This window comes from Rattus norvegicus, chromosome 3 (assembly GCF_036323735.1).
Source record: "Rattus norvegicus strain BN/NHsdMcwi chromosome 3, GRCr8, whole genome shotgun sequence".
NCBI lineage: Eukaryota > Metazoa > Chordata > Mammalia > Rodentia > Muridae > Rattus > Rattus norvegicus.
The window spans coordinates 121,188,976-121,313,697 of NC_086021.1; the positions used below are offsets into that span (position 1 = coordinate 121,188,976).

Genomic DNA, 124,722 nt, shown 5'->3' on the forward strand with positions numbered 1-124,722 from the left:
CCTCTCCCCCGCTGCCCTTTTCAGCCACCATTTCAGCTCTTCGTCTGTGGCTTTTCATTTTGCTGCTCCGTGTCATTTAACTCCTCTTCCCTTGGCCTCTGAGCCAAGGCCAAAGGTTTTTTAAGGTCCCTGAAAATTCAGTTTACTCTCCCACAAGGTGAACTGCTGCTTTCTGATGAAGCCTCACACCGTGGAGAAGACTGTGAAAATATTCCACACAAAAATAGCCTGGTGCTTACTGTGTGAGACTTAAGTTCTGGTGTACCCAGCCTCCACCAGCTCCCCCTGGCTTTCCTTCTCAGTGACAAGTAGCCAGTTGTCTCGAGACCTTTCCAACGAATCCTTGCAGATGGTTCCTATAGCATGTTTGCAGTATCTCTTAAGAGCGAAGCAATTAGGTTTGTAGAATTGGCTGAAAGCTACGGATGGGTATAGTGAGGTGCATCCTTTAAATCAAGAGGTTGCAGCAAGAGGATTTCTGTAAGCTGAAGATCACCCTGAGGATATATATATCTATATAAATATCTATATAAATATATATTCCAAACATAAAAGTATATAAGTATATTCTCTACATTTAAAGATATATATGTATATATATATAAAGTTTTGTGTTAGCTAAGGTATTTGGGGTTACAAAGAAGACCCCATGATCCAAAGCAAGCAGAGAGAGAGAGAGAGAGAGAGAGAGAGCAAAAGGAATGAAAGAAAAGAGAAAATAAAATAAAATTGTAGACTGGCTCCTTCTTCCTTGCTCGCTCTGAGTGGCCTGATACAGGATGTTGACAATGTGAGAGAGGGCCAGTCCTAAAGGAAAACCATTAATAAATAGCAGGATGCCCCTCCTCTAAGGTTGGTTTCTTTAAGGGCCAGTTTTAGAAGTCTGACACCCATGAATATTGGATGAAGCTTACAGGCCACCTCAGGATTGGTCCAAACCCTAAGAGTATCAGCTTCTCTGACCCAAACCCAGGATGACCCTGTGGGTCTCTGAGCAACTCCATTCACTCCCATCATTCATAAGCTTTGAAACAACCCACTGGGGAGAAGAGCATGCAGCAGTGAGAAACGGCAGTGTGTTTTAGCTCTTCCAGGTGTCTTGCCAGGATGACCTTCAGGATTACTCACAGGTGCTGAGCATCATGTCTGTACCGGAGGATGACGGGGACAGGATGTACTCTAGAGAGTTCTATCTTCCTGCCCCATATGTCTGCTTATTTGGAGCAGCGAGAGTAGAGCTGGCAACGAGCATGTATTGAATAAAATGAGGTGAGGGGAACACCCATGCATCTACTTGTTTAGAGGAAACATGTGAACAGACACATAAAATGGAGGAGGAAGCACTGAACATCATAGATAATTAAGATTAATAAATAAGTAGCAGCCAGTATTTACACAGCACTTACTACATATGTTATTGTGGCTCTCTTTATCACTGTGAAGTATGCAGTTTAGAGGCATTAATACATTTATGTCTTTGTGTGAGACAGTTATCATTACCATCCAGGATCAGAAACATCAACCCATCCTGACACCCTCAACTTATTCCTCTGCCCACCAGCCACTGGCAGCCATGTTCTACTGCCTCTGTGAACCTGACTACTTTTAGTACTACCTAAAAGTGCAATCACATAATATTTGTCCTTTTGTGACATTTTAAGCATCGAGTGCATATTAATACATTTAACCATAATAATAGTCCTAATGAGGTAAGTAAAATTGGGAGAGTGAAATGCACAGGAAGAACTTCTACATAGGGAGGGGTGTGTGTGTGTGTGTGTGTGTGTGTGTGTGTGTGTGTGAGAGAGAGAGAGAGAGAGAGAGAGACAGACAGACAGACAGAGAGAGAGAGAGAGAGAGAGAGAGAGAGAGAGAGGTCCCATGGGTTCTCTGCTCCCCGGGAGTCCAGAAGCCACAAAAGGAAGCAACTGATCTCCTTGTTGGAGGACAGCCCAGCCACCTGCCACCCCTTCTCAGTTTCCACAGAAGGGCTGAGCAGCTGGCCACTTCTGTGGACTGAAGAGAGAATGTGCTGAATGAGTTAAGTGCCCCTTGTTGCCCTCCCCTTCTGCACTCTGTGCAAGCTGAGCTGGTGACCCGGGCAGGACAGCAGCCAAAGGATTAGTCCATCACAATGAGATGGTCTATTTTAGGCCGGCAGCAGGAACAGATGCCTGGTGCCTGCACTTCATAGGGGCAGTGCCCAGGGTGGCACCCACACAGGCCCTCATTGCACCCACTGAAGTGTGGCCTATTGAGAAAAAAGAGCCAAATAAGAGGTGGGCAGGGTTCAGTAGAAGCCTGGGACATTGGACTTGTGGGTGTCAATGGAGTTTCTTAAGTGTGCTCTTGCAAGAAATCTACCCCACCACCTCACTTTCCGTACCATCCTCTGTCCCTGACTGCATTCAGGGTTATTTTCCCTGCCTTTGCACCAAAATGGATGCACCACGGGGATTATCAGCCATTGAAATTGAGGACTGGGAATAAGTGACAATTCAATCCTTAAATTGGGGAGGGGGTGCCAACTGACTGCTACTATTCCCTAACAGGACCTCTTAAGGAGTCTCAGAGGCTGGAAGAACTTCTGTGTGTTGATGGGAAGTGAGGTGAGAGGGAGAGAGGGAGACATAGGAGGTATTTCCATGACTGGCAGAGACTATGGCCCTCCCTGCCCAGCTCCTCATTGTACTCAGTTGGAGCAGCTCCCTGAGATCTTCAGTGACTCCCCTCCCAAGTGCTGGAAAAAGAAAGGAAGGTTTGAGTTAGTTTGCTTTAGGAAGCCGAGTTTTGAACCTCTCTTGGGGGCACTCTTATAATTCCATCTCTCTGGAGATGTGTGTGGGGGATTGGGAGTGGGAGATAGGATGTTCAGGAGTTGAAGTTAGAAGACAATCCAGATTATGTAAGATCTTACCCCCAAAAAACTAGATGTGTGAGAAAGAGGAAGCCTCCCAACCTTAGGGCTTTCTACTCAATTTGTATGTCAATCCCTCTTAGACACAGGAACATGCATTTTAGATCTTAGAGAAGAGTATTTATGGGTTCTATTACAGACCCTATGAGAGTGTGACCAATCTAAAACTTCTAGTACATAAGATGGGCATGAGTGTAACATATAAAAGGTTGAAGTGTGTCTTTCCATGCATGTTCTTGACTTGACCCTGAAGGTGGATGGGATGACTGCTCCCTGATCCTATCCAGCCAATATATGTGCCTAACCCAACTTTTGCTTTACATTTCCCTCCCTTTTTTTCTTACTCCTTTAACCATAACCATTTCCAAGACACAATCTTTCTAAACATCAGGCAATGAGAATATTGGGTCAAATGTCAGACATATTTTAACATATCCCAGGAAGGGAGTCAGTAATACAGAATTTTCAAATGCTGTCAATGCAAACTTTACAGATATAAACAATTATTTAGAAGCATCAATGAGTCTTATTAGACTTCTGAGAATAGAAAATTGGGCTCTTCCTGCTGCCCTCCCCCTTCTGCCCATTGTCCATGCCTCTTTTCTGGGCTCCCATTGGAGACAAACCACATAGCAAATGTCTTTCTGACATGGATGGAACGTCTATTTGGTACTTCAGAGACATCTGAGCCATGAGACCTTGTCTGGGGTGTGCTCAAACACTGCTTCTGGTGTACTTAGGGCTTTTGCATTTGATTCAGCTGAGAAGCTTGCTCACTTGTCTGTCCTTAGAGTGCCTTCCAACTCTGCTATTGATATTGAGCAGTTCCCTCAATGTTCAGTTCTCCACTTCAACTCTTGGTTCCATCTCGGAGCTTGGGCTTCTCTTCTAGACTTGGAGACTTTTTATTACCCACATAAATGTTGAAAAATAGAGTCTAGTCTATCTTAGAATTTTTACATGCAGTGAGTTTTAAATAAATGTTGAAAGGAACCAAGGAATCCTGTGGTAGTATACAATACCAACCAGCACCAAGCATGTGTTGGTGTGTGCACGCGCGTGTGTGTTAATATTCATGGCAGTAAGTACCTGGAGAAATAGAGGTTCCAATAGTCCCCTGTACATAAATGTAAGCTTATGAACCAGAATAAAAGAACGTTAAGTTTGACATCTTGGGATACTTCCTTGTTTAGTGGAAGAATTCTGTATTTGAAGGAAATTATTTGAAAAACAATGATCCCATATTTCACTATACACAGAGGTCCTTTAGGTGTGCCCAGTTTCCATGGCAAGGTTACTTCACATAGAACAGATCTCTCTTGGTTCCAGCCACAAATAAAGAGGACAGAGTTTCATGATTCCATCTGGGCCAAAGTATATGACTGCCAAGAATAACCTGGCACCAGGAGATTCAAACTCTTTGCCTTCAAGCTCTGGCATTCCAGTAAGGACTCTATTGGAGCCACTAAGGGAAACTCAGCAGGCTAGGACAATAAATGCTGTTTGGCATTTGGTGGGAACTAGAGCATGGCTCAAAAATGATCAAAATGAATAAACCTTGTTAGCCATTTTTTCAACACACACACACACACACACACACACACACACACACACACACACTCATTAGGACTTGAACTTTGTTGCTGGACACAGTTAGATTTCCAAGGTTCACCTGTAACTATTCTAGATGGTACTCTTTTCTTCAAAAAGCCTGAGACTCATCTAGAGTCTTTGTAGATCTGCCTACAATCACTATTTTTAAGAAGTATATTTTTCAAACTTTTTTGATATTTTTGTTGGCTCTTTAATTTTTAAATTAGCATTTAAAATAGTAGGTTTCATTATAACATTTTAATACAAGTATATCATTGTACTTGGGTTGCATTCACTCCCATTACTCTGTCTCTCTGTTTCTCTCTCTCTCTCTCTCTCTCTCTCTCTCTCTCTCACACACACACACACACACACACACACACACACACACGTAAACATGTATTAGTATTTCTAGAATATTAGGGTATATATATATGTATATACATTATATATATATGTATATATTTGTGAGTTGGGTTTGTTTTGCTGACCATGAGGGAGTTTACATAGAACACTATGTGAGTATAAGTGAATTTAATTTGCATTCTTTAGGGGAAACTCCAGACTTACCCCATAAGGATAGTCATTGCTAATGTGCACATGTAGACTATAGTGGTAATAGCCATCATGATAATTCTGTTCATGGAGCACTTCTATGTCCTGGATGCTTTACTAGCAACATTTGCACAAGACAGGTTCTCTCGCCCTCCAACCTCATTCTTCCAAAGAGGACACTGACTGTACAGTTCAAATTCATGTCTGTAGTTAACATTTGTACACAGTAAGAATGGAGGTCAGGGGAAGCTTAGCAAACTCCAAGACCTGTATTTTTATTTATTTTAGTATGAAAATAACAATTTCATTCATCATGTACTTTCCTCAAATCTACCCTATTGTTCTCCTTATCAAATAATCTGATTTTGTGCATGCATGTGTGTGTGTGTGTGTGTGTGTGTGTGTGTGTGTGTGTGTGTGCTCGAGCACCCATAATTGATCATTTTCATGTCATCTCAGTATCACTATGTTATATCGCCCCAATCAGATTACGGGATGGAAGTCTTGAACATGCTGGAGGTGACTAGGGTGAGAGAATATGAGTTCACGAATCTCATCTTAAGTTTTTCAGACTTTCTATTCTCAATGCCGAGAGTATCAAGTAATGGTGTGATGAGGAGAGACCTTTAGCCCAGAAGATTTAGTCCATCCAGATCCGTCTGCCTCTCGATACCTCCTTTTGAAATGCTCAAATACCTAAAGCATTGCTCACTCTGTCCCAGCAGCTGTCAGCATCTGCTCTTAAAGACATAAAAGAGATTCCAACCAACAGGAGGTAGAAGAGAAACTCACCAAATGGAGTAGAAAACAAGACACTCAAGAAATATGGCTGGCATGTGAATGGCTCATGCACTCAGCTGTTGGGCATTGAGTGCATGACTGAAGGCTGACCTTCGGCATTCCAAACTGTCTCCTTCCCCTCCCTTATCTGGCCCTCCCAGAAAACAGTTGTCTGTCCAACTGCAGTGACAACTGCATGGTCTCTCTTTCCCAGTTTCGCTCTCTAAGTATGTAATTGGCACTAAATGTACATTACATGTAATTTTGCTTCTAAACCAGCAGTTCAGGTTTTATGGCTGGGAACTAATGACTTCATTTCCTAGGAGATAAAAGATAGACGAGGGCATAGTATCCCTCTGCACACCACATATCCTGGTGTCTGGGCATTTATCTCAGGAGATTCTTTGGGAGGTGGTACAGGGCAGTGAATCACAAATTTTCAAAGGCCTAGAAATCACCAGATAGCATGTGATAAAGCAGATGGAGCCTGAGCTCTCGATTTTTTTATGCAGCTCCCAGTGATGCCTTGGAGACTGGTTTAAGGAACATATCCTGGATAAAAATGCCAAAACTAAGGAGGAGAGAGGGACCAGAAGAACATGAAAGGGAGAAAAGCCCCGAATACACACACCTGAGTCCCTCCAAAGCAGCGGGGGAAGGGAAGGATGTGGGTTCTGCATCATTCTGATAAGCTCACTGAACTCTTTTCCAGAATCCAGTTCTCTGAGTGTCGGGCTAATCTGGCTATATCTTCATCCTCTGGGCAGTATTGATTTGGGAGGTCTAGGCAAGATGACTCCATTTTCAAACCTAGAGTCCTAAAACTTATTTATGTTTCCATCCGAAGCATGGAATCTTAGTGTCTGCAAGTTGTTCCTAAGCTTGTTCGTTTTCATCTCCCCATGACTCATGGACTAACTATTCCAGGCAGTTTTCTGTCTTTCAAAGTTTCAAAGCCTCATAGCTGAGCCATATTCTGCCTGAGATGGTGCTAACCCGGGTCTGGCTCAATGGACTGAATTGCTTTGCTTAGCTAAGATTTGGAGCTGATTGGCTCGCTATTTTTGGTTAATTGGATTCTTGCAGTGATACCAGGTTGACTCAGGAAAAGAACACTCTCAGCTTCAGTCTGGTCACAATTCTTCCTGGATTCTTCCATCTACCCTTCTCTCCCTCCTTTTATCTGTTACTCCCAAATCATGCTTTTTTGGATAAAGCTTTTAATGGAAACTCCTAAATGTCTGGGAAGGCATAACTCTCTTTCTCCAGTCGCCCACATGCTTGTCTTGGACGCATATTGTTCTTTTCTTGAGCATTTCTCCCTCTTCTTTAATGCTCATGTTTAAATCTATATTAAAATGGTTTCTGGGCCAGCAAGATGGCTTAATGGGTTAAGGCCAATACTGCCAAGCCAAGGGACATGAGTTTGATTTCCCACACCCATACATTCCCAAAAGTTGTCTCCCAACCTTCACACTTGCTATGTTGTACATGCATGAAAGCACACAGATGTGTGCATCACCCCCACTAAGTAAAAACTAACAAAGAATGTATTAACCAAAAGCAAACAAAAATGTAAAAATCTGTATTTTAAATAAACTTTAATTCTGTTTCATAATAAAAGCAAAATAAAAGTCTCAGGAGACTGAGGTGGCTGTAGAAAAATTACTGCAATCCAATCTTTAAATACTAGTTATTTCCTTAGATCGTTTGTTCCTGCTACTGAGACTTAAGTCCAGCTCTTGCACTGGTAAGGTAAGCATTGTACCACGGAGCTATACCCTACACCTTCTTGATAAATTAGTGTGTTACTCTAGTTCCAGCCTTGACCTAAAAGTCTGCAGAGCAGAACGATTCATTGTCTTTTCCTGAATTCAACACTGGGAACTTTCTGATTCACATTTGATCCTGATCAATCTACAAAAGTCATATGGATTAAACAGGACCAATAGGACACACAAACACACACACACACACACACACACACACACACACACACACACACACACACACACATTATTAGAAATTGGCTTCTGTCATTTTGGAGACTGTAAACAGCTGGAGACACAGGTTCCAGCCCAGCCTAAATGAAGGCCCAATAACCAGGAGAGTTGATGATTTTGTCTGAGTCTGAAGATCAAAGACAAGACCTTAGGTTAAATTAGGCATAGAGGCTGAGGAATGGCTTCGTTAGAAAAGTGGCTTGCCTCATAAGCAGAAGGACCTCAGTTCAATCCCCAGAACCCATGAGGGGAAAAGCCAGCTGTGGTAGGTAGTGTGTGCTTGTAATCTCAGTGCTGAGGAGATGGACCCTCCCTGAGTATGAGTCTGGCTATCCTTCCTGGCCTGGCCACTTTGTAGGTTCTATGCCCTGCTGAGACTGTATTCTCTCAGGGGACTGGGAGTGGAATCCTATTCTTGTAGGAGGTGGAATCCTGAGCAGGTGGACCCTGGAGGAAGGAAATTAAGGGTAAGACCTTTAAGACATTATTAGCCATGTTTCTTTTTTCCCTATCCTTTACTTTCCTGGCCACCGTGAGGTGAACAGATTTCCTCTGCCTCCACTTCCGTCACAATGCGCTGTGCTGCCACAGGCGCAAAGCAGTGGACCACGCTTCCACAGACTGAAGCCTCTGAAACATGTCAAATAATCTGTTTTCCCTGGATATCTTGTCACACTGAGGAATTTGCCTAACACACACAATGATCTATACCAGGAGGCACTCCTCTATTCTCAGGCCACTGATTCAAATATCGGTCTCATTCGAAAGCATCTCCAAGACACACCTGGCATACTGATGCTTGATGAAGTACCTGGACCCCTGGGAGACCTGTGAAAATGACACATAAAGTTAGCCACCCCACAGTAAGGTTTCATGGAGAGCAGGTATGGAGATGTTAAGGAACACTGACTATCTGTAACTAGGCTGAAATGTAAGTACCAGCTAAGCACTATCAGTATATACTTTCTAATAGCAATTAAATGCAAGGTAGGTGTGTGTGTGTGTGTGTGTGTGTGTGTGTGTGTGTGTGTGTGTAGTTTGGTCTTCTTTGAGAATGTCATAAAATCATATGTTTCCTATAGCAGCCTGTAGCCATGGTTGCTGTTCATACCGCTCACCATCCCAGAGTCCTCCTAAGTCAGCTTATATTTTACCTTCTTCGTGAAGCATAAATCAATTACTTTAGTACACTGATATGTTTACTCAGGCACCTGGGCTCTTCTCATTGCTCATTGCATTTTCTTAGCACCTTACCATGTATGGTTCGATCATCTGCTTTGAGACCTGAACTCAGCAAATGAAACCAGGGGCGTTGGAGTTACAAATAGATATTGCATGTGTAGCCCTGGGTAACTTGCAAGGTGCACATTGGTAAAATGAGACCAGAATACACGAGACAAATGCAGAAGCAGGGTGTAGAATGATGGCTGTCAAGTGTTAGAGGTGGGGGAATGGGGTGATGTTGGACAACATCTTAAAAATAAAGTATCTTACTTTGCAAAGAAGCACTAAAGGTACAGAGAAACCACCTTTTACAGGACTCAGATTGTTCTGCTTCAAAGCAGTGAACATCAAAGAACAAAGTCCAGTAAGAAAAAGCTGACTTCAGAATAACTCCTTACTCACATTCTCTGTAGGTAGGAGGAGAGAGTTGATCGTTCCTACACGCTTTCATTATACTTCACAATCGCTCAGAACCTTTCTTTCCATGTCTTCCTAACAACTCCCCTCTTGGCCCTAGATTCTGGAAATCTGGCTTCTCACTCTCTCGTCCTTTCTTCTTCCTTGCTCAGTTTTCTCTCTCCTACTTCTTACAGATCAACCACATCTAACTGCAGATGCCCTTCCACACCCTCAGAGGCAAGAAAGGTGGAAACAAGATAAATACCACGTATTATTTTTGTTCTGCCTCATGTCACATACTATATGCCTCCAGAAGAACAGCTATGATACTTCCCTGCTGTCATTTATTATGAAAACAAATAAGAATTACACACCCTTTATAAATACATGGTCTGCTCCACTAGACCACAAGCTCTGTGAAGGAAAAATCTCTTCTTATATTCTCTTATACTTCATACCCAATATACCTACAGACATTTGTGCAGTGAAGAAACCAGTTTGACAGCTATGTTGTCCAATATGGAATAATAATTTATGTGTGGCTATTGAGTACTTTAACTACAGTTAATGCAAATTATTAACCAAGATATTTTTTTAACTTCATTTGACTTACTTAACTTAAAAAGTAACACATGGTGGGTATCATGTTGGACAGAGCTGACAACAACTACTGAATTATCTTGTACAACTTGTATTTACTGGGTAGAGGAGCAAATGATTACTTGAGCCTAGCTATAATTTATACCGTTAAAGTACCGAGAGTTCACGAAAAGATAATTTTGCTTACCTGGATGAGCAGGGCTATTTCCTGTTGCCGTGTACTCTGGAGAAATTTTCTTGCTTTAGACAAGAATAGCAATTGCTAATAAACAAGCAAACGAGACTCTATATTTAGGTCTTGCTTTATTCGTTGCTCAGTATAAATTCATTCTGACTCTGAGGTCAGACTCTTTTGTTTCTCAGAAGTAAAAAACAACCTTGTAATGTGCATGCTTTATTTAATGGTGGCTTCTCGTTATGACATTTTCCTTCAGGAGTGGAAGAGAAAGAGATAAGCTATTGTCAATGCAGCCACAAGCAAAGCCAACCATCCTCTAGCAACTGAAGAGAAATGTCAAAAGGGATTAATCATGCCTTAAAGATACATGGACATGTTATCCTCATATATTGAGGGAGATGTGTTTAAAAATTTGAATACCATTGCGAGCTAGTTGGGAACGCAGGAGCCTTAAGTAGCATTGGTATCAACAGCTCTGTGACCTCTGTTGCTCCGATGCAAATAGACCAATGCGCCATTAATGTTTCATCTGGATGGAGGTTACTTTAAAGAATATTGAGCTTCTCTGTTTTTTAATTAAGTCAGTTTTAGAAAGACAAATACCACATGTTTTCTCTTATTTGCAGATTCTATTTTATATGGATACATAAAATTAAGTGCTATGTAGTTTATATACATATATAGTTTTATGATATATACATAAAATCAAGGATGTTTATATCACATATATGTTTGTATATGTATATTTTATGTTTGTATATATACATACACACACAGATTAAAATTGAAGAAAAATGATGTGGGGAAATCAACGGGGACTAACAGGATGGAGAAAGGGAAGAGGAAATGGAAGGGATGAATAGATGGGTGGAATATGCTCCAAGTACATTATACTTGTGTTTGAAATGTTCTCGTAAAACCTAGTGTCATCCACAATGAAAACTGTACTTATCTCTTCATTGCTTTGTATTTTCAAAGCATCATATTTGAATAAAGTCCTACTATTTTGAACCCTTCTACTCTTTCACGATGACACCTTTTTAAAAAAAAATAGCTATAAAATGAAGTCATAAGGAGATTCTCAAGAATATGGAGGAGAGGAAAACACCAAACACCATCTGGAAACCTGGTGCACTGAAGCTCCCGGAAACGGCGGCACAGATCTTCCTGGTTGCTGCCGCCGCAGAGAGCTCGTGGGCAGCACCCCGCGAGCAATCTTGAGCCTCGGGACCACAGGTAAGACCAACTTTTCTGCTGCAAGAGACCTGCCTGGTGAACTCAGGACACACAGAGGCAAAATTCCTCTAGGACCGGGTACTTCCTGGGTTTACCGGGAGTCCCACACCCACGGATCCCGGCCCGCAGCAGCTCTCTGCTCCCAGACCCCGTGGGAGAGAGACCCCACTGCCTGGTCAGGTGGGCACTCCTGAGGCTGCAGAGCAGAAGAGACCACCAACACTGCCCACCCCTGCCCACATCCCTGGCCCAAGAGGAAACTGTATAAGGCCTCTGGGTTCCTGTAGAGGAGGGCCCAGGAGCGGCAGGACCCCTGTGCCTGAGACACAGCCGGAACCTGAAGGAACAGACCGGATAAATAGTTCTCTGCATCCAAATCCCGTGGGAGGGAGAGCTAAACCTTCAGAGAGGCAGACACGCCTGGGAAACCAGAAGAGACTGCACTCTGCACACATCTCGGACGCCAGAGGAAAACACCAAACGCCATCTGGAACCCTGGTGCACAGAAGCTCCCGGAAAGGGTGGCGCAGATCTTCCTGGTTGCTGCCGCTGTGGAGAGCTCATAAGCAACACCCCATGAGCAAACTTGAGCCTCGGGACCACAGGTAAGACCAACTTTTCTGCTGCGAGTGACCTGCCTGGTGAACTCAAGACACAGGCCCACAGGAACAGCTGAAGACCTGTAGAGAGGAAAAACTACACGCCCAAAAGCAGAACACTCTGTCCCCATAACTGGCTGAAAGAAAACAGGAAAACAGGTCTACAGCACTCCTGACACACAGGCTTATAGGACAGTCTAGCCACTGTCAGAAATAGCAGAACAAAGTAACACTAGAGATAATCTGATGGCGAGAGGCAAGCACAGGAACCCAAGCAAAAGAAACCAAGACTACATGGCACCATCGGAGCCCAATTCTCCCATCAAAACAAACATGGAATATCCAAACACACTGGAAAAGCAAGATCTAGTTTCAAAATCATATTTGATCATGATGCTGGAGGACTTCAAGAAAGACGTGAAGAACTCCCTTAGAGAACAAGTAGAAGCCTACAGAGAGGAATCGCAAAAATCCCTGAAAGAATTCCAGGAAATCATAAATAAACAAGTAGAAGCCCATAGAGAGGAGTCACAAAAATCCCTGAAAGAATTCCAGGAAAACACACACACAAAAAAAAAAAAAACAGTTGGAGGAATTAAAAATGGAAATAGAAGCAATCAAGAAAGAACACATGGAAACAACCCTGGATATAGAAAACCAAAAGAAGAGACAAGGAATACAAGAGATGGAAGAGAGAATCTCAGGAGCAGAAGATTCCATAGAAATCATTGACTCAACTGTCAAAGATAATGTAAAGCGGAAAAAGCTACTGGTCCAAAACATACAGGAAATCCAGGACTCAATGAGAAGATCAAACCTAAGGATAATAGGTATAGAAGAGAGTGAAGACTCCCAGATCAAAGGACCAGTAAATATCTTCAACAAAATCATAGAAGAAAACTTCCCTAACCTAAAAAAAAAGAGATAGCAATAGGCATACAAGAAGCCTACAGAACTCCAAATAGATTGGACCAGAAAAGAAACACCTCCCGTCACATAATAGTCAAAACACCAAACGCACAAAATAAAGAAAGAATATTAAAAGCAGTAAGGGAAAAAGGTCAAGTAACATATAAAGGCAGACCTATCAGAATCACACCAGACTTTTCGCCAGAAACTATGAAGGCCAGAAGATCCTGGACAGATGTCATACAGACCCTAAGAGAACACAAATGCCAGCCCAGGTTACTGTATCCTGCAAAACTCTCAATTAACATAGATGGAGAAACCAAGATATTCCATGACAAAACCAAATTTACACAATATCTTTCTACAAATCCAGCACTACAAAGGATAATAAATGGTAAAGCCCAACATAAGGAGGCAAGCTATACCCTAGAAGAAGCAAGAAACTAATCGTCTTGGCAACAAAACAAAGAGAATGAAAGCACACAAACATAACCTCACATCCAAATATGAATATAACAGGATGCAATAATCACTATTCCTTAATATCTCTCAACATCAATGGCCTCAACTCCCCAATAAAAAGACATAGATTAACAAACTGGATACGCAACGAGGACCCTGCATTCTGCTGCCTACAGGAAACACACCTCAGAGACAAAGACAGACACTACCTCAGAGAGAAAGGCTGGAAAACAACTTTCCAAGCAAATGGTCAGAAGAAGCAAGCTGGAGTAGCCATTCTAATATCAAATAAAATCAATTTTCAACTAAAAGTCACCAAAAATATAAGGAAGGACACTTCATATTCATCAAAGGAAAAATCCACCAAGATGAACTCTCAATCCTAAATATCTATGCCCCAAATACAAGGGCACCTACATACGTAAAAGAAACCTTACTAAAGCTCAAAACACACATTGCACCTCACACAATAATAGTAGGAGATTTCAACACCCCACTCTCATCAATGGACAGATCATGGAAACAGAAAATAAACAGAGACGTAGACAGACTAAGAGAAGTCATGAGCCAAATGGACTTAACAGATATTTATAGAACATTCTATCCTAAAGCAAAAGGATATAACTTTTTCTCAGTTCCTCATGGTACCCTCTCCAAAATTGACCATATAATTGGTCAAAAAACGGGCCTTGACAGGTACAGAAAGATAGAAATAATCCCATGCGTGCTATCAGACCACCACGGCCTAAAACTGGTCTTCAATAACAATAAAAAAAGAATGCCCACATATACGTGGAAATTGAACAATGCTCTACTCAATGATAACCTGGTCAAGGAAGAAATAAAGAAAGAAATTAAAAACTTTTTAGAATTTAATGAAAATGAAGGTACAACATACCCAAACTTATGGGACACAATGAAAGCTGTGCTAAGAGGAAAACTCATAGCGCTGAGTGCCTGCAGAAAGAAACAGGAAAGAGCATATGTCAGCAGCTTGACAGCATACCTAAAAGCTCTAGAACAAAAAGAAGGAAATACACCCAGGAGGAGTAGAAGGCAGGAAATAATCAAACTCAGAGCTGAAATCAACCAAGTAGAAACAAAAAGGACCATAGAAAGAATCAACAGAACCAAAAGTTGGTTCTTTGAGAAAATCAACAAGATAGATAAACCCTTAGCCAGACTAACGGGAGGACACAGAGAGTGTGTCCAAATTAACAAAATCAGAAATGAAAAGGGAGACATAACTACAGATTCAGAGGAAATTCAAAAAATCATCAGATCTTACTTTAAAAGCCTATATTCAACAAAACTTGAAAATCTACAGGAAATGGACAATTTCCTAGACAGATACCAAGTACCGAAGTTAAATCAGGAACAGATAAACCAGTTAAACAACCCCATAACTCCTAAGGAAATAGAAGCAGTCATTAAAGGTCTCCCAACCAAAAAGAGCCCAGGTCCAGACGGGTTTAGTGCAGAATTCTATCAGACCTTCATAGAAGACCTCATACCAATATTATCCAAACTATTTCACAAAATTGAAACAGATGGATCACTACTGAATTCCTTCTGTGAAGCCACAATTACTCTTATACCTAAACCACACAAAGACCCAACAAAGAAAGAGAACTTCAGACCAATTTCCCTTATGAATATCGACGCAAAAATACTCAATAAAATTCTGGCAAACTGAATCCAAGAGCACATCAAAACAATCATCCACCATGATCAAGTAGGCTTCATCCCAGGCATGCAGGGATGGTTTAATATACGGAAAACAATCAACGTGATCCATTATATAAACAAACTGAAAGAACAAAACCACATGATCATTTCATTAGATGCTGAGAAAGCATTTGACAAAATTCAACACCCCTTCATGATAAAAGTCCTGGAAAGAATAGGAATTCAAGGCCCATACCTAAACATAGTAAAAGCCATATACAGCAAACCAGTTGCTAACATTAAACTAAATGGAGAGAAACTTGAAGCAATCCCACTAAAATCAGGGACTAGACAAGGCTGCCCACTCTCTCCCTACTTATTCAATATAGTTCTTGAAGTTCTAGCCAGAGCAATCAGACAACAAAAGGAGGTCAAGGGGATACAGATTGGAAAAGAAGAAGTCAAAATATCACTATTTGCAGATAATATGATAGTATATTTAAGTGATCCCAAAAGTTCCACCAGAGAACTACTAAAGCTGATAAACAACTTCAGCAAAGTGCCTGGGTATAAAATTAACTCAAATAAATCTGTAGCCTTCCTCTACACAAAAGAGAAACTAGCCGAGAAAGAAATTAGGGAAACGACACCCTTCATAATAGACCCAAATAATATAAAGTACCTCGGTGTGACTTTAACCAAGCAAGTAAAAGATCTGTACAATAAGAACTTCAAGACACTGAAGAAAGAAATTGAAGAAGACCTCAGAAGATGGAAAGATCTCCCATGCTCATGGATTGGCAGGATTAATATAGTAAAAATGGCCATTTTACCAAATGCAATCTACAGATTCAATGCAATCCCCATCAAAATACCAATCCAATTCTTCAAAGAGTTAGACAGAACAATTTGCAAATTCATCTGGAATAACAAAAAACCCAGGATAGCTAAAACTATCCTCAACAATAAAAGGACTTCAGGGGGAATCACTATCCCTGAACTCAAGCAGTATTACAGAGCAATAGTGATAAAAACTGCATGGTATTGGTACAGAGACAGACAGATAGACCAATGGAATAGAATTGAAGACCCAGAAATGAACCCACACACCTATGGTCACTTGATTTTTGACAAAGGAGCCAAAACCATCCAATGGAAAAAAGATAGCATTTTCAGCAAATGGTGCTGGTTCAACTGGAGGGCAACATGTAGAAGAATGCAGATCGATCCATGCTTATCACCCTGTACAAAGCTTAAGTCCAAGTGGATCAAGGATCTCCACATCAAACCAGACACACTCAAACTAATAGAAGAAAAACTAGGGAAGCATCTGGAACACATGGGCACTGGAAAAAATTTCCTGAACAAAACACCAATGGCTTATGCTCTAAGATCAAGAATCGACAAATGGGATCTCATAAAACTGCAAAGCTTCTGTAAGGCAAAGGACACTGTGGTTAGGACAAAACGGCAACCAACAGATTGGGAAAAGATCTTTACCAATCCTACAACAGATAGAGGCCTTATATCCAAAATATACAAAGAACTCAAGAAGTTAGACTGCAGGGGACAAATAACCCTATTAAAAAATGGGGTTCAGAGCTAAACAAAGAATTCACAGCTGAGGAATGCCGAATGGCTGAGAAACACCTAAAGAAATGTTCAACATCTTTAGTCATAAGGGAAATGCAAATCAAAACAACCCTGAGATTTCACCTCACACCAGTGAGAATGGCTAAGATCAAAAACTCAGGTGAGAGCAAATGCTGGCGAGGATGCGGAGAAAGAGGAACACTCCTCCATTTTTGGTGGGGTTGCAGACTGGTACAACCATTCTGGAAATCAGTCTGGAGGATCCTCAGAAAATTGGACATTGAACTGCCTGAGGATCCAGCTATACCTCCCTTGGGCATATACCCAAAAGATGCCCCAACATATAAAAAAAGACACGTGCTCCACTATGTTCATTGCAGCCTTATTGATATTGGCAGAAGTTGGAAAGAACCCAGATGCCCTTCAACAGAGGAATGGATACAGAAAATGTGGTACATCTACACAATGGAATATTACTCAGCTATCAAAAACAATGACTTTATGAAATTCGTAGGCAAATGGTTGGAACTGGAAAATATCATCCTGAGTGAGCTAACCCAATCACAGAAAGACATACATGGTATGCACTCATTGATAAGTGGCTATTAGCCCAAATGCTTGAATTACCCTAGATGCCTAGAACAAATGAAACTCAAGACGGATGATCAAAATGTGAGTGCTTCACTCCTTCTTTAAAAGGGGAACAAGAATACCCTTGGCAGGGAAGAGAGAGGCAAAGATTAAAACAGAGACTGAAGGAACACCCATTCAGAGCCTGCCCCACATGTGGCCCATACATATACAGCCACCCAATTAGACAAGATGGATGAAGCAAAGAAGTGCAGGCTGACAGGAGCTGGATATAGATCGCTCCTGAGAGACACAGCCAGAATACAGCAAATACAGAGGCGAATGCCAGCAGCAAACCACTGAACTGAGAATAGGACCCCCGTTGAAGGAATCAGAGAAAGAACTGGAAGAGCTTGAAGGGGCTTGAGACCCCATATGTACAACAATACCAAGCAACAAGAGCTTCCAGGGACTAAGCCACTACCTAAAGACTATACATGGACTGACCCTGGACTCTGACCTCATAGGTAGCAATAAATATCCTAGTAAGAGCACCAGTGGAAGGGGAAGCCCTGGGTCCTGCTAAGACTGAACCCCCAGTGAACTAGACTGTTGGGGGGAGGGCGGCAATGGGGGGAGGGCTGGGAGGGGAACACCCATAAGGAAGGGGAGGGGGGAGGGGGATGTTTGCCCGGAAACCGGGAAAGGGAATAACACTCGAAATGTATATAAGAAATACTCAAGTTAATAAAAAAAAAGAATATGGAGAAGAGGAACATTATATTCAACATAACATAGAAGCCTGCAGTCTTACAAAGCGTCACCTCACAATCTCCTACTAATCAGACAAGTCAGACACAAAAGGACAAACATTATATGACATCATCTATATGAACCATCTAGAGAAAGCAAATTCACCAAAGTGGAAGAGAAATAGAATTAATGCCCAGTAAGCATGAAGCTTTTATTAGGGATCATAAGGTTTAGTACGTATAGTTATACAATACTGTTGTGACTATAAATAATGCTACTAAATAGGATAGTTAAAATGGATAGAAATGACACATTTTTTGTTACATATATTTTACCATAACAAAGAGCAAAGATGGGTAACCCAGTAAGTCTCTCATAAAAGAAATACGACCAGCAGTGATGTTGCCCCCAAGTATTGACCCAGCAAATTCATACTGAAAATGTATACACTAAATGTAAATGAATAAGCCTAGAATTCAAGCTTCTGGGAGGCTCAGTCATCAGATAACAAACACATCTAAGGACTGTGCATATTAAAAAGCAAAGCCCAGTGTAGCTGAATTGTTGGTTCAGTGAGAGACCCTGTCTCAAAAACTAAAGGGGGAGTATGAACAAAGAAGACAACTTACATCATCCTCTGGTCTCCAAGTGCATGCACACCCACACTAACATGGGCACATAGCACAAGCAGACACCACAGACAGACAGACAGACAGACAGACAGACACACACACACACACACAGACACACACACACACACACACAGTAGGGCTAGGGAATATTGTTCAGTGCTAGAACACTTGCTTATCATTTGAAGACTCTGGATTCACATCTAGTAATGAAACAAGCAATTAAAAAAAATCTAAATCTAACTCTGTGTTTTGGTTTTTATAAGTGACAACTAATAAGGAGGCAAAGTCATCTACAAAATCTGCACTGGCCTTTGATCTAAAGGGTAAAAGGAGCTTAGTAGTTCTCAGAAAAGGCTGCTGGGAGATGCATTCCCTTTAGGTGACAAAGTAAAATCCAACTCAACATACGTAAAGACTTAAGGACACCAGAACCCCAGCATGATGGGCTGGAAACAGTGAACTGAGCTAATGTGCCATGTCTTTAGTGACATGTGGCGGTGACATGGTATTAACCCTGGATATGACTGGAAGGGTTGTTTTCCATCCCTTTGAACTGTAGCAAGACCAAACTACACTATCTCAAGCTGAGAATTTAGACATTTCCTAAAGACTTCAAAGAGAGAGAGAGAGAGAGAGAGAGAGAGAGAGAGAGAGAGAGAGAGAGAGAGAGAGATCTATTAGATGTGAGTTTAAGCTGTTTTCCTCATCGCAAACAGAGGGGAAGCCACTATTGTCTCATTATTACCTTTAGAAGTTTTACATTTTTCTGTCACCACAGAGAGTCCAGGAATAGATATGGTACTTCAGGAAGGCTGTATTTAACAGTGCCTAGAACTGTCTACATGTAACAGTCAGTGTTAGGGAGGAAAGGCCAGCCAATACGGTGTAGGAGGAGAGGGGAGCTGATATGGGAACAAGAGTCTACACAGATGTGGGAGGAGCCTGGCAAAGTCTGGAGGAGGAGCCATATGATTCTAGAGAATATCCCTAGCTTTCTTGTTGAAGCACTGGACAGAGGATGTGTTGGACCTGATGAGGAAACTCTAGGAATGGAGGATATCCAGATGACAGAGTGGGGCAAGTCAGGAGCTCATGAGCTCTAAGGAGCTGTGCAGCTGAGCAGCAGTGTGCGTTACAGCTAAGCACTGTGGAGTTTAGAGAGCATCATCACCGGTCAGTAGGGTCCTAGGAAAGAAAGACAGTAAGAGCAGGGGAGGAAGGTAAACACCTGCTGATACCTGTGTCCATCCCCACAATAATGCCCACACAGGCTTCATGAGACATGGCTTTGTCTCGCTTCCATTGTCTGAATCTCACATGTATTTCTTCTGCTGGTCCTGACTGTGAGCTACACAGTGACTGGTATGGTTAACAGAAATAGCATAATGTGGCCTCTCTACACCTTACAGCTCCTTTTAGATATTATAAACCAAATAGCATCGAATGTTTCTTTACTATGAATAAAGCTTTTCTCCTCTTTATTCTTATCCCATTCAGGTGAATAAAAGATTGAAAATTGATTTTTAAGGGCCAAGACTAATAACTTACTTTCCCCCCTCTGACACTGCTAATTTACTTCATGGGAATTGATGGTGGAAAATGATAGCCTGTTGTTAACCCCCATCACATCAGGCTGAGTCACAAGGCTGTCACTCCACATTTTCAGTTCAATTGTAAAGTGTTACCTATCAGCAAATTGAGCAGTGTCTAAATTGGCTGTCTTTATATAATGCTTAACACCCAGAGGTAGAATTTTGTTTGCAATGAGAAAAGCTTGGAAACAACCAAAAATATCCATCATCATCGAAGTGAGGGAAATAACCTATAGAAATAAACAGTGGGAAACTATGTAGCCTTTAGGGAAAATAAGACACAGCACTAATTATGCAGTCACATTCTGTTATTTCTTTAAGCAAAAAAAGGCACTATAAGAACAATGTAGATGTTTATTCAGTGTTCCAGATAGATGCATGGAATGTCTTTTACCTCTAAAGAAAGTGACTGGCATAGAAATAATTTGTAGGCAGAAATATCATACTTGACTTTCATGCTTTGTGTTTGGATGGTGTGATATTTAAATTTTACTGTCATCCTGACACAATGTAAAATCACCTGGGATAAGACTCTCAGTGAAGAAGTGTCTAGATCCCGTTGGCATGTGTGGGTACCTATGAGTAGTTTTCTTAATAGTGGTGAGTAAAAATGGAGAGATCCATTTCAAGTAGGCATTTCCTGGGCTGGAGCTTTATAAAGCAGGCTAAGCGAGCTCTACAAGGTAGCATATATGCAATCCTTTCACTCTCTGCTCTTAACTGTGAATGTCACAAGATGGTCCACATCCCCTCTTAGGCCTTTCTGCAATGACGCTCTGTTCCCTGGAATTGTGAGCCAGCATTTGTGAGTAGACTCACAATACCTTATATAATGAACTCTGATATATTTTACCCTTTTCTCTTGGGTATCAAAGGTGGTGAAGAGAAATTTTTGTCATAATCAGTACCATAAATAGAGAAGTAAATACACCTATATGGTCAATGTACCAAAGTGTACAAGTATGAAAAAGACATTTAAAAAGCCCTTCCTTCCTCTGTTCTTGTTGTATTTCTCAGTATAATCGTTTTCTGTTTTTTGTTTTGTTTTGTTTTGTTTTTTGTGGATGTTTTTACATTTTGTCACATGAATGTAGAGAGAGATGTAAATTACATTATTAAGTGACTCTTCTTTGAGAACCATTATTCTGAACTACTGAAAGAGGTCCTTTCTTCGACCACCAGAATCAGTTAATTTAGAAGGCGGGGAGCAAGCTCTGGTTATTTGGGTTAGTTAAGAGGTAAACTTATCTCCTTCACTGTTTCTGGACCACCTGCTACAGAAAGTTTGGATTCGCTGTTTTCTCCTTATAATTTATTTCGTCTGTCTAAATTAAACGCTTCTCTTCATTTTGTCCAGATGCTTGACAGATGTTTAACTTCTGACTTCCATCACAAAAAAAACAAAAACAAAAACAAAAACAAAAATCAAACAAACAAGAAAAGCCCCACCATGTTCCTTTTAGTACATGAGTATCTAATACACACAAGCAGACTGCAATTTTCATAAACTCCTATAAACATTAGAGCTTCAGGAAAAGACCATACCCACGTGGGCTCTGACAGTATAGCTAGTGTAAGGCCAAGATTCTGGGGAGAGGAGGGGTTTCTCTTAACACACACTCCGCAACTCCCTACCCTATTCTTCTTGTACTTTATTAGCTAACTTCACATTCAAAACACTTGTCATCACAGAAAGAGCCATAGGGCACAGTCATGTGATGGATGGGACTTTCTCTTCTATTAACTGCATTGACCATCTCCTGACTAACATGCAGAACTAAACACTCAAAAGGTTATATATTGGCATCTTCTAACACGGTTACTCTGTTGCTTTTTTTTTTTTTTTTGCAATGAATCTTGCCTACTTGTGTGTAAAGTGATATTCATTCCCCTTCTTGAAACCCAAGCTCTCCTACCAGTACTGTGCAATGCTCTCAGTGTCCTGGAGTTGAGCTCTGTACTGGCAGACAGACACACCTCTGCTTCTGGATCCACTCTATTATTTCTTGCTAGGATTATGGTATAAGAATTGTCTCACCCTATCTTTCTCTCACTACAATTGGCTTGATTAGAGGAACAGAAAAGCCCATTAGCGTTTATTGTACTTCTGAACTTTTCCAAGTAGAAAATTTGTGAAGATGTGGGGAAGATCAGCAGGTCCACACATCTCTGATTATACTTTGTCACTCAGTTCCAGCTGCCCATAACTTCTCAATCTTCTTCCTAACTGAGGCCTCTTGTTACTTGCTGGCTTCTCTGTCTAAAACATTTTTCCAAAGAAAAAAGAACAGGGTTCACTCACTGCTTCTTGCTGAGAACTGTCCAATTGTCACTGTCTTGCTGGACACTCCATTTAAAATGACAGGCCAAGCTCTTCCTGTTCTACCTCCTTGCTTGGTATTCCTCTAAGGTTCTTCAGCTTCTATATTTTAATCTGGCACAAATTATCAGAGGTAATCCTAGCTCTCAATCGCATAGATGGGATAACTTTAGACACTACCCCAAAGATATAAAGGAGGGTCAGCTCCAAGGAGTAGAATTCAGCACTTATCTATTAATGGCTGTTATGTCCTAAACATTTTATATTTTGACTATTATCACAATGTCTGTCTAGCACAAACAATGCTCTATAAAAATCATTGTTTGCAGATTACTCTAGTGACTTCTGGACGGTCTCCTTGTTGACTCCATCCATATGAATGCCATCAGAGCCTCTACATTAACTCATCATGACCTAGTGCCTAGCCTTAGCTGTTGGGTGTGGGAACTTAGCTCTTAAGGTGAATGAGGAAAAAAATCTCCCTCAGAAGACTTGGAATCCATAACAGGATATCCAACTCAGCCTGGTGACACCATTGAATTGAGAATATGTGAAAACCTGGGAGCTGGTATTGGCAAGCTAAGATTTCATTTGAACAGACTGGCAAACAGAGGGTTGGTCTGTGACTGAGAGAGGAGAGGAAGCATCATGTATACAGACAAGTAAACTAGAGTATAGATCTCATGCTCTTTGAGTCTCTATTACAGTTCATTTGTGAGAGTCAACTAGACATTTATCCTTGAGTGTTCAAATGCCTGATCCTCCCTATACTACATCCCCCTTTTAAAATTCTGTAGATCTTATATTACTACTTGTTAAGAAACAATAAAGTTGCCTTGATTAGTGCTGATAGAAACCTAATGAGGTAGCTACTGCTTCTTTAATTTTCCAGATGAGGAGGTGCTAGAAAGGTTCTGTGCACTGTGCATCACTATTAGGAAGTAGCTTAGCTGGGTTTGCTCGCTATGATTTGAAGCCAATATTCCAACACTCATATAAACCTCCAGTATGGTTCCAGCCACCTTGACGCTGTGTCTTTTTACAGTTTTTGATATTTTTACAGATCCAATGTGGACTAGCTCAATCCATCTCCAAGTATGTAGCAACCAGCTTCAACTACTGCCCATGTTCATTCTTCCTACTTCCTGGTGGTTATTTAAACAACAAACTTCCAGGAAGAGAAAAACCAACACTGTGGGCTCTGCAACCTTGGAGTGGAGTCTGCAGTGTGGTGTGCAAAGCATCTCCATGGAAAATTGCAGGACCAAAGAGAATGAGCTCAAGTATTTTGGCTGTCATGATCCAAGTAACTCACAGTGCTATGGGAAGGAAAAGTGTGTGTGTGTGTGTGTGTGTGTGTGTGTGTGTGTGTGATGGAAAGATAAAGCGAGAGAAATTAGAAATATGAGAGAGAGGTTTCCCAGGCCTAATGAAAAGTGCCAAATATTGCTCATTAGAATTAGCTGAAGTAAAAAACACAGCCTTCCTCTCCCACATCCTGCATACTGCATGTTTGTGACAACTAGGTAGGATTAATGCCCAAATGATGACCTGAGATACATCTTTAGAGACCTCACTGTCAGGATTTGTTTGTTTTGACTGACTCTCATTTTCTCTGCCGCTGGTTAATGATTCACAAGCAACACCTTGGTAACCAAGCTAGGGCTAAGGGATTCATTTTCCCTGTTTTCTTTAAGGGCAGGGAGCAATCCTGAGCCTGGGGACAGTCACATCACCCTTGATTACAGCTGCACTCAGGACACCGCTGGAGCTGAATGGAGCTTTGTTCAATGAGATAACTGGTCCCCAGCCTGACACCCTGATGACAGCTGCTGTCCTTCCCCCCCTCTCTTTCTCTCTCTCTCTCTCTCTCTCTCTCTCTCTCTCTCTCTCTCTTTCTCTCTCTCTCTCTCCCTCCCTCCCTCCCTCTTTCCCTCCCTCCCTCCCCTGAAGGATATTTATGTAAGTAACACTGAAGAATACAAGATAAGAAATGAAATGCTGGGCTCAGCAAGGTGATGGGGCAGATTGCCTCACACTGAGGGATCAGCCCTAGAAATGCCAGGATGCACTATCACTCTCAGGAAATTCCCACTTCTGGGCTTCCCCCCCCCCCCGTCATCATTGTGCTCTGGTGCATGCACGCATGCTTATTCCTGGGATGGAGCTAGCTGCCAGCCCTAATACCTACCTCAGAGAGAAGCATGAACATCAAATGAGACTGTGGATGGGAGATGTCTGGCTAACTGCAAAATGCCACACAGAGGTAAAGGACTGTCATTTTCATTACTCTTCCTTCCGTGCCAGAGACTGGCCTCCCACACCCTATCTACTGAAAGACCCGTTCTTCCTAAGGAGAGAAGGAAGGCTTCACTCAGCATCTATTTCTGAATGACAGCAGCTCTTGAAAGGAATCAGCCAATATTTACGATTCACATGCAAAAATGTGTCAAGCATACTTAGCCAACATCTCACGAATTCCTTGTGCCTAGCAACCAAAACAGAAAAATGGAACATATGGGACTGTGGTTATCTGATACCAATTCGTTCTGAATGAACATCAAAGTTACCCGCTTTTTCCAAATATGGATCTAGCATAATCACCCTTGCCTGTGAGTGGGGATAAATAGTCATCCTCCCACTTGTATTTTAATGGTTATTTTCACCCGCATTCTTTCCATTTTTGTTCTTGGCAAAGAGAGAGAACCACAGATGCCAGTGTGCACATCTCCTGACTGGCTACTGCCCTGCCTTTTCTATTACAAAACCTTCAACTTCAAGATTCTTTCCCCCTATTGGACACATTGTCTCAAACATCACAGTAGTAGCAGTTTTCTTTGGAGGAAAGCATACTGTAATTAACTCCACCTCAGAGAGTGAACCTGGGTGGGTCTGAATAGAAGAAATCTAAGAACTAATAGATCTAAGAAACTCCTTTTTCTGTATGCTGCTGTCTGGAAGGTGCCTTCATTGGGAGAAGCAGTTTTTAACTTGCCCTAAGGAGGAGCTTTCAAGCAGGGATAGCTACTGGATGACAGAGGCATCTGTCACAAAGGGAAGGTTAAGATCTTCAGCCATGGGTGAGGGAGTCCCCCTGAAAGGAGGCTGAACAAATTTGGGGAGTACAAGAGGTTGGACTAGTATGGAATGCCTTCCAGTCCAGGGAGCCCGTGAATCTACAAAAGAGCTGAACTGTGCATGCCCCAAACCAGGCTTCCCTCAATGGACTTGCTTGAATGAGTTGAAAAGGCTCTGCTTAAGGATGCTTATTTTCTTGATTCTTTTGATCAGAGAGTCCACATTTCCCTCTGACTGAGCTTTTCTGATGTTTGTTTGTTTAAAGAAATAATCATTTAAAACTTCAGTGTTGAGATGAAAGAATTCACAAAGAGAAGTTCCTCCCTCTTCAAAGAGAAAAGATAGGTGGAAATCCCATAGGGTTATTGAGTGGAAAGAAGGAAAGTCAGAAGGAAAAGGAGGAAGAGAAGAACTAAAGAAAGGAAGCGGAAGGCTTTTGAAATATGTTGCCACATATGGCAATTATTTGTGAGCCAGTCTGACACAGGTTGAGACATTTTCAAATCATCCAAGTATCTATAAAGCACGTCTTTCAAAGGTTCCCCCCAACCCACCAATCATCTCACAGTTTCCCCCGCCCAGCCAAGGCATAGCTTGTACAGCACAGACATTCACTGCCCAACTGACAGGTGTCCCTCAGCTTCAGCCATAGCATTCTAGATGAGTCAGTGGTAGTGCTAGTGGGTATTCAATGGTGGCATTCTCTCCCTGTCCCTCATGCCTTGATTTCTTACTTCCATCTCCTACACTCCCTAAAGTCATTTTAGAACTCTATCGGCTTTGCCATTAGCATGCTTACCTTTGGAGGCTTGGATAAGACTGTAGTTCATGGATAGGACAGTTTTAGTAACCAGGGCAAGACTGGACCCATTAAGGCTTGGTTTGAACATAGATCATTTTAGCATCTGGAGATGTAGAGTTAGAACAGGCTTTGATTTGAAACCTTTATTTGCACCTGGCTGTCTAAGACTGATGAACTGAAGAATGACTACAGAGCTCATTTCGGCACATGTGAGATAGTTGCTTTCTATCCTATTCATCCCACAAGCTTTACAGAAATTGAAGAGGTTTCTTTAGATCTTAGAACAGAGTCACATTCTAAGGAAATAGAAATATTTCCTCCATAGGTCTTCCCCGAACACTTCTCCTTCAGCAAGAAGTCTGGCATAGTGGCTGCTGGGTCTTCCTCTTAAAGTTGGATTGCTGTGTGCTCCCAACAAATGACATACTCCACTGAGCTGATGATAAGAGTTAGATAACTGACCTGTAATGAACTATGGGATGGGAAAAAATGTCTTCCTTGGTCAAGCTCCTTCTTGCATATTCTTAGTATCCTCTTACACAATGGCTTTGGTGAGCTCAGGATATCAATGACTGAATACAACAACTACCTCTTCCTTACTAGCAGATAATCATCATCGCAACAGAGAAGCAGCATTTAGAAAACACTTAGTGTGCATCAGGAATCATGAGGAACTCTTTAAAAACAATCAAACTTAAAACATCTAGCAATCCAATGGAATCAATGATTTTACTATTTTCATTTTACAGACATAGAAACCAAGTCTTAGCCAGGTTCAATAACTTCCTGGATCACACAACTAGCTATGGAAAGAGCCAAGATGCTAATTCAGTGTCTGACCCATGGGTGGGCTCAGCGAATACAGACTGAACGCATCAAAGTCTAATCAGAGAGCGCGGGTCACGGCATGTGCTCGAGTATGGATCTCCGATAGCTTTATAGTGCACTTTGCCTCTAAAGCTATATTTTCAACTACTGTCCTGCTGTTGGTCATTTATTTCCGCAAAGTGGGCAGGTAGTGAAGGGAGAGTTCACCTTCTGCTCCCGTCTCTTCTTAAATGAAATGATTGAAATCAGCATGCAAGGCATCCTATCAGTTCTTTAAAAAACAAAACAAAAAAAAAAAAAAAAAAAAAAAAAAAAAACAAGGCATCGCCTTAAGAAAGGTGGAGCCCCTGCCCGCAGTCCTCACTTTGCTAGTGTGTTATCTTTTCTACCCAGTTCCTTAAAAAAAAAGAATTCCTTACATCATTTCATTTTCTCACCTAGGAAAGGCTTTTTAGAGAAAGTACCAGCCACCTTCTTCTTAACACCCTGGGACCCCAGGAGCACCAGAGAGAGGTGTGGTAAAGAAAGCAAACAGACCAAAGTGAGGACTAAATGCTTGCAGAGCTCATTAGCACCCAGGCTCAGAGAAGCAAATGCTATTTTTATCAAATGTACCTTCACTTAAATTTCAGAGATACTTGGCAAAAATAACGAAAACCCACACAAGGGCTCCCTTAGAAATGTTTGTTCCTAAGGACTGGAAGTCTTAGGTGTGCTTCTAACCCTATTGTTATCCTCAAACATTTGATGACTTTCGAAGCTTCTATTTCAGTCACTTGCTTTTTGGTTTGAGCTCAGACCCAGCAGGAAGCATCTCAGACTCCAGTGACTCAGGTTTTCTGTCACCTCTGTGACCTGGACTTGGTGCTTCACCTCTTCCCAGGACTAACCAGCTAAGCTCTGATCACTTACTGTGGTTCCAGTGAGGTGACTCCTTTAGCCAGTCAGCTTTTGTCCAAGACATGAGCTACATTTAACTTATAATTATACGTGTGTGCATTCTCACAGGGATCATAGAATCATCCCCTGGTCTGGTGGTATATTATGTCTAGCCTCAATATTTGGGACAAGATTTTCACTTCTGACTCAGGGATCACAGGCACCAAAAGTCTTTAAACTGACATCTTGTGTTAGGATGTTAATTCTTATCACTCACACATAGGTGTATGCCTGTGCATATGCACATGTGCACAGGAACTTGCATACGAGACACTACCTGATTGTTTTAAGCAAAATATAAAAATGAGCCTGTAGGCTGCTGACATGACTCAGTAGGTGAAGAAAATGCTTGCAGCGTAAGCAGAACTGTAGAATCCGCTTTAGCATGCGGATGTGTAACCCTAGTGCATCCACAGGGAGAAGGCAGGTAGGAGAAAGAAGAATCTGTGGAGGTTCCTAGGTGTGCCAGCCTCCTAGGTGTGTGCAGTGGTGAAACATTGACAGCCTCTATCTCACACGAGATGTAAGGTGAGGAGCACTGAGGGTTGGGCTTTGACTTCCGTGTGTGTCAAAGCATATGTGCACCCATACTCACATGTACAGACCAACACGCACATGCCACACATGCACAAAGGAGCTCCCGAGTGACTTTTGCCCTCCCGCTTTCTCTCAGAACGGAATCTAAAATGGATGTGCATATCTTCCTGGTATATAAGTTGACTTTGCTGCAAGTACAAAAATTATCTGGACGTTTTCCTTAAGTGCTCACAGTCATCTTTTTGAAGATCTGACTAAACCTATTGAGAACACCAGTTCACTAGGAGCATAAAAGCTATAACTAACAACAGTCCAAATATCCACAACTAGGGAGTGGTTCGCGGAAACCACAGGACCTACATAACCACTAATCAAAAGCACGTCGTAGAGATGTTGGCTGAAATGGAAAATGTTAACCCGTCTCTAAGCAGGAAAAGTGCTTCAAAATTATATACGCCGTGTGGGCCTTAATTGTGGAGAAGCCTCAATTGTGGTCAAACCTAGCAGTGGCCTGCCCAAGTACATACCAAAAGACAGGTAGAGTTCAGCAATGGTTTTTGGTGGGTGTAAGAAGTTTTACATTGTGCTTTTTTTTCTTTCCTGAGTATATATTACTTTTGTAACTACGTGGAATTAAATGGAACCATTTGATGAGAAAAGTAGTATTTTCAATTTCCTCCCTCCTTTCTGAACTCTTAGAAGGTAGCTGGGATGGTTGCAAGCAAGGCCTGTCTGCTTCTCTGGGATACTCATTTACCTTCCCCTTGGGTGCAGTCCTGTTTAAGTTTATTCAGGAACATGTGATGGAGTTCTTGGCAGCAGGAGAGTGTGGTACAGGCTTCTCACATCTTAGGGCAGAGGCAGGGCCAGGCTAACTAACCTTCAAGGGTCAGCCTTCAGTAATCCACCTCTACCAGTCTGGCCCAACGGTCTATGAAAACAGTTCCATATGCCAGAGACTGCATGTTCAAGCACTTGAGGTTATGGGGGAACATTAAAGATCAAATCATAGTAGTGTTCTTAGTATAAACTCAGCACTGAAAAACTTCAAGGATTATAGTCAATAAATATATACTAAAAGAATAAATAAATCCATTGATCATTTTTCATATTAAGTACAGCAATAGTAAGAAAAAAAAAACCAGGAAGGACTAAAATATTAAGTATTATCCTGAAACGCCAACCAATAAACATACATCATAAGATAACAATGACTCCAAAAGGAAGGCGGCTACAGAGAATCTGCAGTGGGGATAGGTGAGAGCCATGGGTTATATTTCATAACTTAGAGCACCTAGGACCCAGCAGAGAACATTATGTTACACAGAAATTTTAAAAGAAGCTAAAACATGATTTCTTATGTTGTGTCAGGAGAAGAGACACCTGAAGTGGTACCAGATATAAATATACACAATAAGTAATATACATTGAACTTGAGGCCAAGAACATAGGTAATTGCCCTCAAGCTCATTATCTGACCTAGACTAAGGCCAAGAGAATAGGACAGCAGAGATGATAAGTCATGTGTTTATCTAAAGTAAGATTCTCTCTTGCACATGACCTGTGCCTAGAGAGAGGTTTGGAGTCTGGGAACTCTGCCAACCACAACTTGTCCTGCCCAGGCCAACCTTTCTTGCAAGCTTGAGATGCCCATTCTCTTAATGCTACCCTGCCTCAACTTCTATCTAGCCCAGAATTCTTTCTATAAGCTTGCTTTCTAGAACCAAGTTGCACCTATGAAATGAAAGAGTGAATGGACTGACTTTCCTTGTCTATGTCAAGGTTCTATGATCCTATACCTTTAGTTATTTATATAATCCATTGGCATTTGGGAGACCTCGCTTTATGCCAAGCATTACAGAGAGAAAGCCTTAGAGAGCCTCATGGTCTTGCACTATATCACAATGTGCAAATAGAGAACTTCCAAGGTTGGATAGATAGCTCTGCTGTTAGGAGCATTGGCTGCTTTGCAGAGGACCTGGGTTCAGCTCCCAACACCCACACTGGGAAGCTCACAATCTCCAGTACCTCCTAATTCCATCTGCACACATGTGGTGCACATAAACTCAAGCAGGCCCACATGCATGCTTACACACACACACACACACACACACACACACACACATCTTAAGGAGAAATAAAAAACCTTTTGGATGAAGGGAGAAGTGTTGCAATCAAGATGTAATGAGAAGAACATGAAAGAACAAGATGCCAGCCTTCCTGTGACCTCATCTGACGTCTGTCCTGAAGGCACTGTAAGAAATGTTAAACCATGGCCTCAGTGTCAGATTGGTTAAGCTTGAGTCAAGCCATGGTCACACATTAGCTGTATGATGTGGTGGGTGGGGAAGACATCTAGATGTCTTTAGTTCTTTGTCTAGAAAATGGTTCTAATAATTTCAAGCATTCTCCATCCCAGCCTGTAGCTGGGGGCTGAGTGAGGTCACTGCTGTGACCATGGAACCTGGATCATAGTAAATGCACATCTGTTTGTCATTGCTGATCTTTCCTCAGTAGACTCTTGATTGGTCCATTCAGATTTCATTTAAAAAGTCACCAGGGATTTCTTTCACTGTTGTTAAAAAATGAAAAACAAGAAAGGAAGAAAATACAGAATTGTACAAGAAGGAAGATGTTCTTTGGAGAAAGCTGTAACTTGCAGAATTGTTGGCCCCCACCTGGAAGCAGGTACAACAGATAAATCTCCCAAGATCCAATGTCTCAGAGGTTTCAAAACTCACCAATTCTATATTTAGGAACCCATATGTTCCCATTGGCCACCGTTGCCCACAAACACAAACATTTCAGTGTACAAAGCAGCAATTTCCAGAAAGATTTTCCTTTTAAAAGAGGTAGATTCTACAAAGCTTAATCGGTCTAAGTGGTTCTGAAATATTGTATCAATTTACATCAGAAAGGTCATCATGAAGAATAAACACAGGATTCTGTTCCATGTCTAGGATTTAGCTGACTAACTCCCACTAATGTTAATGGGGCCATGCTGCCAAATCCCCAACCATCACCCTGGATATCTGCTCCAATCCCTTACTGTTGAGATTGAAATGTGTTTTTCAAATCAAAGCTGATCCTGAGATGGTGCAATAGTCAGACAGGACACGGTGGCTGATGCCTGGGGACCTGACACAGCTCAAACAGCAGTGAGAGGTGTTGTTGAAAGATGTCTCCTCATATTGTCTACTCTGATTCTCATGGCTTTCCTTTACCCTGTGTATAACACTGTCTGCTTGTTCCAGACTCCTCTCTTCTCACATCCTTTCATGAACCCCAGAGAAAATAAAATTCCTCAGTACTACACACCTTCCCCAGCCAGAAGTCATATTTGTGAGGCTCACTAACTTGTCTCTTTGGAGTAGACCCTCCAGAATAACCCCTTGAGGTCACAGCTTTTCCCAAATGCTGCAGGTTCCTAGTTCTGCAGTCTAAGCTTATGCATCCCCAGTCTTGCTCCTGGCCCCAGGACTCCAGCCCTGGATCTTCTATCACCCCACATGTTCTGCACCTTGAGTTAAACTGTCCAGACCTTTTCTACCTGCTCTGAGTCAATGCCAAGCCTCCAGACTTATCTCTGCTGCAGACTAACTAATGCCCAGGCTGGTTATCCTTGGCAAACCAATAACAGGTCACAGCATCCAGGGATTTACCCAGCTTCAGCATATGTACCTAGATAAGGAACACTGGCTTTCTGTTGCTGTTCTAGGCTAGATCAGGCTGGCTGTCCACTGGGGAGGGAGCAGGTACCCAGCAGCCGCCCACTAAACTATGATGGGATGACATAGGTACTTTCCCTAGAGCTGGCAGACAGCACTTGCCACCCATGGAATGGAAGCTGATCCTAGTTAGAAGCCTCAAGACATTCTTATCATCTTGACAAAAACCAACCAATGAAACAAATAAAATACAACAACAACAACAACAACAACAAAAGACAAAGAAGTAAAAACAAATTCTTAGTGATGTTTTCTTATTTGTTGACCGAAGCTTTTCTGTCCCACACCATCTCTGTTGCCCAACTCTACACACACACACACACACACACACACACACACACACACACACACACACGGAGAGAAAAAGAGAAAGAGAGAGAGAGAGAGAGAGAGAGAGAGAGAGAGAGACGAAGCAGACACACAATCTTCTTTTTTAAAGTTCAGGCTTTGAAATGTGACAATCACAGATAATGTTCTGGTGTTGGAGGCCATCTGCCTCCCCTCAGGCCAACAGGAGACCTTGTGAGGAGTAGAGAACAGCATACCCTTCTCTGTATTTACCATGACACCATCCAGGGGATGACAGACTGTTGTATACCCAACATATTCCTGAACTAAACTGAATGACTTTTTATTGCTAAGTATTTTAGGACATCTGAGTATGTCAAGAGAAGCTGGAAGCTGTGAGGAGCATGCTTACAAGTGAAGTTACTTTACTTATGGCATTAAACACGTTGGCATGTGGGGTTGCTCGTACTTGAAATCAGCAAGAATAACAGGTCTAATGGCTGCATGTTGCTCCTCATAGGTGCCAGAGACTTGGGGCAATGGCTCGGTGAGTGTTGTATCTGGCCCATAGCAGGTCAGTGGTCATTTCTAGTGTTACATCAATGCTATTTGGTGCTGTTCTTAAAGGCCCAAAGCTGAATGAAGCACTGACATCATTTTAGCCATAACTACTCATTTAGGCTTGGTTCAACAAGGTCTGTTAAGCTACCACGCCCTCCACCAGAGAATAGCAACCTGCTAGTATAATGTTTGGGTGGGCACAAGGCTGATGTGCCGGGCATTGTCTTAGATGGGAGTGATCTTTGTTTGCTCTTTGATGCTGTTCTTTCTACCCAACCTCCCAAGGTCTGAAAGAGTCTTAGGAAGTCTGTGTTAAGTTACAGTTTGCTACTCAACAAATCTAGTAGTAGATGAGTCTCAGTGTTTACTTAGTGCTACTTAAAACTCTCTCATTTATATAAATGCTCAGTTGAACATTATGCTACTACACTCTTCCTTTATCCCCATCTCTCTTGGCTTCCTAACGCCACACTCTTCCTCTGTCCACACCAGGCTATAACCCTGCTCAGACCTTTGTGCTCCATGGGAATATCAACTGGTACCATTGCTACTCTAAAGGCCTTGAGACCTCTTGCCAGCCATCTATAGCTTCTCGTCACAAACTCCAGATACACTGAGCATGAGAAGATGTATCATGAGAACCTCATCCTTCCTTTTCTTCTTCTCTATGTAATTGTTTCTTATGATCTTCCGCGAATGTTTCTGGCTCACAGGTCCTCATCTCTAAGAGAGGAATAATAAACAACAGCGGTGATTCTTAGCTTGTAGCACCAAACAGTTTAGAAAGGTGGTGTGGACCGCGGCAAAGGAATTACTATGCCTTACTACTATTTCTCATTACTACTGACTAAATGTTTCATCTTTCTGTCTGAGAAGTTGCCTTTTCGTTGACCTCAAGGGCTAACCTTAATGGTGCTAACCTTGTGTCTTCAGGCTTCCTGGCTCGGCTGCAGGAGCACTCTTGCTGTGTAGTGCCTTCAGTGCAACACCTACAACAACATGGCTGCCTTGGGGAGACATCATATTCTGATGTTCCATTCAGTTACATCCTTTGTCCTTATTCTCAAAGTGCCTTTTTTAATGGATAGATTTCCATGGTGCCCCTAATTATAAAGATACCTGAAGATTTAAAAATCCTCATGGTGTCCTACCAAATTACTATTTAGAACCCTGACACAAGTATATCAGAATGTTGTTATACTTGGACACAAGGCCTCTAACTGTGTAATTAATTAGAAGGAGATGATTATATAGTTGGTTCTGGTGACCTGTACCTTTAGTGTATGTGAGGACAAAGTCATGAGGATTTGGGGGAGTTCAAGACCACTTAGGCTACAGAATAAGACCCTGTCTTGACCACCCATTTCTAAGAAAAGGCAAGTTAAAAATGAAGCCCAAACCCAGTCTGACAGTGTCCTCATACCAAACGGAATTTAGACACAGATAGCTTGACAGGTGTGGTCTTACATGTGAAGACTACATGCTACAGTGTGGCAGTAACCACCATGAAGAGGCCTCAGAGGACACCAACCCGCCAACTTCCTGGTTGTGCATTTTAGCTGCTAGAACCAGGAGAAAGGAATTTCTCCTATCTATTTAACTCTGTTGTCTTAGCCCTAGCATACTAAACTAGATAAACTAAAGCTGTTAATAAAATGTAAAGTAAAATGAAACCAAATAATGTCCTAAGAATTTCTGTCCTCCAGGGTCTTACCATTTTTCAAGAAGTACATTGTTCTGAGCGTTGCTTGTAGACCTCCCCTTCTCTGTGTCCAGAGGTCACAGAGCACGTAGAACAGAGCTGTTATCACTCATATGTGTGACCTTTGTGATGTCTGAGAACCTACAAATGACAAATTCTGTACCTTCAGTTATTTTTCTTCTATGAACTAAGTGGTTTAGTCCCTCACTAAGCTACTTGCTAAACTTTTAAACCCAGTCAAACTGTTGCTCACTGCCACACCAATGAACACACACACACACACACACACACACACACACTTAGACAAACACACATATATTTATACATGGAGTGAAAGGATTTAAAGCTAGAAATGTAAAATACATCAGTAGCATCATCTCACAAAATAGAGATTAAGGTCACTTCCATCACATGGCTATGTGAAGCTAAGGTCCATTCATGTACATGTCTTCATTGGATGGAAAGCAAGACATTCTGGGGGGTGTGACCGTACATAGAGAAGACACTTTCTTCTCTGTGACTAAACTCCTGAGTTAGTCATCTTGTTTTTTGCAGGTGTTTAGAAACCTCAAACAACTACAATAGATGAAGTTCATTGATGAGGGATGCATTTCTACCAGGAAACACTCCTGTTCTAATCCTACATCAAGGCATAAATACAACAGACCTTGTTTTCCACACAGATTCCCATTTCTTTCACACCCAAGCATATGCTAAGAGAGCTCAAGCGACACTCTTCCTTCAGCTCTGGGAGGTGTCTTGAAACATTTTTAGCTTACCAAACACAAGGCAGAGGAGAATCTGTTTCTTTACTCAAGGATAACCATCTTCAACCGCTTATTTATGCTGCAGATGGAAACCTATAGATTGAAATAGACACATTTTCATTCTAAAATTGGCATTGACATGGTCATAGTTAAAAGGTGTGACCATTGTGTTGGGAAAACAAGCACCCAGGAAAGTCTACACCATTTCTTTCCGTTCAAATCAAGAGCTCATTAGAACATGTATAAAGTTAAAGAACAGATAAAGAACATTGGTCTACAGAAATAGGACCACTTGTAGGAAAGATGAGAAATGATAAAATGATATGACTAGAAAGGTCCTATGAAGTGTAAGCAGAAGATCCATCCCCATTTAAAGACACAACAAAAATGGCTGATGAAAAAGTCTAGAACTTTGCTGTAGAGCTTCTGTTCTTCATTTGCACTAACCACATATTGCTAATTGTTTCCAGGTTAGACAGCATGGACAGGAGAAATTATCATCACTAGAGAAATTCTACTGGACAGTGTTAGTGTAGAGAATACCTTTGGACATCTTGATAGACACCAGGTTGAACAGCATGCTTGCTAACTGTGACAATCCAGAGAGAGAGAGAGAGAGAGAGAGAGAGAGAGAGAGAGAGAGAGACCACTCCTAAGCAGAGTTAGAGTGGCCCAGTAGTGTTGACATTTGTATCCCCCAAAATATACTTACACAGGCAGAGAAAGGTCAAGCTAAAGTAAGAATGAAGTTAGGAAATATCACTTAAACATCTCACCATTCACATTGAAACATTTGTAAAAGTTGCCAGCTTCTTCCCGTCTGCCCAAAGCTTTGTTGCTCATCTTCAGATATGCGCCATCTATTGTCCACCTCCCAGGCCAAATGTCTGTCCAGTATAACATTTTTGAACATCCATTTAAACAAATAGAACTCCAATCAAAATAGAAAGATGCAGACTCTTCCCAGTTTACAAAAAAAGGCAAGAACTTTATTTTAAACAAATCCTCAATTGTATAACATACCACATCCATATCTAAATCAAAAAAAAAACCCATAATAATAAGAATTCAAAGGAAATAGAGGGCTTCCATAAAAACATATTATCTGAATGCTACTCTTGCCTAGTGCTTCAGCTAAATGCACAGTGGGTGGGAAAGGTGGAATATGGCACTTGAATAAGAGCAACAAGAGCATAATTGTCTCAGTCCAAACAACAGGTTTTTGAACCTTTGGTATATGTCTCAAATAAACAAATATCCATAAGCACATCTTAACCAATGATATTTACTTCCAGGTTTGGAGCCAGTGATTGCGTGCATGCGTGTGTATTTCAAAAATAACTGATGATACAGTAGGTTGGGATTGACGTGGGCTGATTAAGGTCTCTGGTGTGAGCACACAGGTAAGTTCAAACCATGGCAAAATGATGTGCAGCTGTGTAGCACAAAAATTAGGTAAGAAATTAGAGTAAGATCTACCAGTTAGAAATTCTGTGGCTTGAGTAGATACCCTCCATTTCAACAACAACAACAAAAACAGAACAAAACAAAAAAACCCACATATTTTTAATTCTATCCACAGTCCATAATCTAGAAGGCAGAAATATCTCAAAGCTCATAAACACATGCTCAACAGTGAAATGACCATCTCACAGAAGTGTTGTTGAGATTCCCTCCCTCCCATCCCCCACCCCTAATAAACAGCACCAGTGCAATTTGAGTTTTAAAAAATTGGAAATATTGAGACATTCCTAAGGTTTTGTTTTGTTTTAATGACTAAGGGCCAGTCATATGGGGCTCTACTGCAAACCTCTGCCCTGGCCAGTCTCCAAAAAGCACCCCATGTAATTCCCTCCAGCTTGCAGATAAACTGTGTTAGGGCTAATGTAAGGCCAGATCAAGGAAAAAGAAAAGCTGGCATGCTATCCTGGGTTTGAGGGAAAGGGGCATGCTGAAGGGGGAAAAATATCCTCCAGGATTTTTTTTTCTGCAGCCCAGGATAAAGGTATGTGCTGAGATGGGTCACAAATTTTATATCAATGAGTGTTTGACTCATGCCATTCACCAGAATACAGAGCTCAGCCGAGCTAATTCTTGCTTGGCAGCTATGCCAGTTCACTATTATCAGGAGCAGGAAGGGCCACGAAAGAAGAAGGCCCAAGGACATCCAACTTAGCCATCTTGTCACTCTACCCGGTGGTCTCAGTAGAACTGATGGTGTGACATGTGATGACAGTTCTACCTCTCCTTTGTGTTGATGACGACCTCTTAATATCTGTATCCTAGACCTTCACAGCGAGCACTACGCAAATGAGGGCAAACCTGTACACCCTCGAGTCATCCTCTGCCTTGGGGCTACTTGCCACCTAGCAGGCCTTCCCCAAACCTGCCCTTTCACACATAGGCGGAGTCACTGGACTGAGTCCTGCCGAAATTGGGAACACTGACTCTTGGCAGGTCTTTGTTACGAATCTCATAGACTGACTTCCTCTTGGCCTGGGCTCCCCGGACAGCCAGTTTGATCTTCCGCCATCCCAGATGGTTAAGTTCAGCCAGATTGAGCACCACACAAATGCCGCTCACAGCAAACATGAACACCAGAAAGACCGTCTTCTCCGTAGGTCTAGACACATAACATTCTACCTCCTTGATGCAGGGGTAGCGGTTGCACTCATACAACCCTGGGACACTGAAGCCATATAGAAAGTACTGGCCCACCAGAAACCCAATCTCCAGAGCATTTCGAAACACCACTTGGATGATGTAGAAGCGGGAAATACCTTCCTGTCTTCGAAGCTTGGACCTTGCTGCTGTGCGCAGCCCAGATGGATGTGGAGCCAGCTCTTTAACCTCTAAGCAATCTGGTTCTGTCTCCTTACTGGTGGTCTCTGTGTTCTGGAGCACCCCATTGACAATGGCATTTTGCAACTTCTTATCTTCTCGCTTGCTCCCACCACTGCCACCACCCCCCGTTCCTCCAGGTCCCCCTATAGACTCAGCAGGGTCTCTGTCCAGGGCTAGGAAGACAGTCGAGTACCGGCGTTCTCTCTGCTTGGCAGATTGATGCACAGAATAGGTGATGAAACAGAGACTGGGGGTGCACACCATTATGATCTGGAAGACCCAGTAACGTATATGGGAGATGGGAAAGGCGCGGTCATAGCAGGCCTGGTTACAGCCGGGCTGCAGGGTGTTGCACACAAACATGGTCTGCTCATCATCGTACACCGTCTCCCCTACAATGGCCACAATGAGTATCCGGAAGATCACCACCACAGTCAACAGGATCCTGAGCAGAGGAAGAGGAGGGGGAGAAAGGTTCTCATAGGCTAAGTCATTGAGAAAGTCCCTGTTCTTTCTGTTTCAGTGCTTACAGGTCCTTGAACAGGGGAGCTGTCCACCCTTGAGTGGTACTGAACCGAGAGCCTGGAAAACAATTTTATCTCTTTGCAGCTTGGTGCTGGTAAGCTTGGAATATTTCATATTACAAGGATCTCACATCTGCACAATTTCATACACTGTTTATGGCCACTTTGTAGTATATATTTCCTTTTGATATATATATATATATATATATATATATATATATATATATATTCAGCTTTTTGTAAAGAATGTCTAGAGACTCTAAACACACCTTTACTCTGGCAAATGCATGCAGAATCCTTCACAGAGGAATTGTGTTTGAGGATCTCCACCTGGGATGAGTATTAATCTTTGTGTGTGTGTGTCCTAGTCTCAACATGTAGAACTTAATTCTCTATAGAAACGGTTATGAATACAAGATCACATGTCTACAAACAAATAGGTAGCTGCAGGTAGCTATAAATATGAACAAATATCTGTATACATACATATGTATATAAATATGTACATGTAGATATATTCACAAGAAGAAGCCAGCTACGTGTGTGGCTCTCTGACACTAAGTTTTAACAGAGAATATGGTCTAGCTTAATGAATATCTGTTAAAGAATGGTGCATCTGCTGTGATGAGCAAATCCATCTCCCCACTTGCCCTTCTCTGTCCAAATGCAATTCTGCCTTCCTTGTAGATTCTATTTAGGGAACCAGATGGAGATTGGAGCTGACTCCGGAGAGTGGGGGTACCAGGACTGAGTCCACAAGTCCTTTTCTGATGAGGGAAGTGTGAATCCCCTCCCCCCTGTGGTGCTTTATAGAGAAAGTATGGGGGAGCTGGTCAGGAGTAACTGGAGGAGGGGGGCGTCACTGGGCATCGGGTAATCCCTTAATGCAGGCAACACTGGCACTTGGACAGAGGTTGGGGAGGAAGCAGAGGGCTGGCTGGGGGATCTGGGGGTCGTTAGAGACAGGAGAAGGTATTCCCAAGGGCCGCCCGACGGGCCGCTGACGGCTGGCTTGGTGCCCTTACCTCCCAATCATAGTGGAGTGCTGCTGCACCGCGGCTTCCAGCAGCCTCTCCAAGATGGTCCATTCCCCCATCGCTGTGCATCCGGAGGCAGCAGACAAAGACTGGGCAGTACCGGGCACGTTCTTGGTCCTGGCCCCTCCCCGGGCCGCACCTCCTGGCAGGGAGCTAATTGCCCCCAATTAAAGAAGCAAACAAAAATTCTTTAAAAAAAAATCCACGAGGCCCTCCCCCTTTATTGCACTTAAAAGAGGGGAGTAGGGGGAAGCAATCTATGCGCGTCCCAACCAATGGAGCTGCTGGCGCGGTGCGGAAGAGCTGGACAGCACCTCCGTGCCGTCCGGGGGTCAGGTGGACTCCCGCAGTCTCCCGGCGAGGGGCGGGGCTGGGTGGCAGCGTGCAGGTGGCCGAGCTCCTGCCCGCGGGAGACCGGTGTCTGCGTCGCGGTCCCCGCGATCTTGCGGTCTGAGGGAGGGTCCGCGAACCGACCCCGGCGCCTGTCACTGGAGCGGGCACCTGGCGCTCCCGCGCTGCGGCGCGCAGAGCTGGCTGCGGGGCTGGGGAATCCGCGGCCACCGCCTCTAATCCGCCCTTAAGTAGTCTCCGCCTGCGTCACGCCAGGTCGGCGGAGGGGAGCAGAGCGCGGCGTGCCGCTGTCGCCGAGCGTCGGAGCCCGAGGGGCCGCGGCCGCGCGCCGCGGGGGGGAGGAGACGGTCTGGAGTCCCCCGCTGCGCAGGGGATGGGGAGACGGAGGACTGCAGCGCCCCTTGGGGCTTCTGATGCGCCCAGGTAATCTCACCTGGCCGCCAGCCTCCCGCAGGAGGAACAGACACGCTGGTGAGTGAGGAGGGACCCGAGTAGGTGGCTTAGCTTGTCCCCGTCTGTCCCTCACCTTTAGCTTTGGGCCTTCCGAGACACCACTAAAATTTTTCTAGATGGTGGTGCTAGTTGGGGGAAGGGAGTTTTTCAGCCCTTACCGGGAGAGGACAGCCGCCCGCGAGAGTGCTGCAGAGGGTCCCGACTTCGGTGTGTGGATCAGGTGCTGAGGAGAGGAATACCTAATGAGACTCCCTGCTGGCTGACGCCTAAATGCAGGTGTGAAGGTGTTCTGAGCAGGGAGGTCTGGGTACAAAGTATTTACCAACCAAACAGGTGCCTAGCAGCGAACCAGGGGCCGTGATGCGTTCTCGTTTCTCCCAGCACAGATTAGGAGGCCGTGATTTCATTTGCACGTAATTGATGGGGGTAGGGGATGCTAGTCAGGTCAGCACGGTCCAGCCTGGATTTAAGGAGACCCAGACCCAGTATTTATCGAGCAGAATCAGTAGCTCACAATCACACCCCACCCCCACTCTCCTTGTTCAGCTTTTGCTTTCTTCCCTCCCTTAAAGAACAGATTCTAGAACCGGTCTTTAAATTTACATTTTGTTGTCAGTTCCGTCTACAGCACCTACTTAATTGGTCCCAGGAAAAATGAGATGATCGCATTAGGCTGCTAATTAACGTAAGGTCAATTTTAGGAGACAGCAAAGTTGGGAGTGTGTCAATGAGTAAGGTGTTGTCATCCTTTCAAAAATATGACTGTGAACGTGTTGCAAGCTGGTCTTGGGGATATAATGCAGCCTTAATTACCCACAGGGAACAAACACATAAGCTACACCAGGAGGTGCTTTTGATTCTAGAACAACTGAGTCGGTTGGGTATCTCTTGGCCCTGAGGAAGGGCCAGGAGGAAGGGTGCAGAGTAGGGCCCTTTTGCATGCATAATGCTTACAGACAGGACCTGAGCTTGTCTCTGGTGTTGACACTTCTAGCTCAGGTAAGCAGCTCTTCACTTAAGGTAGTAAGAAGACCACTTAAAAAAAAAAAAAAATGGAGACATGTGTATCATAAAGGCAGTGTCATGGTTACAGTGGGGGTGGCTTCACTCTCTTGGCAGAAAGAAAAAGTACAAGAATGGAGACAGAAAGAGATCTTTCCAGTTGGTTAACAGATGGGATGGTGATTCCCTTATCTCAAGCGTGATGCACACTCCCAGGCTTCCTCTTCACTCCCCTGAGCCCCCATACTGTTCCAGCCATGACAGACATTTTTGGAGTTAAGAGAATCATAGAGAGACAACGGATGGCAATCTGTTTAACTACCTTTAAATGTCCCCTAATAAGTTGTACAACTCAAAATTGCTTTCTGTCCTTAAGGCTTTCCATAGCTTTATAGACACTGAGTCTAATGCAAATTTCAATCACTGGCCTGTGACTGACTTGCTAATCATCAGTTTATTATTTGAAAATATATTTCAATACAGTGAATGAAAGACACAGCAGTATTACTGGTGTATAAATACTCAAAACTATAATGTAAGACATCTCTGAGCTCGATAGCTTCTTTTTTAAAGCTATGAAAACTTATTCTTACCACCATTTTTGAAGCAACAGTTTTTACTTTATTTATTAAAAATGAAGTTGTCAGTAGCAGCTACAACGCACAGAAAAAGCACAAACAGTTTCTCTGTGAAACTGTATGAAAATGCATTCAGGAAACTAAAATTATGGTCTGTGAGAAACTTCCATGGGACGAAATGTAACCTTAAAATATTCATTAATTTAAATTTTATTACCTTACATTTCAAATTTCTGTATTTCAAAGGTCAAAAGCCTGTTGAGAGAAATGTGCAGAGGTGTAGAAAGGAAATCTAGAGAGGAAATGTTATTCCAAAAGTTGGGGCTACAAAAATCCAGAAAAGTTCCAACTTTTAACTATTTTTATTTTTAGAAATCATTCATGAGTTGTCTAACACATTTGTGTTTCACTTTCTCTTTTGAGTCCAATCTACTCCATTTTCAATGAGTAATTTGCCTTGATTGTGCTGCATTAAATAGAAGAGGTTCTTCGCACAGCTGGGCCTCTCTGACCTTCCTTGGGGCACTATTTCATCCGCCTAGCTTCTGACCAGCTCGATTCTGGCTGATGAAGATACTCATTTAAGTCAACTGCAAAGTTCCTCCCACTAATTCTAATTTAAATCTCATTCTACATCACTAAATAAATGGCACCAGATGAAAATCAAGTTTAGAACTGATAGAATTAAGCTTAGTGTCCAGCAGGCCACCTGTGTACGTTAAGAATACAGACACTGAAGTTCCATGTCAGACTGTTAAATTAAAGTCTGGGCAAGTAGGGTCCAAGTTTTTGAGTAGCAAGCAATCTCTTGTCACTTGAAATTTGGAGAACTTTTTTACATTCCATGTTTGCTAGTGTAGGAACGGATCCTAGAAACCAAGAGATCCCACCCCACTCTTCATAGATCTTTAAACAGGCCTCTATGTGCCTTGTTAAGTGAAACTTTATAGGGACTGTGCATGTTAGAGTGAAGGTGGACCTTTCGCTTCTGGCCTCACTAGAACATAAACCCTTAGGGAAGAGAAGGCATAATTCATCCACCATGCTGCTGCTTTCCATGACATCTTTACCATACGGTGCCAAATGCAGTCAGTCTTTGGGAAGACTGATGTAATCCAAAACAATGAAGATTAGGATCATGGAGAGCATAGGCACCTGGGAATATCTAACTCATAATCATTTCTGGGCTGTTCACCTAGTAAATCCCAGTCTCAGCAAACAGCAATGCGCATTAACCAACTAGGGAAAGCTTTGCCTCCTCTAGAAGGAAAAGCCTCAAGACTAGTGAAGGCTGTGCTTGAACACTCTGACTCAAGAATGGGACGTAGTTTTCCTAACAATGATCTAATTTACTATGTTGGTGCGACTGGATGCACTCTTAACCTTTACATATGCTTAAAACAATCATTTTCTTCAACCACAGGTTCCACACCGAGCCTGTTAACAGCTCGACTTCCAATATTTGGTAAGTGAAACCTCACTGGACCTTCATACTCGTAAGAATCTAGGTTGATCTATTGGCCTCTGCTTTCCTGGGCCATCTGTGCCTGGGATGACAGAAGACATGTGCTCCTCTTGGTACTGTCCACAGTTGTTCACCATTGTGGAAATGAAGCATTTGCTGGAGGACTATGATGAAGACACACAGAACATCGAATTCTTGTGACCTAAGAGAGCTACCTATCTCCGCTCTTCTTTGTGGTGTAATTGTACTTAAAACAGAGGAAAAGGAGATCCACTTTCCATATAGGGATCTTTACCCATTAGGGCTGGTCTGGATTCCTGGGGGTGGGGGTTTGTATAACTCTTGGTCCCTGCTGCTCTCCTCTCCTCTCATTTCCTCTTCCCTGTGATCATGACACTGGCTACACTAAGCCAGGCAGAGCTGCAGCAGCACAGCCTAGGCTGCAGCATCAGCATCAGCATCAGCAAGGTGGCCTTGGAAAGCTGATCGGAGCCCTGGACACATCTCTCCTGGGAAGTGGCAACATCTGCAGTGTCTTGGGATTTCTGTGATGGGGAGGGACTCCATTCCACTTGGGATTGGTCTCCTCGTTAAAATCTTTCACATATCATTCACAAACGGTTATAATTAACTCAGCTTCACTTCCCTCAGTGGCCTACATGCATCTGTTCCCCAATGGAAATATCAAACTGTCTTTTGAAGGGGCAAAACTAACCTGTTTTAGGAGACTTAAAAGAACATAAATGGCAAATGAAATCTATTCTTCGGTACAAGGCGATATCTCCCTTTTTAAATTTTTTTTTTATCTTTGTGCTTCTTCCATATATTTAAATCTCAGCCCAGAGTTCTAGAGAAACACTTGCCTTGAAAGATACATAAAAGTTACTGTCTCAAAGGGGAATAAAGCTGTCCGACCTACTGATCATAAATACTCCTAAATATGACCATAATCATGAACCCAAAATCCAAACTGTGACTTAGCCTCAAGAAACCATTTTTCCAACTGATGTTCAAATCTACCATCTTCCTCCTTCTAATCCTTTGAACAAAAGAGTAGGTACCCCTTTAAAAAAATCACACGCACAAATTCCCCACTCCTCACTCACCTTGTATATAGAAAATATACCTTGCACCGTAATATCTCAGGGATTAACGTAATATGGTATTGTGGCCAGAGCAGATGTGTGAAATCACAGCAAATAAATTAACACTCCATTAAGAATCAAATCAGCCCTGCTGACACATAATCTTTCCCGTTTATGTCAAGTCGTGATTCCCATTCACATTGGGAGCTTCCCAGGGAGGCTCATTAGACCTGCAGAAAGAGATTTCTTTTAAGTCAAAGCTATTCACAAGTTATTCAGCTATAGTGAGGGCAAAAGAGCCTTCCTGGCATCTGGGTACCCGCCTCCCCACGATCTCTTTGTCCCTGTCCACCCAAAGCCCCAGCCATGCAGGATATAGCTAGGCTTCCTGCTGAATTTGCAGACTGTATAAAAGAGATGAGGAAATTACAGAGGAAATATGTGTGGGCAGGGCCTGCCCTTGAGAAATTGTCAAACTGGGAGAATACCTTTTGGTTGTCATCAGCCTCTGCTGCTTTTACACCAGAGTACAGTGCTGAAAGTCAGACCTCAGGGCTGAGTTCTTCCTGCTGGCTTAGCTGAGCTTCCAATATTATAAGGTGGGATCGGAGTGAGTCCCCCGAAGAAAAGTCTCTAAGAGTTGGTACTTATGCTCGAGCCCCTTGAAGACTCTACTCGCTGCCTGCTTCCTAACTTTCTGAAGCTGCCAACATCTGTTTTGTTAGGATCCCTGGGACTCAGGTGTAGTCTAGTTCAGAGGTTGTTTTTGTCAACCAATCTGGCTTCTGGTCTCTCTTAAGCACCCACAACAAAGGCTTCTATAGGAAGCTTCTTGGTTCTGCAGTGGATTGAGACCAGAGAAGGACCACCCTCACTCATCGGGCATTCCGTGTTCAGTGCAATTCAGTAGTTCTCAACCTGTGAGCCATGACCCCTTTGGCAGTTGCATAACAGATATCCTGCATATCAGATATTTACAGCGTGATTCATAACAGCAGGAAATTAGAGTTATGAAGTAGCCATAAGATAATTTTATGGCTGGGGGGTCAATAAGATATGAAGGACTGTGTTTATTAAAGAATCATGGCGTTAAGAAGGTCGGGGCTCTCCTGCTATGCACTCATGTTTCTACCCTGATGGGACTCACCTTGAATTTAGATCCTGTTGACCAATGAAGTCTCCATCACGGTGCTCGCCCACTCCCATCCCTTGCTCTCCCACCACAAAGGAAAGTAATCCGATAAGGGAACACACACCGGGTGTTAATAACTGATAACTACTTAATGTATTATCCCTCTCAGAGGAATTATCCTTATTTAAGTTTCAAAGCCTTCATGCAAAGAAATGAAGTTTTTTTTTAGATAGTTTTTTTTAATACTATTTTTTAGAAGCGAACAACTATTTGGGAGCAAGGGGTATCTAAACCTTTCCAAGTGATATTGCACAAAAAGTACTTGCTTCATTTATTGCTCTATAAAGGGGCCAACTTGTGGAAATACGGGAATCACACACATGCAGTGATTCTTGTATTTACTGCATCTGAAAGTCACCAGGGGGCTTTGAAAGCTCACAGTACCTAAGCTCTAATCAGACTAATAAAAATCAGAATTCCTTCCTAGAAGTGAAATCTGTGCATTTGTATTTTCAAAAGAAAAAATATTTAGCTTATTCTGGCTCCGGTATGCAGTCAAAGTTAAGCCCCACTGTAATAATGAACAGAGTCAGAGTGTAGAGTAGTGGTACTCTTAACAAGCCCAGTGAAGCAGGCTTTCTCCTCACAATGGGAATGGCTGCCGCTGGACACAAAGCCAGAATTTCATTCTGAAAATGTGTTCATGTGGCTCTGTAAGTACTTAATATAATCCACACAGGCTAAGTAGTTAGTTGCTAAACTGAAAACACCCATCTCATTTCATCTCAGTCCACTCCTGGCCATCTGCTCCTCTGAATTTCCATTACAGGGCCATGTGTGTATTAATGAAATGATTGCATCCGATTACATCTTTTATTCAGAGAACAAGAATGGCCCATGAATTCCGTCCTCCAGCATTACTGCTTTTGTGGTGAAGTCACTAATTAAGTTTACTCCGTTTCAGGCAGAGGTGGGATCGCTGTTCACTAAGGTAAGAAAATAAATCGAATATGTTACTGCTGATAATAAAATTATAGTTTTTGCTGCCTAGCAACTAGAGGATAGAAACTTCAATCAAAAATGTAACTTCATTGTTTTTTGTTTGCTTGCTTTGCTCAAGACAGTGCTGTCCTGGCACTCTCTCTAGGCCAGGCTGACCTTGAAATCAGAGATCTGCCTACCTCTGCCTCCCAAGTGCTGGGATTGAAGGCGTGTGCCACCACCACCCATGGTAACTCCATTTAAAACTGTCCAAAATATATGACTGATACCAACTGAGGATTTTATACCAACTTATTACAAGTGGTATAAAAGAGGGCCACCAAGCAGTTGAGCTTGCTCTCTCCTTTCCTACACCTCTCTAGAACAGCGTAGACAGTCAGAGAGCCACATGCCTGGATTATATCACTCTGTAGTTGTATGGTTGAGTAGGCATCAGAATGAAAAAAAAAAGAAAGAAAGAAAGAAACAAGAATGGAAAGGGATTGAATGAATACATATTATTGTCTATTCACTCTATTAACTAATACTTAGTTATTATACTTAAATTATTACTTTATTAACTGATAACCTTTCCTACCTACAATCTTTCAGAAGAGTTTTTAACAGTTTTTTTTATTGATTCTTTGTGAGTTTCACATCATGTACCTACCATAGCCCCACTCATCTAACCTCCACCCTTGTAATCTCCCCCCACCAAAGGGATAAAAAGCAAAAATAAATAAATAAATAAATAAAAAATAAGCCAACGAGAAGAAAGCATGGCAAGCATTTCATCATGGAAGCTGTAGCGTGTCAGTGTGTCCCACACTAGTCCCTTTGTCAATGCATCTGTACTTGCAAATGCTCATTGAGATGAGTCATTGGTCTAGTCTGAGGCATATTTTAAAAAAAAATCAATAGGCTTTCACGAATATCTAGTATGTGTTTGTAATCATTGATCCAATCACATTCTCCCAAATCACTTATACTTGATCTCTGCACATAGAGATTTCTGACCCTCTCACTTGTTCATTCACTTGTTCAACGAGACTTAGTCATTGCTGCCTGGGTGACAGGAAGACACAGAGGTGAGCAGAGCAGCATGGTCTCTGACCTCATGGAACTTAAAATCTAGTAGGAGAGACATCTGCATTTTAACCAGATGGTAAAGAATCAAAAATAATCTCAAATGTCAAAGTTTACCTCGAAAACTGTGGTTAAGACAAACTGTTCAGTGACCACTCTGAGACATGCAGGTCATGGCGTAGAATGGAGCAGGGAAAGGGTGGCCTACTCTATGAGGCAGGGGTGATGAAAGACATTCTGTAGCTGAGATGGGAGTGAGCAGTGAGCAAAACTCGAGGGAAAGGCAGAACAGCATTCCCAGGTGGAGAAACAGCACAGAACAGCCCTAGGTGAGACACAGCCGCACATTTAAAGAACTGACTTTTCTCCATGGCTCATCAAAGCAGGGAGACTCTTGAGACAAAGCTGCGGAAGTAGGTGGGCATTAATTCAAGAAGACCTCAATATGTTGGGTTAAAGATGCTTAACTATCTTTCTTAATAGTCATACGCACCATTTGAAGAAAGGTAAGAAAGGAGTGATACGACCAAGCTTATTCTTTAAGGTTAAAAGATAATTACATGTATATGTACGTAGCCATGTGGGTACGTACTTGTGAATGTACCACCCTCAGAGGTCCGAAGAGGGTGTCAGGTGTCTCGGAGCTGAAGTCTCAGGTGATTGCACAGTATCCCAAATGGGTGTTGGTCTCTTCTATGGCTGTGCAGTACGTGCTCTTAATCCCTGAGCCCATTGGGTTTGTCTGTTCAATTTCAAAGCGATGCTCCATTTGCATTGCAAGAAGATTTGGTTACAAAGGTGCATTTCTTTTCTAGTTTCCGTGATCAAGTAGCTGACAGGAAGCAAGTCCAGGAGAGCGCGTTTACTTCTGCTTACAGTTTGAGAGACTCTATCCTGCTGAAAGAGAAAGACAAAGACAGAATAGCAGGATCCCTAGCTGGATCATCACTTTTCACTACAGTCGGGGAAACAGAATGAATGGAAAGTGATCTTATCTATAAGACACCACCGCCCCATCCCAAATTAGTGACCACTACACCTCCTAAAGGTTCCACAGCTTTCCCAAACAGTACCATTACCTGGCCAAATCTTCAGACATGTGACTGACTGACTATGGGGTGTTTTACTTTCTGACCACAACAGAGTGAGCAAGAATAGAGCCAAGGAAAAGAGAGGGATACTGCTACTGCAGATCCCAGCTGCAGTATCCGAGAATATCCTCACACAGATACCTGTCTTCCTTCAAAGATTATGTTACACCAAAGAAACGTGTTTCTAGATCTAGCACATGATTGCATCTACCAGCAGGTAAATTGTAATACTATTTAATTATGGAGAAAACAGATAGATCCTTGGTACAATGGCCAACAGAAACCACAAGTGGATAAATCTCAGAGGTAATTGTCCATTGTGACGCCGCACCCAAACTTGTTCATTTTTAGCCACGGGAAACAAATGATGCAAGACAGCTCTCTGGCATTTGTTGATTCCAATGAATGGTAAGAATGGCCACTCAGTGAAGGAGTCAAGATTCCTGTGTTCTCTGTCTCCCTCCTTCTACCCTCTCCAATAAAAGTCCAAGTTTGCCTCTATTCAATAGTTCAGCAAAGTCTAGAATGAAGTCTAGGTGGGGGAGTAGGGTTCCGCACAAGAAGAAATATATTGAGACATTAATATTAGGAAATGCCCTGAGTTTTATTTAAAGGATTGATTGATTGATTGATTGATTGATTTATGTAGGGTAACTGTCAAAATAGGACTAAAGCGTTTGACTACCAAGTAGGACTAATACCGCTATTAACCAGCAATCATAAAGAGGATAAAATGAAGCTATGTCCTCAAGAAAACAGACACTTGTTCCAAGCACGGTGCCACATCTCAAGCGTGTTTCTGAGCATCTATTTGGCTTCTGTTTGGGGGTTGTATCCAAAGCCCCTTGTTAGTAGACTAGAAGACTCTCATCAGTCATTTAAAATATCCACCTTGTTTTCTTTTCTTTTCTTTTTTTCCTCTACAGGTTTTATGAGCCAACTTGGTTACTCAAATGTGAAAATGCATTTTTTTTCAGTAAGTCTAAAGTTAAAAAAGATTTTTAAAAACGGCTCGCACCTGCATTGCATAGCGGGCAGCTGTGCGGTCGGGTACAACTTCGCTTTACTTCTATGAGTTCCGAGTTGGGAAGGCTCTTCGTGTCGGCCATTAGCACCCGGGGTCTTCTGGTTATTGGCAAAATCAACCTTCCCTTCAGAGGATGAGTTTGCCACTACTGAGGATACTTATAAATACTTATAAATACACCAGCTCCAGAGAAAACTCACAATCATGAGTCAGCAAGTGCCTAAACTGCTCTTCATAGGAGCAGCCGGAGGCACTGTCACGTGACCTTCCTTCCGGGTGCGGTAAGAGCCACAGACTACACTGTGGCACTTCACATTGTCAAGTGCATAGTCGCTGATGTACTAGGGCGGGGATTCGTGGGGGTTTTCTGGTGAATGAGTAAGTTATGCTGAATAGGTTTCAGTTTCCTTCAGAGTTCATATTTTCTGGGATCGAAAGTGATCAGCAGTAGAGTGCACAGGTCCTTAATTCCAACACTGCACATGTATGTATGAGCACACATATACATAGACATATACACACAATGTTTCTAGGCAAGCATTCAACAACTAAGCTGCACTTCTTTCCCAGAACTATAGTCAATGTGATTTATATATGTATTACACACACACACACACACACACACACACACACACACACACACACCATTAGGTAGAGTCTTTAAAACTTAAGAAAATAATAAATAGGGGAAACAACTTACCAGAAGCAGAAGTTTATATATGTCGGTGGGTGGGTGTACTGGACATGACAAAGATTTGGAGAGCTTAGTCTATGTTAAGATAGGGTCGGATGGGTCATTGTTATTGATGCCTATAGTTATAAGCATTCCGGAGAATTTTGCCTTCCAGGATAGCCTGGGTATAGAGTGAGACTCCCATCATAAAACAAGTCCACAGAGATGGCTTGTCGCTTTGTCTCTCTTTCAGAATACTTCATACATCTTGCCAACTATTGATGAAATATACAAGCTCCCACACTCTTACTGAAATGTATACACTACAGGCATTGTTGTAATTTCTCAGTGGAAGACAAGATGCATGCTTAATCCCCAAGCACTATTTAAAGGATCAATATCATATCTAATTCTCCTAAGAATCTTTGAGAAAGAAGGATCGGACGTCACTAAACTTGGCAACAATACCCAAAGATTTATCTACAGCTTAGAACACCGCTGAGATTCATATAGTCACCCCACAGTCATCTAGATGTCAAAGTATTAGCAGGACTAAACTTTTTACTCTATCCCTGTTCTCTTGCTCTCTAGATCCTCTCTTTCCCATTATGTGTTCAGCTCTACACCCTGGATGCTTATCTTTACTGGTGACTTCTCTGAGACTGCACTCAGTTTTGACCCATACGATGTCCTAGCAAGTTTAAAGGATAGAAGGACTGTGAGGTCTCCTCCCTGCTTCGTGATGTTTCCAGTGCATCTTTGTGGCTACAGTTTCATGCCCTTCAAATCTCACAATGTTCTGATAATTCTATTTTTCTCCCCGTGCCTTCCAACTTTTATGTAGTAACATCTTCCTACAGCTCTTACACCTTGGCTGTCTGAGCATCTACATCTTATTTTCTTCTATATGTCTTTCCTTCATTGAAAACTTTTCTTCAGAAATCACAACTGAGTCGTCTGATTCCTGACTGCCCTGCTACCATCCTTTTTTAGTTTATTTTTATGAAAGAGTGACTAAAAATATAACCTATCTCCTCAAACCAAAAGCCTGGAAGTCTATTCCTATTTTTGCACCCATTCATCAAGCCACGATGACCCATTTATCCCTAAAGCACTAAAGTGCCTCTAAAAGCACCCTCTTCTCCACCTCTCTCCTTCCTTCACAAGTTATTCGATCCAGATCCTCCCACAATGCCTCTGTTTATCTCCTAAACTCTCTCTCATGCTACTAATGAAATGTTGCTTCTATGATGAGCTCTGGCTGTTGCAGTAAAAATAAAAAATGGCGGAACCGGTTTCCTGTGTACTCTGGCAGTCGCACTCTCACTAGTTCTGGCTCTGGCTGGCATGCCATTGGAACTATCGCTAATTATCTCAGCGGCTTCACACTGCCCCCATCTACTTTCTGACCCGCTGTCCAAGAGCCATTCTAACATGGCACCTGTCAGGCTGCCCCACCCTCACTCACAGCTCTCTTGGCTGGTTTCCATCACACCAGGCATACACACCCCAATTCATGGCAGCCAGGTGCATCTAGCCACCATACACTCTCTTGACCTCAATTAAGTTGCCACATGAAAGAACACATCACACAATATCCTCTGATCCAATTGATAAGATATAATTTGCCCATCTAGACAACACATCCTATACACACTCATCCCTTTAAAATAGTCATAAAAATGGGGGGGGGGAACTCAGTGGTTAAGAGCACTGACTGCTCTTACAGAGGTCCTGAGTTCAATTCCCAGCAACTACATGGTGCCTCACAACCATCTATAGTGGGATCTGATGCCCTTTTGTGTGGTATCTGATGACAGTGACAGTGTACTCACACACATAAAATAAATCTTTAAAAAAAGTTAAAAAAACAGTCATAACAACCTGTAATATGTGCAGAGAGGAATCTTAACCTCCGTTGCCATGTTCTCTCAGCTGCTTTTTCCTCGCTCCGGCCTCCTCTGCTTCTCTAAAACTTTTCTCCCACCCATCCTTCCCTCTTGTCCAGTGACCTGCTTTGTTCTATCCTGTACCTGCCTTCACCTGCATAATGACATCAACCTACATCTGCCCAGACTATCTGCCATTCTCCAGGGGTTCTTACAAGTCTTATGAGTAGGTTGGCCCACATCCAGGAAGTCCCTTAGAATTTGGTCCATACCTACTTCTCTGTTCTGTTTCCACACTGCCTTCATTCTTACCATACAGACCTTCATAGAACTTCAAAGCCTGATACACTCTTCCTTCCCACATTTTCATGTGCTGCCTCTGCCAGGAATGTCCATCCCGAAACTTCCTCTGGCGGTCCCTGACTCACTGTCCCTAAACCTCTTTCTAGTCTGTAATTTCAACGGGGTCTATGGCACAAACTGATTCTGTAGATGGGTCTGCTCTACTCTCTCAAGTTTCAGAGCAGGTCCCGTGATGAAGATCTCAGCAGAAACCTTAGCAGAAATAGAGTCGGCATGGTTGAGAGCTAAGTGGTTTTGCATATCCTGAAATCCATCTGTCTTTCTTCATCTCTATCACTCACTACCTGGTCCGGTTCATTTATATTTTCCACGAATAATTCAGTAGCCTCTTTACTGACCTCCCTGCTTCTAGCCTTCCCCTGTCCCATGTACCCTTCACACTGCAATGAGCATGCATTGCAAGTCCCGCCCTTTCTTTCCACATTAATATGGAAACTCTCTAGGATGTGAATTCTCATATAAACCGACTACTGTCCACCTTTTCAGTTTCATTTCTTACCGATCCTTCTCTGCACCCTGGCTGGACTGAGATAACTGCTATCCCCCTAATTCACCATGGTGTTGTGGTCCAGGTCACAGCATCTGGTACGCTCACTGCCTGGAAACTTTCTGACAGCTGCCTCCCCACTTGCCTGCCCCTCTTAGGGCAGTCCTGGAGTACATCTGAGGACTCCCATGCCCCCACCTTTCTCCATCCACTCGTGGGTTGCTCCTGTTGCTCCCCTAGCATATCTCTTCCTCAGCTCCACAGCAGCCCTTCTCACTACCACACGCCAAGCTTCTCAGATGCAGACTGTTTTTATTTATTTCTATTGTTCCAGTTTGCTTCTGCTTTTATATACTTCAGTGTCTAGGACAGTCTGTGAGATGGAATAGATACTCAAATATTTGCTGAGTGATAAGATAGCATGAAGGAGAGCATTAAGACTCTGATGGGAGAGATTATTTTGTCCAGATTTCTCCAAGGCCAGTAAAATCAACCACACACACACACACAAACACACACACACACACACACACACACACACACACACACACACACACACACACACACTCACCCTTTGCATTGCCTTTTCCAGTGAGCCTTGCTGACTTCACCCTTTTCTTTATATATGTCTAGTACCCTTTAGGGGGCATCTGTTTTTGAAGACAAAATGATATGTGAATGTGGTAGATTTGAACCTAAATCCTGCCATGCAGTTATTTCTGGAGCTAAATTACTTTGCTTTTTGAGCACCAATTTTCTCCGTTGTTAGAAGGCAACAATACACAGGTGGAGTACATGACATATTGCCTACTACACGGGAGCTGCTCCATAAATGGAAGTCTCTAGTACTTTTCTTTTTTTGCCTCTAGTCAACTTGATGGAATTTAGAATCATCATGAGCATGTCTATGAGGACTTTTATAGATTAGTTTAATTGAGGGGGTAAGACCCATCTTAAATGTGGACAATATCATTGCATGGGCTAGAGTCTCAAACTGGCCTAAAAGAGAGATTGCTAGCTGGGTACCAGCCATCATTACCTTATGACTGCACATGCAATGTGACTAGCACACTCTTGCCTCCATGACTTCTCTAAAATATACCAAAGAAGAGTGACCCAAAATAAATTCCTCCTTACGTCACTTTTAAAAAAAATTATTTATATGTAAGTACACTGTAGCTGTATTCATGCACACCAGAAGAGGGCATCAGATCTCATTACAGATGGTTGTGAGCCACTATGTGGTTACTGGGAATTGAACTCAGGACCTCTGGAAGAGCAGTCAGTGCTCTTAACCACTAAGCCATCTCTCTAGCCCTCCTTAAATCACTTTTGCCAAGTATTTTGTCTCAGCAATGTAGGAAGAAAGGACATCCCTACCCTTTGTGCATCCCAACTTCCCAGTCCCTTCTGGGTTTGGATTTGAAAGTGAAAAATTGTACCGCTACAATCCACAAGGGCATAGAGACATGCTCATGTTAGTTCAGTGAATAAAATTCTTGATTTTACTGATTATCAACCTGGGATTTAGAGAGATTAAGTGACCTGCTTAAATCTTACAGCTGGGAAATGGCTAAGCCCAAAGCCACAACCCAAAACTAATGCTAAAGCGGTGTTTATTTTGTCCAATCGCATGAGGCCACCGATGAATACATATATATCTCATAGCGAGGTCCTTGGGTACATCAGGCAAGCATCCTACAACTGGTCCCCTCCTCTGCCCTCTGTTAACTTTTTCTTTTGAGACAGAATCTCACAGAGTCTGGTTAGCAGGCTGGGCTTGCTAACCAGAGCTTGCTGTGCTACTGGTTCAGCTTCCTGAGAGCTAGGTTTATAGAACTTGTGCTCCAGCCCAGCTGCAAATGTTTCCCTCAAATGCTTTTTTAATCTCTTCTTTGTCTTTCTGTTCTAAAATTTCACAATGACATGCTTCAGTCTGGATCAACAGCTTTATCAATGGAGCTAGAGACAGAGGGCCGTCTCAGTTAAAAGCAAATCTTGCCTCCATTCTGCGGGTTATTTTTGATGGTTTCCTCCTCATCTTCACTGGTCTGTTCTGGTGTTTGCTCCTAGGATTTGTCACGTGAATCCTGACTGATCCGACTTGCTTGTTTTTTTTTGCTCTTTCTTTAGTTCTCTATTTCTTTGCTCTTTTTCCTTGTACGGAAAGTTTTTTGCTTTCTCCTTTTTTCTTAAATGCATGCATGTGCATTTGTGTGGATGTGTGTGTGTGTGTGTGTGTGTGTGTGTGTGTTTGTGTGTGTACACACATGTATATACAAGAAGGCCAAAGGTCACATAGGTACTTTTCTCAATCAGCATCAACCCTATGCTTTAAGACAGGGTCTCGGAGGGAACCCAGGGTTAACTAATTTGGCTACAGTAATTAGATAGTAAGCCCCGGGGAATCCTACTGTCTCTGCAGAAGCACTGGGTTATAGGTGCACCACGCCTGGCCTTCTTACATGGGTGATCTGGATCTGAACTTGGGTCCTCATAGTTGTACAGCAAGCACTCGACCAAAGGAGTCATGCTGCAGCCATGAGAATGATAACTTTCTGTACAGCAAGCACTCGACCAAAGGAGTCATGCTGCAGCCATGAGAATGATAACTTTCCAAGGTTACTTATTTTCTACAGTCTTTTCTGCCTCTATTTTAAGTTTACTTAGAACTCCACATTGAACATTACTCTTCAGATAGCTGTTTGTCAACTCATGTCTAAACATGGATAGAGTACCAGGAAACAGTCGGAAACTCTGCATGCGTGAATGGAAGCTGCTGGCTTTGAACTTTGCTGCAAAGTCATTGTTCTTCAACAGAGGAAAGACAATGGGTGTGGCTAGTCGTTTCTAGAGAGTAGGGAGTAGGCATGGTCCCTGTTGTCTGACAACACACAATGTAGCTTCCTCACAGCAACAATTATCCTGCCTAGCTCACTGGACCACTGAATTAGGAATCCCAGGACAGCACTATTTATCCTTCTCTTGACATGATCAGGTTCTTCAGGCAGGAGCACACCAGTCTCCTACTTGGACCGGGAAAACCTTGCTTCCAACATTCTGTGTGCAATCCTGCCCTTAGCTGCATTTTTATTCTCGTTCACCCTTAGCTCCTGCAGCTATTTCTACAGTTAGCTGTCAGTCACAATCAGCTGTCTGTCTACTTTTCAGCCTCCCTTTCTCTTTGTTCTTAGGTATTTTTGCCTTCTTAAAATGGGTTTGCTATTGAAATGGTTGAGATTTCGGAAGGGGATGGGAATAAATACATGTGTTCTCTCCCCTATTAGTTGGAGTCTCAAGATTCTATTTTTCCCATTGATGCATTCACTGGTGTCCGCTAGTATGGAAACCCTAGACACAATGAATCAAGTGAAAACAGTGCCTGCACGAAATGCCTGCCACCTAAAGTATAGTGTCTATGCTTCGATGAATTTCTTCTGGCCAGTTTGAAGGAGGCTCATGTTACGGGGCGGGTTTTGATATCAGTGGTGAGTTGATACCTTTTCTTCTCTTAAGGAAATCTATTTACTACAGTTACCAGGAAAGACTAATTTGGACTGTATATAGTCTGTATATTTTAGTGTAATAGGGGCAGAAAACAGGTTAAAGCTAAGCCCAGGAGGAAACAAGAACCCAAACACAGTGTTCCAGAAATAAAAGACCAGCCTGGATTAATTGACTCATTGAAGTTCTATGCAAACAGAGACCAGATTTCTTCTGTTGACCAATTACCAGAACCTCTGAGACAGCGGCTTCATCTCAGTGTCACTGCCTGCAGTTTCCTTAGAAATCTGATTTTCACTGTGGTCCCTTGAGAGCTGATAGCTCTGGAGGAAACCTAGGCTGTGCCCTGGACTTCTATCCACGCACTGATGCTCCCAGTGTCACTGCAGTAATAGTTGCATCTGTTATGAAAGCAGAAAGAGGCCACAGCCATCCTTCCCAAGTCCAGTGAGTGCTGGCTGTGACTTCTTCACGATTGCACTTAAGTCTTGCATGAAGGTAGACCATGCACTACAATAAAGGCAGGAAAATTTCTAATGTCAAGTAGAAGACATCATTTAAAGCACACATTTGCATGGAAATTGTGCTATTATGTGCAACCCAGAACAGCTGAAACTTGAGCCCAGAATGGTAGGACTCCTCCATCTTAACTGCTAAGAAAAGGGACCACTTGTATGGTGCCATGGCAACAGCATCATGTCCAATGGTTCTTGAAGAAAACCATGCAGAAACATGATCAGAATGCACAAAGGTTTGCTATTGATTTGATGAAACAATAGCCAAAATAGTTCATTTTATCATATTCTAATATTTTTCATTTAAAAATATACGAAGAATATTCAGCATAAAAGAATTGGGATGTGAAAGTGCAAAAAGAAAACTACAGTCAGTCTCGGAGTTTTTCGTGCCTCTATAGACTCACATATTCATGAAGGAAAGCAAAATAACAAAACAAAAAACAAAAACCAGGGTTGTTTGTGTTTTACAAATAACAAAAAAAAAAAAAATCCTATCAGAGATTTTCACTGAAAGGGTTGCACAGAGATACAAAGAAAGGAAGTAAACCCTGAGCAGAATATGAGGGGAAAATATATCCTAGATTTTCTACTGTCCATGTTAATGTGGGTAGAATGGTGATGTAAGAGAAGTGGAACAAACATGGCTGTAAATGCACAAAACTTTAGGTTGGTGGCAAACACTAAGTGCTTATGGACAAACACCAAAAGAATAGAAACGAAGGACTGGAGAGATGGCTGAGCGGTTAAGAGCACTGACTGTTCTTCCTGAAGTCCTGAGTTCAATTCCCAGCAACCACATGGTGACTCCCAACCATCCAATGCTCTCTTCTGCTGTGTGTCTGAAGACAGCTACAGTGTACTCATATAAATAAAAATAAGTCAATCTTTAAAAAAAGAATAGAAACACAGTGCCAGACTTCTTGACGGTACAGAGAACAATCTCAGGTAAAGCCAGCATCAATGCCTGCTGTAGCTGCCGGTGTCCTAGGTACAGTGGGTGCCTTAAATAGCACATACTGGTTTCTCACGGTGCTACAGGATGCCAGTTGTTCCCAGTAGACACTTTTTTCTTAGCTTATAGTTAGCTTTCTTCTTGTTCCAGTCTCTTATGATGAAAAAACATTGGGAAAGGGAGGGAGTAGGATCCAGGGAATAAAAGGAGAGGCAGGGGTGTGAGGAGACAGTGTGAGTCCCTAACAATGACCCACCTCCATGACTTCATAGAGTGACAAAGGCACTGTGAAGGTCGCAGCTCCTAATGCCTCCTTGCAGGGAGTAGAGTTCAGCGTCTGTGCTAGTTAAGGTTGGGAGTGGGGAGAGGGTTGTCTGTTGTGCTTTGTTTTGTTTTGCTGTGACAAAATAAGGAATAAACAACTTAAAGAAGGAAAGTTTTATTGTGGCTCACACATTCAGAGGTTTCCCCATTGCATTTAGGCCTGTGGCAAGGTGGAAACATCAAGGCAGAAGGACATGACTGATAAAAGCTGCCTGCACCTAAGCAGACAGGACGCAGAGAAAAATGGAGATCAGGGATAAGATACAAAGTTATCAGGGCCCATTCCTAGTGACCCTCTTCTTCCCATCTTTGGGTTTCCACCAATTCACAAGAACACCACTAATTATGAATCCATCAACAAATCAATTCATCAATTAGGTCAAAGCTCTCGTGATGCAATCACTTCCCTACATCCTCACCTCTGAACACCCTCATCATTGAAAACCAAGCCTTCAACACATGAGTCTGGGGGCAATAAGTCACACTGATCCATTGAAGATGTAAATTGGATGGTTGAAAATGACAAGCATCAAAGGGGAGCATCACGGAGAGAGTGCACTAAACCTCTGGAACATGCATGTGCTCCTCCTATTAATCTGGAGACAAGAAAGTCTTAAGTTCAAGGCCAGCCTGGGCTATGTAACGTATACTACCATTGACTTTATAATCAGACCCTGTCAACAAATAAATGCAGTAATCCAAAAAAACCAGCAACAGTAAGCTGAGGGCGGGGGACAGGGGGATGGAACTGAGTTCCTTCTCCAGCATTACAAAAAGTGTACCACATATCAGATGAAAAATAATGACTATAGAAGTACCAAGATATTATGACTCATTCATATGATTTCTGCAATTGATTTAGTATGGCATATGATTTAGTAATCAAAATGGATGAAGATGATACATATGTGTTAGTTAGAATAGATACGTGAAACTGAACACAGAATGCCCACGAGACATTGGGTAAGTAATTAGATTCAACTCTTGTAAAAATGTTCAAAAGAAAAAAAACGTAACTTCGCTTTACACTTGGTTACTTTTAGTCATATGGGTATTGAATGTAGTGTAGGGAAACTGCAGATGGGATTTAAAGGCTAGCCTCCTATTATACTATTATACTGTAGTGCAGGAAAGAAGAGTATGTTGCGTTTGATGTTTTGGGGGGTGTGTTCTTGTTTCTGAAGCATCTGTTGTTTCGCAGATGCTGTTCAATGTTGAACTTGACACAGTAAAAGGAAACAGACAAAAGTTACTGCCCTTGTGGAATTAATATGAAAAAAAGTCAGAGGTTAATAAAACAATCATTCACAAGATGTAAACTGTTGGTATCTATGTCCAGGAAGAGGGGTGAGGGAGGGCAAGGTTGGAGAGCGGAGCTTTCTAGATGCACAGAGCAGCAGGAGCAACAGTCTGGCAGTGGGAGTGCCATGCAGAAGACAGGGAGTTCCAGGGCTGGGGGAAGGGTGAGAGATCCTGCTGGAAAGGAAGACAGGATTTTGTAGACCACAGGAGCAGGAAGTCACCAAGGAGGCTGTGTAGGAAGGGAAGGTTAAACAGAGCTGCGGGTTTAGGTCACTCCCTGTAAAGGATGTTGAGCAGGTAGGAGGAGCTGCAGGGATAAGAGAAAATGTCATCAGGGATAAAGACGTAGGCCCCCTGTGGAGTATGTTCCACAGTATTCTAAAGCGTCCCCCTTTCCTTTGGCATCCGCACTTGGGCATAACCAGGATTCCTGCTTCACCACAGAAAAGATTCCTAAGAGGAGCCCTTAGGAAGCCAGCCTGGAGATTTATTAAAAGACATTTTTAATGTAGATATATGAACAGAATTATTACCAAGAAAGAAACTGTGGCCAGATAGTGTGAGGTTCTCCAAAGTCACCATAGGTTTATTTATTATGGGTATATATATATAAGATTTTGGTGATATTTAAGTTAAACCTAGAGGTCTGTAAGAAAGACTACTTTCCTCAACAGGGCTCAAAGGGTGTAGCTTACATCAAGGCCCTAAGGTGGAGATTTAGGAATGACAGGGAAGGGTCTGAAACTTACTCAGTCCTAAGTAAACAGAGTTTACTTACTACTGTCTTTGAGAAACATACATTACCTTCACAGCCAGACTGTGTTGTCATGCTCTCTGGCCATGTCCCCATAATTTATATGGAGATTGATTACTATAGCTTTTCATCAGTCTGGACCTGGGGTGGGAGAGGAAGGGAGATAAAATTTGTTGATGTAATTTACATACACACACACACACACACACACACACACACACACACCATCAAATGACAGGTGACTGAGAAAAAAGAGGCAAGGATGAGTCCCAGCCATAACAGAATTGACAATTAGCATTTAGTGTGGTGAGAAGACCTGGGATGTGACCAAGTTTGTGGGAAGGATTATAAATTTAATTTTGGACAAGTTGACAAAAAAGCACCCTTGACATATTTAAGAGAGACCCAAGAAGGTAGGTGAATATGAAAATTTGAAACACAAAAGTGGGAATTAAAACAAGAGAGGTTGTTCCGTGAGTTAGGGAGGGAATACAGTATGGTACATTCTTGGTGCTGAGAAGTTCCCTCGTGACTGATAGGCAAATGCTGATCTTGCAAAGGACACAAAACAGCTGAAGTTTAGAGAAAAATAGTGACTTCAGTAAGGAGACAACAGTAAACTGAGACAACTGACCAAACCCTCTGACCGTGAGTCCCATGTACACTGCCTAAGGACCCTACCCACTTCTTCCATGACGTCGGCCCTGTTGCCTAAGGATCAAGTGGAACCCATGGACTCCCCAAGTAGCAACCTCTCCACAAGAAGTTATCCCTGACCACAACCACCCTTAGAACACTGTAGACCTTCCATAGATGCCTGAGGGTTTGCAGCTGGCTCTGTGGAAGGTTTGCACTTGTGCTCAGAGGCTGTATCTATCGCTAGCTGAGCTAGGCCCACTTCTGTTACCTTGATGACACATCAACACAGAGTGACCCTAAGACTGAACTCCAGGTACCATTCAGCTGGTCCAAAGCCTGACACACTGTGACAAGAGCAAACAGATATCCACAGGTCTACTCAACAAAAGTGGGATACATATTGTGATGGTTTGCATATGCTTGGCCCAGGGAGTGGCAGTATTAGAAAGTGTGCCTTGTTGGAGGAAGTCTGTCACTGTAGAGGTGGACTTGGAGACCCTCCTCCTAGCCACCTGAAGATGTTCAATCTATTCCTGGCTTCCTTCGGATGAAGATGTAGAACTCTCAGCTCCCCCTGCACCATGCCTGCCTGGATGCTGCCATGCTCTCGCCTTGATGATAACGGACTGAACCTCTGAACCTGTAAGCCAGCCCCAATTAAATGTGGTCCTTATAAGAGTTGCCTTGGTCATGGTGTCTGTTCACAGCAATAAGACCCACACTAAGACACATATCCATATCAGAATCACTACCTGACTCCAGATGTCTTGGTCCCACGGCAAAAACACAAACAACACAAATAAGCAAGATAGTGTGTCTCCTCCAGGAGTCAGCAGCCTCACAGCCATGTTCCCCAGGAAAAAGAACTTAGATGGCACATGAGACAATTATTTCAAAATAGCAATTATAAATATATATGAGGTACCCAGAAAGAATATGATTATATCCTGGGAAAAAGACCATGAAAACACAAACAGCTGAAAGAAATTAAACAATTCAAGATATAAAGAGATAGAATTTCTGAAGAAAACCTAAACTGAAATAAACCTTGAAGTGAAAAAAATTCGGTAAGTAAAACTAATGTGTCCAATGCACGGCCTGGATCCAGTGGGTGTGGGCAACATCAAGGCTGGAAGACGAAGCAGAAGAGTTGGATCTGTCAGTCAAAGAAGAGGATGAATCCAAGGAAAACTGTCTAGGAAGCAGTGAGATGGATGTCTTCAGAGACGTTCTGGTACCAGAGCAGCATTAGCAGAATCAAGCGAAGTCTAGACTGAATGGAAAGAAGCGAGACACAGAGAAATAGAAAAACACCATTTGGAGAATTCTGGCTGTGAAAAGGAGAGAGAAACCAGAAGCTAAAATAGGATGTCAGGTTTAGGCAGAGCACTTTGTTATAGAAAGATGAGCATGCATATCGATGTGAGGCTCTAAGAGTCCTAGTTTGTTTTCTTGTGCTATAAAACACTGACCAAAGCCAATGTGGAACGGAAAGGATTCATTTGGCTTACAGGTTAGAGTTCGTCGTTGAGAAAAACCAAGGCAAGAGATCAGCACCGGAGCTTGAAACAATAACAGTAGATGAGTGCTACTTCCTGGATCTCATCCCAGACCTAGCAGCCTAGGGATGATACTGCCCACAGTGGGCCCTTCTATACCAATGAAATATCTAGAACACATCCCACAGACATACCCATTGATCCAAAGAAGAAAGTTTCTCAGTTGAGGCTTTCTCTTCCCAGGTGTGTCAAGTTGACAACTGTAGGTAACTATGGACACCAACAAAGTTTCTTTTTGAGCCTTCTGATTTCTTTTTTCAAGTTGGAAGAGGGAAGTCTTAAGAAGCAAGGAAGAGGAAGGGGGGGCAGTGAAAATAGTTGTTAGGAAAGGTTAAAAAAGGAGTTCTGAAATAACACCAGTTTTTGCATATTTTCCTGGTGCGGGCATCTTTAGTTGCAAGTGTTTGGTCCTCTTAGATAAGCACTCATATATCTTTCAGTATTGTGAACTTTGTGTTTAGTTCACTTTGGTTTTTATTCTGTAAGTCTCCAGTCCGTAGTTTAAGTCTTCATGCCATGTATGTAACTGACCTTCATGAAATGATGACCAAGTTCTGAATGTAACTTCTGAGACCACCTAGAGCCATTCTTCAAATATGACAAGCAGTGTTTTCTGGAATAGAGGGTGGAAGGAACAATATTGGTGAAAAGCGATGAGGCTATTCAAAATCATTCTGTGGCGGTAGGAAGGCATGGAAGTAGGGGACTCCTTTGCTACTCGCTTGTCCAGCTCCAGGAAGTGACCTGCTCAGTCGATAGGATAAGACTTGATGTTCATTCCAGATTCTCTAACGAGACCGTCGGGGCCTCTGGGTGAGATTCTTGGCATCCTTGTATTGAATACTTTATATCACTTCCTGCACTCCCAGCGCCAGTAGAAGACTTCTGGCTTTCATAAACAGAGGCTTTTTTAGTTAAGTCAGTGCCAACCCTGACAGGTGAGTTTCTTCTTTATCAAAAGCTAAGGCTTAGTCTGGATTTTCTCAGGTCCCACACAGATCCATCTTTCTCTTTTCTTCTCTTTTCTTCTCTTCTCTTCTCTTTTCTTTTCTTTTCTTTTCTCTTTCTTTCTTCCTTCCTTCCTTTCTTTCTTTCTTTCTTTCTTTCTTTCTTTCTTTCTTTCTTTTCTTTATGGAAAATTTATTGCAGCTCTCCAACCACGCATTTTTTTGTTTCAACATCTTGCTCTGCAGCTTCCTTTCCCCTCTTTGCTCAGATGCTAAAAAGTCAGGCATTAGCACGGGCCATGCAAAGACTGGCAAAAGCCTCAAAGTTCTTCTCTTCTCCTGTGATGACTCTGGCCTTTTCCTTTTTGTACGCATTCCGGATGGGCATCACAGGTCCTGTTAGCTGGGTGACCAATTTAAGATCTTCAGCAGAACTGTCTCCCTTCTTCAGAGCAGAAGGCTTCCCGGGGAAAGTATGAGCTTGGAGCAGTACTCCTTCAGTACCTGTAGTGATACAGTCGTTTTGTTTCGCTTCCTTGGGTTCACCGAGATGCCAATGGTGCGAGCCATTTTCTTGTGGATACTGCCACCCTGAGTTCCTCCAGGCCGAAGCCCCTGGCAGCCTGGACCTTGCTGTGGTATATTAACTGTAGAGCACCTCATGATGGGCCTGATGGAACCCGACGTGGGGCGAGGGGCAATGCAGCGCGCTTTTGCCTGCGTGTTTGCAGATCTTGCATGCCAGCTGGTTGAACTAAGTGTCTGCTCACTGCTGCCAGTCCTCGTGGAAGTGGGGCTTCGGGTTTATGCCATTCCAGCTGGGCACCATGGCTGCCTCCTGTACAGGAGAGTGGCTGAGCAGAAAGGTCCAGCTCCATCTTTCTTTGTTCTTTGAATCTATTGCTTGCAGATGGGATGAGTTGTAGGGGATCAGCATAGGGCAACTTTCAAACTAAACCAGGTGACATAACTGTCTCTTTCAACAACAGTAGAGTCCTGGGATGAGCCGTCCACATCGTCCATGAAGTTTACCTCAACACTTCTCACCTTTCTTTTTCCTTTGTTTTTTGAGACCTTTCCAGAAAATGCTCGCCTGCCCTTAAAGAGTCAAACTCACTAGAAATGTTGCCTTCCATTAAGATAGAAATATGATCTGCCTTCGGTAAAATGGAATAGAGAAGTCATAACTATAAACTACTGGGAATAATTATCTTCAAAACTATTTGGAAATCGGGTAAAGATAAAAGTAGAGCCCATTTTACTTCTATCACTACTTTACGTATGTCTAAAATTCTTAGATAAAATTGTTTTTTAAGGAATATCTTAAAAATTATTATTATATATCAATTATTTTCCAACTCTTTACCCAAAAGAAAGTTTGTGTTGTACCTTATACATATGTACGTGCTAAAACAGAGCTCCATAAAGCATTTGCCTTCACTGTATAGCTTCCTATTCTCTATCCTGCTTAGTTAATAGTTAATATGGTGTTGGAACCTATGCAACTGATTCCAAGATACATTATGTTCATTGATTATGTTCTACAATTAAAAAATACAGATCAAGTCATTAGTCTAATCATTATGTTTGGGAATTAAACACCATCTGTTGTCCCAGTCAAAGGAAAAGTGACTTTTCGGGGTGGGATGGAGGAGAAAGAGCAGTCATTAAATTTTTGCCTCCCTTATTGGGAAAAATCAAGCTCTCATTTTGGGGACAGGTGCCATCAGAAATTGGCTAAAAGTGAGAACTTCACCTGGTGCTAGTTCTGTGACCAAGGAGCCACTGCCTGTATTTTCATCCACTTGTTCCTAGAAAGTATTGACCTCCAAGCAACCAGCCCTTCACTCTGGCCTTCATGGCTTTGCTCTGATGGGGTTCCTCTCCTGTCTGTGCACATTTCTCCTTGCCCAGGTTGTGGCCTCATACCCTGCTCTCCCTTCCTCTTTTTCACTCCCCTTGTAGTCATGCCTTCACCAACCTGCATCATTGACCAAGGCTCCATTCACCAAAGGGAAGGGGCGGAGCATACCAGGATATGATTCTCACTTAAATTCCATTGTAGCACAGGTCCGATGAAGCAAGTAGAATGCAGACCAAGTCTGACATCCAGAAGAAAGCTCTGAATAAATTTAGCATTGGGATTTAAGAATGAAGTATGGAATCTTCTGTCCTTCAGCAAATGGAAATTAACTTCCTGTTGGGGAAAAAGGTAAGGATTGGAAGACATCAAAGACTCACTGCACATCAAAGAAATGCAGAATAGTACCTTGATGTAGGATAAAAGAAGCTCCCATGTTTAAAATAAGAGGGTCCACAAATCCAGAGACATTATAGACAATAGATATAGATATAGATAGATAGATATAGATATAGTTAGATATAGATATAGATATAGATATAGATATAGATATAGATATAGATATAGATATAGATATAGATATAGATATAGATATAGATATAGATATAGATATAGATATAGATATAGATAGATATAGATATAGAGAGATAGATACTTTATATGTTACATATGTATGTGTGGAATTTTTATTAACAGACATACCTTGGAGGAACTACTCCCTAAAAAGCCTCACTTTCCACTCATGAAACACTATTATTTTGTTGAGGAAGACATTTTCATTCGTTCAACTGCAAAAGCTGTGTTTCCTTCAATATTAAGGTTAATGAGGTCTGGGGCCTGTAATCTACATGAGTAGGTTAATTCTCATGTGTCCTAGATAGTTGAGAGAGAGATTTGGAACTTCAGCTGAGGGGAGATACACACATTGCCAAACTGGAAATGCAAGCAAGCAAAGGGGGTGAGAAAAGCTGTGTGCCACACACCTCGGTGCCTCAGCTTCTCTCTCTGATGCTGAGCAAGGCCTGTCCTCCCCTGTGCGTGAAGGAGAAAAGCTGGTTCACAAGCGTTAAATAATACTGGAGAAAAACTGTTGTATGATCAAGCTCTGATTATATTATAGTTGGAGAGTGGTTTATTAAAAATTAACTACCCTGTTATAACATCGCTGACAGGACATTCATGTGTCAAGTGCATTTTAGAAATGAGCATACGGCACAAATTGATCTCCTGTCTGGGTCAAGGATATGGATGTGCGAGATGCTTTTAGAAATGTCTTCATGAGCAAAGCTGAAGGTTCGAAGTTTCAAAACCCCACAATTAGGAGAGACATTCCAAAAGAAGATACATTTTCTCATGACTTTCTTCCTCATTTGTGATATCGTTAATATTGCCCACGGAAAAGATGGTTCCTAGAAAGGCTACGCAAGTGAGATGAGCGACTCCTAAGGGCTCCTACTTTCGACAACGGCATTATCATTACCTGCAAATGTTTAGATGCCCGTGCCTTTTAAATCGAAAGAGGATCATCAATTATCTGGGATCCATTTTTTTTGATAGGTTCACTTCCTGACACTGCTGGAAAACTAATCTAGGAGTAGATGCAGAAAAGATGAGAGTACTCTCTCTTTTTTTTAATCAAACTACATTCAGAAACAGGACACTTTTTAAAACCCTGACAGTTCACAGTAACTAGTCCATCTCAGACAGCACGATAACAAAATTTCTGCCCTTTTAACCTGCAATGAAGCTCCTGTAGAGTGACCAGGCTTGTTCTTCGATTAGTCTTCCTTCAGTTTTTTATGCCTATGAAAAGCCAATTCCCTTTCCATGGGCATGCTGCCTGATTTCTGAATTACTAATACAAACGAAGTCTACCATGAAATTCAACTGCCAAGGTTGTTTCTAGACAGAAAGAAACCCAGTAAGGATTCATACTGGGAAAGACCACTAATGCCTTTCTTACTTTCCTTTCAATAGATGGCAAAGGCTATCATTTTTATTAATATAAAACTCATCAGATGGACACAATACCAAGCTATAACTAAATATGTGTCTTTGTACCTATTAATGAGTGCATCTCTCAGTTCTCCTCACTGGTGTACTGTAGTGCAGTGGAGAGTGGGTAATAGAACTGGTTAAGCTGCAAATAACAAGTATCAGTGTAATGCTCAGCATAAAGGCAACATCTATAATATAGCCCCTCCCCCTAAGAGTGAGGGACCGTTTACAAGATGGGGTCAGAAGATTGTAAGAGCAGAGGTTGGGGAGGATGGAGAGAAACTGTCTTCTGGAGATTTGAAGTCTGTTGCAGCTGTGAACTCTGAGAAGCTATGGCTGTCTGCATAAGACCTGTAAGTCAGTCACCACGTCAGCATGGAGAGAGAGGGTGCATAGTCCCTCCCTATTCCCAGCACTTAGGATGGTGCCATCCACATTCAGGTGGATCTTCCCATATCAGCTAAACAATTCTGGGAAAGTCCAGAGGTGTGTTTACTATTTGATTTTTAAGTCCCATTAAATTGGCAACCAAGATTAAACATCACAGAACATACGTAAGCAAACCTTGCTACTGAAGTTCCTCTGGATGTGGGTGCAGATGGAGCCACAGTGAGGGCGCAGAGTATCTTTCTGGGGTGATAAATATGTTCAAAAAATGAGTGTAATGACGGTTACACTTATTTGGATATAAACCATCAAGTTTGAACTGTGCACTCCAAATGGGTAACTTGTGAGTTGTGTCTCAATGATGGGTTTCTTTTTAGATGGTAAGATCTATGTAAGCTAGAAAAGTAAAAAACAAAACAAAACAAAAAAAAAAAAACTTTAGCCACGAGCCAAAGCAAAGGTAACTGGGCCAAAGCCTTCGTTTTGGTAAACTCATATGGTAAACAAGTTACACCTAGAGTCACCTCAGGGCTACTTGCTGTTTCATCTGGTGGCAAAGGGAAATACAACTGTCCCCACTCCCAAAAGAGTAACATGACTTCCATTTCTGTTAGTTTATAACCTTGGACAACATGAAAGAATTTCCTTAATTAAAATACAATCAAAATTGTGCCTAATATTAATTATTCTTACTGTATTTCTCACTTCACAACCCAAAGCCTTCAAAGAAGATCTTGGAGTTTAGTAGATTGAGTAGTCAGTCCAATGTGAAGATGAGATGAGACCATCTCATGTAGTAACAACCATCATCTTCGTGATTAAATGAGAACAGTGTGTTTCTCATCCAAGGTTCATGTCTGCAAGTGTCCACTTGTCTTAGGGATTTACTGCTGTGAAAAGACCCCATGACCAAGGCAACTCTTATAAGGACAGCATTTAATTGGGGCTGGCTTACAGGTTCAGAGTTCAGTCCATTATCATCAATGCAAGAACATGGCAGCATCCAGGCAGGAATGGTATAGGAGGAGTTGAGAATTCAACATCTTCATCTGACGGCTGCTAGCAGAAGACTGACTTCCAAGCAACTAGGGTGAGGGTCTTAAAGTCCACAGCCACAGTGACTCACCTACCCCAACACGGCCACACCTCCTAATAGTGCCAGTCTCTGGCTGAGCATATATAGACTATCACACCACTCATTCTCACTTGTGGGGGCCACTGCTGGAGCTTCCCATCCAGCAAGGAAGGGCTGCAGTCAACAACTCCACTCTCCTTAAGCTTGGAGATGATTTAATTTTTAACCACTCTTAAACCTTTAATCATCGTGACTTATATTTGAAGTGAACATTCATCAAGTTCTTACTATTGACTACTTCATCCCTACCAACCTACAGTTTTCTTTTTAAAAGCTGGAAAGCTCATACTGTACGTCAGTGAAGGAGTTCCCTTCCATGTATTAAAATCAAACCAGTTATTATAACACAATGGGATTGACACCCCAGGGTAAAGGATAAAAAGGGAAATGCGGCTACACTCACTGTAAGATGTAAAGAGTTTTAAAATAAGTTCCTTTCAACTTGAGGGGAGACTCACAGTGGTGTGAAAAGTGCTTTCTACACTGAGAATTCAAAACAACCAATTTAGATAAAAACGCAAATGCTGTACCATATAAGATCATAGTAATTACCAGCTGAATTTCTTGTTAAGCCCCATATTAAGAATTTGTATTTCTTCTTATTTCATGAAATTACTTAGGTCAGTTTCCCTCTGAAAAAATAAAGTAAATCTAACCCTACAGTCTGGATCTTTAGTCTATGGCAGAGAGTACTCTAGCATTTTCTTATAAAGATATATTAGGCGAGGTTCTGTGTAGGAACAAAACACACACACACACACACACACACACACACACACACACACACACACACACACACACAGTAGACTTGTTGGACTAGTTTACATTATAAGGTCTGGACCGTCTGCTCACTGAAGACACAGAGTACTCAGTACCTACTCAATCCATGAAGCCAGATGTGCCTCTAAAGTTCCAATCTGGTGTGAGAAGTTTGGATTCTTCTTGGAAAGTCACTGATACTGGTTTCTCCATGGTTTAGGAGATTGAGTATAGGACCCTGCACATGTTAGACTAGTGCTCTGTCATCGAGCTTCATCCCGAAGTCTACAATCAGCTCTGAAAAATCACATGCTTGGTCTTAACATTAACAACAAATACAATTTCAAGAAAACTAAATAATTTGAACAATCAAAAGAAATCGAATATAAATAGCCAACAACTATTAACCATCAGGGAAATGAGAACTAAAACCACAACATGACATCATGGTGCCCCAGTTAGAATGGCTGTTATAAAAAATAATAATGATGGAAAAGTGTGGGAACAAAAGAACTCTGTAAGAACGTAAATTATAACCGTGGTGAAGAACAGTGTAGAGGTTCCCAAAAAACTAAAAATAGATCTACTTTGTAATCCAACTATCCCAATATAAAGCCAGTCTATCAGAGATCACTTCATGTTCATGTTTATCATGGAATTATTCACAACAGTAAAGATATAGTATCAGCCTCAAGACGCACCAAGAAAGGAATGGATATACAAATATGGAATAGCAATTTGCAGGGAAATTGATGGAACTAATGGACATTATGTTGAATAAAATAAACCAGACACAGAAAAATAAATACCACATGTTCTATCATATGTAAAAACGAAAAGAAAAATAACCTTAACTTGGAATAGTGATGAACTGGGGTTTTGAGGGGAAAAGTGAAATAAAGCTGGATTTGACTTTATATGGCTATATATGCATATATATATTTATGCATATGTTGAAATATTATACAGAATTGTATTTATACATATAATTAATACATCTTAATCCAAACAATTAAATATAGAAGCAATTCTTATGTACATGGCCCATTAGCACCTTTTGTCATACTTAGAATGTGTGAAAATCTCCATGTGATTTGTATTCTCACACTTTTCCAGCATCACTCAGTCTCCCTCACTGCTTCCCAGACCTCCTGCTTCTCTGTGTACAGTATATCTTTTTACTGCCAGCTTTCCCCACTCTTCTGGCCTTTCTGAAGAGCAATTTTCTGACCACTTTACTCCCTAGACACCCTCTGTACCCTGAGCCTCTCACTGGGCTTTTTCTCTTCTCTAATTGCTCTGTATTTTTGTTTATTTGGTTATGGGCTGTTCTCCCAAGACACACTCACCCTTAACTAACACACACACACACATGCACACACACACACACACACACACACACACACACACACACACACACACACACATCACATCACACCATTAGACTATAAGTCAAACAAATTCAGTGGCTATCTCTATTTTGTCTCTAGAAGAAATTCAGTAAGTGTAAGTTGATAAGAGCAAGCAGCCAAGTCTTTTGCCTGGTTTATACCTTTTTTTTTTTACAGAATTTTTTTTTATTCTTTTCTTCAAAGTATTTGACTGTACACTTACACTGTGACAGCTACTCAGACACTCCTCATTGATAGAATGAGCTCATGGTGAGAGCTTGTTTTCTGGTTTCCATCTGCCCTTGCCCTGTTGGTGAAGAGACCCACGAGGCTGCAGACAGGATGTGCACAGTCTTAGTTACTAAAGAGTGGTGTGACCTAAGTCAAGCTGATGCCTCTTTGGGAGTCAGTTTTCATTAGTCTGATGGAAATAATACTGGGTCCTGCCTCGTTGTATGACTCAGTCCGCAAGCCTTGCCAGACTCAGAGACCTCCCTGAAACTTTTGCTAATCTTGCCTTCAAATGGAGTTTTTATTTTGTTATTCCCATGGCTGGTGAGTTTGTAGAAGAATCTTAATTTGCCATGCCCAAAATATCGGGAGAACCTCTATTAGTCTACCAAGAGCACTCCAACCAAACACCACTGGCTGAGTGGTTTCAGGAAAATACTTTCCACAGTTTTAGAGGCCGGGAGGCCAATATCAAGAGGTGAGCATAGACGCTCTCTCTGGAAGTGCTCGTTGTTCTGCGAATGGTTGCCTGCCTGGTGTGCGCTCCACCTGTGTGCTAGCTCCTGCTGTCTCTTCCTGTTCTAAAGAAGACACCAGTGCACAACAGTGAGAATCCTCACCTTACAACGGTGCTTGGTTACCTCCATAGAAGACTTCTCTCAACTACAGTCACACATTCACTATAAGAATGTGGATTCAAAATTCAGATTTAGAATTCATGGGAAAAGTAAAGGGATGTCAGGCATAGTGGTTCACACCAGAACTCAAAGGGCATAGGCAGGAAAGTCAATTTCAAGTGCAATCTGGACTACCTAGGGAACATGTCTCAGGCACAATAAATAAATAAATAAATAAATAAATAAATAAATAAATAAACAAATATTTAAAAGAATGAATGAATGAATGAACCAACAAAAGTCCCAGAAATGTTGACTTAGGCCCTAAAAGAGTACATTAGCCCCAAGGCTCTACATACTTTCTTTAGTAATTTTTCTTTTCTGTAATTCTGCTCTCTTGAATATTTATAAACACATCTACAGTCATACCCATTTCTCACACATAAAAATGAAAAATAGTATTTGGAGATATGAAAAATACTAACAATGTGTTTTTCATTATAAGAAAAATATAAATAATATGAAGCTTTGTACTTAGCATTTTAATGAAATGCTACTGTAAACATATCAATTATTTTACCCACACGAAAGTGGCTTTTGAAAAACATAATTAGTACCTTTCTTAAGCATAGTTTTTGAAAGATTCATCTGTCCTAGTATCTTACATCCAATTTTCAAATATTGATAAGAAAACCAGAATGAATATAAATCTGTGGGTTTACTGCTTTGGACACAAAAGTCAGATGATAATTTTTAAAGCTTCTACTTCTAAATAGAAATGATATACCATCTTACATCTGCTCATAAATAGAAATGCCAAGAGATTAAATCCATGTGAATTGTGAGACCTTAAGCTGTTAAGACAATACTTAGATATGAAATTTATAAATATGTATGCACCTGACCTGAGAGATTCAAGAGACCCAGAGAGTGCCTGCATTTTACTCCATATGCATGGCCCAAATATGTCTTCTTGTGAGATCCATCTTTCAAAACAACCCATTTATGCTAAAAGATACTGCTAAGGGAAAAAGATCTAAAATAACACTTATACCTTTTCTAAAGAAAAGGTCACTGAATCAGATTACTATTTACTCATTATTGTAGAAAAGACCTTCTTCTTGACTTGTTCTAAATGTAGAACCCTGAGTTTAAAAAAAAAAATGATTTGATTCAACTTTCTCTTTCTTGACCCTTCCGCATGACCTGGCTCAGAGTGAAGGATCAAAAGACACTTAAAGTTGATGGTCATAAACACACAATTGTGACCTTGAAGGGTCATGACAGCAGCGGCTTACTAAAGATGTCTGATGAGCCTGAAGTGCCCTGGATTTTGAACCCTACTTCCAGAAGGGCGGAGAATGATAGAATGGGGATACCCTTGATAAACTATGCCTAAAGTTAGAAAATATGCTTTGAGAAGCCCTGTTGCAGTACTGGTCAGAACATCTGAGTTCTAGCTTAAGTATTCCACAGACAAGCTGAGCCATATCGTACCAGGTGCTTAATTCCTCCATCTTGAGTCTGTTGATAGATGAAATTTAATTAAGCCCATCAGACACCCTGCGAGCTCCGACAGTTCATGCACAAGACAATTTGAAAATGAAGAAATTTCAAGATTCCGCAATCAGGTTGAAACCTGCTTCGATTAGATTAGGTTTCCTAAAATTCTCTAACTCCCGTCAGGCTGCTTTCTGTCTGGTTCTTTAGCTGCCTTCACATTCCCTCCTGCTGGGACTTCCTCCCTGACTGTCCTACCTAATTCTAATTCCTTTTATTTAAGATATATTTGTTTCTATGTTATGTACATTGCTGTATTGTTTGTCTGCGTGGCTGTGTGAAGGTGCCAGATGATTCCCCGGAACTGAAGTTATAGACAGTTGCGAGCTGCCATGAAGGTGCTGGGAATGGATCCTCTAGAAGAGCAGCCAGTGCTCATAACACTCATCATCTTGCCAGCCTTTTCCTAATTCCAATTCTTGAGCACACATGTGTCCATCAGTTGAAGCCCCCGGCTCATAGACATTTGGCGTTTGCACGTCATGAATCTTTCAAGGACAGAGCAGAACGGATCAGGAAAGATGTTCTTCCCATTGTTCTCCAAGCATGTTTTAGGTGTCTTCAACTTCACACCTTCATTTTACTCACTCCAACATCCCAAGATCACAAGAAAATGAAAATTTACACCTGTAAATGTGTCACCAAGTAGATAGAAGTACCTGGTTCTTACACCTCCATGCACTCTTTATTTTGAGCATGCTAATGTTCGATGTTCCTAAATTTGTCCAGGAAAAGCCTTAAATTTTCTTCTTGTGATCCCCTTTCAGATGAGAAAAAAATTTGATGCTAGGCATATAGCTAAGTAAAGTGGAAACACAAATCATAAAGCAATTTATTTTAAAATACTTGCTTGGCATACGTATATAAATTTGCCAACTTTTAAAGGTGAAAGTAAGTTTGCATACTAATAAGATAGACTTAATTTTACATGAAGAATTAAATTGTGGATGAATATCTGATTCTGTAGGACACATATTATCTTTAATATTTTCCTGAAGTGATCTATATTTTGATTTTTGTAACCACCAGTTCTGACAGTTCCATTTTCACAAATAAATAGTTCAAAAATGCTAGAAGCAAGTACAGTGAGGGCCATTTCAGAAACTTCTGCAAATTCTGTTCTAATCCCAGGCCAAATTTTCTTCCTTTAATAACTTTTAATAATAAAACTGAAGTCAGCAACTCATGCATGTTTTAAAAAATCCAAACATTCAAATATAATGCAAATTAACTATATACTAACTTGATACTGACATGCTGGGGACAGTAGAAAACTATTTTTTTCTCCATCTTTATTAACTTGGGTATTTCTTATTTACATTTCGATTATTATTCCCTTTCCTGGTTTCCGGGCCGACATCCCCCTAACCCTTCCTCCTCTCCTTCTCTATGGGTGTTCCCCTCCCCATCCTCCCCCCATTACCGCCCTCCCCCAAACAATCACGTTCACTGGGGGTTCAGTCTTGGCAGGACCCAGGGCTTCCCCTTCCACTGGTGCTCTTACTAGGCTATTCATTGCTACCTATGCGGTTGGAGCCCAGGGCCAGTCCATGTATAGTCTTTGGGTAGTGGCTTAGTCCCTGGAAGCTCTGGTTGCTTGGCATTGTTGTACATATGGGGTCTCAAGCCCCTTCAGCTCTTTCAGTCCTTTCTCTGATTCCTTCAATGGGGGTCCCGTTCTCAGTTCAGTGGTTTAATGATGGCATTCGCCTATGTATTTGCTGTATTCTGGCTGTGTCTCTCAGGAGAGATCTACATCCGGTTCCTGTCAGCCTGCACTTCTTTGCTTCATCCATCTTATCTAGTTTGGTGGCTGTATATGTATGGGCTACATGTGGGGCAGGTTCTGAATGGGTAGGTGTTCCTTCTGCCTCTGTTTTACACTTTTCCTCCCTATTCCCTCCCAAGTAGAAAACTATTAAGTGGGTTTGAAAATGAACAGGGAATTCTGTCCACTACATGCAGACTAGTCTTGAATCTGAGCTGTTCCGGGCAGTGTTTGTTGGTGGTCCGTGGCGTGATACAGTGCTGCACGTGAAACACACGTGCTGTGTCCTCAGGGTCGGTGTTGTAGCAAAGTCATGTGATACAACACGGGCAATAACCATCGCAAACACCTTGTATTCGTTTTACATTTGATTTGGAATTCAATTTTGGTCATAGTTAATTCATAAGCCATTTAGTGTCAATTTGTTTTAAAACCCTTTCGTAACTCAGGTTCATGACACTGAGGGTTATCGGGTACACGAGGTCAGACAAGGCAATACCTAGAAAGTGATTCTTCTCCTTTCTTTCACAGGTTTCGAGACACATTGTAGGTTGGAGAGCTGTCTCCACGGTTAATATCCTTAATATCCCCTAAAGACGCTGGTTTGATTCCTAGCACCCACATTGGTAACTCCATTGGTAACTCCAGTTCCAGCAGGTTGTATGCTCTCTTCTTACTGTACGATCCAGGCATGTACATGGTGCACAGATATACATACAGGAAGAACACTCAAACACATAAAGTAAAATAAAATAAGATAAAATAAAATAAAATAAATAAAAATGAAAAAAACCCCAGACAACTGGGCATACAATGAAAACATAGAGATAAGCTCATTTAATAGCCTTGACCCTCTTATTACCAACATGTGCATTTTCTATAAAGCTATGAAATATGTGATATTCATATTTCAATATGTGATATTTTAATACTAAATATGGCAACTAGTTATAGATAACTATGTTATCTATCTTTATCCCTCACACAGAACCAACCTAACAACTAAACCACAGAACTAATCTTTTGCTTATAAGATTCAAAAGTCTTCATAGCTCCATCCTAAAAGGTGAAATCAAAGGGTAGCTCTGTAACTCCTAGTTCAGTTCAATGCCACATGAATCTATTGGGTAAACTTCGTGTTGCTCTACTATTGTGATGCTGGGGGTATCAGACAGAACACCTTCTTCACCCCAGGCCTACTCACACAAGAAAGAAGACGGGCTTTTGTAGGTTGCAAGTCCTGGTCTGGTTTATTTATAAAGCAATAAATATTTGAAGCACAAACAAACTGCACGTGTGTAAACAAACTGTACAATGACTGATGGGAGATGGGAGAGGGCCTCAGAGGATTCCAAGCACAATACTGTCATCCTGAGTGTAAGGTAGCCGCCTCAGAAGCACTTGCGGTGGACAATGGAGGGCCCGGCCTCATCGTACTCTTGCTTGCTGATCCACATTTGTTGGAAGGTAGACAGAGAGGCCAGGATGGAGCCCCCAATCCAGACAGAGTATTTACGCTCAGGGGGAGCAATAATCTGCAGAAAGAAAACAAAACCATCAGTGTGTTCTGAAGTCCCCAACAAGGGAGCAGGAATATTCATAGAAGAAGCATCACAGATTAACTGACGATAAATAATGTAGGAGATGTTATACCATAAGCAAGGAGCCGATGGGGTTGTGCAATCTTTCCCAGAGTTCATTGTTTCTATTTATTTGTGCATAGAGAATAATATAGCAAACATCTAAATGCGAGGAAGATAGCTCAAAAGCTGTGGGCCTTTTAAATGCATAGAGAAGTTTACCTGTTGCTCCCCCCACCCCCGCTATGTTTCAAATATCTACTTCTACCCACTATTTAGAAGCAGTCCCAAAGTTTCATATCTTGAGAAAAATGCTACAAAAAAATCAGGAATCGTGCTAACACTAAGCAGAAAACTTAAAGAAAATAGGAAGCTAAAATACAGGAGAAGGGGGTTGGGAAGGAAGCTTGCTTTAGAACACCGAGTTCTGCCTTTGCCTCCCACTTCCAAGTGTTCCTGACCTTAATCTTCATGGTGCTGGGAGCCAGTGCAGTTATTTCCTTTTGCATACGATCAGCAATCCCAGGGTACATGGTGGTGCCTCCAGACAGGACATTGTTGGCGTACAGGTCTTTGCGGATATCGATGTCACACTTCATGATGCTGTTATAAGTAGTTTCGTGAATGCCGGCAGACTCCATACCTAGGAAAAAGCTCCGCTTAAGTATTCACAGTACGCTCTGGCTAGGGTGGAGGGGAGAAAATGGAATTCCTCTGTGCTGGTAAGCTGCCACCGTTGATATCTAAAACATATGTTTCCCCTACAACACACTGCTAGGAACAGGTGGAACATGAGGCTCCACAATGTACTAATAGATAATCCAGGACAGACTGCCAAGAGATAGACAGCTGTGTTCAGTGCCTGTTTGGAATGAACACATCCTGCAGCCATCAGGAGTACGGAGATACGTTACAAAAAGAATGACACACGTTTAAGTGAAAATTTGTTCTGAGATAAATCTCACTCTGTGACCCAAGAGAGACTTGAACTCAAGTTAATCCCCCTGCCTCAGTTTCTGAGCACTGGGATTGCAGGTGTGAGCTAACACACCTGGCTTATATTTTTAATTTACGGACCAAAGTCAGAATCCAGCTTCATCTGAGAGCAAGTATGTAGGAAAGATATTTGGTGACATCAAGGGTTCAGTTACCAAAATGAACAGAGTTGTGGTTGCATCGAATGGTAAATTACTTAAGTCTAGTCCATTAATAATGGAACTTCTTAGGATAAATTGGCTCTCTTGGTAATCAGGTATGCTCTATTTGCTGACTGTTCAGTCTCATTCTCTACTGTGAGGTAAACTCAGCATAACATCTTCATTTTTTTAACTAAAGCACCGTAGTCTTTCTCCTTACTGAGGTATCAGGGGGCAAAATTGAGCTGGGTAAGATGCCAGATGTTGACTCAGGAACCCTGTCATGCTTCTAAGTAAAATGGGTTTTACTCTGGGTGACTCCAGAATTTCTACAGAAGCTGAGCCTCGGCACCAGAAGCCGCCCCTTACCAATGAAAGAGGGCTGGAAGAGAGTCTCAGGACAGCGGAAACGCTCGTTGCCAATGGTGATGACCTGGCCATCGGGAAGTTCGTAGCTCTTCTCCAGAGAGGAGGAAGATGCAGCGGTGGCCATCTCATTCTCAAAATCCAGGGCGACATAACACAGTTTTTCTTTGATGTCTCGGACAATTTCACGTTCAGCTGCAGAGACAGAGGGCTTCATAGTCAAGCTCTGAGGAGAGGATCGAATATGGGGAAGTAGGTATATCTACCAAGGAAGCAGAAGCAACAGGCATGTGCTGTGTCACACACACACACACACACACACACACACACACACACACACACACACACGCACACACTCACCGGTGGTGACAAAGGAGTACCCGCGCTCAGTGAGGATCTTCATAAGGTAGTCAGTGAGGTCCCGACCAGCTAGATCCAGACGCATGATGGCATGGGGTAAGGCATAACCCTCATAGATGGGGACGTTATGAGTCACACCGTCGCCAGAATCCAGAACAATGCCTGTTAGAACAAAATAGGTGAGAAGAGGATGAAGCGCCGAGAACCACTGCTTCAGTCATAGTAAAAACCTGCTTCTACTTGGGTAAGGGAAACAGTCAGGTCCCTTAATGCAAAGAATAAAAAATGACCATAATGGGTGGATGCTAACACCGAAGGCAGTGCGGTTTTGTCTTTAAGTATTGTTGTAGGAAATTTTCCTGGGGACACTTTCAAGTGGCCATCGCTCTTATCAACCATTAGCATGTTACATAAGCGTCCAGGCGTGCTTTTCTTGGGGCCAATCCAACTTAAAATGTGTCTCTCTGTTTTAATCCAGACCCTGCAGGGGAACGCCTGTCCTTGAATATGTCTGAGGCTGTGAATGTAGCATCTCACATATCTTGAATAGGGGAAAGATCTAACTCCACGGGTTATCGGATTTTACAGTAAATGTTCCTGAAACTGATTTGCTAGTCCTTTCTCTCAGCATAGATACCTTGCTAGAGAGAGTTAGGGAGAGGACCTTTTCTGTGTCGGGAGAGAATTCGGGTTCACAGCAAAGTCAGTGAGTGGAGACTGATTAACCAGTGACTGTTCCCAGCCCAAACAAACCTGTGGTTCTCCCAGAAGCGTACAGGGACAGCACCGCCTGGATGGCCACATACATGGCAGGCACATTGAAGGTCTCAAACATGATCTGTGTCATCTTCTCACGGTTGGCCTTGGGGTTCAGTGGGGCCTCAGTGAGCAGGGTCGGGTGCTCCTCAGGGGCCACACGGAGCTCATTGTAGAAGGTGTGGTGCCAGATCTTCTCCATGTCGTCCCAGTTGGTGATAATGCCGTGCTCTATGGGGTACTTCAGAGTCAGGATGCCTCGCTTGCTCTGAGCCTCGTCACCTACATAGGAGTCTTTCTGCCCCATACCTACCATGACACCCTGTAAAAAGGAGAAGATGAGAACATCAAGTTCTCAACAAGGCAAAAAAATAAAAAGAACAGTCCTGGCCTTGTTAAGCTATATCCAATCCTCAAGGTAGTGAAGAGCTGTAAAATACTAGGAAAAAAGTAAAAAAAGAATTTGAAAGTTAGGGATGCTGGTTCACGCCTATAAAACCAGCATTCAAAAGGCTGGAACAGGTCACAGCTTCCATTTAGCCTGGTCGGTAGAGCCGAGTTCCAGGCCAGCCTGGGCCATAGTGTGAGACCCGCCTCCAGGAGTGAAGACATAATCCTAATTTTAACGAATTACTTAGACTCATGTTATATACTTCATCTCCGCAGCAGGAAGTGTGTGCATTAATTTGATTATAACTGTGGATGAGAGAATAAAGGGATTTCCCTGAAGAAGCAGAGCCTTATCTTGTTCTTGAAATAGCATAATGACTTCATTAAATTACTAAGCTTATCACTGATGTCACCTAAGAAATAGATGACCATCTTTTGGCACAACTGAATTAATTAAGTCCCCTTAAGAAAAGGTTTTGACACTCATCCACTGTACATAGGCTGATAGGCAGCTATCACTCAGCTGAAAAGTCAAACCACTCAGACTATCCTGGAGTAGCCTTCACTGGCCAAGCCTGAGGACTCCAGCTCTGTGCTCTGGCAGCCTGTCTGGCCAAGCATGCGACAAACCCAGAGAGCGTGGCATTTCTTTTAATAAACAAGGTGGTATGCCACTATCACTGTGGCACTTGTTGCTCTAGTCACATCTGACTTCTAAAAATGCAGCACCCAGGAAGGAGTGTCCATTACAGCTTTGGGGAGTTCTGAAAACTGGCTGTGAACAAGGGGGAAGAATGTAGATTGGGTACTGGTTATTTCCAAGTAGCTACATTACTAATAGTTAGCTGTATTGTTGAAACTAAATTGAACAGACAAAGAGCCTAGGGGAAAGAAGAAATTCATGTTTCAGAGACACAAAAGACACTGCAGTTGAAAACCCACAGGTTCAGAATGAGAAGCTGGTGGCCTTTCACAAGAGAGCTGACCCATCAACAGGTGAGCCACTGCAGTGGACTTCCTGGAATCTGGAGGTTCGCAGGGAGTTTCGTGGGATGGCTTGGATTTGAAACTCACTCTGCTTCACATGTATGACCTAAAGGATCTCTGAACAGTTGGGTCAAGACAGTCACTTCCCAGATTGCTGGACTGAGAGGGTGACCAGAAGGGGTCTAGAATATGGACAGGGAGCAGGCTAGGAGGAGCGGAGAGTGTTACCTGGTGGCGTGGGCGACCCACGATGGATGGGAAGACAGCTCTGGGAGCATCATCACCCGCAAAGCCAGCCTTCACCAGTCCGGAGCCATTGTCGCACACCAAAGCTGTGGTCTCCTCGTCGTCACACATCCTGGTACAGCTTCTGTGGGATCTGTAGGCTAAGGAAAGAAGAGTGGTCCATGCTCAGTGCTTGCAGAGCTGGCCTCCTTCTGAAGGGCCCAGTGGGGTTATTGGATTGTAGAGAGTAAGGAGACAGCTGTACTCTCCCTTATGCTCAAGATAAAAACCAAACCTAAACAAAAAAGCCTTGGAAGAATCAGGGAGACTGACTGTGTGGGTGAGAGAAGGCTGGTGAGACCCCACCCTTGCTCTTCTAGCCAAGAGGCTCACACACACACCCCCTCCCGCCACGCAAGGAGCCATGGTCCTAACCACGGAAATCCGGCCCTTTCAGCTCCTTTAAGCTCTCCACATTTTCACCAACAGAAACACCATTCTCCTTCCCTATCCATACAGGTGAAAGTGCAAAAGATCAGTGACCCACAAAAGCTCAGGTGGTAAGACAGAGTGAGCTCTTGTGCTGTGAGGATTTGATGAGATCCAGGACAAAAAAGTCAAAACCTCACCAAAAAGTTGGCTTAACAAAACAAACAAAAAAAAAAAACAATCAAAACAAACAAACAAAATCAAAACAACAAAACTCCCGAAAACTAAGAGTGTGGGATCCCAAGAGCACAAAATCCTCGCAGTGCTGACAGGGCTCTGCAGGGAGCAAGGGCGGAGCGAGGCTGGGACTCACCGTGCTTTGGGCGGCTGGGTTCAGCTGGGCTGGCGCTGGTGGCAGGCACTAGGTGACAGTCGCCTGGAGCGCGGCTTTATAGCGCGCTGATGGACGGGGTCAGTTGGAGCAGCCGGGGGCAGGGGTGGAGGGCCCCTGAGCTGCCACCTTGCCTTATTTGGTCGCCTTAGCACCATCTAGGACCGCTGAGGCCATTCTTGGAGCCAAGAGCAGGGGAGAGGATCAGCCAGGGGGCTCCCAGACCATGTAAGGAAGGGGAGGGGGCAGCCAGAGCAATGGCCATATAGGGATCTAGGGAGGGGCAGACCGGTAAGGGGTAGGGGGCAGGGGAAGGTTATGTGATGCCACCTCGACCCTTCCTCCTTGTTGGGATGGGGGAGCTCCCTAGTTGTGGAGTGGGTTTATTGCTTTTCCAGACTAAAAGACAATAAGTCACACACACACACACACACACACACACACACACACACACACACACACACACACAAACACACACACACACACCCCAGAAGCTTGGCGCCCTGCCCTTGGAGAAGGGTCTCGACAGCTGAGCTGGGGCTTCAGGGGAGAGACGAGCAGCTTCTCATCTTCCAGCAATGGGAAATAGAGGAGCAGAGTCCTGGCAGTTGTCATAGGCACAAAGAGCACCTTGGCAGGACATTTGAGTACCTGGATGTAAGAGGGGCACCTGGGTAGTGCACCTTCTGGTCTCGTTTAGCCTGAGCTGGCACTATGCCTACCTAGATGGGAAAGCCAGGATTCACCATCTTGGACCCACCCCAGACATGGTCCTGAGCTGGCAGAGAAGCTGAGGGGGGTAGTCTGAGGGTCTGGCCAAGTCCAGCCCAGAGGCCAAGCAGCTCTCATCCACTCCACAAGAGTTTTGTTCAAAATCAGATTTCAGTCTATGGGCCACAAAGGGGGTCTTCTGCTGCCAAAGTTAATGGAGGAACCGATACCAAAAATATCCCAGGCACTTGCTGGCAGATGGATGGGCATCTTTTAAACAGGCGATAAATTTCTTCAACCCAGGTAATGACACATCCTGAAAAGCAAATGCTTTTGTGGAGAAGTTCATAGCCACTTAGGATATGAGAATTTACCAATCCTCCTATGCAAAGTGAGGACCGTGGGCAAACAGCATCTCCATAACTTGGGCGATTTAGAAATGCAGCAACCCAGACCCCACCCCAGATCAGATCTACTGTATGGCAAGATGGTCATAATTAGCATTTAAAGTGTGGGAAGCATTACTACAAGTGAGTGTCATCTTCGTGCATTTTGAAAGAACTTCACTTTTTTTTTTTCAGAAAGAAAAAGAAAGATAGTGAGGAGAAAGGGAGGGAACAGGAGAGAGGACATAGATTGCCCTGGGGTGCCCTGTATTCTTGGTTTTTGACTAGTCCTTGGACTTCTAATGCTGCGCTTTTCCTTCAGTTCACACCAGTTAAAAATAGAAAACTGGGCACCGGCATCTCTGTCCAGAGTGGGCTTGGATTGATATGCTGAGGAGGACTGCTGATTAGATATTTCTAGGGTCGGGCAATGCCGGGCCCTCCTCTCAGAGCTTCCCAACCATGTTTGGGGATGGTCTGGGGATGAAACTGCTGGGCAGCTGAGCCATGGAGACAGGGGAGAGGCCTGTCTGGCTGAGACCAAGCCCTGCCATACCTTCTGCAGGTTACAGTGAGAATGCCCATTGGCAGGAAGCAAAGAGCAGTGAATGGTGCAGACACAGAGAAAGGGAGAATCAGAGTGACTGATGGGCTTCAAATCCCGCCTCTATGACTTAGCTAAGTACTGCGCGTTTGGTCTCGGGCAGGCCAGTTAACTCGTCAAGACCTCATTCCAACCCCTGAAGAGTGGCACAGTAACTCAGTTCTAGGGTGTTACTGAGGACTGGCCCACAAAGAGACAAGTCGTGTAAGTCAGCAAGACAAACTGAACCTGATCTATTATCATCCGATAATGATTCTTTTAAAGGTAGGAAAAGCTTTCTAGTTTGAAAAATTGGGTCACAATCATTTATTCCTCGATTCAGCAACATCCCACTGATTATGAGGCAGAATTCAGTGATAAATAGCACAGAACAGGACTCACCCTCAGTGGTAATTGTGGAAGTCAGAGACGTGGTCCATGCTTGGAAGGCAGGCGTGTTTTTACTGGGTTATTACAAATGGGGCAGGGGGCATCTAAAAGGACTTTCAGAGACAGCCTTTTTGAAATATCATTTAAGTTTTTTTGTTTTATTTTGGTTTTTGGAGCCTTCGAAATAGTTTCATAGAGACTAGGATAAGCCCCCAACAAACTGGGTAATAGAAGATGACCTTGAACTCCTGACACCCCGGTTTCTACCTCCCAAGTGCTGGGATTCCAGGTGGCTTAGTTGTTTCTAACGTAGAGTGGATCTGAAGTTCATGAACTCGTGTGAGGGCGTTTGACAGTGATGAGAGATCCCCATCACTGCATGTGTGCAGAAGCTCTCTGGAGCTGGGAACGGTGCTGTTTGATCTGATACTCTCAGATTCTCTGAGGGCTTGCTTACCCACTCCCAGACTGTCAGTCCTGGTGAAGCCAGGCTTAGTCCGCTGAAGACCGCCTATGGGAGGTAATACGCATCCTTAAGACATTTTTAAACTATGTTTTGCAGTCCATTCAGTACACTAATTTTTGAAAATTACGTATTGTTATTAGTGTCCCTGGAGTGCGGTTGGTTCCACAGTCCGTGAGGAAGGCGCGAGGCCCGCTCGGTGGAGCTCTTTTCCTCTACTTCCTTCAGGGGTTAATCTCAGGCCCTCAGTCTTGTGAGGTAGATACTTTTACCTGCCAAGAATATCGTCAGGCCTCAACTAGACTTTTAATACTTGAAGCAAAATATATTTTCATGTATGTTATATTTATACTAAAAAAATACTTTTTCTTAAAGGTTTATGACAAAAGCATTCAAAGCCCTTCTTCTAACTTTGAGATATAATGTGCATTATCTATAGTTACCCTACTGTGCAACAATACACAAGGACTTATTGTTGTCTAACTGTAAGTTAGTACTTGCCAATCAATCTTCCCCATTTCTGTGCAGACTCTGCTCTCTCCAGCCTCTAGTAACTAGAACATGTGGGGTTTGTCTGGCTTATTTCACTTAACAGAATAATCTAGATATGTTTCCATGAATGTTTTTGTAAATGAGAGACTCTCTCTCTCTCTCTCTCTCTCTCTCTCTCTCTCTCTCTCTCTCACACACACACACACACACACACACACACACACACACACACATCATGTCTTTTATTCACTAGTTGCTAGACACTGGTTGCTTGCATTTATCAGATCATATGAGTATTGTTGCAATAAACACTGCAGTGCAAACAGCTCCTTACCATACAGACATTGTTGTCATTGGAAACAGATTCCCTGGAGGGGGGGTACTGCATCATGTGATAAATAACTGACATTTAAAGTTTGTGAGGTATCCAAAACTCCCTTAATGGCTGAACTAATTTGTATTCCATCCAAAGTGGGCCAGAGTCTCCTTTCCTCAATATCTTTTGTTCTTTTTATAATAACCCATAACCTGAGGATGAATGGATAGCTCATTATGGTTTTGGTTTACATTTCCCCGATTAGTGATTCCGTTCCCCTAATTGTTCATGTGCCTGCTGGCCATTAGCCATTTATACATGTTTTCTCCTGAGAAATATCTATTTAGATCTATTGAAATTTCAAAGTTTTATTTATTTATTCAATTTATTTATTTAACTTGGCTATTAAGTTTTCTAGTTCCTCATATATTTGAGTGTTAATCCTTTGGCAGACAGAGTTTGCAAGTATTTCTTTCCATTCTGCAGGTTGTCCTTTTACTGAGAATTGCTTCATTTGCTGTCCAGATACAGGCAAGCAATCATATTTGCCTGTTTTGTTTTCTTTTATTTCCTGTGGCTTCTGAGTCTTGCCCTTAAAGATTTATGGTATTCGGTACTTACTACTGTGTCACTGTTCATATCAGTATTTACTATACAAATGCTGATACTACTGTACCACCCTCTATATCAGTATTTATTATCGTATCACTATTCCACATTTTAAAGACACTAGGCATTCAGTATTTACTATTGTATCGCTGTTCATTTCCACAGTTTAAAGACACTAAACTCTATTTTATATACTTTAAAACATAAGTTAATTAAGTTGGTAAAAATCCCCAGCTTTTCATTTAAGGCAAATCTTCAGTGATTTATTTAATTTGGAAACTGAGATAAGCGAGTGCATAGTTCAAAAGTGCTAAATGCATTCGCATTGTTATACTGTCAGACTTCATGTTATTTGTTCATGCTTATTGTAATTAAAGTGACTTTCAAATTCAGGAGTGACTGCGCCCTGACGTTTAAGAGAGTCCTGGTCCTTGGAATCTGGGATTCTACCTGAAGTCACAAGGATGAACAAATGGTAGAGGCCTAGAGAGAGGCGCCTGAGTGAGCCTGCTTCCTAACCAACTTCTCAGAATTGTCTGCCGCTGGGCTGCCTAATAGAAGCTCAAGTTCTGGGATTCCACCCTTGAAGAGAAATGAATCTGCACTTCGTGAGCCCTCACCCCGTAGGCCAGGTGAGTTTTTCCTTTCCACAGTGCCTGGCTGTGCTTTGCCAGCACACAGAGCTTTGCTGGATTGTAGCCCAAACTGCCACTGTTGGCCAGAGTCCTGCTTGGCTGACCTTGAGTGTCCCAGTGGGATAGCAAAGCCAGGCGGGTCCCCAGGGCTGTGGAGAGCCAGCAAGGTTCTTCCTGGCGCAATAGGCCGTGAGGGTGACGTGCAGAGCAAGCTAACAGGACAGAAGGTGGGACAGTTCCCTGTGTCCTTGCCTGGGGGAAGCCTGTTTCATCCACCATCTGCTGGGATCTGAAAGGGAACAGCCCAGCCTCCTCCCCTGCACTGGGGGATTAGCAGTCACTTATCTCAGCTGTTCCTCCATTTGGAGGTGTCGTGGTATTTACAGAGAAGCCAGAAACAGACCAAGCCACACTTAATTCCTCCCCACAAGCTGCCCTACCCCTCAGTCCCTCCTGCATTCCATGTGCTGGTGAGGAGCCTGGGAGGGGCTCTCTCTAGACCAAAGCAGGGTGGCGCAGGTGGGCGGGGGAGGGCGGAGGAGGGCGGGGAGCGGGGTGGCAGCCTTCTCAGACATTGTTATCTCCTTACACACTTCTATCTTCGTGCCCTCTGGCTGGGGCTCAGTTTCAATTTTCATTAAATAAGAAAGAGATGGGACTGGAGAGGTGTAATCGCCCACACATCCTGGTACTCAGGGATGGCTAATCTGCTTGTTTTTGTGCAACCACCAAAGAGATTAACCTAGCTGGGAGGGTATTTTGACCCCAAATCGATTCTGTTCTTGGCAGATTCCAAGATTCCAGAAGGAGTACCTGCCTTCTGACATGATAAGACCAATTGTAATGAGCCATCTAAACAGATTCAGAAAGGAAGACAAGACAGGAGTAAGGGGAGGTAGGCGCTGAGGGAGATACCCATACATTCTGGAGTCACTAGGCTTTAATGCATTTTCACTGACCTATGCCCTGGTAGAAGGCAGGGAAACCAGGAAGAATTTCTGTAGAGCCCTTTAAGTCCTTAAAAGGAGTGTGACCTTCAAGCATCCAGTGCTCTCTCTTTAGGATCCTTCTTGGAGCATGTCCCTCTTAGCTCAGATTTGGCTCGCTCCGCATATTAGTGGTGAGTCTATTTATGGAGTTTTGGTTTTCCAAGTGTTACCTGGAGCAAGCCCACTCTTCCTGGTTAGCCCAAACATGGCAATGTCCAAGTTAGCTTCCCTACTAACAGAAGCAGTCACGGTCATGTACAGTGGGCAAGCTGTGGACTGAGTTTCCATTCACCCGTGCAGTGGGAAACTCCTCTGTTCCCTGTCAGAACAGACACACATCAAACACAAGCTAGTGGTACCAGTAAGGCTAATCAACCATACATGTTTATAGAGCACTTCTTAGGGAGCAACTCTGTTTTGAGACTTTCTCTGTGTGTGCAGTCAACTTGGTTAAGTTGTAGTGAAGCTCAACAGAGTGCCAGCTACAGGGCTCATTCTAACACCAAGAGTCATAGCACTCAACAAACCAAGGTGCTTGTTTTGAATCTGTGGCTCTTGAAAACAGCATGTGTGGACCAGCTGTTAGCACAAACCAAAGCGGTTGTGGTCTATTGCACTCAGCCATCTCTGGTCTTCACTTTCCTTTCTCTTCCACTTTTTACTCTAATGTATTCTCACCTGCCTTCGGAAGCTACTGTAGATCTTTTCTGTGGAACAAGAAAAGGGAGGGGGGACTAGATGAGAGAGATAAAAATAAGTTTATGCCTACAAGAAGGAGAATGCATGAAATTGGAACTAGGCTGTTCATGCCACCAAGTCCGCAAGGAGTTACAAATGCCTTCGATCTTTTTCCATCACAATGAAAACATATTACTTAATGAAAAGACCCATTGCCCACATACCATAATATTTTTCCTCTCCTCTTTTAGCATTCAACTGTACAAAGTAATAGGCTTTATTGTGACATTTTCACACACAGTTGGTTTTCCTTTTGATATGGTAAGTAGAAAACTGCCCATCTGAACTAACCTTCCTCCCATTATAGAAATATTTGCTTAATGCAGTGGGTTAGGAAACATTGAAAAGTACAAAGGAAATGACACTTCTGGGAGAACTGTATAGCTCTGTAGTAAAGTCCCCAAAGTAAACTAAGTGTGACATAAAAAAGTCACGTGACCTTGCCTTTTGTATCTCCTTACAGCTGCTGGGCTGAGGAAAGACAAGCGGCCTCCAGAGGGTTGTTAGCAAGAATGTCCACTTGTTCTTCAAAGGGAGATGCACAACGCCAGGAATTTGCATTAAAAGCATTTCTTGCTCCTGCCATTAGCATCCAAATCATCTTTAGCTAACAGCTGAAACCAAAAAATGAAGAAGCTGGAGCAGCATCTGCCCCGGGATTATACTATCCATAGCTCCTTTATATAGATTCTAGATCAGCTGCTAAACTCTTTCAAAATGGCACTCTGAAAACAATGATCTACTATTACAGACAAAACTTAGCTAGACCTGCATATTCCCAAAGGCTTTGTCTTTCTCTTCAGAGGGGTCAGAAAGCTGCTACTTTTTAGGGAAAGAAACTTCTTATAGCTATTTAGTGATCAGTATTTCTTGATCAGTAAACCCTTGGTTAAGAATGTAAGCAACATTTATTTTATTTTTTCTCCTTTTTGAATTGTATCCATTCTTTGTATGAGTATTCCATTTTGTTTGTCTGTTTGTTTCAAGACATGTAGCTCTTGCTATCCTAAAACTCACGTGTACATCAGACTGGCCTGAACACACTGAGATCTGCTTAGTTTTGTCTCCTCAGTGATGAGATCAAAGGCATGAGGATACCTAGGATCCAAGACTTTTACTCCTACATTATGGCTTCTGGTTTTCTGTTTTCATGGGATTCCTAATTGTGCAAGCAAAGTGGGTCTCTGTGTCTTCATCTGTTTCTTTTGCCTTTTATTTGACTCATTTTCTTTCATTGGATTGTTTTGTCCTTTTCCAATGTGTTAGTTTTTGTTTTATCTTGTATTTTATTATTATTCTTCAAATGCCCTCTGTTTTCTAATGAGAAATGGAAAAGCTGTGAATCCTCATGAGAGGGGAAGGAAGGTACAGAGGAACTGGGAGGAGTAAAAAGAGGAGAGACCATAATTAGGATATAGTGTATGAAAAAAATAAAGGCTATTTTCAACAAAACAACAACAAAATATAGAATGCAAATAACCAGCCTACCTTATCTTCCCAGCGTTTGCTTGATTGTTAAAAGGAAGACTGATTTTGAACTTAAGATTCTCTCTGCCTAGGCTTCATGAGTGTTCTTAGTGTAGGATTGTCTCACTATGAATGTGAGACATAATGTCTCACTCATCCACTAACTGCAGAAATTAAAACAATAGAGGCTTGGTCCAAAGCCAATGATCTATGTCCATTTAAGGAAAGAAACAGAGACGGTATGTTCAAACTAAAAGTAACCAAACATCCATCGCTACCATCACTTATGCACAAATGCTAACCCCAGTACAAAAAGGAAAGAGCTCTGGGGCTTAAGAGATGAACCACCCTTTAATGGCAAAAGAAAGAATCAGCAATTAAACCATGATGATGTGGCATTAGAAAAATAATCACAACAACTTTAAAATTTACCCAAAGAATGAATCCTTTAGGTAAAATATTGCATCATTAAAGAAAATATTGCATAATTAAAGAATGATTGATTGCATGCACATTGGACTCATCTCTCCACCAATGGTCACTCTATCTATCTATCTATCTATCTATCTATCTATCTATCTATCTAATGACAAGAGGATTCATAGCAGTAATTCTAAGTGTGCAAAGGGAGGAGCCTTGAGGCCAATACCCCAGACTGACCTAAAACCTCATGCCTAGTGTCCCTATAGGGATCTCATCTTAAAGCTGCTAGCCCAATATGATGGGGATGAGGAAGATACTGGGGTAGGATAGAAGATATTGTGACAGAAAACTATAAACCAGAAAGGAAGGAAAGAAGGAAGAAAAAAGCCAGAGAGCAGAAGTGCATGCCTGTGATCCCAGCACTTGGAAATCTAAGGCAGGAAGATCAAGAATTTGGCCTAATATGGATTCCATAGGGAGAGCTGGTTTCTAAATCGAATGCAACAAACTTTTTAAAACTAAGCATTTTGCATTTAAAGCATTGATAGGTATTAGCCAAAGAGCTACCCTTTGCTTTTGTTTGGTAGAGAGGAATCTTAGGTAAACTGTGCTCATAACTAACCTATGAGGCAGAAGGTCATATACCATACAATAGATCTGTTCGGATACTTTCTAGAAATATCCAAATCAAAGACCTAACTTTTAAATTCTAAAACACTGTCCTATGGATTACATAGTCTGTTGATCTATCTGTAAATTAACCCTTATTCTGACTAAATGTAAAAAGTTGACCTTATATCTGCCTGTTTCCTCTCATGAGACATACACACATGAACCTGAGAGGCTCAGTGGTGGTGAAAGCTTTATTGGTTCTGCTTCCTGTATTCAACCATGCTGTCACAAGGAAAATGAAAAGTTAAAAAAAAAAAAATTAAGACCGGCCTTGAATGAACAGATGTTGTTTCTTTCCAGAGATGATTATGTATGTGTGGGAGGTCAGAATAATATTTCACAATCACCAGCTTGGGTCTGAATCTAATAACTTCATGTGGCATGCTAGGGAAACAAAATACCCTATCTTCAGAACATGTGCTAATTCCAGTAAAGTATTTTTTACCTTCCTGGCCACTCTGAATATTATTTAAATTCCTAGCATCGACTATGAAGATGTCTAAACCTCAGTGGCTAGCTGGTTTTAAACAAATGTCTTTGTGGGTCGCCCTGGTGCTGTTTTTATTTTGATGCTAATTCCGCTTCCCCAAGAAGGGCTGCGTGGGATGAGGAGGGAACCAGTACTCAGGTGACTTCACTGGAACCTTCTCCTGATTTTAACTTGTAAAATAAAGGCTAGAGCCCATGATTTGGCAGGGGAAGGAAGGTGGAGCTGAAGAGTTGTGGGGAGACAGAGGAAGGGGGGGAGAGGAAGAAGAGGTGGAAGGAAGATGGAGATGAAGCACATGGCCTGCAGAAACCGCAAATTATAAGGGCTCTCATAGCTGGGGATAAAGTCGTGTAGCAGTAGATCTGCCCAATCTAGGCACGCAGCTTGTATTCATATTATTTGAGTTGTGTTTTCATTAAACGGGCTTGTCTGGATTGGAGAAATTACCTCAACATGTCTTCCAGTGCTTTCTCTGGTGGACTCAAGAATCAGTGAAACTTGAAGAAGTCCCACATTTTCTTTTGTCAATAATTTAGCAAAATGTTTCAGATGACGAATATTTATTTTTTTACGTTTATTTGGTGTGCGTGTGTACATGTGTGTGTGTGTGCGTGTGCGTGTGTGTGTGTGTGTGTGTGTGTGTGTGTGTGTGTTGCTGTATATGTGTGGAGGTCAAATGGTAACTTGCACAACTTAGTTGCCTCCTCTGCCATGTGGATTCTAGGGATTCTACTCAGGTTATCAGACTTGGTAACAGGTGCCTTAAGCCAGCATCATGTTGCCTTACTATAAGATAAACATTTTCATTTGAAAGAATATTCTCAGTACAATTTAAATACCGGTGTGCATCATGTAAAATGTAAATATGAACAAGAGTAAAAATCCAATTCTGTGGCTCAGTGATGCACCTCTGAAATCCAGAGGTGGTTTTTACATTCTGTTGATTTGATTGATTTTCACCAGATGCCGTGTCTAGACACTGTGTGTGCCAAGGAGTGCTAGAATGGATGAGGCAGAGGAAAATGCTTCACACTGACAGTATTTAACACAAAAGTGCCACAATGTAAAAGAAGAATTAAGCAAAGGCTAAAGGGCTGGAAGACAGAAGGCAGCCTTTCTCATTAGAGCCCGTGGAAAGGCTGCGTAGCCTGTGCAGCCTGACATGCCTCTAAGGGCTGCTTGAGTAATAGGTTCTTGCCAATACTAACCCACCCCAAGTTGGCATAACTTTCTATGTAACTTAGCGGAAAGGACAGGAGTGCTAATGATCAGAAGCTCCAAAGATAAAACACCAGGAGGAAGAATCACTCAGTAAGCTTTATCATGTTATGCTGTGTTTATGAAGTCACTTTCTACCACAATCATTTTTTATTTAAAGAACACTCATTTCTGTAATAAAACCCAGAATATAAGATCTTACATATTCAATACAGTGCACTTACTCATGTACAGATGGAAAAAAATAAGTTCAGTATTTCAAGACCAAGATGGCTGCTAATTTATCTACAATGTCACCTTTACATTGGGTAAACAATTTTTGTCTTGTTTACCCAATGCAAAGCCTGCACAAAAACCTCCATGTATTTGAAAAAACACTTTAAAACTTGATTCAGATCTTTTCCACCAATGGGGCTATTTTTAAATCTGCCTTCAACTTTCCTCTGTAACCTAATTCTGCTCCAATTCTTCAAGTGCAATAAAGTGTCTTTTAGTCAAATTGCTTGAATGCTGTGTTTCTGGTCCACTGAAAACTACATCAGTTGCAGAGTGAAGCCCATCTAGATACTCCCACGCAAAACTGTAGGAATGGTTGAATTTGTGGTGCTACTTCAGAAGTTAGGATGTTCCGGATTGGAAAACCAGGTGGATGAGCCACACAGTATGAGTGACAGAGTGGCCTACGCTGGGATGATTCAAGTTGAAACAAGATTTATATGGATTAGCTGTTGGCATTCACTGGACAAATCTCTTGTCTACAAATTTCTCTTTAAAGTCGAGTATAGATCAAAGTTCTGGTCCCAACTGAGATGGGAGCATCCCAGTCTTCCCAGGCTCTCCCTCTCATCATGACGGACATCAGTGAATGAACATAGGGAGGTATGAAGAAGGTGGTCTGGGTAGAATCTTGGGGCTTAGGAAGCAACATGCCAGTGACTTCTGCGTTTATTCCATTTGTTCTGAATATGAATGGCCAGCAGGTACAGACAAAATCAACACTAAGAGAAGTCTGTTACTCTGATCAAAAGACCAAGAAAAGGGTGGCCCCATGGTGGAAAACCATTTGAGTAACAGCTGTTCTTCTTATGACAAACTATGTCCCCACCCATAATTTTAGTGGGTTTGGTGTAAGCTTGTCCCATTCCCTAGCTGAGGCATTAGGTTTTGGTATCCCTGCAGGGGTATTTAATTGGATGCTGATCTTTGCTTAAGGCATGGGGCAATGGTAACATTACTGTTCTCCCACAGAAAAGTATGACTAGCCTCCAAACTGAACCTTCACCCCCACCTACCATCCACAAGATGGGGCTGTGCATATTGGAGTCAGCACTCCACCTGTGGTGTCAGCAGGTCCAGAAGGTTACTGAGCTTCCGTCAGCAATGAGACTCAACCGCAACCAAACCAACGAGCACTGTTGGTTCCACTGCCTTTACCCACCTCTAGAAAGCAAACCAAGGATGTGAGGAGCAGACCCTAGCTGACTCTCCTCTCCCTCTTTCTAATTTCACCAACAGGGAGAGCTGACCTCCCGTCCTCACCTAGAAGCAGCAGAGCTGTGTGGGTCAGCCCCCTGCTTCCTGCCTCTCTGGGCAGCAAAGCCTATTAGGAAACTAGGAGGCAGTTTCATTTCCCACTCCCCTTTTTCTTTCTTTTTTTAATTTTATTTTTCTTGGATATTTTGGATATTTTATGTATTTACATTTCAAATGCTATTTCCTTTCCCCCCTCTCCCATACCCCTCCCCTATCCCCTGCTTCTATAAGGATGCTCCCACTCCTACCTCAACACACCCTGGCATTCCCCTACACTGGAGACATAAGCCTTCACAGGACAAAGGGCTTTTCCTCCTATTGATGCTGAACTATGCCATCCTCTTGCTACATATGCTGCTGGAGCCATGGGTCCCTCCATGTGTACTCATTGGTTGATGGTTTAGCCCCTGTAAGTTCTGGTGGGGTCTGGTTGGTTGATACTGTTGTTCTTCCTATGGGGTTGCAAACCCCTCAGTCCTTTCTCTAACTCCTCCACTGGGGTCCCTGCTCAGTCCAATGGTTAGCTGCGAGAATCCTCATCTATATCAGTAAGGCTCTGGCAGAGCCTCTCAGGAGACATCTATATCTGGCTCTTGTCAGAATGCACTTCTTGACATCGACAATAGTGACAGGGTTTGGTGTCTGCATATGGGCTGGATCCCCAGGTGGGGCAGACTCTGAATGGCCTTTCCTTCAGCCTCTGCTCCAAACTTTGTCTACGTATTTCCTCCTGTGAGTATTTTGTTTTCCCTTCTAAGAAGGATTGAAGCATCCACATTTTTGGTCTTCCTTCTTCTTGAGATTCATATAATCTGTGATTTTTTTTCCTCGGCATTCCAAGCTTTTGGGCTAATATCCACTTATCAGTGAGTGCATACCATGTGTGTTCTTTTGTGACTGGGTTACCTCACTCAGCATGATATTTGAAGATAATGAGATTGCAGGAATCAGAGCATAGATTTCCTAAGGAAAGTGTCAGTGAGGTGACAGGGAGCTAAGCTTTCTCCCACCCATCTTCTTCACTGAGGTAGTGTGGCTAGGCATTCTATTCTTGTCAGAATAGAGTCAGACATCTGAACATATACACTGACCCAGCTCTCTCTAATTCAACTGGAGGATTCCCTCCTAATAAAGTAAAGGTGTCAGGAAACAAGCTAAATTGTCAGGATATAATTTTTAAAATTCAGTATAGGATTAGGGATATAGCTCTGTGGTAAAGTGTATTCCTGTCACGTAAATGGCCTTGGGTTAAGCCCCTAGCATTACAAAGAAAAAAATAACATAACGAGAAAAGACAATTAGGCAACTAACACTAATACAAATCAGATGCCGGAATTATCAAACAAGAATTCTATTTGTTTTGCTTTTTGGAGATTTTGTAACCTGGGCTGTCCTGGAACTTGGTCTTTGGACCAGGCTGGCCTTGAACTCCTGAGATTCTACCTGCCTGAGCCTCCTGAGTGCTGGGAGCTGCCGCCACCACCTGCTTCAAACAAGAATTTTAAACAACCATTCTTAAAAATATTCCAATAAGCAATTGTAAATTGTCTTAAAATAAATTTTAAAAAATGGAAAATTGTAGCAAAGAAGCAGCAGTTATACGTAAAAAAGACCAAACAACTAGGGATTGAGGAGATAGCTCGGTAACAAGCTTGCAGTACAAGCTTGAGCCCCCAAACCCAGACCAAAAGAAAACCAAGCACGGTGCCAGCACCGAGATGGAATAAGTAGGAGGATTCCTCAGGCTTGATGTCCAGCCGGCCTGGCGAAAGTAGTAAACCTTGGGACCCAGTGAGAGACCTTGTCTCATTGACTAAGGTGGAAATCTCCAGAGGAAGAGCATCTGTAGTCAAACTCTGGCTTCCACACACATGTGCATGAGCACCTGAAAACACTCACACATGTATACAGAACATGCACACATGTACATTTACTTCTACACTCCAAATTGAGAAAAATAACCAAAAGAACTGGAATCTAGGCATGGTCGCTCACGAGCTTAGCATCCAAGAAGCTGAAGTAGGATTGCCACGGTCTCAAGGAAGCCTGAACTACAGGATGAGTGTTCTGGGCCAGTTTAAGTCAGAGAGAGAGAGAGAGAGAGAGAGAGAGAGAGAGAGAGAGAGTCTTTGTCTTCAATGAACAAACTACAACTTTGGGCCAACAAATAGAGTTAACATTTGTCATTATGTCCCCACTCCCTGATAAGTACAAAGAAATTCACCTTAAGATATGTCATCATTAAAATTACATTGGGATAACGGGGGGTGGGGTGGGGGAGTAAAGGAGTGAGAGCACCCCTGCAATTTCTCACTGGCCATGTCTGGAATGACAGTTTTCATTTCCAGAAAGTTCCCAGAGGGTGCTGAACACTCTATCTAGTTCTAGGCCACATGTTTATTGAGATAATCATTGCTACCTCCTCTCTTCCCTGACCAGAGTGGCTGCTGCAAACATCTGGAAAAAGGCAAAGTATGAAGCCATGAGTAGACTCACTGAGACCTGAACCTCCTTGCTGTCTGTGTCATGAGCAGCCATGTGATCAGAACTAATTTACCCTCACTAAACTTGAATTTCTACAGGAGTAAAAGAAGAAATATGTGTTATCTACTCCTCATAAGGTCACTGCAATGCCTAATAGTAAAAGTTTATCACTAACAAATGGATTACATATGAGTCACACCAGTGAAGAATTTGTTCTGTTTACAGATGAGAAAACTGGGTTCCGAGAAGTAACTTACCTCAAAATGAAACATTAGAATAGGCAGAGAATTCGGACCCAGTCATTCTGACTCCAAAAGCCACACGATTAACTGTGAAACGATATTAATATAATAATTATTAGCTATGTGTGGTAACAACCCTTCTAAGAATTGGAAGGGCAGGAATGCCAACATTTTCAGGTTAGATTTTTATTTTCAGCATAGCTGTGACACAGTTAACGGGAAATTACTAGTCTCTTCTCTGATCTCAACCATCTGAACCTGTGTTTCCCAGTGTGTATCTTCAGTTTCCTATGCTGGGTTCATTCATAACCTCTTCATCTCAGCCACAAACCCCCATAATTTCACGGAGGAGAGAGATCCAAACCCTGAGCTGTAGCATCTAAGGTAACTACAGAATTATGGAAAGGAAGTGTCACTGCAAGCAGAGGTCCCATACCTCAGGACCCTCACAGACACACACAGTTTCCACCGAGGCAGCAGCTCAGGTCCTTGACAGTCACAGACAACCAGAAGGATGTGTTTAAAGCAGAGTTTTTAGAGCTGGTAAGATGGCTCAGTGGGTAAAGGTGCTTGCTGCCAAGTCTGATGACCTGGGTTCGATCCTCAGTACCCACATGGTGGAAAGAGAGAACTGACTATACTACATGTTGTTCTCTGACCTCCACACAAATGCAGTCGCACACACACACACACACGTAAACAAAATTAACAAGAGATTTCTTTGTTGAGAGAAAGCTAAAAGAAGAAAGATTGAAGATCTGCTGCAGAAAGCAGAGCTCTGAGAAACAAAGGTGGGGGAGGGGGGTTGCAAACCTTAAATGTTAAATCATTTCTCATATAGGAAGGGACCCTATAAGAGGAAAAACCTACAGAGCTATGTGATTGAAGCTTCTTATGAGATTTAAGGCCCAGGGTTGGGGATTTAACTCAGTGGTAGAGTGCTTGCCTAGCAAGCACAAGGCTCTGGGTTCGGTCCCCAGCTCTGAAAAAAAGAAAAAAAAAAAAAAAGAAAGAAAAAGAAAAAGAAAAAGAAAAAGAGATTTAAGGCCCAAAGCAGACAAAGACTGAGATAATTTCTATTAAGAGTGGTTGAGTCTCTGAACACACCGCAAGCTGAGCCAGATGAGACTTGGTGACCTCCCCTTGCCTCCCTGAGACAAGCAGGGAAATGATCGTGCACTATTTACATGCTGCTTGCTTAATTAAGGAGGCTAGGAGAATGGTTGAAACCTCTTTCTGTCCACCTCTGACTTCTATTTTGTTAGCCAATGCCCTTAGCTGCTGGCTAGTCATTAGCCCTGGCCAGCATTGCTACTTGCTGGCTTTGAAGGTGTTGCTGGTCTCAGAACTGGGCAGGATCGGCTAGCTGTTAATTGGACTATCTTCCCTTTATTCTCCTGTCTATGTTACCAGCTTGTAGTTTTACCATGGCAGGGTGCTAACTCTTTTCACAGCTACCAAGACATAGCTGGAGTTTGTCTTGGTATCTCATACAGGGATTCCTGTCTGTGAGAGTGGTTTCTTTCCTAGACTGGTTAGACATTACTTGCTATATATTTACCTGGAGAGGGAAGGGTACCGTGAGCCCCCACTCTTAACTGAGTAGCACTTGACAGTAGATGGCTTCTAGGGGAAAGAAAGTTTTCTTGAAGTGTGACTCCTGGGAGGTTCACCGTGCTTCAGTGGATAGCCCTACACCCATGAGTGTATGGGCAGCACAACCTGCACTTAGTAGGAAGATACGAAGTTCGGAGGAGATGGGTAAGTGAGATTGGGTCCTGGTGGAAATGAGAGGGAGTATTGGGAGTGGATCTTACTAAAATATGGTGCATGTATCTAGAAAACTCTCAAAGAACAAATAAAATATTAAATTTAAAATGTTTCAGTCTGCATAGTTAAATACACTGGAAGAACAAGCTTGTACGAATGGACAATGCTGTTTTGTGTATGTTCCACCGGGACATACTGCCAGCACAGAAGTTGTTCCCTTAGTTCTCCCTCTTGTCTGGACAACTTGGCTCTCTCATACTTAGCTACAGATCCCATTATTCCCCACCGTTAGTGTTCCTGACTGTACATCAACCTTCACACTCCTTTTTAACTCTATTTCTGTTTTCACCCATAATAAACATAATTTGTGGTTGTTCTCATGTTGCTTTAGGTTGACTTAGTGTTCCCATGATATCTTCTAACAAACTTGTGATAAAATATGCTGAGTATACAAATTAAAATTATCTATGGTTTGAGAAAAAAGAACCTACCATTTATATATTGTGAATATACAAATAAAATAATGTGTGGAGTATCTGGCTTGAAATGCATACCCTCGTGACCTATGTAGCCTCAAGAACGCCCTATGACAAAGTAAGCAAAAACCTTCATTTTAGAGAAAAATGAAATTATATATTTGATCTCCTTGTTGTATTTTTGTCCATTAAAAGCTGTCCAACTGCAACTCTCTAACATGGATTTTATGGACAGATCAAAGGTTCATGGAATGAAGCTTCATGAAATACTATTGATTGTGTGGTCATTCTCTTGGGATGCCAGCCCTGTAATTAGCAGCAGACGATGTGACAAAACCTAACTTCAAATAAAGCAATGATCAAGAGTTATCCCCAACTGAAGAAAGGCACTTGGTCTGATGGTTAAAATGCTACCAATTTAGACTGAGTATGTGCACAGAAAACCAGATGAGGTGAACTGAATGAAGCAGCCGAAAGTGAGAGACAGTCTTACAAGTGGCCAAAGGAAAGAACATGTCAGCGTCAAGCAGAAAAGGAAGCAGAACTGAGAGCCGCAGTGAGGGTGGGAACAAATAGTAGGGAGCTTTGGCTGGGTGGGAAAGTGAGTCAATGAGTTTACATGCAGATGCCCTGCCCCAGGAGTATAAAGGAAGAGTATGCCTTAGTCTATGACAAATCAGAATAAAAGTCACACCACATAGGGCAGCCATAAGATGATGTGTCACTTGGAACAAGTCAGCAGAAAAGAGAAAAGAGGAAGTAATGAGTCTACTGAGTCAAAGGTGAGGATGGTAGCCCACATCCACAATTCCCGAGGAGGATGATGATTCTAAAACTTCATGGAATCACAAAGGAGCAAGGAAGGAATCACAAAGATAACTTTAAATAATAACACAGTTGAATGACAGGATATTAGGATTTATTATGAAGCTATAAAAAGAAGGTGCCTTATTACACAAATGGACACACAGACGACACCATTATATACGAATCTGAAACACATGATACCTCAAACAATACTGAAGAAATGATGGCCTTTTAATAAACGGTTCTGAGTCAATGGGATAAATAGTTTGGGGGGGGGGAATTACATTGGCTTTATCCAATATTATCTACATGAGTCAATTCTAAGTGAATGCAAATAATGGCCAAGTTAAAAAGTTAAGTTCCTAGAGTGTGACACAGAACAGTGTGCTCCTTAGACACAGGTTTCTTTAACGGGTACTACTTTCCAGGCCCACATGAAAATGATAAACTGCACAATGAGACATTTGGCCTAAGTGTCTACCAGGGTACTGGAAGGTGAGGGACATTATGGGGACAGATGGTTTGCAGTACTATCCAGGAAAGGACTCAGATAGACGTGGACAGGGACGTCCTGTCAATCCATGAGAAAAACAGACCAGCCTGTATGAATTCAGGCAATAGGATTCAAAGAGGAACCACACCACAATCTGCCCACACGGCTACAAAAGGGGAGCCGTTCCTGTCTCTTCCCCACAAAGCAGAGGTGAGGGACACTGAGGATGTCCTTGGATCCCTGCTCCAGGAGGCGGTGGGAGAAAGACCCTATTTTTACTTAACAACCAGAGAAAGAACTGCCAGCTATGACTTAAGATTAGCTTTCACAGTGATTGCCAACACTTGCCAACCACTTTGCCAATCTCCCACGGCTGTCCCAAGTGCCAGGGAACCTGCTTTCAAAATAACCTGCATAGATGTCTCTGTCCTAATTAAATCCCCCAGATTTCCTTTATTCTCCGGACATACCAGAGGCCATCGCAGCCTGTTCACGTGTCTCCTGGCTCGCCATCCCACTGTCTGTTTACTCCCAAATAGACGGTCCTCTGTTGGAGATTGGTCTACACAGCCAAGAAACGCACTGAAAGCTACTTGGTTTCAGCAGAGATAGGAAAATTCAAACTCGAATAGCAGCGGGCTGTTAATATGGACCCAGTAAAATGGCCAAAGGTTTTATCGGCAGCCACGTTCTCCTTTCACCTCTTGTCCTGCACTCTGCAGCCAGACCTCTGCCCGAAACGTCATCTCTAATTTCCCCTGTCAAATCATAGGTCTCATTGCCTTTCAGTGACTGTATCCCTTCCCTGTCAAAACATCTTCCTAGCGTTAGACCTATCTGGCTGCTTCCTGGGCCATCATTCATCACAGTCACTGCTATCTCCAGCTGCCATCTTCCAAGCTCACAAACAGTAATTACTTTCCCTCTGCATACAGGAGCCCCGTGAGGCTCAGTCAAGCGACCGGGACACATGCTTCGTGCTTATATTTTCTTTCTTTTAAAAATGTTTTTCTTTCAACAATGCCAACCAACCAGAGCTTCCAGGAACTAAGCCACTACCCAAAGACTATACATGGACTGACCCTGGGCTCCAACCTCATAGGTAGCAATGAATAGCCTAGTGAGAGTACCAGTGGAAGGGGAAGCCCTTGGTCCTGCCAAGACTGAACCCCCAGTGAACTAGACTGTTGGGGGGAGGGCGGCAATGGGGGGAGGACTGGGAGGGGAACAGCCATATAAAAGGGGAGGAGGAGGGGCTAGGGGGATGTTGGCCAATTGAAATGTAAATAAGAAATACTCAAGTTAATAAAGAAAAAAAAGGTACATATAGGAGATGTGTGCGTGTGCGTGCATGTGTGTGTGCTTGTGAGTGTGTGTCTGTATATGTAGAGTACCTGTGAAGCAGGAATTAGACTGGATGGGTTTACAGAAAAGAGAACACAAATATGGATAAATGTGGAAGTGGGAATGAGCTGGGTAGAGGAAGTAAATGTGATCAAAATACACTGTATAAAATTCTTAAGTAATTATTAAAAAATAAAAAGGAAAGACTCACAGTTAAAAAATGTTTTTCTTTTAATATTTTATGCACATGGGTGTTTTATCTGCATGTATGTCTGTGCACCATACACATGCCTGGTGCCTTCACAGGCCAGAAGAAGGCATTGCATCCCCTGGGACTGGAGTCACACATTTGTGAGCAAGCACTTGGGTGCTGGGAATACAATCAAGTTCCTCTTGAAGAACAGCCAGTGAGCCATTTCTCCAGTCCCTTGTTGACTGAATCAGAAGATACTTTTTTTTTCTTTCTATTTTATTACTTTTGAAAGGAAAGCCTACATTTTGGTTAATAAGAGTTGTTTGGATGAGAAAAACACTAAGAGTGACGTTGCCTTTGGTATTACTAATTTTGAATTGACAGCATTGGCAGTCTTGGTAGTCAGCCAACAGACTGGAAATGTGAGCGTCGAACCAAGAGAATCAATCCTGTTCTGTGAAGACACATCTCCAAGTTCTGTTCAGTTACACTAAGATATGCAGTTGCTGGTGTGAAGGAACCAGGGGAAGAAGAGGTGACAGCTTCTGCTGTGGGCTTCAAATGACTGTGTGTTGCCCTGTGATAGCACAACAGGAAACAAAAGCAAAGGAAAACAAAACAAACAACAATAACAAAACAGGAAAACCACAAGGGCATCAGAGGCTCGGCTGGACCTGTCACTCTGCCCTGCCTCAATACTTCAGGACATACTCCTCTCCTTTGATAATTTATGGGTTTTCTCTAGCAGAAACTAGGATGTGCCTATCAGCTGCAGGATGAGTCTTTGAGACGTTTGTTTTAGGGAAAAGAATGGAACAGAAATAAAAAGCAGCCAAAGGTCTTTTCACAACAGTGTCAGCAAGTTCTCAAAGCTGATGTCTCTGATTTCAAAAATATGAAAAAAAATCAGATGACACGATGCCAGGAAAGAAACACCAGGTTTATAATTAGAAGTGCTTCTGGAGAGCTGGCTGCATCCATGTGTGATATGATGCAGTTTCAACTCTGCATAATGCACCAGGAGGCAGGAAGTCCTCCTTGCAATGAGAAGGCCTGAGATAAGGATTTCCTTGGTTATTTAAATTAGGTATTATGGAGTTTGCCAATCTACAAAGAGTGTTTTGATCAAGGTCACTCGATTCCTTTTGCTAGCATGGACTGGTTGGCCATTGGTGTTGGGTATTGGTTCTAATGCTTTGTTTTAATTCAGCTCCTAAAGCCTTGCTTCCAGACCTGAGGGTCCCTGCCCCTGGCTTCAGTTGGTAATAAAGAATGACTATGTAGGGGGCTGGAGAGATGGCTCAGTGGTTAAGAGCACTGACTGCTTTGCTCTTCCAGAGGTTCTGAGTTCGATTCCCAGCAACCACATGGTGGCTTACAACCATCTGTAATGGCATCTGAGACCCTCTTCTAGTGTATCTGAAGACAGCTACAGTGTACTATATATGAAATAAATAATTCTTTTTAAAAAATGCCATATAGCCAATGACTGACAGGTGGGACTTTGAAATCCCTTGGGCAGGGGACCAAGGAAGAGAGGAGGAGAGGAGAATCACCATGTCAGGGAAGAAAAGAGAGAAAGAGCAGACCTAAAGGCTCACCACCATGTAAGAACCCGGGAAAGGGGCTCTAAGGGTCACCCCCCATTATGTCTGGGGTAGTAGAGAAGAAATAAAGATTTTAAACGATGTTAATTGAGGTATAGTGGAGGAGAGTGTTTGCTAGCTGCGGTGAGGTTTAGAAGGGCCCAACCATTGAGCCAGTCAAGGCATATCAAATTAGCTGCTGTGTGTATGTCTTTTATTCTTGAGTCCAGAGCTTTTGGGTGGGTGCAGTGCACATGTGGGAGCCAAAACGGATTGACCAATTCACCACTACAGGCAGGCACTGTTGCTGCTCTTCCAACATTCAGTTTTAGAAAGAAAACAAAGAGAGCAGAGAGCTACTTGGCACAGAAGAGCAGGCAACTGCTGGAGATCTTGACAGTGGAGAGAAGGAAGGTGAAGCAGAAAACTGTGCTATTTTTACCAAGTTCCCTTCTGTGGGCAACTGCTGACTAGCCTAGGTTTGTGTGACAGGGACTGTGTGCAATGAGTAGACACAAGGCACAATTGTCCCAAGATTGCATGGAGCAGAAAGAGTGATTATGACAAGTTGAAAAGAGCAGGCAAGGCTTTCTGGAAGGGGTAGTATCTGACCCTGAGGGCTGAGTGGGGTTCACTAGAGGGAAGAGAAACGACACAGAGTCCCAGATAAGAAGTGCAGAAAAAAAAGCCACAGAGATATTTTCATAGAAAACCGAGGAGAGTGGTGTGACAGAAGCAGAGAATGTTAGACATGCAGCTAACTAAAACCTTGCTACAGCTTTTCAGGAGGAGATGAGCAGAAGGGAGGGAAGATGAGACAGAGATAGAGAGCTTTGGATAATACACTTCCTTACTGAAAATGCACATTTTACGATTTATTTTGTTATTTTGTGTGTGTGTGTGTGTGTGTGTGTGTGTGTGTGTGTGTGTGTGTGTCCATGCCTCCTGAAGCTACAAGATGGCAGTAGAAGCTGTTGTAAGCTGCCCAACATGGGTGCTGGGAACCAAACTCTGGTCTTTTGGAAGATGCCTCCACTGGTGAGGCACCCCTTTAGCCCCTTGAAAATGTATTTTTACAATAGAAGTGATAGGAATATTAGAATTATAGCTGAGACCTATGGAGTCAGCTCAATAGGTGAAGTGCTTGCCACCTAAGTAGTGCTGAGTTCACTTACTCGAACCCACATAAAAACCCAGGCCTTGCAGCACACTTTTGTAATCCCAGAGCTGGGAAAGGACAGACAAGAAGATCCATGGAGCTTGCTGGTCAGCCAGTCTGGCCAAATTGGTGAACTCTGGGTTCTGTAAGAGATCTTACCTCTAGAAATGTGGTATAAAGTTGGAGAGGTGGCTCAGCAGTGAAGAGCATGGGTGGATCTTCCAGAGAATTCAGGTTCAATTCCCAGCACCCACATGGTGACTCACAAGTCCCTATAATTCCAACTCCAGGGCATCTAACATGTTCTCCTAGCCTCCATAGGTAGTGTGCGTACACGATGATCTGACATACACACAAGCAAAACAACTGTACATATAAACTAAGATTAAAATTTTTAAGTGAGGTATAGAGAGATGGGTGAAGAGATCCACTGTCAGTGTCTGATCTCCACATGCATGCGCACACATGTTCATGTACACATACCTATGAATGAACACATACATACACATGCCCATATACACATGTGCACATATGTTCATGCACACATACCTATGAATGAATAGAAACACATACACATGCATGTGTACATGTTTGTATGCACACACTTATGAATGAACACACATATGTGTGTGTGCGTATATATATAAATATATATAATAAATATGTATATATATGTATATATAAATGTGTATAATAAATATGTATATATAAATATGTATAATAAATATGTATATATAAATATGTATAATAAATATGTATATGTATATATAATGTGTATATTTATATATATACTTGTCCATACAATCCATGTGCATACATGTCCATGTACACACATCTATGATTGAACACACACATACATGGGCACACATTTATGTACACACAACTATGAATGAACACACACACATACACATGCCCATACACATGCACGTACACACACCTATGGATGAACTCATGCATACATACAAATGACCATACAAAGAAAAGAAAAATAACAGTAAATCTAAGACACAGGGTAGTCTGGCTTGGGTACAAATATAACAACCACAATAATAAATACAATACCCACATGACTGGCAGAACCCACCACCAGCCTTCTTCAGTCCTCCACCTCAGTTGCTGACTGAGTTGTGTGAGGACATCTTGTTTGTGGTTTTTATTGTCTCAGTGATATGAGTAATTCCTCCAGGACTGTTTTCTAGCCATCTCCACTTACAACATTGAACAACCAGTGCTCAAGTCTCGACCCCAGCAGCTCTTGTTTGCCTGTTCTGCAACAGGTTCCTTCTCCATTTCCCAAACAGCCCTCCTCATGAGTCCCTAGTCTCTGACCTTCGTAAGTAAGGATTTTGTGTTTCATCATAGGACCAAAGCCATGAAGATAAGTTGACTAAACACACACACACACACACACACACACACACACACACACGTTAAAGTACTACCTGTATATTTTACCATGTGATGCTTTTTTTCCAGCACCCATGAAGCCAAGTACTTTAGCAGTGCTAAAATGCTATAAACAGATGTGCAAGTGTTCAGCTCTTTCGAATTAACTTCTGCGTACTCTCCATGAGAGGCATACCCATTCCTAAGCACTCTACACCAGTCTACAGGTAACTTTTTTTTATTGGATTTTTTTATTTACATTTCAAATGTTAGTCCCTTTCCCGGTTTCCCAGACATAAGGCCCCTATTCCATCCTCTTTCCCTTCTTCTATAAGAGTGTTCCCCTCCCAACTACATCCCCTTCCTGCCCCTCATGCATCCTCCTACACTGGGGGGTCCAGCCTTGGCAGGACCAAGGGCTTCTCCTTCCATTGGTGCCCAACAAGGCCATCCTCTGCTACATATGCAGCTGGAGCCAAGGGTCAGTCCATGTATAGCCTTTGGGTAGTCCACAGATAGCTAAAGTATATGTATAAGTATCTGGGGATCCTAATTACTGAGGCAGGCAGGGGACAATAATGTGGAGAGTTTGCCTTTTCAAGAAGTTCCTAGCTGATTGTGTGTGTGTGTGTATGTGTGTGTGTGTGTGTGTGTGTGTGTGTGTGTGTGTGTGTGTGTGTGTGTATAGTGCTGATCCAAGAACAACACTCTGAGTGTAATCATCAGATTATATGCTGGCCGGAGGCCATGGATGCCAACCCTGTACAAATGATCAATTTGCTAGCTGTTGTGTAAGTCTTGTTATCTTCACTCAACAACTCTGGAAATCCTAATTAAGTTAGCCCCCCACCCTTTTTTTTATCTTTATTAACTTGAGTATTTCTTATTTACGTTTCGATTGTCATTCCCCTTCCCGGCTTCCAGGCCAACATCCCCCTAACCCCTCCCTCTCCCCTTCTTTATGGGTGTTCCCCTCCCCATCTCCCCCCATTGCCGCCCTCCCCCCAACAATCATGTTCACTGGGGGTTCAGTCTTGGCAGGACCCAGGGCTTCCCCTTCCACTGGTGCTCTCACTAGGCTATTCATTGCTACCTATGAGGTTGGAGCCCACGGTCAGTCCATGTATAGTCTTTGGTCAGCCCCCCTTTTACCTGACTCCATTGCCGTAGCTTGGCTAAAATACATGATTATATCCATTCTAGCAAAGTAAACGTCTACCCCATGCTCCTCACCCAGGGTCACAAAACATTTCTCCTGCCCATATCGTCTTTCCCACAAGTCCCTCTATTCCCACATCATGCCCACTCCCTAGGTTGACTGCCCCTGGGTCCTCAATCCAGTTTTAACAGATCCCTTCGCATATATGCACCTTTAATTGACTCTATTTATATGGTGTCATTTTTCTATTTGTGTTCTCATGCACATAATACCTTCTCCCATCCTCACGTCTTTAAGCACAGCAGTTGTGACTTTTCTCACCATCTCCCCCTGCTCTTAGCCAGGTGTGGAACCTGCCTAAGTCAACTCAGAAAGACAACACTCATGAATCTCTCTACCTGACTCCTCTGGAGTCTGGTCCTTCCTGTTCCTTCCTAAATCCTTCCCTGACTGATGTCACCCCCTCCCCCATCGTGCTGCAACCTTTTCTTTTTTGCAGGATGCCATCAGAAAGGCCAGCATCCTTGAGCTTTTTGGAGCTAAGTTCAGCCCTGTTGAGCCTGCAAAAAGAACCACATCAAGAGCCCAAAGATGATCCTGTCTTACTTCCGATGCCTTGTTCATTCCTTACGTATGTGGTTTCAGGTAGGGTGTGTTGCCTCTTGAAAGTGATTTCTTGCTCAAAAGGGGACAGTGCTGTCAAACACCTGAAACACTTGTAAGAGTTAATGAAATAATTCATGGGGAAAACCTAATAACATTTTACTACAGAGAGCAAAGCTGTTCATACTATCCTAAGAAAGTTACATAAGCTCTGTGACTTGTGACTTCCTCATAGACCACTGTGAACGATAACACCAAGGTACCCATTGCATAGGGCATTTGTGACAATGAAGAGAAAGTGAACTCCATATAGGAGTGTAGGAGGAATGATGTAGGGATGTCTCTCGTTCTCCCTTTGGACAGATCTCCTGAGGCCATGAGAATATTCCTAGCTGTGGCTGCTTTCACTTTGTCCACTGCCCTCTGCTCCTGTTCCTTTCCTCTTTCTTTCCCTTCTGATGCAGACCCGTTCACTCCATTGACAATATGTATGGAGTGTGGACTATCACTGACTCCCCTAAAGCAGTGGTCGATGATAGTAAAGTGTTACAGTAGTGATTAATCTCAATCGGGGATTCCTACCCATTCTTGACCATTCAGTTCCCAGATAAAAGACACAAAGCCTTTATTATTAAAATAAGCCTTAATCGGATTGGGGATTTAGCTCAGTGGTAGAGTGCTTGCCTAGCAAGCGGAAGGCTCTGGGTTCAGTCCCCAGCTCCGGGGGGGGGGGGGGGGGAAAGGAAAAAAAAATAAGCCTTAATCAGCACTGGAACTTGGCAGATTGCTACCCTCTAGGCTATTAGTATCTACTTCCCTATCAATGACTTGCTATGTATATCTGGGCCGCTCTTACTCTGACTGGCCAGTCCACATAGACAATCTTGTGGTCATATACTCCATGGCATCTTCTCTTCCCTCCACCTTCTTTCTTCCCACTCGTGGTCCTCCTCAGACCCTAAGTCCTGGAACTGAAAACCCACTATCTCTCTTCTGCCCAGCTCCAGGCTGTCAGAATCTTTATTCAACCAATAGTTTTAAATTAAGGAGTAAGGTCGCATAGCATCACTTGATGTATGTAAGGATTCTCTCATCCCCAAGACAGTCAGAGCTTGGGGGCCAGTATCAGCATTACAGTGCACAGCAAAAGACCAAACCTCAACAGGAAAGACCCTGAGCTACCAGGCCCAGGGGCATAAAGACACGGTGAGGGCCACTTCTACATTAGCTCCTTACTGCTGCTGAAATTACTGTCTATGGCACAGATCAAATTATATAGATATAGGCATTCCCTCTTGATACTAGCAATTCCACAAACATGAAGACAACAAGCAAACACATAAAAAATAACAAGATACCCTACTTTATGTGAGACCATTTGGTGAAAATTCAGTCTGAAACAGAAATTCCCTGAAGTTCACTGGCCAGCCATTCTGTGCGATTAGTGAGCTCTGGGTTTACTAAGACATCCTGCCTCAAAACATATAAAGTGGAAAGTCATGGTGGAGGGGACTTAATGACAACCTTTGGTCTTCACAGACATGTGTTTCATCCTTACACACACACACACACACACACACACACACACACACACACAGCTACATATATAATCTTTATAAAAGATGGAATTGCCCAAGCTTTTCAGATTTTCAACCCAAATGCCAAATAGAGTCTTCTGGGAAGGTTTTTTTTTTTTTTAACTTAACAAAACTTAACATCTACCTTGGCTTAATTAAATCTGCATTTCTAGGTATTCACATTTTTATACATGCCTCAGATTCTGAGATGAACTCTGAGTTCACAGTCAGTCAGTGGCAGCAGCAAACACCACCTGTTAGGTAGAAAGGAAGAGGCCATCTTTGCTCGAGGCCATGTTCTCAACCTTTCCATGTCCTTCTGCCAAGGTATTCATTAATTTCCCAATGCATCTGGCCCTCTTACTCCTGGTTCTCACAAAGGCCTTCTACATAGAATCTTTACCTTCTTCTATTTTTTTCCATCCCATTCTAGTTCATCCCCAAGGCTCAGCTCAAGGAAAACTCAAATATAACTTTTGCTAAAATAGACTATGGTGGCTATGTTATTTAAAGTAACTAACATAATTTTTGTGTGCTAATGTAATGCTTGATTAGTCCCACAGTTCCATTTTATTCAATGTCCTGCTAGAAGGAGAGATTTTCAGTATGGTACCCAGAACAAGAGCAGAAACATTAGCTGGGAACTTGTTAGTGTCTTTATGCAAGTTCTTCATACACACTGAACAGGACTTCCTGGGGTGTGCCTAGCATTTCTGGATTTTGATCAGTTTTTAGGATGATTCCAGAAAACATTAAAGTTTAAGTCTACCCGTGATGAAGTGCCTATCCTTTAGGAACACACTCTCTCTCTCTCTCTCTCTCTCTCTCTCTCTCTCTCTCTCTCTCTCTCCTTTTTTCCTTCCTGCTTCCCTCCCTCTCTCTCTCTCTCCCTTCCAGCTTGCTTGCTTTCTTACTGCTATACCTCAATATCCTGTGAGAATATGTACTCTATAAATATGTCTCGGATGATTGATAGAAGGGTCTAAGAATCTGACCTGGAAAGGAGTACATTTTGCTTAGATAAGCTGGTAGAAGCAGACCTTAGGGGGCTATTTTGGAGAGCTAGGGCTAAAGAGAATCAGAGGCATGGGTCAAAATAGGAGGTCTAGGGAAATACAAGAACTATGACATTCTCCTGCAGGCATGGGAAGGGTGTGTGTGTGTGTGTGTATGTGTGTGTGTGTGTGTGTATGTGTATATGCTTGTATTTGTATATATGCATGGGTGCTTGTGTGCCACCATGCACATGTGTAGATTAGAATACAATTTCCATCTTTGCATAGATTTCTGGGATAAACTCAGGCCATCAGGCTTAATAACAAGCATTCTTAACCACTGAATCATCTCACCAGCTCCCATATGAAGAAGAATTTATTTTAAACCAGCAACAAATAAAACCTTATATCTTTTCTTCTAGTAATAGTGCATGAATTGATCTTGATTCTTGAGCATATATAACCCAGATCCAGTAGTGGTTCTTTTCTTCTTAACTTTCTGGATGTCTTCATTCGATAATGCATCTACTCTGTGTCTGATAGTATTCTAGTAACTTTAAAATCTCTTTTTGGGCAAGGTGGAGGTAGAAAATGCCTTTAATTCTAGTGTGCAGAGGCAGAGGCAGAGGCAGAGGCAGAAGCAGAGGCAGAGGCAGAGGCAGAGGCAGAAGCAGAGGCAGAGGCAGAGGCAGAGGCAGAGGCAGAAGCAGAGGCAGAGGCAGATACCTGAGTTTGAGGCCAGCCTGGTCTACAGAGTGAGTTCCAGAATTGCCAGGGATACCCAGAGAAACGTTGTCTTAAGACAAAATAAAACCTAAATAGATAACTAAATAAATAATAAATAAACAAATGAGATCCCTTCTTGGCTCAGATTCTTATACCCAAGTACCCTCTTTATGAAGACAGATTTCCTTAATGATAACTGTCAAGGGAGAAAATCTTGTTACCACCTGCAGAGGCGGAGTCTTTTCTAGGAACGGCAGTATCAGGATGTCAACCCACTCCATGATTCAAGGTCACCAAGAAAGACAAGACACACACAGGCAGTGGATGGATCAATGCTTTATTCATATAAAGGAGATACCCATCCAGATCAGCTTCAGCAGTAGGCGTCCACCTCCACACTGACAGCTGGTGCAGGGTGATAATCTGTCTACATGTACTCCTCCCACACTTTGAGTAAAAGACCCAGTTCCCTGTTGCCAAAAGTCAGTGCCATCATGGGGTTGCCTCAGTACCAATTGAGGTATGGGCTACAAAGGGCAAAAGCATATATAATAAGGCAGGGAATAGTAATCCCCACACACATGATAAGCCAAACATAGACTATGAAAACTCTTATCGTTGGTAAGATGAAAATTTCTTCATTAAAGCTCGTTTCTGTGTCCTCACAAAGAGACCGAGAAGCTTGGAGTTGAAGGAATCCTTGGGCTCATTCCTCTTACTTCTTTCCTCCTACCAATTTGTTTTCGTCTCCTGTGTGTGTATCTGACTAGAGGCATCGCAGGTCTTACGCTCACATCCCAGTGAATCCACCCAGTTTTCAGCCTATCCCCATATATGTTTCAAGTTGCTACAAATTTAACTTCTTTTTTTTTTTTGGAGCTGAGGACTGAACCCAGGGCCTTGCGCTTGCTAGGCAAGCACTCTACCACTGAGCTAAATCCCCAACCCCCAAATTTAACATTTTTAACTGCCGAAAGACTCAGTGTATAAGTAGACAGTGGCCAGAGAATATATGACCATAAAATTCCTAGCCCAGTTCTTCAGCAACTAATCTTATAAAAAGAACCCAAGCTTCCAGCAGTAATCCCAGAACAGTAGAGAATTAGTCAATGACTATTGGATTGCATGCTTTTCTTCAGTTCCTCCTTCCAACTCAAAATGAAATAAAGAAGACCAAATGCTTTCAAATCAAGTAAGATCCTCTGTGTCGTGTAGAAACGCCACAGGAAGACCAACAGAGTCAACTAACCTGGACCCTTGAGGCTCTCAGAGACTGAACCACAAATGAAAGAACATACACAGACTGGATCTAGGACTCCCACACGTATGTAGCAGATGTGCAGCTTGGCCTTCATGTGGGTCTCAAACAACTGTATTGGGGCTACCCCAAAAGCTGTTGCCTGCACATGGGATATGTTCTTTGAGCTGGAATGTCTGGCCTCAGTGGGAGAGGATGTGCCTAACCTCACGGAGACTTGATGTGTGAGGGTGAGGGGATATCCAGGGGGACCCCACCTGCTCAGAGAAGAAAGGGCGGGGAGGTTGGGGAGAAGGATTGTGGGAAGGGGTGACTGGGAGAAAGGACAATGAGCAGGATGTAAAGTGAATAAGTTAAAAATAAATTCCCTGTGTCTGGTGAGCCCAGCCTAAGCCTCCTGTGCCAGTAGCCTCCACACAGGGCACACCTGTCACCTTTCTTTGCTCTACTAAGATGCTTCCACAGTCCTCCACTTGCCTGTGACTGCGATAGTGGATACTCTCACTTCTCATCAGCTCTGAATAAAAAAGCTCCATTTTCATTAGGATGGCGCTTTAAAAGTAAATTTATTTATATAATTTTGTGGTTTGGAGAACACATGCCATAGCAGCAAATGCAGGTCAGAGGACCTTAGGGAGGGAGTTCGTTTCCTCCTACCATGGACTTGAGTTGTTGGCTTGATGGCAGGTGCCTTTACCCATTGAAGAGTCTGTTTTTTCCTTAGAGGGATTTTATTCTTACATCGTAGTATGAGGTAAATTAAATTTGGAATAATCTAGATATCATGGAGTGAAATTCATAATTAGAACGTGTGAAAATGATCAAAGGGGAGAAGACTATTCTGCATAATAGAAACTGAAGAAACATTTTTAATTTTTTAAAAATGAGACCACTATTACTGACACCAAAACTAAACAAAGACTCAACAAAAAATAAAATTATGGACTAATATCCCTTAAGAACATAGATGCAAAAATTCTCATTAAAATATTTACAGATTGGTTTAAGAAGACATTAAAAATATTATCCTCCGTGATCCAATTTGTTTTATCCTAGAGATGCAAGAATAATTCAACCTACGTAAAACAATAAATGTAACACACCACATAAACAAACTGAAAGGACAGAGATATCAGGATTGGCTCAGAAAAGCATTTGACAACTTCCAATAGCCCTTCATTATAAACATTCTGGAGAGATCAGGTAGGTGAGGGACGTACCTCAGCATAACAAAGGCAATTTAAAATAAGCTCAAAAACATTTTTTTCAATATCACATTTTTATTTATTATCTGAGAATTTCATGTCATACTCATTTTCCAGGCCTTCCATTTCTGCTCCCAAAAATAAAAATTAAAATTAAAATAAAAAAATAGGGCCGAAGAGATGGCTCCGTGGTTAAGAGCACTGACTGCTCTTCCAGAGGTCCTGAGTTCAAATCCCAGCAACCACATGGTGGCTCGCAACCATCTGTAATGAGATCTGATGCCTTCTTCTGGTGTGTCTGAAGACAGCTGTACTCATACATAAAATATAATAAATGATTCTTTTTAAAAAATAAATACAAAATAGCAAAACAAGTTTGATTTGTGTTATCTATATACTCACTGGAGCATGGTCAAACTCTCGGTGTCCTGCCCCATTAATAGAATTAAATATAGGGAATTTCTAGACATTTATACTAAGATTAGAGACAAGACAAATTGGCCATCCTCTCCACATCTACTCAACACTGTGCTTGATGTCATAGCTAGAGCAGTAAGATAACTGAAGGAGACCAAGAGAATACAACTAGGGAAAGAAGAAGTCAAGAAATCAGGAAAACAGTGCCTTTCACAATAACGGCAAAAACTTCTCTTGGAGTATCTCTAAGGAAGAGAGCGAAAGACTTGTATGATAAACAACAACAAGAACAAAATCTTTTTTGAGGTCAGAGTATTTACTTAGGTCCACAGTGTGAAGAGACACAGTCCACCATGGGAGACAGGGGGAGGTCATGGCAGCTGGAATGTGAGGTAGCTGCTCACACTGCTTCCTTCAGTCAAGAGGCAAAGAGAGACATGTGCACTAGAGCTCTGCTTTCTTCCTCGTTTTTCACTGGGGTCTAACAATCCAGCCCCTGGGATGATGCTATCCACACTCAGACCAAGACTGCCCTGTTCAGTTATGCTTTTCTGCAAATATCTTCATATACACACCAAGAGATGTTTCGTGATGATTCTAGATCCTGTCAAGTTGATGGTGAAGATTAACCATCTCAGACAGCAATGGTAGAAATTTGTTTTCTAGTTTCTTAGTTCAAGACACAGATGTGACTTTCACTTTTGTGATGATAATATAATTAGATCATTTCCCCTGTCCCAGTTCTCCTTTATCTCTTTAAAACCCATGGCTTCTTTATCATTACTTGTTCTTACATACATATATGTTATACATATATATTCCTAACTATAACCTGTTCAGTCTGTCTAATGTTACCTGTCTGTATGGTTTCAGAGATGACTATTTTCATACTGGATATTGTCTCTGGGGATTTCTTGATTAGTTGTAGTTCTTTGTGTATGGTTCAGGCCTTCTGGGCTTTTCCCATCCACTTCAGCATTCCAACCCCACTCATCAACTCTTCCCTTCTTACCTGCCCTCTACCATTGCAATGCTGTGGAAGCTATAGTGTGCCCCACTTCTTTACCTGCAAATGTTCATTGCAATGAGTCATTGGTTTGGTTTGAGGCTTCTGCCTTTTGCTACACCTTCAATACTGGAACCTCACTGGGACATCTCTTGGATAGCCTGTTGTGGCCCTGTGTCAGGGAGATTAGGAAGCTTTGGATCTGTATGACTGTCCTATCACATGCTCCAGCAGTTCATCAATAGGGTAGATGTTGGGATAGGCCAACTCAAAGCCCTGGATCTGAGTCTTGGTGTTAACTGAGCTGATCAACCCACCAGTTTTCCTGCACCCATACTACCAAGGTGAGCTCTCCAGCACTGTCCACTAGCTCACTCAATTCTGAAGCCAGCAAGGGGCGGGGACACCTTCGACCACACCACCAGGGCCAGCTCTACTGTGCTGTCCAGGTGAGGTATAGGTCCTGCTCTCGTGCTTTCACGACTGCAGGGCCCTCTCTCTCTTGAATGTTAGGGTGAAGGATGGATCCAGCTCTACACAGCGTTCAGACATCAACATAGTCCCAGCTGGCAGCCGAGACCAGGGACATCCACCTACAGCACAAGCCAGCACCTCGTAGCTTTAGATGGCATCGCTGGCTAGTCACATCAGGCTGTCCCTTCTGCTTCTCTTTCTCTTCTATCTCCCCGCCACTTGATTTCTCATTTTAGCAGCACCCAGAGCCTCTGGGTGTCTGGAGTCATCTCAGGAATGATCTCAAGAGTTATGCCCTTGCCATGCCATGTGGTAGGGGACAGGGTTGGTCTTAGTCATGGTCTGCCTGACTGGGCCTGTATGTCACTGGACTGGGAGTTGTCCTGGGCATTGTCTCTGGAGGCATTTTGTAATTGATTTTCTCTTCTCAGATGACTTTATCTTGTGTTCAGATGATATGAAACTATCCAGCACTATGTTTTTGTATTTTATGAGACAAAAATGTATTTCCTAAAGTCTTAGATGTAGCTTTTCTCTAATACAAAGCTAACCATACACTTTCAAATGTTTGTTTGTTTAAAGTGCATGAGTGTGTTGCCTGAATGTGTATCTGGGTATCACATGCTTGTAGTATTGGCAGAGACCAGAATATTGTATCCCCTGGAACTGATGTTTAAGACAGCTGGCGTTAGCTGCCACATGGGTTTGGGGAACTGAATCTGGGTCTTTTGCAAGAACTATTGATCTTAACCATAGACCCATCTCTCCAGTCCAGAAGTTTTGTTTGTGTCATATGTGGGTACAAATGCTCAAGGAGTCCAGAAACTTCTAAGAAGCAAACGTGTTCTCTGCAAGAGTAGAACATTCTTTCAATCACCGACCCTACAACCACTGACTCATCTTTCCAACCCTACAACATACATTCTATCTGACGACTTCTCCCAGTATCTTTTCTAAATGTGTTCTAGAGTTGAAAACCTCCCAATACAAGAAGTTCCGTGTTCATACATATTGGGAGGATGTTTGAGAGGAAAAGTGGCACATCAGTGAGCATTTTATTAGACATAGATCACATCTATGAAAGAAATGGAAATCATTCATGAAACAGAAAAACTGTCTTCTGTTTTAATACAAATGCTTTTTGGACAACCTAAGACATCCACCTCCGAATAAAAGATATCTATGTTTTTATAAACATATAAAAATGATAAATTTTTTATAAATTTGTTTTAATAACAAATAAATTGATAAATATGTTTTAATTTTTAAAACACATTACTTGTAATGGGATTAGATTGTCCAAAGGGGTGAAAGAAGTTGTGCTAAGTGAACAAACAATTTACCCATTTTATAGGATTCTAAAAAGAAAGACAGAAAGCCCCAGAAAACCATCGAAAGAGAAAGTGAGTGAAAGAGCTTGTATTTGTGAGTATGTAGGAGGTCCTGGGCTTAACTACAAATACCAAAGAGTTTTCTTATAAAATATAAAAAAGTGGAAACGAAGAACTCATGTTTAAACCTCAGGAAAACAAACCTAACTTGCTCATCTTGCTTGGATGATCAAGCACAGTGTCTTACATATAGTTGATATCCAAATATTTATTTAATGATTATATTTTTTAAAGATTTATTTTTATTGTTTTTAATCATGTGTATGGTGAATGTCTAAGTATCTTCATGTGAGTGCAAGTGCCTGTGGAGGTCAGAAGCATTGGATTTCTCTGGAGCTACAGTTACAGGTACAGACAAGTTGCCCATCATAAATATTTGGCCTTGAATTTATATCTTCTGAAAAAGCATAACATGCTCTTAACCTTTGAGCAATCTTTCCAGCCTACCATGATTATAATTTTAGTAAATCTATTTCAGTGTCAAAAAGAAAGGATAATTTCAGTGCATAAAAAATTTAGCCTTCAAGGCTAAAAATTTGCCTACTTTGCATATGAACTGTAACATGAATAGTTTTTCTGTTTGTTTGTTTGTTTGTTTGTTTGTTTTTTAAATCTTCACTTCACACCAGTGACCATGACACTAATAGGCAAACAAGGTTAATAATGCTGGAATGAATGAAGTCTGTGTATTGAATGAATGAATGAATGAATGAATATTGTATTTACAAAACATGAGATTTGACCTCCTTCCTCAATATTCACTTCTCCCCTCTGCTTAAAACAGACTGATCACACACTTGCTGAGTTCACTATTCATGCATTGATTTTTAGTACTAGTTTCAGAAATTGAGTCAATGAAGAATACATAGGACAAAAGAAAATAAAATATTGTTAAGATAATGTCTAGTCAATTTAAAGCACTGACATTAAGTAAAAAATATAACTGTAGTAGAGTGTAGGAGGTGGCTTTTATTACTTCAGTTTTTAGCACTAACTGCCCAAAATGTCTACCAAAATTAGCATGCCAGAAATAATATCATATGGTAAAACAACTTAGCTTCAAGCCTTACTATTTTATACCTAAATGTGGGAGATCTTTTTCATAATAGTAAATAAAAGAAAATGGGTTGTGAAATTCCCTACAAAGAGCCAAATGAGTATTAGAAGCAACAGGAACAATTGCCTAGATCTACTCATCATTTCTTGTTTACAAAGGTAGGTGTGGTGGTTTGAGTGACAATGGCTCCCACTGATTTGTATGTTTGATACTTGGTCTCCAGTTAGTGGAACTATTTAGGAACAATTAGGACGCAAGATCTTATTGGAAGAGGTGTATTACTGTGGTGAGATTTGAGGTCTCAAAAGATGTGTGCCATTCCCAATGTTTCCCTCTGCTACATGGTTGTGTCTCAAAATGTGAGCTCCCAGCTACTACTCAAGTGCCATGACTGCCTGCCTACCTGTTGCCATGTTCCTTGCCATTGTGGCTATGGACTCTAACCCTCTGAAACTGTAAGCTCCAGTAAACTCTTTTATAAGTTGCCTTGGTCATGGTGTTTCATCACAGCAGAAGAACTAAGTATGTGTTCTCCAGTACAATCTAAGTCAAACCATTAAACCCAACCCATATCTTCAAAACCTTAACTCTTAGCTTTTAAGCTGGCCCAGCCCCTTGCCTGCTGCAGCACTCATGAGAGTGAGCCCTGTACCTCCCATGGGCAGCACAATGGAGCTGGCTCTGGTAGTGTCGACACAGGTGAGTCAGTTCAAGTAGGTAGCAGCAAGCCCCTCGCCTTGGGTGAGCTAGTGAGGTAGTGCTGGAGAGCTTACCCTAGTAGTATGGGTGCAGGAGAACTGGTGGGATGACCAGCTTAGATACCAGCTAGGATCAGGTACCAGGGCTTTGAGTTGGTCTGCCCCAACATCTACACCATCAATGAACTGCTGGAGCATGTGATGGGGCAGTCCTGCAGATCCAAAGCTGCAGGATCTCCATGACACAGGCAACAATAGACTATCCAAGAGAAGTCCCAGTGAGGATCCAGTATTGATACTGTAGCAAAAGCCAGAGGTCTCAAAGCAGACCAATGACTCATTGCAATGAACATTGGCAAGTAAAGAAATGTGGACAAAAGGGTGTACTGTGGGACATGCCATGACATACTACTGCTTCCACAATATTTTTTTTCTTCCGTTGGGGAGTTCAAGGGCGAGGGCAGGTACAAAGGGACTGTGAGACGATTATGATTGGGGTGCATGATATAAAATTCACAAAAAAAACAATAAAAATTTAAAAATGAAAAGAAATGCCTTCGTAAAATTGGGATGTAGGCAAGCCTGTTGGACATTTTCTTTTTTTTTTTTTAAAGATTTATTTATTTATTATATATAAGTACACTATAGCTGTCTTCAGATACACCAGAAGAGGGCATCAGATCTCTTTACAGATGGTTGTGAGCCACCATGTGGTTGCTGGGAATTGAACTCATGACCTCTGGAAGAGCGGTCGGGCGCTCTTAACCGCTGAGCCATCTCTCCAGCCCCGGACATTTTCTTAATAAGAATCCATGGGGAGGGGTCCCCACTCATTGTGGGTGGGGTCACTCCTGGGCTGGTGGCCCTGGGTTCTATAAGAAAGCAGGCTGAGCAAGCCAGGGGGTACAAACCATAAGGAGCTCCCCTCCATGGCCTCTGCAACAGCTTCTGTCCACAGGTCCTGTTTCAGTTACTCTCCTGGCTTTGTTCAATGATGAACTACACTGTAGAAGTAAGCCAAATGAACCTTTTCTTCCCCAAGTTGCTTTTGGTCATGGTGTTTCATCACAGCAAGAGTAACTCGAAGACAGACGTATACAGCATATGTCCCCCCTCTGTCGTCTGTGTGGGAAACCTCTATTACAGTAAGGATATTGCAGTGTCACTTCCCGATTCACACATGCCATCCACAGAAGCACACCTCTCGCGTAGGAGATGTGACTTTCACAGTTTGGGTGCCATTTTCCCTTCTTTAAATATGTATGTGCAAATGAGGATTTTAGTGTGATGATATCATGGGAAGTTTAAATTTACAACAGTCAGGAAATTCCCAAAGTAGATAAAGAGCTTCTAAACATCACATGTGCACAAGATCACTAAATATAAATGGTAGTGGGTTCTAACCCTAATTTTCCTTGTGTTTTCCATGGCATTTAAGTCACCTCACAAATTAACTTGGATCCTTTTCATGTTGGCTCTTCTGATTTTAATTATTTAGGACCAAAGCATTCTAAAATGCAATAAACAAGGTAAACATAACATTTTCAGAAGAATTCAACATGGATGCTAATCACGAGAGAAAAATATAAGGCAGAAGACAAAGGATAAACAGGAATAGAAGATGGCATAGCCATCTGTCAGCCTCCCAGAGGACATGTTGGTTTTCATGTCAGTGTTTGCTTTCCTTTTCAATGCCTTCCTGGGCAGCACGTTGCTCGGATAGCATTACGCAGACACTGGATTAGGACATCAACTGATGATAGTTATGTACCTTTAGACATCTCTTTCATATAACTTGGCCTATCTACCTACAGACTTTAAACAATGGTTTCTAAAACACAGGTGTTATAATGAGAATCTCCACATAAAGAAAAAATACAGATATTTTCCTTTTCTAATGTTTACTGTTCAGAAGCAAGTTAAAAGCTTCTGTAGACCAAGGCCATAGAGGAAGTGAGGACATTTGGTTCTAGCAGACAATACACAGGATGACTTCCAATTTTGTCCTCAGTGAAGTACTACACTATCCACATCAAATGGAGCAAGGCACATCCTTTAATACAGTTGATGGTTGTCTCCTCTAGAGACAGCAATCCACAGATGCTGGAAAAAAGTGGGTAAACTGAGAAGCTGCAGAATTTGGACAAGAGAGAGCTGTTTTTGAAAAGGTTACCTATAGCAGCAACCAAGTACCTGAGTGGCCTTTTTCCTTTTGTACTGACATGAGGCTCTGCAAATTTTCATTCAGAATAAAAAATCTGATATAGGCAGAATTTACATATTTAACTTGATGAACTTCCAAAAAACGAACACCCCGTGGGTGTCAGAATTTTCAGTAATGGCGTTCTGGTTGGTGCAGTTGTTGGAACTATGCTCACTGTGGAGAGGGTATACCAACTGAGAAAATGTCTCCATCAGCTTGACCTGTAGGCAAGCAGCCTCTGAGGATTTGTTGTTATTATTATTAGTATGTTATTATTATTACTGTTATTATTACTAACGATTGATATGTGAGGACTCAGTCTGCTGTGGCAGGGCCACTCTGTGCAGGTTGCATAGGAGAGCAGGCTAAAGACACTGCGAGGATCAAGCCAGTAAGTAAGCAGTGTTCTTTATCATCTTTTGTTTCCGTTCTGGCCTTGGCTTTCTCTGATACAGACTATGGGCTGTAACCCATAAGTCAAAAGAACCCATTTCTCCTCAAGTTGCTTTTGCTCATTTTTTTTTATCACAACAACAGAAACCCAAGACAGATGGTCTACATTCAGTTAGGCAGTATAACAAAATAGATCGGATAGTTTGTGAGTAATAGAAACTTAGTTTTCACACTTCTGGAGAAATACAAGATCAAGTTTGACCCCAATAGACTCAGTGTCTAGAGAGACATCTGCTCCATAAATGGTGTTATTTTGTGCACCCTCCAGCTAGGATGCTCATCCTGAGTCCTTTAAAAGAGCATTAAACACACTCTGAAGGTAGAATCTTCATGATCTCATCACCTCCCACCAGCTCCTCTATACTACTTCACTGGACATTAAGTGTCAACAGAATAATCTTGGAGGCACAACATTATTCAGGGTATAGCAAAGGAGGTGGTTCTGCATTCACCTGTAACTAGGTAAAAAAAACCCATTTGTTAATTCTGGGGAAATTTAAAGATAGCAGTGAAGTAATTTTTCTGAGCATGAGAATCCACATTTCAACTTCAAAGATAATCAAGAAAAATTTGATACCAGTCTCACTTTTTGCTTCTCTACAAAACTATAAGTAACTCGTCATTCGTTGGATGAGTTACAGTAATTATAATGGCTTCATCTTCATGGTAAAAACCAACACTGCCCAGGTCTTGTTGGCTTTTTGCCACAGGCATCGTATTTTCAAGATTTGGTCTCTTGGGGCTGGAGAGATGGCTCAGTGGTTAAGAGTTCTGGCTGTTCTTCCAGAGGTCCTGAGTTCTATTCCCAGCCACCACATGGTGGTTCATACCTGTCAGTAATGGGATCTGATTCCCCCTTCTGATGTTCATGAAAACTGAGAGATTATGTACCTAAAGCATATGAATAAATAAAACTTTTTAAAAAAGACTTTAGTCTCTCAGTATGTATTTATTTAAATGCTGTCTTCAAAGACCACATTTTACAGGCTGACAGTTTCTTGTCTTCAATGGCTCTTGTATCTGGCTCTTCTCTTTCTTTGAAGCTGAGGATGTCATATGTTTCATTCCATTCTCATGAGACAACGAGATGAAAGGGCTTTAACATCAATTTTCTTTGTAAAAGTCTCTCCAGCTATAGAATACCTTGCTGTTTCCCTTACACAAGTTCTGTTTAATTGATTTACTTCCAAAGCTGTGTGAGTTATCATAGATGGTAGGAAACAGAGGCGTGTTATGAAAGGAAACAAACTCTCTTCCCCCTTTTAAAGGTGATCGTATTTTAGAAACCTTACTTTTTTTTTCTTTTACTTTCCAGACATGAGAATGTATGAATGAATTGAATAAGTGAATTAATGAGTGAATTAATGAACAAATGAAAACAAACTAACCACCTCAGAGAAGCTACGGCATCCGGGTATCATGTCCCTGTCTTTAAGAGTTTGATGTGTGTGAGTGTTGGATGATCAGTAAATGACACAGTTTTATGGTTGCCACTGAAACTCATGTCGAGTTTGCATCTCTATTGAGGAGTCAAGGACCAGGTGTAATTTCTTTTGTTGTATTGGAGATTGAAGCCAAATCAGTATATCTACCAGGCAAGGGGTCTACCACTGAGTTATATTCCCAGCCAGCCTCAAGTGTGGTTATTCAAGGTGATTAATGAGTGTTCTCTTCTTGTACGGGTTCATCTATTTGTGGATGATGAATTAGTCGATTAAGGGGTAAATGAATTATTGTAAGGTTGGGATTACTGTAAAACTGTATATGTGTCTGTGTCTTATATATGATACCTCTTTCCACCTTCAGAACCTACAGAATCCCCACCACCAAGAAGACCCTCACCAGATGCTTCAGAATTGCCAGACCTCAGATTGCAAGACAATTGCATTTTGTGGTATCATTTAGTTATAGCAACAGAAAAATGAGCCAAGAGACTAGATACCAACTGATGTGAACCCTGAGTAACACATAGAGCTCCAGGACAACATCCAGCAAGTGCTCTGAAACAGGAATGGGATGGGTTAACTGTCCCTGGAGAGGTGTTAACTGGGACCTTGTTAAGCTTCTCAGATGCACAGAGAAGAAAGGCAGGTGAGAAGGGCTAGAGCTGGGAGATGGGAACGATGCAGAGTACAAGGAAGTCTTGATCTGCTCAGCAGCTAACTTTATTATTGATGGTGTGGTCTCCACAATTGGTATGGCTGGATCAGGGGCTGGCACTGGCATACTGTTTGATAGCTTGATTATCAATTATGCCAGGAACTGGTCTCTCAAGTAGTAGATTTTCTCTGCCATTCTGGGATTTACCCTGTTTGAGGCCACGGGCTCTCCTGTTTGATGGCCATCCTCTTCATCCTCTTCACCATGAGACACTGTAGGTTTGGTTGACCAGCTGTCCCTGCTATTTTGACTCTGTGCCAGTCTCCATGCTGGCATGTGCTAAGATTTACCATTAAACGCAGCATTAAAAAAAAACCAAACTAACTAACAATACCAAAACCAAATAAAACAAGACAAAATGAAATGCAGGTGACAATAGCGTGGGAAGTGGGCCACCACACCAAACAGGTGGCCTTAGCTTTAGAGCTTTCTATCAGTCCCCTCCACATTCACGGATCTTTCCCATTCAGGTACAGTATGCTCTTCGCTCAGTCGTCAAATGTTGGTTGTATAAGTTAGCCTCCAAGAGTTAACTGTAGCAACTTAGAACTGAAAGGGCCCTAGAAGGTCTGTGCTGA

General features: G+C 42.3%; 2 protein-coding genes and 1 long non-coding RNA gene across 22 annotated transcripts; 1 reads left to right on the forward strand and 2 right to left on the reverse strand.

Annotated features, from left to right (window-relative positions):
* Positions 1 to 37,396: 37,396 nt before the first annotated feature.
* On the reverse strand, positions 37,397 to 40,392 carry Gjd2 (gap junction protein, delta 2). The gene is made up of 2 exons (NM_019281.2): positions 40,207 to 40,392; positions 37,397 to 39,102 (listed from the first exon to the last, which is right to left on the reverse strand). Exons 1-2 carry the CDS (start codon positions 40,275 to 40,277, stop codon positions 38,208 to 38,210), a joined length of 966 nt encoding a protein of 321 aa, NP_062154.1. The 5' UTR covers positions 40,278 to 40,392; the 3' UTR covers positions 37,397 to 38,207.
* LOC120101628 (uncharacterized) lies at positions 39,060 to 93,788 on the forward strand. Of its 20 annotated transcripts, none has more exons than XR_010065296.1 (7): positions 40,859 to 41,040; positions 44,026 to 44,067; positions 47,114 to 47,275; positions 50,369 to 50,418; positions 51,734 to 66,592; positions 87,051 to 87,289; positions 89,483 to 93,788. It is a non-coding gene; the product is annotated as an uncharacterized LOC120101628 (long non-coding RNA). The 20 variants fall into 20 exon arrangements; XR_010065297.1 differs by having other exon boundaries at positions 47,249 to 47,275; XR_010065301.1 differs by having other exon boundaries at positions 47,249 to 47,275; positions 57,169 to 66,592.
* On the reverse strand, positions 77,316 to 82,852 carry Actc1 (actin, alpha, cardiac muscle 1). Its single transcript, NM_019183.1, is given in 7 exon segments — positions 77,316 to 77,622; positions 78,129 to 78,310; positions 79,173 to 79,364; positions 79,530 to 79,691; positions 80,283 to 80,607; positions 81,891 to 82,048; positions 82,690 to 82,852. Coding segments are annotated over 6 exon segments (1,134 nt in total). The 5' UTR covers positions 82,020 to 82,048; positions 82,690 to 82,852; the 3' UTR covers positions 77,316 to 77,478.
* Positions 93,789 to 124,722: the final 30,934 nt, after the last annotated feature.

What these genes read in the sequence shown, in the direction of transcription:
- Gjd2 (NM_019281.2), bottom strand. Translation starts at nt 40,277, where the DNA reads ATGGGGGAATGGACCATCTTGGAGAGGCTGCTGGAAGCCGCGGTGCAG. An exon ending in CACTCCACTATGATTGGGAG is followed by an intron (nt 39,103 to 40,206) that starts GTAAGGGCACCA and finishes TCCTCTGCTCAG; the next exon opens with GATCCTGTTGACTGTGGTGG.